Source organism: Rissa tridactyla, chromosome 3 (genome assembly GCF_028500815.1).
Source record: "Rissa tridactyla isolate bRisTri1 chromosome 3, bRisTri1.patW.cur.20221130, whole genome shotgun sequence".
NCBI lineage: Eukaryota > Metazoa > Chordata > Aves > Charadriiformes > Laridae > Rissa > Rissa tridactyla.
Window position 1 is genome coordinate 4,214,348 of NC_071468.1, and position 122,040 is coordinate 4,336,387.

The 122,040-nt window shown below is 48.8% G+C and overlaps 2 protein-coding genes across 2 annotated transcripts; one reads left to right on the forward strand and one right to left on the reverse strand.

Moving 5' to 3' along the window:
• The first annotated feature begins 947 nt into the window (after positions 1-947).
• Positions 948-11,333, forward strand: LAMP5 (lysosomal associated membrane protein family member 5). The gene is made up of 7 exons (XM_054195538.1): positions 948-1,032; positions 1,293-1,465; positions 1,695-1,826; positions 1,906-2,011; positions 3,461-3,649; positions 10,136-10,347; positions 10,732-11,333. The coding sequence occupies exons 1-6, from the start codon at positions 993-995 to the stop codon at positions 10,312-10,314; spliced, it is 819 nt and encodes a 272-aa protein (XP_054051513.1). The 5' UTR covers positions 948-992; the 3' UTR covers positions 10,315-10,347; positions 10,732-11,333.
• Positions 11,334-16,665: 5,332 nt separating this feature from the next.
• PAK5 (p21 (RAC1) activated kinase 5) lies at positions 16,666-107,336 on the reverse strand. Its single transcript, XM_054195360.1, has 9 exons — positions 107,249-107,336; positions 55,191-55,405; positions 35,163-35,960; positions 28,907-29,398; positions 27,005-27,138; positions 24,843-24,969; positions 21,752-21,877; positions 19,506-19,640; positions 16,666-18,856 (listed from the first exon to the last, which is right to left on the reverse strand). The coding sequence occupies exons 2-9, from the start codon at positions 55,392-55,394 to the stop codon at positions 18,701-18,703; spliced, it is 2,172 nt and encodes a 723-aa protein (XP_054051335.1). The 5' UTR covers positions 55,395-55,405; positions 107,249-107,336; the 3' UTR covers positions 16,666-18,700.
• Between the last annotated feature and the right edge of the window lie 14,704 nt (positions 107,337-122,040).

The window sequence follows — 122,040 nt, forward strand, 5'->3', positions numbered from 1 at the left end:
CATATTTTGATGTCGCATTGTCCGGCGAAAGGGGAAGGCAAAGCCCCAGAGCATCGGGGGGACTCGGCCAGGGCTGGGGGCTGGTCCCGGGGACCCCTGTGCCCACAGCTCGCACCCCCCTCCCAATAACGCTCTGCAAAGGCATGCCCTGGGTCGTTTTAATGCTGTCGGGACCTGGCGCCTCGATACATGACGGCGTGTTTCACGTTACGTTATGTCACGACATCCCAAGAGCGTGTCCATGGCTGTTTACAAAAGGGTGCCGGCTTTGCTTCTGACCTTGCCACGCAAAAATAGCTGCGCGTTTCTTTCTAAATTAAAACAAGGAGAGCAGCTGTTCGCCTCCACCGAAATTACTGACGCTGGGTGAGCAGCCGGCGCTGGACTAGGTCTCCCCTCCTCCATCCCCGCCGCTGGCCCGGTTTAGCGGCCCGGTCGCCTCCCCGGGGGAAGCCCCCCCTGTGCCCCCGCCCGCTGTACGGCTCACCCCGCGCCGCGCCCGGTGCGCTCCGGCCCCGCTCCGGCCGCACGTCGGGGCTGCCCGGGGGGGTCCCCCGGCTCCTTCCTCCGGGGTCCTCCGGCTCTCCGCCGGCATCCCTGCGGGGATCCCCCAAAGCCCTTCCGCGGGGGGCGGCGGGACCCCCCGCGGGCCGGAGGAGGGGGGGAATCCCTCCCTCCTTCCCTCCCTCCCTCCCACCCGCCCCGTCCCTCGGCGTGGGCGCCTCCATCAGCTCCGCCGGCATCTCCCCTCCTCCTCCTCCTCCCCACACACCCACACACTCTTCCCCGTCCCTCCTCCCCGACACTCCGCAGCAGAGTGCTTTTGCAGCCTGTGCAGCTCCTGAGAAAGGAGGTGTTTCAGCTTGCCTTTTTTTTTTCCCTGCCCTTTTTTTTTTTGATTTTTTTTTTTCTTTTCTTTCCTTTCTTTCCCGCGGAGGCGGACCCTGTCGGAGGAGCAGCAGCCGCGGACACGCCGGGGCCGAGCAGGGAGGATGGCCGGGGGGCGCCTCCCGGGGCTGCTCTTCCTTTTGCGTGAGTACCGCCGCGGCGAGTCGCGACACGGAACCCTATCGCGATCAGGCTGGCGCTGAGACAGACCCGGCGCTGCTAGAGCACCGGTCCTGCTCCACCGCCGCCGGCTGCCCCATCGCCACTGCCCGTCTATCGCGACAGGGACGCCCCGTCGCGACAGGGGAGCTTACTCCCGCGGGCTCGGGGGCGGGGGGGATGTGGAGGTGAGCTGGCAAAGGCTGAGGGCAAAGGGCCGCCGCTCAGCGCCTCTCTGCCCGCAGACGCCGCGGCTCGCCTGGCTGCCGAGCAAGAAGTTGAAAATCTCTCCGGGCTCTCCCCTAACCCCGAAAAGGACATTTTCGTGGTGCGGGAAAACCGGACGACGTGTCTCATGGCGGAATTCGCCGCCAAGTTCATCGTCCCTTACGACGTGTGGGCCAGCAACTACGTGGATGTGAGTGGGGTCCGGGCGGGAGGGCCGGGGCGGGGGGGTCCGGGCTCGCAGGGCTGCGGCCGCCGCACGTTGTCGCGGCGGTGGCGGGGGGAGGAGGAAGATCCGCCGGTAGTTTCGGAAAGTCCTTTATCCCCCTCCGAGGGTATTCCGCCGGGGCTGGGGGAGAGCGTGGGCTCCCGGGGGTGCTCCAGCGCCCCCGCCCTCCCTGAGCCCCGCTCCCGGTTTCCAGCTGATCACGGAGCAAGCCGATATCCCGCTGTCGCGGGGCGCCGAGGTGAAGGGCAAGTGCGGCACCAACGAGTCGGAGCTGGAGATCTCCTGGCTGGAGCAAGCGTACACCCTCAGACTCTTCTTCCTCAAGGTACGGGGCTCCCCCCGGCAGGTGGGGGGGGGGGTGCCCGGCGGTATTTCGGGGGTGCTGAGCGGCCCTGTCTCGGCAGGAGGGGCACAACACGTCCCGGGGGCAGGAGGCGTTCTGGAGGCTCAGCCGCATCCAGTTCACCTACGACACCGCCGAGCGCACCTACTTCAAGGACGCCATCGCCCGTAAGCGCCCCGGGGGGGGGGACGGGATTTAAAACACATCCCTGGGGGGTGGCGGGGGGGGGGGGGGCGGCAGAGGACGGACACCCCGCGGGCTGCTCCCCTCGGTGCGGTTTAAGGGGGGAAAAAAGAAACCCCAAACCCGCCCGACAAAGCCGGGACCAGGTGCCGGTTTTAAACTGCGTATTAATGAATATTTTTTTTCCCCTTGTTTCATTCTTGCTTTTTGTTTTTTAATCACGGCAGTCGCAGCGGGAGGGGGAGCCCAGCCTCTGCCCGTTTGCTGCGGGACCCAGGGGCCCGAGGGGGTGGGCAACGGGGCAAGGGACCCCCTGGTCTGGAAAAAATTGTCTCCTTTCCAGCGGGAGATGTTTTTTAAGGTTAATTATCTCCTCGCTTCTGATGGTGGTTGAATAGGTGGGAAAGCAGCGGTTTCCCAAGATAGCGACGAGATCGACATCAATATCCCTACCCCTGCACGCCTCCACACCCGACAGCCTCCTCTTTTCTCACGGGCTTTCCTTTCTTTAGGTTTTCGTTTTCTTTTTATCTCGTTTCTGCTCAGAAATGAGTTGTCCTGTATTGAAAATTGAAAAGCTCTTGTTTGCAAGTTGTTCTTCCACAAGATTTCTCAAACTCCAGCGAATGGTGCGTTAAGGAGTTTGTGGCATAAGAAACGCTGGACGTGGAGCTGTTTTTCCCACTGGTGTTTCTACTGGTTTTGTCCCCAAAACCCGATGGTGGCCATGCCTCACCACCCTCCACAAATGGGAAATGCTGCTGACCTTTCTGTGCTGCTGGAGGGGAACAAAGGGCTGTGGAAGAGCAAGAGGTGGAAGGCAGCCCTCATTCCACCTTGATGAGCCGCATTCAGCCTTCGTTTTTAAAATGAGCTTGATGTGACGGGAAAATATTTTCTCGTCATCTATACTTGGGTGAAAAGGTCATGTTGTATTTTCAGGAAAGCTGTTATGGCCCGTTTTCCGTCATAGTGAGGTCCCCAAATTGCATTGCTCTTTCACACCTGAATTCAGAGCCCAAGTGCTGCCGCAGGAATTGCTGTAGGGAGCACGAGCGCGGGCTGAGGCTGAAACCTGCATAGACATCAATAGAAACCATTCCTCTGACTTTATGGACTTCAGGTCCCGTGACATGAGCGTAGCTGGCGGCGGCAGAGCCGGCTCTTCCCTTGGTGCCAGCAGGACCACACGCCGCAGCGTCCGTTGCAGGCGACCCCGGTGCGGGAGCTGCCCTGGCTACATGGGGGTGTCATGCCCAAAGCACAGTCCCACCCCAAGAGAAAATGCTGCTTTTAAGAGCGGTGGAGCATGCGGCCGCCGCATTGCACACCGCCTGCATACCCTTGTGTTCAGTTCATTAGCTTTGTTAATAAAGTCGCGTCGGTCCCCCAGAGACGGGACCTGACCTCTGCTGTTTCTGCCCCTTGGCCAGCTGGGAAGCACACGGCCAGCTCGCACCGGCTCTCTGCCCTGGTCACTCCGGCTGGGAAGTCCTACGAGTGCCAGGCGCAGCAGACCATCTCCCTCGTCTCCAGCGACCACCAGAAGTCTGTGCAGCTCTTGCTGTCGGAAGTGCGTGTCCAGCCCTTCGACATCACCGCGGATTTTGTCTTCAGTGAAGGTAAGGTGCAGGGTGAAGGCATGTCCCGCGTCCCTGAGACGCTGCTGCTGCCGTGCCCTTTGGGGGTTTTGCAATGTACTGAAGGAATTTGGATCCCACCTTTATCAGAGCACCTTCCCCTCCCTCTAGCGGGTTGTCAGTGCTCCGCACAGTCCCTCCAACCCATTCCCTACCTCCGTGGTCCCCCATCAGCCTTAACAAATTCAGCCCAGCTGTTGTTTGGTCAAAACACGGGCTGTTGTTGCATGGACCTTGGCTTCTATAATGACTCATCTAGCTGGGTTGCCAGCAAGCTCCAGAGCTGCCAGGTCCCTGGGGAGCCCTGCAAGGCTTAGGTGTCTCCTCTGCAGGAGAGAAGATGCTTTCGTACAGCTCCAGGGGCTTTGTAGGGCCACTGCGCACCGAGGAAAGCTTGGGGCTGCGGCGGGAAGAAATACTTGCGATGCGCATCGTTGGCTTCAGTTTGATTAATGCTCGTTGCAAGGGGGAAGGAAGTGTAACGGGGACTTCAGTGAGGTGCCTCGTGCGCCAAACGCATGGGATGCTGTTCCTCCTCGTAGCCTTCTTTAACGTTAGTTGTGGGTAAAGGAAAATGTAAGTTAACACGTGCTGTTCGTATCAAAGAGTTGTACTGCAGCCAACAGCAATACTGACATGGGGCAGAATTCCTGCGGATGTTGCCTTCCTTTGTCCCGAGGAACCCATGGTGCTCCTCCTCCCTGACTTCCCCCTGCCTTTTCCAAAAGGTGGAATGGGGGAGTGCAAACATGCTCACCTGAATCAGGGCTTCCAGACTAGTCCCCTTTTTATAGTGCCGTCTTAGCAAATTAGTCAACGCCATTATTGTAACAAGATGCAAATAAAATTTGTAATAGCCGAATCTTTTACTAATGAGCTAGAAAATGGTGGTGTTATTTTCAAGCCTGGCGTTAAAAATGGGGGGCTTTATTATTTTGCGTGTGGGAAATATTTTAGAGCGTGATGAAAAAAACCAGCAGCGACTACGGAGCCGAGCACTTACGCTCGTGACTCACATTCCTCTCACTGAAGTAGTAAATACATGCTATTATGTACCCTGGCTCTGGCAGAGCTCTGCGTGGCTGAATTACTCACGGCAAGGCCAGTGTAGTACAGAGTAGGTTTTATCCGTGGGCACAAATAAATCTTTTTTTTTTTTCTTTTCTTTTCTATCAAAGTAGTACCACATTTTGTGTCGGGTATAGGGAGAAAAGGGTAGAATTTAATAGTTCCCTATCATTTTTTGTTTGGCACACCTTCATCCCCTCCCTCCCCCTGTGGATCCAGGCTTCCCGCACGCGGGGTTTGGCTGGGCAGACCTTGGAGGCTGAGAAAAGCGTAATTAAAATCTGCAGGTCTGGACTCCGCTTTAGCCGCTGTGTCTCTGTGATACCAAACGTGGCAAGTCCGAGAGCTCGCAGAACAACCAAACTGGGCCTTCATTGCCGAAGGGCGTCACCTGCCTTTTGCATGATGTGCCTCTTTCATATCAGGCAGTAAATTTGGTTTGGTTTTTTCCCTTTGTTGTTGTAGCATTTTGGGGTTTTTTTTTGTTTTTCCTTTTTTTTTCACCAGGGCATGAGGAGACTCCAGTTGGTTCATCGATCTTTAAACCTGTGTGGGGAATTCTTCCTTCTTAGGAAAGCGTGATTTCTTTGTCGAGCTTTCTCTTCTTTTTTTTGTTGTTGTTGTTGCTCTCGTTATTCAATGATACTTCTTTTTGTTGAATTCCGCTGGAAGTTAAATAGCAAAGAGCACCTGGAGAGGACGGTCAGAAATGCTGGTGAGCTCATTTATCACTGAAGCTTCACCCGGGGGCTCCCCCGCTTCTCCCGGCGGCGCGTCCCCCCCAGCCCTGCAGACCAGCGCGGCCTCGGCACACGCGTGGCACAACGCGATCCTTTGTGGGGTCTCAGAGTCACTGCCAATCTTAAATTACAGTAATTAGCCATCTCCTTTTTGGTTCGTTAATTTCCCATTAGGTAACATTCCTATTAATTATGAACAGGCTACAGAACACTTTAAAATATTTTAGAATAAAGAAAGAGACCTGCTGGAGCAGAAGAATCGCCGAGACGCAGGAGGGTCAGGGCCCTTTTACCACAAAGAAACGGGAGGAAAAGGTTTTGTCATTAGTCCTGACACTGGCCTGTCCGGGGCAGGTTAAAAAGCTTCTGGGAATTGCTGTTATTTTTTTGAATCCTTAAACTCACATGCTAGAATATCTTTTTTTTTTTTTTTCTTTTTAAGACACTGCTTCCAACATAGCTATACATAAATAGAAACATTTACCTTTTTCAGTACAGAAGCAGCAGCAGAATATTTTTTCCATTCAGAGCTTGGGAAATCTTTATTTTTTTTTTTAATAGGGAAAAATGCGTGTACGTTCTTCAGCTTAAGAGAGCTGGATCAAGAGGGCGCGAGGAGAACATTTAAATTGGTGAAAGAACCCCGCAGAAATTGTCAGCTCTTTTGATTTTGATCACGGTAATGCAAAATACTTATAGAAAGGGACACAAAGGCTGAGGTTGAGGGACCAGGATCCTGGGAGGTCTCATCTCCCTCTGAGCCACCCCACGCAAGGGCCGCCTTTTCTTAAGGCTCCTCGGCACCAAGTAGCTCCTCTTCGCAAGGTATGTGGCCACGTTTTAAAAAAGCACCCAGTCTTTATTTCTTTCTAGGCTAGTCGCTTATAAACCCCCATTCCAAAAATCCATCCTATCCTGCTAGACACGACTGGGCTGTTTTTCCGTCCCTCCGAACAACCCCTGCGCCAGTCCTCAGGCTTGCAGTCGTGACTGCGGGGAAACCGCTGATTTATTTGTTATTTTTCTTTCTTTTTTTTTTTTTTTTTTGCCGTGCTGCTGTTTGTTGTGCAGAAGGATGCTGAAACAAGAAAATTGGGCCCGTTGGGTGGTTTCCGAGCCTAGTGCTGGAATCGGACGAGCACTCACCATAGAAACCGTGGCGGTACGCGAGCCCTGTGCCGCGCGCTGTCGGAGGAAGCGCAGCACAAAAGAACAATGAAGAACGTACCTAAATGCGTCCTTTGTGTGTCCCCCCCCACCCCGCGCTCGTTGCTCGGTGGGACGGGGGCCGTGGGGTGGCGCAAGCCGGGCTCGGGGCCGCTCCGGCAAAGGGGTGACCCCGCGGGGTTCGCGATGCAGCAAAAACTCCCGGCCTCACACGAACTTTTCAAATAGTTAAAATTTGAGGGGACTTTTTTGCTTTCCTGGCCTGAGGGTTATGGGCGAATGCCGAGAGCCCCGTGACCTGAAGCGAAATACCCAGGGGGGGAAAAATCTGGTGGAAATGGCCGTTTTCCTGCAGAAGACGTTGATTGCCAATACGTAGCAGTTCCCCGCGCGACAGTGTTTTATTTGCCGTGTGTCAACCAGCCCGCCTGCCCGCTCCGCTCCTGATGGGCTCGAGCATCTGAATTTGGTTCTGCCGTGGACTTTTTGCAAGCCCTCCTCCCCACCTGCCCCCCCCCCCTCCCCCCCCTCCCCCCTTGGCATTTTCCCGTGTGGATAGACCAGGGATGATGCCTGTTACCTGCCTCCCCGCTGCGGTCTGGACCTCGGCTACCTGTGCCATGCTTGGAGCTCTTGGGGTGAAAAACACTGTGTAAATGTTAAAGGACGTTGTTATAAACGTGAAAATATTTTTTGGTTGTGGTAAAATGAGGTGTCTCCAGCATCGTGGTTGGACTAGATGTTGTGAAAGGTCCCCTCCAACCTAGGCAATGCTATGAAGTCTATCTGGAGAGCCTTCATTTCACTGTAAATGTGTTTGTGCTCAGCACTTGCCTGTGCCTCCATGCTGGCATTCCCGTTCCCGTTCCCCCTTCACTCTCGGAAGAGCCCAGACGTTGGTGAGCTCCTCCAGAAGGAGAAAACGGCTGTGTCTGGCGAGGAGGAGGAAGGCTGCCTTCGCTACCGGGGCAGATGGATGTGCTGCTGGAGACTCCGAGCTTTGCACTGGTGTGTTTTGTTGGTTTGGTTTTTTTCCTGTGGGCTTTTTTTTTTTTTTTTTTTCTTTTCTTTTAATCCTCCTTAGAAAGTGTCAGGATAAGGAACTGTCTTCCGCAGCTGCTTGCGAGAACGGACACCTTTTTGGAGTTGTGACTCAGGCGCTTAAATACAGCCGTGGCTTTCTGTGGACACCGGCGTTTTGGCCGTGTCCTCCGGCACATTTTGGGCTCCGCGGCCAGTTTGCTTTGGCAAAAGATGGGAGTTCAAATATTGCGAGGGGGTGCTTTGGAGCTGGGTTGGCCCTCTGCCTCGCGGCGCTGGGGCTTGTGGCTCTGCCTCCTTCCCTGGCTGCAGACCCCCGCACTCGCCCCGCTCCCCTGCAAAGCAGCATCGCTCTTGTTTAAGGAAAGGCGCGCGGGCAGACCTGTGTGTGAGCCTGAACGAACGCCCTCAGGCGGGTTTACCACAGGCTTGTTGCCATTTTCTGCAGGGTTTGAGCTAAACCACTGTCAAAGCGAAAAATCAGCGTCCGCAGGAGGAGGCGGCGGCGGCTGGGTGAAGCGCTGCTCATCGGCCCGTGGGCCCCCTGGCCCGTCGGTGAGCGCACGGGAGCTCCTCCGGCACGGATCCTGCATCCTGCCCCTGGGAGGGGTGCTGCTTTGTGCTGGGGATCGGGGGGGCGGTCGGAGCACCCCCGGCACTGCCTCCCCCCTGGCTTTTCCCGCAGCGGGGGATCTGGGGATTCCAGCCTGCCGCCGTGTCTCTGCGCTGCTGGTCCAGTTGGGTCTGAGCATCCTAAACTGGGAAGAATTTCATAAAAGCTCTAGAAACCCAATTTTGGGAGCGAAATAATAATCAGGATTTATTCACCCCCCACCCCCCCCCACCCCCCCCTTTTTCCTTAATACAAACAAACAAAACCCCTGCATTGCAGCAATTGCTGAATCGCCTGTAACACAGTCCTGGTGATCAATCACTCCTCTGGTGAAACGGTGAGCAACTGGAACCGAAAAGGACTTTTTTTTTCTTTTTTTTTTTTTTTTTTTGTTAGGCTACATTTCACTTTAGCTTTTTTGTTTCACTTCATTTACAGCCCGAACTGTTTCCAAATGGCGTCTCTGCGAGCCTGGCGCTGGGAGGACGGCTCCGCGCTGGGAGGTGATGGAGCTGCCGGTACCGCTGGAGCTACGTCCCTGCTGTCACCTCCTGCCTGGGCCCGGGGGGGTCTCCGGGTTTTTTGCCACGTGGCGTTAGATGTGCAGAGTGTTTGCCGTTCATGGTTATCACAGATCTTTGCGTCCCGCAATCAGCTGCCTGGGGAACCCATCTGGATGGTCTTTAGCGATGGGAGGAATGAGCGGTGTGCCCTTTGTATCTGCTCCTCGAACGTGCAGCCTTTTCTTTTTTTTTTTTCATAAAGTAATTGCTGTTTTTATTGTTTCCAGCACGATTTTAGCACTGGGAAGAAGACGATCCAGGGCCCGGAGCAGTGTCCCTCCTATACCCCATAACCTTTTTTTTTTTTGTTTTCCCCAGAGTTGGCTTTTTTCTTCTTTTTCGGTCAGGCAGCCCTGTCTCAGCAGCATCGTCCACGGATAAGCAACAGTCCTGTGGGGAGAAAAAGTAAATCGTGATCCTGTCATTCGGGCCTGCAGTAGGCTCTGGAAGCACGAGGGCGCTGAACCGGGATCACCGGCATAATGTGTTTCCTAACTTTGGTGGCTTGTTCCATGGCAAGCTGAATAGAGAAGTGTTTTCCCATTGTGTGGTTGTTATAATTTTCTAGTGGTTTATTAGACTATGGCGGGGACTTGTAGACCAGAGAGAAGAACACTGGGGAGGTGCCTGTTGCTTCTGCTCCTCCTTTGTCATATTTGACAAAGGCCGTGGGGTGCCAGGATGCCGTTTGACCCCGAACGCGCATGGGCTCTGCCAGTGCTGGTGAAGTCCCCGTGGGGAGCTCGGGGAGAGGGGGGAGAGATGCTCTTAAATCTCCGTCAGCTTGCAGATAGAGGGGAGAAATCTTCTAACGGTGAGCAGGGCAAGTCTGATGCGGGATTAAAGACTGATGCTGAGGACTCTACAACTAAATAAACAAAGCGGGTCTTCAGCCACAGTCAGGAAACTTGTACGTTTGCTGTCCCGTTCCCAACAAGGCCATTGCCGTACTGGTGCAGCCGAGGCCTGAAGAGGAGCTTATGGACATGAAAGTGTCTTTTCCCCCCCCGCGCCGGCTGGTTTGACGGATGTCACCTCTCCCTCCAAACCCTGCGCTGCAACAGGGATTTCACTTTCCTCCAAAGCGATGGATTTTCTTCCTAGGACTCGATGGCGGTTGCCGTCTCTGCTGGCTGCTGCGGCTGTTTTTGCTGCGCCGGGACCTCCGGTGCGGAGCCGTGACTCTGGGGATGTCGCTTCACGACCGCAGCAGGAGCTCAGATCTGCAATGTCTCGTTCACTTCTCTTTTCCTCTCTTTCCTTTCTTTCCCTGCAGAGCACAAGTGCCCGGTGGACCAGAGGGAGCAGTTAGAGGAAACCCTGCCTCTGATTCTGGGCCTGATCCTGGGGTTGGTTATCGTGATAACCCTCTGCGTTTACCATATCCACCACAAGCTGACGGCCAACCAAGTGCAGATTCCTCGGGACAGATCTCAGTACAAACACATGGGCTAGGGGAGAGCATCGAGCAGCCCAAATATTTATCAGGTAGAAAAAGCAAAAGCACTTTTTTCTAAGGGTGAGGAGAGATTTCGGGGTGTGGGGGGGGCGGGGCGAGAGACGGTATTCACAGCACCTAATGGTGGGCGTTGCGTGGAGGCACACACGGTAGGGTTAGGCTTTAACGTGGTCAGTGCTCAGCTCTCTCTGTAAGAAGGCTCGGAGCATCTGATTTTAGGAGTCAGGGGCAGTAGGTGGTGTGAATACCTTCTTAAGCAGCTGGGCCCATCATCTGGAAACAGAAACGCTTCACACGTCAAAGTTTAACACCGGGGGCAAAATTAGCTTTTTTCTTTTCTTTTCTTTTTTTTTTTTTCTGTTTTCTTTCTTCTTCTTTTTCCTCTCCCCTCCCCAACGCGCCGCTCTCGGCAGCGTTCAGCCCTCTCCGTTTGTGTCTGTGCGGGGAGCAGGGCTGGGGGACGGAGCCATTAGGCGAGACTTCGTTAAGGTCCTCTAACGAAGGGACTCCAACCGCATTCCTGAATTTGCACTCATGTTAAGGAAAGCATGAAGGCAAGACAGGTGTGTTTTGAGAAAAAATAAATGCCAGAACCTCAAGTTGGTAGAAACTGGAGTAACTCCAGCGCAGCAGATCCCAGCCAGCTTGAGGACCCCATGCTTGAGGCTAAATAAATGAAGAAAGTTTGTTTTTGCTTCTTGAGCTACATCTGAAAGTTTAAAAAAAAATAATTAAAAAAAAAAAAGAGTATTGATACGCAAATTAAAAAAGTGCCATGCTACTGCAAGTCAACTGAGAAATGCTTCTGGCTGGACATCCTGCACGTGTTGTGATTGTCGTTGAGATGTTACATTGCTGCCCACAACTGGTATTTTCACAACGAAACACACAAAAAAAAAAAGAAAACAGAAATGTTAAAGTTACTATGCAGATTATTCAGGTATAATCTAATGTAACAGAAAAAAACCATAAGGAAGCCCTTGAAATCCGTCCTTAAGTGTAGACCATTTTTAAAATTAATTAAAACATGTACATATCTAATACACGATTTGCCTTTTTATTTTGAAATGATGTGATGCTCTTTACTAACTCGATGGAATCGGTGTAAAAATACAGCGCCTGGATGGATTTATTCCAGCAGCGTTTTGGTGGGGACGGTTGGGGGAGGACACGGGGGTGGCTCGCTGGTCTGTGATGCGTTGGTTATTTCTTAATATTCTTCTGATCTCTCGGCTGCTTCTTTCTTACGTGTTTTGTGGGCGATGGCGCGTTCCGCTCCGGTCCCGTCCGGTTCCCACTGAAACCTTTGATTTCCCTTGGCTCCGGTGTTCCCGCAGCAGGAGTTAGTCCAGACTCGTTTAGGGCATAGGACATACTTTTCTCTTCCTGAACTGATTTGATCCAAACAGGAACTGTATGACTGTCTGTGTGACTGTCCCCCTTCAGCTTAAAACAGGTTAATAGGCCCAAAAAAGGTAGTCATTTCAGTGTGAGGAAGTGGAAAAGGAGAAACTTCACTGCTTTTTAGTGCTGCAGCCTCCTCCAAAATTTATGAGGCTTTTTTGGTCGAAGGTGAAAACGAAGGTGGCTGCAGCAAGCGCCTTCCTTTAGTCCCGTCTTATTCCCGGTCTCATTTCTATGTTACGCTCGCCTTTTTGTCTTCTCATTTGGATGTAAGAAGCAAAATTACGGCGCTAATGATGCTTGTGGCATTGCCCTTTTCATTTAAAACTCCAGTGAAAGTGTTCTGGGCGGGCTTTAGGCTGACCCAGTGCCGCTGCCTACAATGAGCTGATTATTCTTTAAAAGAAGAAGAAAAGGTTCTTTTAGAGGCAGCCAGAAAAAGCCGTAGGTAGCAGAAGGGTGAATAAAAGGATTAAAGGCTCATCCTTAATAGAGGGGCCGTGGGTACCAGCTTTGTCCTACCTCCCTCTTGTCTGCCCTCCAGCGAGAAAGGCTCTCCCGGCATCTGCTCCTGTATTTGACATCCAAAACCACAAAAATGAAAAACACAAAAAACAAAAAAAAAAGGAAGCAAACAGCTAAAGTGCAGATGCCAAGGGAGCCTCTCCGTTGGCGTTTGTCTCCTCGTCGCTGGCGTTGGGACGGCAGGGTTGTGCGGGGCGGGGATGGAGATGGCACCAAACCGGAGCCGTCCCAGTCAGTCAGAGGCTGGTCCCCCCCGGCCGGTTTCCTCCCGATGCGCTGCAGGTGGTTGCTGTCAGTAGGAGCAATTTCTGCTGGTTCGGTTGAGCATGATCAGAGACGGAAAAGAGTTGGGACATTGTGAAAACGGGGGGAAGAGAAGGACTTTGTGGCTGGAATAAAGGAAGAGGATCCTGTTTTTCCTCTGTGTCTGTTTCCCTGAGAGCCCCTTAGGGCTTTGTTGGTTTTTTTTCACCCTCTTCATCAGCACCTCTCCCTTCTTTTTTTTTGTCCCTTGCAAAACTTGAGTTAGTTGTGTGTCAGTTTGGATATAAAAACTTTAAACGGGTGACATAAAAGAGAGCTACTTCCCTTCCACTTGCAGTTAGTAGGAGCTTTACAGGAAACACACAGCGCAGCATTTGGATAAGCGTGTTTGATTTCTGATCCCCTTCCCCAAATTTTTAACCCAATGAAGGGATGACCGTACCAGTGGTGGACTCGCACGTCTCGGCTGCTTTCCCCGACCCCCCGAGGGCATCCAGCCTCGCGCTGGGGCCGATGCGTAGCCGCTGGCGGAGGCAGGGGCGCTGCAAAGGATTCCAAAGTACGCAACCAAGCGAAGTCTTTACGCTCGTTCCTCTTGGCCTCCTGCTTTTGCTTCATGTGACAGCTCTTTGCACAATCCCGTTTGTCCCAAAGTTTGTTATATCCTGGAGAAATGATACTTGATTTGCGGAGCGGGTTTAGAGGCAGGAAGATCATCCATCGCTGGCAAGAAGGACTGATGGATACTTCTCAAAACTGGAGCAGGAGGTGGGAAACCCACTGCTCTGCACCCCTGCAGCCTTTGTTGGGCTACGTTTAACCTTTCTGATCCTCCCGCGGATGTTATAGTTCAGGGTTATATGGAGCTGTTTGAAGGCAACAAAACCTTTGGCTTGGATTAGGTTCCCTGGTGTTACCCCGAGGAGCGGCAGTGGCTGGTGGATGGAGCTGCTGGCTGGTCATTGCCAGGCTGGTCCTTGGAGCAGTTGGAGTTTGTTGGGTCTTCTCCAAGTGAACCCGCTGGTGGGTTTTAGGCCGTTGCGGGTCCTGGTGTTGCTTCCCCATTTGCAGAAAGGAAGCAAGACCCACCTGGCATAATGGGGAGACTCTCTCAAACAGCTACACAGGTTTGAGATGGAAAAAAAAATAAATGCTAATTTATGGTTGACTTTGCAAACTAATTTTAATTCAACCTGCAGTGAATTAGGGCAGTCGTAGCAGAGCCACCCAAAGAGAACATTGTCATCACCGCCCATAGGAACCCATCCTTGACGGCTCCCACTGCCTGAGCACTGGCCAACGCATTGAAGTGGTGGCATTGGCCGCCTGACGAGAGGACAACCCCCAAAAGCTGGTGCAGCTCGTGTTGCTCTGTTTTGCCTGTGCAAGCCCTCAACCCTGTGCCCGTGCAGCTTGAGACGTTTTGCTGCTTTCCGTATCAGATGTTTTGCGTAGCTAGGGCTCAGCATCACCTTCAGGTTGGAAGTGTCTGTAAGCTGTCAGGAACAGAGCTGGGTAATTAATTTCTTGCCTTCCTGAAATAAGATAGAAAATGTTTTCTTGCTGTCCTGAAATGTTTCCTGCTTGCTTTTTTGGGAAGAAAGGAGACGGAACCAATAATTTCAGCTCAGTCACAGGTTGCGTTGTGCCCTAGACTGATGTATCGTGGCTCTAGAAAAAATGATTTAAGATGTTGAAAGAAAGCCCTTTGAATCTTTCAGTTCTTTCCATACTTTGACTAACAATTATTTACTGAATTTGACCTGAATTTTCCCACCAATTTAAGCTTTCCAAGCCTAGTTTTGAAAAATTATTGATGAGAGAGGTTAAAAAAAAAAAGCTGTCCAACTTCCCTTCAAACCACAGCAACACTTTTATTGTTATTGCATTTTATATTTAGCTTTCATTCATCGCTGGCTTAGCACAAGCCGGCTGCAAACTTGGCCACTTTGCTTTATAGCTGTTTATGAACTCACTGGTAGAAGGTGGGTGACGATAAGAAATTTAGACCTGTAAGAAGGCCCTGTAATAATTCAGCGCTCACTGAAGCAGCAGTTAGCGACGTACAAAGTGCTTATGCTTAGAACTTTAATTATAAATTATTGACGTGTTGCCGAGGAGGGGAGTTACACAGCCAGTGAATGTCCTGGCTTCTGCTACTAAAAGGCTGAGCATTTGTGAGTACTTTTAGAACTGGTGGCCCCAGAAGATGTCATCGGGCCTTAGTGACAGGCAGGGATGAGTGCACCGGAGTGACTGGCCACATGCAGAGCTCGGCCCCAGCCGGTGCGGCAGATGAAGACATCTTCTGGGTGAATGGATGCTCCTAACATCTGGTATCTAAAAAATTAAAACTAAAGAGTATTTTTTTTTTTTTTTTTGCGCTGAGAGGCCAAACAAGGGCAAGGCGATAGTGACAGAGGAAATGGCTTCTGCAGCGTGGACACCACAGGGTCCAGGAGAGCCATCGAGCTGCAGGAGACAAGACCTGAGAAGATCCTCCAGAGGGTATTATCCCAGGAACAGCTTTGCAGTGAGGGTGAGGAACACGGCTCAGGCAACGGTGTAGCCCAAGGCAACAGGCCACGGTTATTCCCTTCTTTTTTTACCTGGCTCTGGCTTTATTTGAAGTGCTGTGAGTCAAACAGCCAAAACTAAGCTTTCTTTTGGGTGATGGCTAATGCATTTTGAAACATTTGCTGATGTCAGCAACCCAAAGTAATAAAAAAAACTTCCTTTATAGGACTTGAAGCCGCTTAAGAGAGCAAATAATACTGTAGCCTCATTAGCTGACTGGTGACGCTACTGGGGAGCCTGGAATGGCTTCAGTAGGCAGGAGAGCTGACTGGATAGGAGCCAAAAATTAAGGACGTGTAAGGCAAAAAAAAAAAAGAAAAAAAACAAAACCAAAAAAAAACGGGATTATTTAGGGGCAGGGAAAGGAAGGCAGAAATATTTCAACAGGTATGGGCTTGCTGGAGTACTGTGTGACCGGAGCAGGGTGTCGGCATGGCTAACCGCCCTGCTGGTGACCAAAATGGTTAGTTATTTCGCTAATGCTTCTCTTAAGGACATCGTTTGCTTCAGCCTGACAAACCACACTGGTGATTTCTGAGGGGGGGAAGTTTCTTTTTTTTTTTTTTTTTTTCTTTTGTGCAAGGAGCCGAGGGGAGCCTGGTGGGTGACACAGGGGGGTGCTCCGGGGCCCATCAGGACGGGCCTCTTTGGGATGTGGTGGTGGCAGGGGGGTGGGTCTCAGGGAGAAAGGAAATAGCGTCTCCCAAGTTGTTGCAAAGGCTGATGATACAGATTTGAATAATTTCTTCCTCTCGCTTTGGGTTTGTTTCTTTTTTTTTTTTTTTTGGTGCTGTCTTTAGCTTGCAGGCTGCCTTGTTGTGCCGTACCCCATTGCACTGCGCACCCGAAACCTTTGCACATCCCTCTCTACAGAAAATTAAAGTTTGTTGGGGTGTGGTTTTTTTTTTTTTTTTCTTTTCCCCAGTTACGTGGGGGCTCTCATGTCTCATCCAACCTGCTGGTCCTTGTTCGTTAAGGCCGATGTCCTTGGCCCAACTGTTACGTCTATTTTTCTTAATTCGGGGTAGAGGCGCAGTCAGAATCTCAGTAATTCTTACTCATATCCTGTAGTTCATCATCACAGCTGTTTATGCAGCGACGGGGCCATCAACCAGGAGAACCATTTAGTGACGCTGAGGTTTTTTTCCTTTGTGAAGTCTTACTCCTTACCTTCTTACTTTGGAAAATTAGAGCTGGACAGCATCATTTTGCTCTTCATATAGTTATCTATGTATGTATATCTGTCTGTCTCATCTACAGCTATATCTATATCTATATCATCTATAGCTATATCTTTCGATCTATCTCACGTATACTCAAGGAACAACTTTTTTTTTTTCTTGTTACTAGCTTAGTCCAGTACTGTGTGACTGAGTCAAGGTTAGAAAATAGAAACAAGGCATGGGGGGGGGGTGAAGGGGGTGGGGGGAGAGGGGGGAAAAACCCACCACACCGAAAATTAAAGCGTTTATCAATTCATTTATTTAACTTGCATGTGCATTTGTCTCACCAGCAGTTGGTGTTCACAAAAAAAAAAAAAAAAAAAAAACCCAAACAAAAAACCAAACCACCAAACAAACAACTTTTTGAAATCGACAAAACTTTCAGTAAACCTGATGAATACTGTTTAAAGTATCTAAGAAAGTTGCAGAAAATTCTTCACTCGCACAGCCTAAAATGTGCTGAACATTGAAGAAAAAAAACCCAACAAACCCAAACCCACCAACCCCAACCCCTTTTTTTTTATTCACAGATGTTTAAAAAATGTTTACTTCCGTGGCTAGCAATACCGTGTGGCCTGTGCGCCGTTGCCTTTTGGGGTGCAGCCTCTTTTCCTGAGTTGTCTCGACTACAACCGGCGGTGGGTGCTGGCGGTGGGTGCTGCCGCCTCTCGGCGGGTGGGTGCCGGGGGCGGGTTTTGCTGCAGGGGCGGCGGGAGCCCAACACGTTTTCTTAAGCGTCTTCTTCAAACGTGCAAACAGGGTTAAGATGGGAAAGCGGCGGAGGGGTAAGACACACAGATGTAAGAACATTTATTTAATGTCCCGGTTCATATTTATCATCTCCTCTGGTTTTTTGTTTTTGTTTTTTTTAAATTGTTTCTCTCCCTTCAAATATCCTTTAACTTTTCAAGAGCAGTATTAAAGGAGCTTCTTTACTATTGGCAACTCTTTTGTCCCGGAGGAAGAGCTTTAAGAAACAGCTCCCGAAGGATTAGACGTTTGGTTATAATTTACTACAATAAATAACAATTAATTTATTCGCTATGAAACTCCATAAGAAAGAAACTAACTGTGTTTTTCCAAAATTGGCTTTGTATTTCTTAATGATACTGTAAAATGAGGTCCGTAAGAAAAAAAACCCAACCAAACCTTGAAAAACATGGCTTTCGTATTTTACATAATTAAAAAGAACTAATCATTAATAAATAAAATTCATTTATCATTGAAATAATTACGAAGCACTTCTAAAAATCTCAAAGGCAAATCTATTTAGGCCTACAGTTAACATGCAAAGTCATCCAACAAACAACACAAAATTGTACCGTAGTAGTCAACTGTTGCATCAACATTCAAAAAGGTCTAGACAGCAGCACGACTTCTCCTATGTGGCAAACATCTCGTAACGCATCACGACGCCCGGGCTGAGCGTGGGAGGCCGGCAGGACCCTGCCCTCCCTTCCTGCTTCCAGAGCAGGACAGAAATAACGGAGATATATATATTTTTTTTTTTTTTTTTTTGTGAGAAGAAAACTGCGCTTGTGGTGGCGTAAAAACAAAGGGACGGCCGCGGCGCGAGAAGGTGGCCCTTGAGCCAAGGTTGGGCGGCTGCGTTGGCTCCCACCGCGGGAGAAGGGGGGGAGATGAGGGAGACCCTGGCGACCACTAACATTCAGCAGCGGCAGCTCCGATGGCCATCGCGCCGCTGGCAGCGCTGGCTCCTATCACTCTCTGGGCTGCCACGACTCTCCTCACCCCAACGGAAAAGCTGCAAAACTTTCTAACTTCCTAAAGGTTTGTTGTGTTTTGTTGTTTTGTTTTGTTTTTTTTTCTCCCTGTTTTCGAAAGGGTTAAAAAAGTAGGAAACTTTATTTTCTCAAATTCTTGCTAAGTCACACTTATTACTTCAACTAACACAACAGTTACGTGACAAAGTACTGCAAATTATCAAAACGTACTGTACAGAAAATTACAAATTCGCTTCAAAATACATTGCGCTGCTATGACCGAGATAAAAAGTGCTTTTTTCTTTTTTTTTTCTTCGCCAGAAAAGTGTTCTTCTGAAATAGAAGTGCCGTAGCCTGCAGTAAAACTCTGGTGTCTCGCTCTGGTTGTGCTATCCTCTAGGAATTAACTTTCCAACCTTGTTTGCGTTTGGCGCCTTCTGCCGGGATGGCCCAGAAGACGCCAGCGCGGGGGAGCGACGGTCCACGGCGGAGCGTGGCCACCCAGCTGGTGGCCAGGATCGCTCCCCGGTCCCTCGCAGCATCCTTGGTTTTTTATTTACCGCGGTTTCTCTCTTCCCTGCCGGCGGTTCCCACACATCCGCCGGGATTCCTGCGTGGCCATTATCCGGACTCTGCACCGACCTCCTCCCGAAAAGTCTCCGGCTTCAGCGGTGCCTGTGCTGCCTCATGAGGGGCACGATGCAAGAAGGGGGCCCAGCCAGTTTGAGGAACGGGTGTCGCAGCAGTTCCTGGGCCGTGGCTCTCTGCGAGGGCTCCCGCACCAGCATGGAGTCCAAGAAGCCCCGGAGGACCGAGGAGACCTGCAACATCGCACTGGCGTTAGGGGCGGACAAGGATGCCCATTTCCAGCCCATGCTGGGTCTATGCCTCTGCTTTTCTTGGGAAGACAAGGGCCATGCTGAGCTTTCCTGTGGCAACAGATGTGCTGAGCTGAAGGGCCGCATGTCTTTCATGTGCCGTTCGTATCGACAGCACTGGGCTATCGGCGGGGTGCAGAGGAGCACACCACGCACAGCTTTGCTTGCGGTGGGCGAGAAAAGCAGTAACCCAGGCCTCGGGTCTGACGTCTAGAAGCACACCCCACACAGGAGGTACCCAAAGGTACCCAAACACTTTGGCACTGGGCATGGAGGTACCAACCAATACGGAGCCGGGCTCATGTGCCGACTTACTCTGGGCAAGGTGGGAAGTGCAGGGAGCAAAAGGAAAAGCAAAGCCAGGGCTGGGCACAAAAAAGGCTCCGGTTCACTAACGGCTTTGGTCTCCCGTCCTCCCCACACGAGTCCTGGGTAGGACCAGGTGGTACCTAAGGTGAAGGCTGAAGGTGGTACCTAAGGCTGAAGGTGGTACCTAAAGGTGCACCGTATCTCTTGGGCATGCAAGTGTGTGGCTGCGGTTTGATTACACCTTTGTACGTGCAAGACCCTCACCACCTATGGGAAGTCTGACCTTGTGCATGTCCTTCACCCGGGGCGGTAAGTTATCCCGGATTCGGCGCATGGCCTGCAGCGGCGGCTCATTGAAGTAGGGAGGTTCGCCGTCTATCATCTCGATCACCATGATGCCCAGGGACCAGATGTCCACCTGTAACACACAGTCCCCTCATGAACACCGCTGGCAGTGCCGAGAGGGGGTGACAGGCTCAACGCTGGGGTTCCTGCAAGCCTCAGGCTGTTGTACCTGGTGTCTGCGTCCAGCCTAAGCCAACAGTCTGGTGAGCCATCACCATCAAGCTTTCTTTTTTAACCAGCCAATACCAGGTTTTTCTTCCGAGCAGTACGCGCATTGAAGAAAGACCTGAGAAATTACGTACAAACCCGGGTCTGCAGCCGGTTTAGGCGACAGCCACTGGCAGCGCTGCTGCGAGAGGCGCCTTTGAGAGGCTGGATGCACCCGACTGCGCTGCACTCCAGCTGTGCTGCACTCCAGCTGTGCTCATGTGCACCCAGTGAGCATTTACCCCAGGTTGTGCAGCAAATGGGGTCGGGGGGTGGGGGGCAGAGTGCAATTCGGCTGCTGTGAAACCAGTTACTCTATTTCCCCTGAATATTAAAGCCTACAGGAACTCCGTTTGAGCCCGCAAGGCAAACACAAGCACTTACTACACCCGGGCCCGTTTCCAGCCATCACAGGTAACACGGGATATAATCCCCTGGGGAAGTTACTCAGCTCCAGCTCAAAAAAAAAAACAAAAAACAACCCAAACCTTCTTTTTTTTTTTCAGTCCTGGCCTGCTCCAGAATCCTAATCCTCTGACAACTGTAATTCCTGTCATTTGCCAGCCCAAATACAGCCAATGCCAGCTCATACTGCTTTTGCGCTTGTGCCAACACTAGCCTTCAGCTTAAATCCTCTTTGTGTGTGTGTGTGTGTCTGTCTCTCTCTCTCTCTCTCTCTCCCCCCCTCTCTCTCTCCTTTTCCCTTCTGGTGGGAAACCTAATGTAGACATAAGTTCAGCCGCTTTATAATCCCTTCAGTGTCATTAACGGGCTAATAATAGCTGATGCTATTATCTCTGGAATGTCTCCTACCACGCCGCGCGTCCGGGTGAGCGCCGGTGCCTGCAGGGTGCTCTCGCTGCGGGGCGGGCGATGGGTCCCTGCTGCGCCACGCGAAGATGCGGCATCTCCCGTCTCAGGCCTTGGCTCGTTTCCCTCTCTCTCTGTGTATGTATGTATGTATGCATATATGCGTATCTGCGTGTAAATATATATCTCTCTATATCTCTGTAGCTGTCTTGTGGGATTTCTCTCTGCAGCTGTCACTACAGGCGCTATGAAGCAGAAGCCGCCTCTCCTCGCCACGCAGAGAAGCCTCAGCCGTGCCTCCGGCTGGGGAGGCGCGAGTCCCTGCCGGGGCTGAGCGCGGAGAGGGGACCTGCTCTTCCCAGGCTGGCACTGCAGAGGTGCCGTGACTCACTTCCTAATGGATGGGGTACCGGCACTGCAGAGCCGCCGGCTCCCCACCCACAGGCTCTTGCTGGTCTCATCTGAAGGGCTCCAATAAAAACTTGTCAATCGCTGCTTTTTCAGACCATTTGGCAGGGCTTAAAATAGTTCCCGCCTTTTTTCCACCACCCCTTCCACCCCCCCCCTCCACTAACGAGAAATTGCCTGCGAGGAATGCTGCAGAGACAGGGAGGGCGGCCACCCAGCCGGCTCCGGTGTTTGGGACCCTGGAGGACCATGGCCGTGCCTTCGCCGCACTCAGGATCTCAGGCTTTAGCTGGATGGAAGCAGAGAGGATCTCTGCCCGCGGGTCTGTGCAAATGCCGACGTGACCCGGCACGCCGTTCGGCTGCTGGTTTGGTGTCTGCAGGTGTAGACACCTCTAACTGCAGCTCCGGCTTGCAGGCTCGATATTAAAGATCACCAAAGGGTCTTTCATGATGTGAAAATGATGCCCATTTCCTTTGATACAGCACCCTAAGCTAAAATATGTAAAGGCATTGAATTCCGTGTGCTAAACGGAGCTGTTATTTAACGACTTCATCTTACAGAAGCACTTTAAAACAAGGCACGATGTCGCACTCTGGGGCAAATGTAATTGCTGCTCTTTAGCGCACGTGCGTAAACGCATCCGAGCCGTGCGTTCCTCACAGGGCTCGGGGGGGGTCGACCAAGGCACCCCAGAGGGAAAGGAGCCGCTGTGGGTCGGGGTGGGGGGGGGGGCGCACCGTGCCCCGCCGTGCTCACCTCGGTGCCGTAGGGCAGGCGGGATATCACCTCCGGCGCCATCCAGTACGGCGTCCCCACCAGAGACTTCCTCCTGGGCACCTCCTTCGACACTTGGGCGCAGAACCCAAAGTCGGACAATTTTATCTGAAAAGTCAAGAAAAAGAGAAAGCCCCTCTTGAATAACAAGGCAAATTCCTCCGAGAGACACGTGCCTCCGAGAGACACATCCCCAGCTGCGGCCGCCGGGGTGGGGGCGACAGGGACAGAGCTGCAGCGTTTGCCCGGCATGGGATGGCAGCGCGATTTCGGAAGCGTGGCCATTTTGGAAGCAATACGGCCTGGGGAACGCGCGGCTAATTAAAACCCAGGCAAGGAAAAGAAGTAGGAGAGAGTGGCAGTGGCGCTCGTTACTAAGATGGCCTGTCATAGCTCACTGCCTCTCCACCAGCAAAAGATGCGGAGGTGATAAATCGCTTAGAATATTAAAAAACAGACGGGAAGCAAAAAATTCTGAAGTAACAGTATTTTATAATGAATCTATTGTTGCATATATACAAACCCCATTTTGTGGTCTATGTACGTATACTAATATTTAGTAATATATATATATCTATATTGCAAGTGATACACACCGCTCCTATCGTTTGTATCGGGAATACAATCTGTGAGTTTGCCAAAAAAACCAGATGAAATAAGTGTCACTCACCCCGGTTTCTGTTACCACGGGTCTAACACTCACAGGAGGCAATATCCCCCACCAACGCATGATTTTTCAAGACCAGGACCTCACACTGTGGACTAAAAGGCTAAAGAAAGTGCCTCTTTTATGTAGTAAGGGAGCTAATTTGGGGAAGGCAGGGAAGACTCTTCCAAAACGGCTGCAAGAGATAAGGGGCACCTGCCCCCTTCGGCTGGGAACTCGGGAATTAGAGACAGTCCTGTCCTTGAGTAGCTGTGGCAGTGACCTGAAATAGAAATAACGGGATACACAAGCACTCCGGAGAGCAGCTCTTGCTGCATCATGTGCCTGCTCCTACTTTTATGCCAGTTTTTTTTTTTTGTTGTTTTTTGGGTTTTTTTTTTTTTTTTTCAACAAGAATCAGGGAAAATTATCGCCTCCCCCTCCCCGTTGCTGTACAACGCCAAGGTGAAAACTCCTCCAACCCCCCCAGCCAAAACAAGCTGGTCTGAGCGTCGGTGGCATCATCACCCTCTTCCAGAAACAGCTTCTTCCTTAAGGCTAAAGCTCTTTGTTTGCTTGGTTGGGTTTTTTTCCCCGCTATTTATTTGGAGGCCTGGAAGCCATCGTAAGGGGTTTCCTGGATATTAAGACCCCTTCACCGCCAGCTACACACCACACAGGGCAACGGTGACCCATGTCCAAGGTCCATAAGCCACGTATCCGATCACGAACTCGGTGCCTGGGGATATGAAATGAGCCCAAACAGCCCCAGGACAACCGAAGTGGGAAGTTTCATAAATCCCTGCATTGTGTAGACCAGCATTGTATTATCAGCACTGATTTGTTTTCTTTTGGATTCAGTACAGACGTTACTTTTTTTAAAACTAAGGGCATTATTTTTAACAGAATTACAAAATGATTGTTGGCATTTCTAAAACAAAGCCAATAATAGCCAAGTTCTCCGTAGTAAATGTATTTTTCAGTTTACAGGATGAAGAATGGAAGAAATAATGCATATTTTGGAAGCAGAGCCCAATCTTCTTTTGTAGGAGCACAAGAGGTTTTGCATATCTATTGCTCATTCGAGTACATAAAAGAAGACAATTTTCTAAAAAAAGATAATTGCACAACACAGCCATGAAGAAATCTGCAATGCAGATAATAAGTACTGGAGTAATGAGTATAATGAGGCACTGTATGCAGATCCCGAGAGCAGATCAGATGCTATTTCAGCAACACAGATTGAAACTGCAACTGAAAAACTCCTACACACGTGGAATTTTCTTCCCCCCGACAGGATTTACAGGAGCAGCCTGTGACCGCTGCAGGAAGAAAATCCCTCTCCCTTGGCGAAGTGGGAATCAAATTATGAAGGCCAGCCTTTGATTAGGGCATCAGACCAGGCCTGGGAAGCCACGAGTTTCACCTTCTGAAGGAGAAGATCTCGGTTTGGTTCCAGACCGACCAGGCGCTCTTGGGCTCAGCCCAATAGTCTTGCTTGAGAGAGGTGTGTGAGTAACCCTTAAACCCCGCTCATGGGACTCGCTGGCCACGCCTGCACTGGGTTTTACTCAAATTATCTCAACCGGGACGCAAGGTGAGATGCAAACTAGCGCCTCGCTCAAGCAGAAATTAGGGTCCTGTGAGCGACTGGCTTCCCCCTGCCTAAGCCTTTGGGTGCCCCAAGTTTTAGGTGCCTCCTGTTTTGCTGCTGTGGATGCCCAGAACTACGACGGCGCAAGCCCACCTCTCTCCTTGTAAGGGAACAGCAACTCCTTTGGGACCAAACGCTGCCGATGCAATACTCCTTTTGCGTGCAAGCTTTCTTTTGCTGACTGAGCAGGCCATGGGCAGCATTCCCTCTCCCTCCTCGCAGAGAGCGACCAATTCACTGCCAGCTGCATCCCAGCCAAGCGAGCGGCAGCGTGGGACAGGTATTATCAAGCATCTTATAAGCGTACCTATGGCAAAAGCTACTCTCACCAGCAGGGGAGCGTTTCAGCAGCAATGCAGAATATTCCCAATTCGTACAGACTGATGTTAGCCTCCTAACTAGCTTGGGAAAACAGAGCAGATGTACAAAAACTTGCTAACTAGATGTAGAAAAAAGAAAACATTTTTGAGAGGCATCAGAGTAGGAGTGGTGCAGCAGAAAAGAAGGTCTCCCACCACCTCAGCATCACCCACGTGGCAGAGTTCCTTCTGCCACTGCCGTCTGACGGCTCCGATTCCCCCCTGCAGCGCAGATGTCAACCACTGGCCAGGCCCGTGTTGTGCTGATTCAGCTCTCTCACAAGTTATTCAGAGGTTGTAGCCCTTGCTTTCACACGCCTGGCTTATTTTTTTGACAGTTGGTGTCACTTTGACCGTGCACGGCCATTTTCACGCCAGCCCCAAGAGGCGTCAGGGGAAACGTGGGGCGCTCACCCTCCCGTCGCTCGTGAGAAGGATGGAGTCGCTTTTGATGTCGCGGTGGATGACGCCTTGGTTGTGCAGGTAGGACAGGGCTCGCAGGACGGACAGGCAGACGGTCGCTATCTGCTCCTCGTTCATCCTGGAACAGCAAGGTGGAAAAAAACGAGCTGAGCGTTAATGAAGACGGCGGGAGAGGGGAGCTGGAGGGAAGAGGCAGCAGTCCCCCTTCATGCCAGTACGGAGCCAGCCAGATCTCGTAGGCACGGGCTCTGTGGGACCACCCTCTGGTCCCGTTTCTGTGGAAAAAGGGGAGCTGAGGGGTGAGGAACAACCCTGCAACGAGGGCTGGGTGAGTCTCCCTGCGGCACTAAAAAAGCCGAGTGCAGTATGTGATGTGGCCTGCTAGCGTGAGCCTCCTTCCCTCTGGGAAATAACAGAAACGCCTTATTTACAGTAAACTCATGCTGGCCAAGGAGGGTAAATCACTACCGGGGTGGAAACAGGCATGGAATAAATATGAGGAAAAAACCACTCTTAATTGCGCACACAAAACATCGGGCCCTGGGTGTAGAGCTCTTCCAGAGCACTTCCTTTGCTTTGGTGCCTGCTTTAAAAAATATTCAGGGTATGGTAGTAGAAAAATAAACAGGCAGAGTCCTCATTTCTGTGCACGCGTGCAAAACCTCTTCTGGAAGAAGCTGTCTGCCACAGTGCGATGGCCGGGATGGGTGGCGCACCCCGACCCCGCTGCCCCACCGCTGGACGTCCCCAGCAGAGGAATACCCGTGGAGATTCATTTCTGCTTCGGCTTTGTGTGCCATTTGCAGTATTTTAGCAAAATCTTTGGGGGAAGGTCATGCGATGTAAAAAAAAAAACAAAAAAACCCACAAACCAAAAAAACCCAGAAGATTAAGGAAAAACTATTTTGAGTAAAAAAAGAGATGACAGCTCTTAAGAAGCGGTGTGGTGTCCTGGGAACATCTGTTTGCAGTTAAACTCCTGTCAGAAATATCTAAGATTGAGCTTTTAATGTTTTGGGGAGCAGGCGTTAACAAACGACTTGCAATATCGTGATTTATTTCAGCACATCAGCTAAGGCAACACTAAAAAATAAAACACCTGTGTTACAATTCTGCTTTTGGTAGGATCTAGGAGCATCACTCAACTATGAGAGAAGATAACTCTTCTGACTTACTGTTCCTTGCTTTTCTTCTCACTCACCTAAATACTCCCCTATGAGAATGGTGCGGGATTATTATTTTTTTTTAATTCGAGAGGAAGAAATTAAATACAGACCTCTTTTCCCCCTGCCTCATTTTATCCGGCTTATCAGGAAAAGATGAGTGAAGAGCAGATGTAAAGAGGGCTGTAAAATCTCAGGTCTCCTCTCAGAAAAGTGGTTCCCTCCACTCCAGCTTTTGTGCCAATAGCCTTGTTTAAAGTTAGGGTATTAACTGAAATATGGGAACAGGCTCTAGCGTAAGCACAAATATTCTGATATAAAAATACTCTTCCCATTAAGTCTTCGGCTTGGTTGGCAGTTAACATTTCTGACAGCGCGGTTACATGGGTTACGACTGTGGAGAAAAATCACCCTTTACAACTGACGTACTTACGACAGCAAAAACACCACCACACATCACCAACCGGGGAAAAGACTATTTTTTTTTTGTTTTTTGCCATTTGAGGAACCCACGGATAAAAGTTGTGTCACTGCGAAATTACCTCCTGAAGCGCTGGCAAATCCCCCTCTACCAGCAGGCGCTTTCTGATATTTCTTTTCCCTTCCCCGTACTGACGGGAATTCATCTGCCGTGAGTTTATTTCTGGTGGTGCAGTGAGGATGCTACAGGATGCCTGTAACTGTGTGTGTATATATACGTATGTGTATACACATATATATATTTTCCATGTATGTATATCGTATGCATGTGTGCATTTTAATGTTTATCTAGATGCATTTTGTATGTAAATACCAATACGCAGCAACAACTATAGCTATGTAAAAGCACATATATAGAGCCAGGAGGCACCCAGCTCGCCTCAGCAGGAGGTGAGGTCCGGAGGGCACGGTCCGGAGGGATCCATGAAGGAAATCCGCGTCATCTCCTTACTGCCCGGCTCACGCTGTTGGATTTAGGCTGCTGGTGCCGGCGCCGTACGCCCAACCCACCTCGTGTGAGTCACTATATCTGTCAAAGCGCCGCCCTCCAGAAACTCCATCACGACCCACAGCTCATCGCCAACAAGGTAACTGTTGTACATGTCGACCACGTTTTCGTGATGGTAATCTCTCATGATTACAACCTGCGAGGATGGAAAAGACGCTACGTGAATCGCTACAAGCAGCATTACCTGACACTTGTTTTGACCTGCTTTTTCACTGTACTTTTCTCTTTGTGCTTAGTAAAGGTTCTGCTATGAATCACATCCTCCCTAATCCTTATGCCAACGCATAAACAAAATCAATCTATTTACATAAAAATAACCATCATCGTAAACGCATTAGGAAGAAGGAAGATTCTTTAGTTCCTAAATCATAAGTGGTAGATAATTGGGTTTTTTTCAGACATCAGGAACAGGACTGTTTATTTCATTGCTTTTTTATTGCCAGCTGCTTTCGGTACAACAGAGATTTATTTTATTTTTGACCTGATCAATCGCTCTACCCATCAAAGTCTTCTTCATCGCGCATCAAACGGTACTTGGCACAGAATTTTAACAGAACGCCGGTAATCCAGGGGACACTCCTAAGACAACTCAAAGCCCACACCTAAAAGGGACTGTGCAGAACTGGGACCACAGCAACAGCAGCCCAGCCACGGTGGCCACCGTGACCCCCCCCCCGGCACTGAGGGACGTCAGAACGGCGAGCAGGATAGAAGACAACAGCCAGGGAAGGCTTCATCATAGACGGAGGAATTTCAGCCCCGCTGAAAAGAAAATTCCGGATGACACGAGTGACTGGAGCGTGTCAGGGAAGCAGCTTGGTCCCGCACAGCCTGTGGGACCCGATCAAGATGTTACCGTTCAGGAGATGCTCGGATAGAGCTACCACAACGCCATTCAGTGCTGTCTCCCAGCAGGGGCAAAACAACGCCAAAATACCCAGCAGTCACGGACCGTGCAAAGGAGAACTGCGTGAAATTTGTTAAAAGCTGATATTTTAATTAAAAACCCTAAAGTTTTTAATGGCTTTAAAGAAACCAGCCTGTTATGTGCTGAGGGAAGATCCTCTTACAGTTAAAATACAGGGAACAAATGACAGAAGCAAACGGTTTGTGCTCACTGTTGGTTTCCCTGGGGACCTGCAGTGGTTTTGGCGATGATCAGCATATTCACAAGTGATCTCAAAAAGGGAGCGGAGAACACACGCCACCAGCTTCTTTAAGGGAGTTAGAAGAACAGAAGGAGAAAGAAACTCTTCGAGCTGCAGAAGGAACTCGCGGCACCAAACAGCTGGGTGGAAAAATGGCAAATGAGATGCGGTGTTCTTCAATTTAAAATAACGCACATGGGGAAAACAATCTTCCACAAGCAGCTGTGGGCTCCGAACTGGCTGCAGCTGCTCAGGGAAGGAGATGCGGGAATTAACGCTGATGGTTCCATGAAAAAGGGACCGTCAAGCTCTTTGCTAGGTAACCATCAAGAAAGCAAAGGGACTTAGGAGAAGAAGGAGGGAGGAAACAAAAAGCACGTATATGCCAGAATAGGGTGCACATGCCTTGGATAGTTAGGCTAGTTTGGATGCTCCATTTCAGAAGAATAAACTATACCAGCAAAGGGTCAGAAAAAGGCAGCCGGGCTATGCCCGTGCACCTGAGACGCTGCATGGACCAGCTGACAGATTTCTTAGCTGTTTACTCTGACTTCCCACCGCATTGTATAGGTTTAAAGCCAGGAGGAGATCCCGCTCATTTGAAACTGGTCTGGTCATACAATACTTATACAGCACAGACGCGCGTGGGACTCACCACCTCTTTTAGAAAGATATTAATTTGGCTCTTGAGGTTGCCACATCTCCCGTTGAACCTACCGTCCTGCAAAACCCGTGGCACCACCCAAAACAACGTACCTCATTGAAGAGCAGCTCCCTTCTCTGTTGTTTCCTGAGGTCCATCTTCTTCACGGCGACTTGCTTTCCCGTGTGCTTCTCCGTGGCGATGCAGACAATCCCTGTGGAGCCCTCCCCGATCTTGATGAAGTTGTCCAAGTACTCCCGGGGGTCGCCGGGGCTGACCACAAGCTGCAGGGCAGCTCTGAACTGTTCGTGGGACACCCTGGAGGGCTGCTGGTCTGAGGAGGATCCCCAGCTGGGTGGCGGATAAGCACTTGACGTGATACTCGGGGAGCTGGGGTAGGAGGCGGTGGAAATATAAGGAGAGCTGGGCTGGAGAGACGGCTGGTGATAGTGGGACGCTTTGTGGTAGACCAGAGGGTACTGGTAGCTGCTGCTGGAATAGCTGACTTTGCTCTGACTTTGAGGTAGCTTTATTGGGCCCCTGGGGTAGGTGTCCGATCCGGAGAGCGGTGGGCTAACGACCAGCTGTGCTCGATCGTAATCCACCTGCAAGGCAAAAAGCAGAGGAGAGAAGGCGGGTGAACGGGCAGCTTGCTGCCTGCCCCTCTGCTCGGTTCTCTGTCGGCATCCTCGGCGGGTGCCGGCACGACGTGCTCCCGCACATACCCCTTCTTCTCAACGTGGTTTTGCTGCCCTGTACCTGAAAAGGCATTTTCAGACCATTAGTTGCTGCGCTCTCATCAGCCCTGAAATGAGGCCAGGGAAGACCACGAGATCTTTTGTGCATCTCAGGTCCATTTTTCTGCCCAGGTACCTGTTTGTAGATACAATAATCTTTGTTTAATGAAACCGTAGGCTTCAAAAAGTGTATTTGCTCTGTATCTGCAGTGCCCTGCAGGCTCTCCGGCCCATTTCCCCTAATATTTCGTCGCTTTCACAACCAGAAGCCCTTTGGCAAATTCCCGTTTGTGCTTTTGCTTTCAAATACCGGTTCCTGGGTTTTGAGACTCAGCTTAGTCTTTTCTTAGGCTTTTCTCCAGCAATTCAGGGATGCCCCGACCTCCCCTCGCGGAGGCGGTGGTCCCCTGAGATCCCCATCACCCCCTGCCTTGCCCTGCTACCCCCTGCTCTTTGAGTGACTGCGCACACGAGTATGACGAGGAGCCCAGCTCAACTCACCATTTCTTAAATCATTTTCCAGAGTGACACACTACTTAACTGCAGTGTCACGAAACCGCTAATTTTCATCTGAAATCAGAGACAAACGTGGTGGAAATTATCCCAATGGGAGACCTTCTTCATTTGCAGGTTCCTTTCTTTCTTTTTATTTTCCAAGCTTTTCTAGGCTTCTTACACTGAAAGCAAACAAGTACTTCACGCTCGCAAACACAATAGCTTGCTTCTATCCAAACTAAAAAAAAAAAAGAATGAAAGACAAAAAACCTGCACCCAGAACAAAAGACTTTTTTTTTTTCTCTTGGAAAAGATGATCTCCACATTTACGATACAACATATGTGTCTCCTGTCGACGCGTGGAGCATCTCGGGGCAGGGGGGTGGTTTGACACAGGCTCATGATGTAGCACAATTACAAATAATTATGGCCATGAATTCATTTAATCAATCAATTTCGGTGGCGGTGCACAGGGGTGGACAGAGCAGCAAACTCGACACAGCTCCCGGTCGCTACTATTACCGCTGGCTGCCGGCCAGGAGTCCCTGATCCATGTTAGTTAAATGCACATTAATCTGAATTTGGCAGTGTAATCAAGGACCCAACTGAACTGTGAAATTGAATTCTGCGGTGGAACATCATTTGACCGTTTTATGCTAAGACTGCAAAAAAAAAAAAAAAAAAAAAAAAAAAGAAAGAAAGAAAGAACGAAAAAAAAAAATCTGCCGCAGCATCAATTTATCACTGTAGGCTGCCGCACAGCGAGGAGGAGAGGAGGAGGTTCTGGCTGGAGCCGCCTCGGTGCGGGGAGAAAAGCCTCCAAGCGCAATATTCCATCAGCGCTTTCCCACCTCAGGCGTGAGCCGGGCGTCCCCGTCTTCTCGTGCCACATGAGGATTCGCAGGGAAGAGGAAAAGCCTTCCCGGAGGGGCTGCTCAGAGATTCCCCTCGGAAACGTGAAGCTGGAATCTGCTTCCGTCTGCGATTCGCACGCCGGCAGCTGCCGTCTGTGCGGAGCGTCCAGCCAGCGCGTCACAGCCTCGTACAGCCGCCCCCAGGACGCAGGTTTTGTTTAAGCAAAACATCCCCGTGATTAGAGCCGTAATTTCACTTACTCTGTCAGCCATAAAAGAGAAGGGGGGGTCAGAGACACCACGCATTTCGTGAAGGACATTACGTCTGCCAAACTAATTAAGACGGAAAAGTGCTCAGATGGTTTGGTGGAGAGAGGGGACCTCAATCGAGCCCCGTCCTATATATCTGTGCACGCAGGGACACATAAATTATTGCTTTGGCTGTAAACACACCATTTTTCTTTTAACTACTGAGATGGGGAAAGCCTTGTCTAGAAATTCAAGCCGGATGAACCCACACTAATGAATTACTGGAGGCTTCACCCACGCCTGATATTTCTGAGCACGTCCTAAGCCTAACACATCGGCAAAAGTAAATCCCACGGTGAAATTTTAAAACGAAAACTCAGGGGCTCGGGGTGCTTGCTAAGAATTTTTGAAAGCTTTTTGGGGTTAGTGTTGCAGTACAATGTCAACCCGTTCCCATCCTGAATCCCATGAAATCCTGCAAAAAATACCAGGAGCTAAAATGAGTAAATCAGCGGAACCTCTCCTCCGAGGCCGTGTCCTGACGCAGTGCTTCCCATCACGGCAAAATCGAACACACTTTATTCCACTAATAATTCCATTTCTGCTACTGAATGCAATTACCTACTGAAAGGGAACGCTGTAAAGACTACAAAGGGAAGAAGAAACCAGCCCAGCTCTCATTCAGGATGGGGTCAAGGGGGCAGCCGAAGCTGTGACACCCCATCCATCACGGCGCCGGGTGCCAGGCGATACCCCGCTGCTCCACCGCCTCGCAGCGCTGCCCGCATCCGCACCCGGCCACCTCGCCAGCCGGGGCTTTTCCTTGTTAAAAGGTGGCTGTAATGCCGCGTTTAAACCCATTTCAGTTTCCGCTCTGGTGACAGCCATGCCCGTTCCGTCCTGCCTGCGGAGGAAACACCTCCTCCTTCGTAAGGGGTAGGTACCGTCCCCTGCCAGCCAGCGTCCCCGGGTGCTCTGCAGGGGGACTGCGGCAGAGACGGCGGCCGCAGCCCTGCAGCTGCAGCCCGTAACCCTCCCAGGGGAGCAGCAAGCCCCTGGCGAGATGGGCTCACCTTTCAGAGAAGGCCAAGCGAGGAAGGGACGGACCGTAAATCACACGGAGATGGCAAGGGGAAAGGCTTGCTCCCTGGCGCTTCGCCGGTGGAAATCTCCGAGAGACTCCGCGTGGCGGTGGGCAGGCAGCGTTTGTGGACAGGCATGTGAATGTGAAAACGGGGAAAAAAAAAAAAGGGAGGGTTTCTGATAGTAAAGGCTCGGCTCTGCCTTCGATGGGCTGGAAATGTCCTCCCAGCGCGAAGTGCCTGCAAAACGCACAGCAGGAAAGCGGTGGTGCCGAGCAGCGGCCGGGTTAGAGAGGGACCTCTGCTACAACCAGGGAGGGAAGGGGGAAGCAGAAATCACAGCCCCTTAGAGGAGGGACAGGAGAGGGTCATGGAGAGCTGCTACCGAAAAACGACAGGGAAAGGAGCGTTGAAATAATAGGATCTGGTGCGGAAAGTTAAGAGGGCTGGCTGCAATAAAGAGGAGGGTACAAAGAAAACATGCAGTACAGAGCGTCCAAAAACAGGAGAAAACCTTTGTATAATACGCAGGCCTGGCGGGGTGGGTTTGACACCGCGTGGCGGTACTGAGGAGACTCTACTGACGAAAGCGGGATGTGATCTACGCGCCGCGAGCGCAACACGGCGCATGCCGCGGCCCCACGCAAGTGTCCCCGGTGTCGTTGTGCGGGAACAGGAGAGCTGGGGAGCAACACGGGGCTGGATGGCAGGGAGACCCAGACCTCAGCCCTCGCCCTCCTGCGCCTCCGCGGTCCCGCTGCCCAGCGGTGGCCAAGCCCAGCGCGGCGGAAGTCCTCCGGCGTAACACCTCTGAAATCACTGAGGATGAAACGGGGCGTACGTGTGATTTATCTGACGTCTATCACCTGCAAATAATGCCGAAGCAAGTCTCCTCTTCACATTTACAAGCCCAAACGAACGTCTTTGTTAAGTGCATTTTTGAAGCCGTACATTTGTGCCTGCAGACTTTTTTCACTGCTTACTTTTTTCCCCCCCTTTTAATTATACTTTAAAGCCAATCTCATTTGTAAAATATCTGATTCGAGACCTGATTCTCATTTAGTAAACCCATTTGATGAACCATTATCTTACTAATGCCTCCTTGAAAAGAAGACTCTTCAGCAATCATCCAAGACAAGAAACTGCTATTCATTTCCAGGAACTGTGGACGGGTTTGGGAATTGAAACTGCTGCATTTAACAGTGAATCATCAAGTTTCAATACACCGAGGCTGCAGGAGTGGGTTTTGATGCTCTGAGGAGAACAGCAGCTCACAATGAATCTTGCACGGAGGCATCTTTTTTTTTTTAATTTGTAAAAGTTGTTACTGCATTTTAATGGGATATTTTTCAAAGCGTCCGGAGTGCTTTGAGTCCTGTAAAATACATCTCTGCCTTCTGCCCTGCTGAATGCTGTAAAACCGGCAGGAGCAGGGGCAAGAGAGCCTATGAATCACCGGAGTTGTCCTTCTCCTTTCTAAACTCCGACAAAATGATTGTTTTCAACCAAGGAAACAGCAGACAGCCCATCCCAGGCTTTCCTCACGGCTTCCAGAATCCATATTCTGGTGCGCAGTTTACCCACATGCATCCCCCGAGCTGAGGAAAGGCATGCAAAGAGACTGGGTAACTTTTCCACAATTTATCCTCAATTTCCAAAGCCCAGCTCCGCGCTTTAATGTCGCGCGGGGCTGGAATAAAAATGCCTCCCTCTCCCTTTACCACGGGGCACCAGCTATAACTCCGCAGCCCAGGATCAGCAAAGCAGGCAAAACCCGAGCAAGCAGGACACGGGCATGCCTCCGGCATGGGGCTACCGTGGATTCGCAGAGAACTGGGACGTCTTCTGGGCCTGCAGCTGGACAGGACCACGTGTACAGAGCTCAGTGTACAGAGCCAGTACGAAAACGCACCCTTCAGATCACGATTAAGCAGCAGAGCGGATCTCACCACCCGACAAGCGACCTACCTCAGCACATTCGGTAAGTCGCGGCAACCCGAGATGATTCCAGCCCTGGGAAAGCGAGCTATCATCTCGGCGCCCGTTGCTAGGGGAACTCAGTAACGTTCAGTGCAATCTACGCCGAAGGAAAAAAACCATCTCTTGCAGAATATGAGATGTTTAAGCAGGTCATCATCGCGGCTATGTGACCGGACGTGTAAGAAAAGCGTTATTCTCTTAACTGAACAAATAGTTACAACAAACTACTGCAAGTAGGGCAGGACAGCTTGTACGGGTGATACTCCTCCTGTGACTTAGAAAAGTCTGCACAGGCCACAAATCCGTGCAGAGGAGCTGCCTGTAGTTATCATGGGTGAAACGCTTTTTTTGCACCATAACTCCTTTTTTTCTAACTACATCTAAAATGTCTTGGGTGAGATAAGCTGCTTCCGCTTTATTTCCCTGCTTAAAAACAAAGTGGAGAGGGCTAACCCCCTACCCTCATTAGTAGCAAAGGGTTAATAAACCTTGTAATATAAATATAGCATAAATACAATATAAATACTAAACCACTGAGGTTTCAGCCTTGCACAGTAACAGTTCAAATACAAAAGTATGTGATGTACAAACCAGACCAGCTTCTCACCTCCTGCCGAGATCTGTACAGGACTCCCAACGCCACAAAAACTGCTGAAAAACTTGGGGTTATTAGGAATCCCGAGCAAAACCCCTGGACACTGGCCATCTCCAAACCTGCCTCTTAATAAATATCTTAAACCCACTGGTCCCTGACACCCATTTTCAGATAGTCGAGTAAAGCGGGTGGGTTTTCACACCCGCCGAGCGGCAGCCACGCGGCTCCCAGGGATGTTACCAGCCGCGTTGAGCGTCACGTGCCCAAGCACGGCTCCTTGCCCTTAATTTTTCGCACGCGTGGACTTTTTTTGCTCTCCTGTTTCGGAGAGGTTGGTCCCTGCCCCGGCAGCACTGTCACCAGGGATGTCACGTTACCTTGGGAATGCCTGCCGCGGTTTCGGACAAGCGGGGGTAGGTGTAGGAGCTGTAGGAATGTCCTTGCTGGTGTGCTTTAAAAGCGCTTGCTCCGTAGGGCATGGCTGGCTCCTGCAGACCAGAGCCCGACCTGGACCTCTGCCTCATGGCTGGCTGAGGGCTCGCCGGGTCCACGTAGGATGACTTTGGCCTCTTGTCGTAGTCATCCTTGCCCAGGCCATGTCCCCAGTCGCTGTCGCTGTACTCCAGCCTCTCCTTGGGGCACTCGCTCTGCACCGATGCTCGGGACGGGGTGTAAGGAAAGGGATCTCTGTAGTCCAGGGAGGATCCGCTGGGGATCCGCTGATACTCCAGCTTTAGGCCACCATATTCCAGCGGTTTGGGCTTTGTCTCCAGGTGTGCGTGGTAATCTGGGAGGAACCTGGAGAGGTCTGACTGCAGGGGCGTCACTTCTGAGTAATAGATGTCCCGGGAAGTCACCTTCATCATGTGCCCGTTCTGCTTGGCAGCATAGCTCCCTTTGTAGTACCTGTCTAACTCTTCCCCGTAAAGACTCTTGTCTCGATATTTTTCCACGACATAGTCTGTTGTCGTGTCTGACTCACTGGAGTACTGGGAATACGTGATATAACCATTTTCCTCCTGGTGCCTCGGCACGTGGTTTGCGTTTCCTTGGTGGTGGGTGGGAGGACTTTCCTTCCGCAGGGAGTTGGATCGTGTCACCGAGATGTTGTCAAACTCTTCCAGTAGGCCGTTGATTGAAGTATCCTTTCGAGGCTTATTTCCCCTAACAATAGTCTGCGAATAAAAAATTGATTTGATTAAATACTGATTTTCGCTTAATTTCTGAACAAGAAAACCACCAAAAAGAAAAAAAGTCTATGATTCACCCAGAAATACCCGTAGCGGCGTCCTTCAGTCACATACTTCAGAATAACCCATTGCTAGGAAAAAAATAATCTCAATAAATATTTACAATAGGACATGCAGAAATGAGTAAACAAAGAGGAGTTATTTGGTGTACATCATAAGCTGCCATTTGTCGTGCAACCCCAAGACACTCTTAAACAGCCCAGTTTAAGAGGCGGGTGTTCAGCAGCCAACAGCACAGACATTTAAAACCACTGCTTATTTTTTAGTTGTTGTTACTCAGTTGTCTACACCAAGCCAAACTGGTGGGTTGAATCCGATTTACAGGGTATGGATAAGCTAAATGAACATCAGTAAGTGGTCACTTCTACGCATTATTTTAACAACCTGTTGGAATGGAAGGCAGCATACAGTTTACTAGGCACCGGGTTTTCTTTACAAAACGGTATGTTCCTGGGTAGCAGAATCATCACTGGGGATTGCTTCTTTGTTAACTTGGCGTAAGAGACACTCGGGGAAGAGGGAGAAATAATACCTAACTACACCTCCTTCTTACAACAGACAGCATCCAGCAAACCACTGGGCACAACCATGGCTTTGGGATGCCCGCATCACACATGCCATGTGGTGGTGGCAGCGGTGGTGGCCCTGTTTGTGTCCTAATACTGCAAAGTCCCCCCAGCCCTGGATGATGAGGGTGTAGGAGCACCGCAGACATGACTGTGCTCCCACTCACCGCCCACAACCCCCCGCCCATCCCTACTCATTTCTGTCCAAAACACTGGTGCTCCCGGTAGGATGGGAGGCGAGCAGTCCTCGGTTACAACTCTCCTTCAAGGAAGGCTGACTGGTTTTTAGCTAGTACCATCTGAAGACTCTAACACGCGGCTGCATCCATTTTTCAGCATGGAGCTCCGAGCCACGTTTATAAACACCCCACAAGAATAAGATTAAGGGCCAGGGCCATAGATCAGCACGGCTCTACTGAAAACACATTTGCTTTGCTGATTCGCTTCGCCTAAATATCTACGGCTGTATCTTATTTAACTTGCCGAGTTTTCAAACAGGGTCACTGTGGTCACCCCAAGGAGACGTCCCTCGGGGAGCTGCAGCCTGCCCGCGTCGCGTGCCAAATGTGGCCTACTGGACACCAACTGTGGCACATCAGACACAGACCGTGGCACATCGGATGCCAACTGTGGCACACCAGATGCCAACCACGGCGGATCGGATGCCCACCGTGGTGTCCAGCCTGGCCACTGGCCCTTCTTCATTCGTGCAACGCCAACAGAGGAGGCTCCGCTCCAGGCACGGTGAGGTTGCTCCACCCCTGCTCGAGAGCACGCTCGAAAGCTCAGACTTTGTCAAAATATACATTTCATCACTAAGAAAATTACTTTTTCACAAAATTACCAGCAATGCACTTCTCTGTTATTCAGCAAAAGGCAGCTGGGTAAAGCCGGGCTAGGAGCAAAGTGGTCCTGACCTCACACTGACCCCTGCTCTGATTTATGTCCATAATTACTTGCCTAGTTTGCTATTTTGAAGCTAGCGATACCGAAACAATAGGACAGTGAAAATAAGGGACAGCAAATAGATCACTCCTTTTGCCTCCGAAGCCGCTCAGCAAGGCGGGAGGCATCGGTTTCGTTCGGCTACAGCCTCTTTGGCAGGACGACTGCGTGATCATTCATATTTAATTATCGCAGAATAAACCAGCCACGTTGGACAATGAAATGCTTATAATTGAAAACAAGATTGAAATGCCCAACTGCCACCCCGCTTCCCCTGTGCAAATGCATGCCAAGGAGTAAAATGACAATTTAATACTCTCGGCGGGACCGGCCTTCACAAAGGAGAGGTTTCCTGGAGCAACGCGCGTCGTGCCGGCACAAAAGGACCTCGGGGCCGGAGGGAGCCCCTGGGAGCAGAGGAAAGAGGAGTTCTCCCTCGGCTCCTCCAAGCAGATGCTCTCTGGAAGCAGGATTTTATCATACAGATGCCGACGGGATTTGCGGGGGCGGAAGAAGCACACACAAGTATCTAAGCCCACGTCAGAAGGCCGGTTTAGATGGACGCAGTTGAGGGTTTACGTGTCAGTGAATTCATCAATGAGAAAACCCTGCGGTTTAGGGATTTTCTGCAGACAGGTGCCTGCTTGGGAGCCACCTTTTTGATTACGAGGATTTTAAAAAACTACCAATTAGTAAAACGGTCTTGTAGGAAACTCCGGTTTTCCCAAAAAAGCATTTGCCACCAACACCCCAGTCCGATGACGCAGCCTCGGTTAGCGCTGGGGCTTCAGTGCCGTCTCGTCTCAGCTGCTGAAGTTAAGGGGATTAAGATCTAAGGACCTTTTGTTTTCTGCCAGCACTCTGAGGACGGCCACTGGCAGACACTGACTTGCAAAGGGTGATGGCTGCAATTTCCACCTGCTTCAGGCTCCTCTCTACGAGTAAATTAAAAAGGGCCAGCACGAAGGGAGGAGAAAACTTACCTATCCCGGAGGCACATTTTCGACAGAATAATCAGTGCTTTGTTACTACTAACAACAATTATTAATATTATTAACAATGAATTACTATAGTTATTTATTATTAACATCAACAACAATATTTCCATTTGCTTTGGTTCCTTTTTAAATTCAGCACTTCCCTAACATGAAAGGACATACATTCTGGTGAGACGCCCTTTTTGCAAGGAAACATCCAGCATTTATTCCTATGAAAAGAACAGCAGTGTCTACAGAGCAGATAATTTAGGAATGTTTCGCTGAGACCCTCCGAAATACACTACATGATCGAGTATTTTGCTATTTGAATAGAACTTAAGATGTTTACACACAAATCTGAAACACAGTAGATGCCTCCCCGGTGGGCAGAGTCAATTCCGCACAATTCACTAGGCTTAAAAACCAAATTAAAATCCCAAAGCAGGTATTATTCTATAAAAGTAATAAGGGTAATTACTCTGTAAGGATGCCCACAGGGCACCAAAAATTAAAAAATAAAATCGAAGATGTTTATAAAGAACAAAACATATGCTGGGCCAGGAAAACCTGTCCTGAAGTCATTTACTACAGAGAAGGCATGTGCCGAGGGCTCGCCAGCGCCCGCGGCTTCCCTGGCAAATGCAATACTTGCAGAAAGAAGCCAGAGACTGAAAACTGCCATAACGAAATTCCCAAAGCAAAAAGCCCAATGTACCCAGGTTCCAAGGTGGAAACTGCTGAGGTGGGAGTCGCGGCTGGGGAACGTGGACTCCAGTCGCCGCATCGCCAGGCTGCGTGCCGCATCGGCGAGCAGAGGGAAAACCTCCCCGGAATGAAATACAACAGCGGGAGTCACAAAAGATGGAAAATTCTAGCTCTAACTTAAAAAGCAAAACAAAAAAACTTGAAAGAAAACGTTAACAGTAAAAGGCTACATTGACAGTGACATAAACTGTTATCCTGGTAATTAGTTTCACAGGAACTGGACTAGGTTTTGAAATTTTAAAGGCGAGATTGAAAAGAAGAAATTGTGTTTCCACATAAAGAGTCAATTCCATTTTTCCTCATCTGAATTTATACAGAAATCTTCCTAAGATATTTTTAACCCCTTACCACTCTTCAAATTTTCAAACTTAAATAATCTTTGAAGTTGCTGCAGGTAAAGTAGATAGTCAAAAGCAAAGCATTATCCGGGAAGACTGGTGGGCTGAGATTTACGAAGCCTTTTGTTTCTATCGCGATCATGTAGCGGGGACCTGCACAGCACCCCGGCACGCACGGGAGACAGAGACCGAGCCCTACCGCGGGTGCAGCTATCGCGGGGTTCACCCCGGAGAGATGGGATTCGTTATAGTCCATACCCCGTGTTTAGTCATTAAAGGAGGTTTTTCAGCGCATTGCGCAATTGAGGAGGGATCAATGTTCCAACAGATGAAGGAGTGCCGGTGAATTTTATGCTGCCGTTACCGTCATACATTAAAATCAATGGGGCGCAATCTCCGTGAATTAAAGCGCGGTGCTCTGAAGCCGTAGCTCCCGTTCCATTTCCATTGCTCTCTGGACAGGTTTGGCGTTTGCTCTGGAGCCCGGTGACAGCAGACATCCTTCACGGCGGTTCTGTAGTGGTCTGTCCTCCGGTGATAAGCTATAATGGATCTGTCTGTAAGAAATGCTGTCTTGCCTTGTTTCCGAGAGGAGATGAAAAACAGCTTCTGCGCTCAAATGCTGTATTAACCTTGACAATAATGAAGTGGGTAATTAACTGTTTTGCCCTAATACGACCTTGCATTTATTGTCTTTAAAACTACTATACTTTACACACTTGTTAAGAATATATCATCCTTTGTCCTCCCAGAGCTGTGTGTTCAGAAGTCGATGAGGATTTAAAATCCTCAAAAAAAAAAAAAGGTCTTAAGGAAATGTCACCCTTATAAACATCCAATCTAAACTCTGATTTTGCTTCTAGCTAGCTTATCCCCTCATCTGCATTAGACATAAACTAAAAGCACAGCCTATGCATTTCTGAAAATCCATTTTTTTCTTACGAAAAGGTGCATAAAGCACAGCTGGTCAAAGTAATCTAAGCGTAAGTGACGGACGTGTGGGTAATTTATCTTCTTGTGTCTTGCGAAGTTGTGTTCATGACACCACATTTTCCTCCTCAGTAGAAGTAAACGTGAACTGCACTACCTTGGGGAGAAAAACTCATCCTTGTCATCACATCAGAAGGAAAATTCTGGCTTTCTCTGGAAGTAAAAAAGTTTTATAGGTGCGGCCAAGGGCGTAAGAGGTGTCAGGGGTCTGCATTTGATCTGTTCGCACCGGGAGAAGAGGCGGCGGGATCTCAGACCAAGCACAGTCCTTAGAGGAGCTCAAAATAGCTGGAGACCCTCAAAACTCTTGGAGACGGCCGCAAGCGTACAAAAATATCTCCCACTTGTACAAAAGTATCATCTCCCGCTTGCTACCTGACAAAACGCCGCGGCTGCTCCGGGCTGAGCTCCCCAGCGTCTTTTGGTGGAGCTTGTCCGTAGGGGCTGGACTGAAGAGGTGAGGCGAGCTGCCCCCATCGGGTTCCCGCTGCTGCACACCAGCCGCACACAGAGACCCACGACATACGCCCGTCTACGCTGCAGACACATTTCTGGGCGCGCATCGGCGCCGCGGAAATTTTTGTGCTGCTGCACGGCAAAGTCACTGCGCGGCGGAGAGCTGAGCCTGGCAACCAGCAGCCTTCGGGTGCCCACATCCAGTACCCAAACCGTTCTACCTAGGCTGCTTTGATTAATTAACCTGATACTGGCAAAAGCACAAGATACGAAAGGAGCTGGGGAAAAACTGGCATGGCCACACGTTAATTATTGGAAGATGTAGATGATGATGATGATGCACATTGACGATGTAGAAACGCAACCGACTCCGCCTGAAAAATATATATATTACTTAATGGATCAAAACAAAGGTACAGCTAAAGGTTTGGGAGAAGTGTAACACGCTTAACACCACCCCTAGTGCCAAGCTGGTTAAAATTCTTCAACAGTAAAATGCTGGAAGACTACGAAAAAAGGCTAACCAAAACGGCACTGTGTAATTTGTCAGCCTTCACAGCAGTTTTAAAAGTTAGTTGCCATAGCGACGAGAGCAACATTTCATTATAATCACATTCGCCAGTAATTCTTTTGGCATTTTAAAATATAGCAACTTTAACAAAACATTTAGTTTTAAAATCCCACTGAAATATCTACATTCTAGTAACTTTTCCTTTTTTTTTTTTTTTTAAATACACAAACACGGTTGTTATATGTCATTTGCAATGCTATTAGAGAATATTAAATGTCAAAAATAATTATTCCGGGTCTACTTAAAAACACACCGGGTACGCGCAATTTTCTATGTAATACGTATACACAGATCTCTGAGAGGCACAACAACCGAGAGTGAAATGGGACTTGAAAGTTTTAGTTTGAGGGAGAAAGTTATTGCACTTCGTGGCGAGAGGAATGGAGAAACCTCCAAACCACCGTATTTCTATCTCACAGGCCTTAGGACGCTTCAAAATGAGATGGAATGAAAAAGTAAGATGTCCCACAGATGAAATTCCTCAAAAACATTAACTGCGGGAATTTTAACTGCCCTCTTAAAACGCGTTGCGTTTTCCTAAGGCCGATGGCAATTGTTTCAGCGCGACAGGGCACAGAGTGGACATGCTAAGCCAAAAAGCTCTACCAAGCCACATCAAAGACTGCAGGTTTTTTGGCCACATTTTGTATAAAATCCATCCATCAACGTCCGACTTTCCTATTTTGTCAAATCAACATTTTCCGGCAGAAGATCGCTGACTCGGAAAGCCTGTGGCCAGCCCTGTTGATGAACACCAGCAGGACCAGGTCCCTCAATCTCCCCCTTTCAAAGCCACATCACCTGCCAGCGCCTCTGTGACAGTGGAATTTTCTTTCCCGCCGCCCAAGGAAGCTGTGAAGCAAATCCAACAAGATTTGCTGAGGCAGAGCTGTGGTCCAGCGACCGCCAGTGTAGCTTCTGCAACCAGGCAGCACCCGTGGTGGTCGTGGGGGAACCCTGGAGTGGTGGCACCCCAGGGCTTTCCAACAGGGCTGACTTCAGAGGCTGCTAAAAAACAAAAAGCAAAGTCAGGGACGTTTGGGCCAGATGACAGAAATCCATCGCTCCAAGAAACACAACTCCATTTTTTAGTTTTGTAACACCAAGACAGGAGCAGACTGGAAACTCGTGACACATCACAGCTCCAGGACTAAAGTTTGCCGCAGGCAGAGCTGTGTGTGACTTGAACAGGTTTATGTGCAAATAAAAATGACAGAATTCAGGGCAGTTAATATAAAGCAATTAAGCTCCAGTGCCTCTAAGTGGTACCTCAGAAATCCGGGCTCGCGAACTGGCCTGTGCCTGGATTTCGTACGTGCCATGGGGAGAGACGTGGGAATGACGCCTTCCGCACTGCAGCTCCTCTTCCTCGTCCACGATGCAGGTGCAGGGGAGGGGAGACGAAGCAAGAGGCGGCAGCAACCCTGAGGCCTCTTCCCGTTCTGGCATCACCATTTTCTAAGCAAAATGCATTGCAAAAACGCATCTTAACCTGACCGCCACTCGACGGGCTCTGCTGCCTTTGAGCTTGGTGGGACCATTCGCATCAGGGGATGAACTGCAGGGAGGTGAGACAACAGAAGGACCACAGAGGGGCTTGGGGCAAGCCCAAGCGGCTGCAGTTTTCTCAGACCCCCCCTGCAGTCACAAGACAATCTTCACCAACCTGAATGTCGCATCTGCCAGTCGTCCTTGCATCTAATATTTGCAGCCCAGACTGTTTTTCTGGGTTTGTATGCGGGGGAGGTGTGAGGAAAATAAAACCCGATTTTCTCAACAAAAGGCACGAGAAATCGCAAGAATTAAACCAACGCTCAGCCACCACCTCCCCAGATACTTCGGCTCTGACAACCTACCGCTGCGCCGCACCGGAGCCATGGGTCTCCCACGCGGTGCCGACGCCGAGACACCCACCGACACTGCTTCTACAGCACAGAGCCCGTATCGCACATCTACATGTGATTAGAGCTGGCAGCTGGTGGGGCACAACGTCCTGTGGGTCTTCCCAGGGCCGATATGCGTGAAAAAGAAAAGTCTTCCTCCAACCAAGGCGCACGATACCACGGCAGATTTTATTCTAGGGGACAGAAAGGCGTTGGTGTGGGATTCTCACGGGGAAAAGAGGGTGGGTGGTGTAAACACAGTGCCCCATCATTCCAATCTGGCTCACCGCCCCTACGTTTATTGCAAGGACCCCCGCGGTACAGGGGCACTGACTGCCGCCGCGGAGAAGGCAGTTTGCTCTTGACCAACAGCAGCAATTAAAAAAGCCTGAAGAAAGGGACGGTCGGTAATTCCTGAAGTTGCAGGGCAGCATAAACCATCTTTGTAGCTCAGATGACACTTCCCTGGATGAGGTTCCCCTCGTGCCCTGAACATGCCCATTAACAAATGCAAGGCTGATGGAGCATTAACCCAATTAATGATCCCGGCACTTTTTTGCCTCATCGAAAGATTTCTGGCTGCCGTTTGACTGAGCTTTCTGAAATATTTAAGTAAATTCCAGTTTGATAAAATTTTACGCTAGGGAAGTAATTGCCTTCATCTGACAGCTCTGGCAGTGGGGCGCTTGCTTAGGAGGGCAGAGGCTCTTGGGTCACCCCGCTGCGGTCGCGGTCATCTCCCCGCTTTTAATTAAAATGAGGATTTTGACAGTCTGGTCATTTAGAAGAAGCAATTTAAACTGCATTACTTTTTGCTATGATTTACCACAACAGAGGAGGCTTTACATACAGCAGATGCTCGAAGACCAAGTCAACGTTTCTGTTTCAGAGTGTAGGGAGGGCGGCTCGAGAAGCTCCTTGTGCTCTGCAAGCTGCGGTGCCGGGTTGTGAGTTACCTTCTCATTCCATAAATCACCCGGCGAAGGCAGCGAGGGGCAGAAGATGCTGATGAGCGCCTCGGTCCCGAGCGCCGCGCAGCCGGCGTTTCGCAGATCGACGGGGCTCGTCTCCCACGAGCCCAACAAAATGCTGCTCAGGGTCGAGACGCTCACTGCAATCACAGCCCCGCGGATTTGGGATTAAAACCCTGAGGAAGGGTGGGGTAATGTCTGCGGCGTACTAGCAGGGAAGGGACCGTCAAGGTACAGTAGGAGAAATCACCCTGCAGCCGGTGCCGTGCCGAAAAATGCCTCGGTCCCACAGCCTTAAAAACAGTGAGAAAGTTTCAAGGTAATTCACTAAAATTGGGCGTTCCTGGCCACGCATGCGTAAGGTGCGCTTTTCAATCGGATTGATGTCTCTGAGTATTACAGGCTCCTGCTCTTCTGAAACCTCGCTCTCCGATTTCAGAGAATTTAGGAATTCATATTAGCAAAATAAAACCGCTAAATAATTTCATCGGCATCGTAAATTGCAGTATTCCTTCTTCCATGGAAGTATTGTAGCTCTCCTTTTCAAGGACAGCTATTCAATGGGAAGCGCAGCACTAGGAATCCTCCAAGTAAGCGGTACTAACTCCCGCCGCGCGATTTTCACCTGCAAACGTGGACGTAGAGCAAAGAGTGACCCTGCGCAGAAATCTAACGGTTAGGTCAAATTTACAAGGTGGGTGAGAGGAAAGACATGAAGAGCTTCCTGATCTGATGTGTTAATTATTCACTCTCGTAAAGAAGTGCAAATCAAACACCTTCTCTACGGGAACAAACCGAGGCAGAAGATTTCGGAGGATGCTCCGCAGCGGAGTAACTTGCAGGGGCGATGCCCAGCACAGCACCACAATATCTCATTTACAAGAAACTGCTGAAACATTTCTGGGCTAATCTCGATTTGATTCGATTTGCTGGGCTGCGCCGCCGCCAAGCGCGCTCTGTCCCCAGCGGCAGATTGGTCCTGACACGCTTAATAAATTAATCTGCCTGACAAAGTGCTGCTCCCTCCCCTTCCTCCAATTCCCCCCAGACAGCACGGAAAGTCGGGAAGAAGGAGAAGGGCCGCGCAGCCGCTGCTGCTCAGAGAGAAATGGGGCTGTTCCCCCTGGCCGGGAGGGTGGGATGGGACTCACACCCTGCCCCAGAGCATCTTCCCGGGGTGGTTCATAAAAGCCAGTGTGTTTAAACCAGATTTTTGTGCCCGTATATCCCAGCGCTTCCTGGAAACTGCTACTTCATACGGAAGCGTGAGCCTTAGCACGCGTTAGTCTGAAGGATTTGCACTGCGCTTGGTGGAAATTATTAAATGCAAACTAGGACACAGACAGCAATTACTGGTTTGTTCAGCCTACAAAACCGTAAAATTCAGTAAAATTCCATCTCGTGCTATTCTTTTAACTGTGTGATCCTGATAACTAACTAAAGCCTGGCGGATCTGATCTTGGCAATTAAAGAAAGCAGAAACGCTCATCCTAAATACTTGTCTTCTGTTCACTTTTCTCTCTCCAAAGACCTATATCTGAAGTGCCCGTTTTTTTTTTCCGACCGGCACAGTTTACCCCACGGACAACAGAAAGGGCATTTAAAAACCTCTGGAGGCAAGTCAGCGTTGTTCCCCCGTAATACACAGCGCTTTCCTAGTGTAATTGCATCCTGCGTGAAGGGGAAGACAAGAAAGAAAGAGCAGCAAAGCACTTTCTAATGCCCAGAGAGCCACCAACGCCCAGATCTAATCGTGTCCGAGCAGGAGACAGAAAAAAACACACACCTACACCTGGAGCTTCGGCTCCACAGGTAAGTGAGCTGCTTGGCAACATCACTTTCCCCCTGATCCTACCACTCTTCTTGAGCTAAACGCTGCTGGGATTGAACAAATTTGGCTGTTTGGTTATAATACAGAATATAATTTAATGGGACTATGGTTTCTGTTCGGGACTTCGATGGACCAAACCAAGTTCGTTAGTAGACCTAGGAATAAATATGTTACAGAGATGTGCAGAATTTGTAGTTATTGAACGATTAATGTAATCACGTGGTTAAATGGAAGTAGCAAACACTGCCCTGGTGCCGATATCCAATGCAAATGCTGCACGGCCAGTTCTATAAGGAAATCCTCTCCACAGGCATGTAACAAAGTGGGCTAAAACGCCTACCTTGAACAAATGCCGTCAGGATGGCCAAGCAGGTTTCTCATTACTTCTGCTGTCTGGGTCCGCTTTTGACACGTTGAATTGAGTTGAATTTCTAGAGTTTTCTTGCTGCCACCTAGTGTTTCCCGCGGCCAGCCACCAACGACATTTTCCAACATCAACGCAACCTTCTATCTGAGGGACTTCAGCAGCAATACTGAGCTTCGGCCAGTCCATGGAAATACAAAATCTTCCCGGGATGTCTTACTCCATCGGCTTTCTCAGCCAAGCCAAGCGAGAGCTCTCTGGACTGTTCAACTGAAGCTTGGTAAAACTTGGTAAAAAAATTCGGCCTTTCTACATGTTTACTGGGGACAGCGTTTACTGCGTACACTTTACCATCTATTTTCCATGCTTTGCTCTGGGGGATCTCTGCCGCGGTACGGGAACCAGAAGGATCCCACCACCGCAGCAGCCTCCCCGAAGCACCACCTTCGCCTGCCCAAAATCCTCCTTTTGGCCTCAGAGATCTTACGGGTCAGCGTAGGGACAGTTTTGGAGGCGAAAAGCTTGGCTAAACAAATGGGAAGGAAACAACACCCACGTTAGCGGCAATGAAGCCACAGTCCTCCACCTCCTGGCAGCCAGCTGGGAGCGCGGCTCATTTATCAGGGCAGGCAAACGAGTGAGAGGAGTTACTGGAACAGTTTCCTATAAATTTGTCTTCGGGGACTAACTTCCACGTTAAAAAAAGAACCTGATGACGAGTGTCCTTGCTCAGGATCTAATTCCTGGCTCGTTTCAGGTTATATAGGGCTACCTGGAGAGTATTCCCAGCCTGGTATTCCCAGAGGAGACCAGATTCAATTTCTCAGACGCTGACACTGAGAGTTTGCCCCTTTTACGTGTAGACCTACAGGTGAACGTGTCTCTTGAACGTTAAAGCAGGCTGGTCTGCCTCACCAGATGTAGACCGTGAACTCCGAATTTACCTTCAATCTTTACTTAGCGTATTGCAAACCCACGTAAGCCCTCATTAATAAAGCTAAAGCTTGCCTCCGACAAACAGTATTACACCAACACCAATATTGCCTAAAATCACAATGCTGATACAAACAGCATTTAAAAACATTCTCTTATAAAGTCACAGAATTGTCTCGGTTGGAAGGGACCTTTCAGGTCATCGAGTCCAACCATCAAGCTAAAACTGACAAAAACCATCACTAAACCATATCACTAATTATATTAGAGAAAACTGCTTTTACCCACAGAAGTCTGTAATCTATATTATTGTCTCTTATTGCCCCAGGCCCAGGCAAAGTGAATCCTTTCCCATGTGAGCAGCTCAACCCAAATCAACGTCGACTGTGGCACGAACAAAGCTTACTCAGACGATGAAGGATTTCTGAACAACACCCTCAGATCTCCACCCTGCAGACAGCAAACTCCGACACTACTCCAGGGAAGAGCCCCATGAGCAGGTGTAGGTGCCAGTCTGCCCCCAAGCATCTGCAGGAGCAGGGTATCGGTCGCACAAGCTTCTCCAGGGATGTCAGGGGCCTTGTAAAGGAGGGACATGATCAGCAGGTAACTGATTATCACCCCTCCAAGGCAGAGGAGCAAAACGATGCACTTAAAGCCTTAGAGCAGCGATGAACTTGTCGACACGGTCCAATACGGACCAAAGCATCGTTCCCCACGCAGCTCTATCTGCATCAGCTAGAGGGACCACCTTGGAAAACCACACTTCTGCAGGCATCACTCCTGGGTCATTTGAGCACATTTAAAGGACAGAAATAAGATGGAAGGTGAAAAACTTGTTTTGCCACTTACAGTATTTATTCTGGGTAGTGGGAGAGGATCTTTCTCCTGGCAACCTTAGTGTCTCTCTAGGATGGCCAGGTCCTGCTTGTAAACCCTGATGCTGGTGTCTACAGTTCAGCTGCAGACGGACCCTCCAAACATACCTGGCTGAACCTGAGGGGTTTGATACAAGGGACAAATATCTTGGTCAGAAAAATTGTGTGAAAATTTGATTTTCTGGTTCATCGGTTGAACTGAAAAACTGAGGAACGTTTTGTGTTTTCAGTCCACCTGAAATGATAACAATGCTGATTTTTCTTCTCCAAATGAGGCTCTAGAAAACCAATTTCAAGTCGGGCTGGATGAAGTGCTTCAGTAGCATGAAACGCAATGGTATGAAAATGGAAGAGCTGCTGCTAAACAGCTGAGGAGGAACTTTGCTGTTCAGAAAGCCCGAAACTCAAAACTATAAAAAAGAACTGAGACTGCATCAGTTAAAAGCACCGCGGGAAGAGGTGCCTCCTGAGGAGAGGAGAAGGAGAGGGAGAGGAGGACAAACTCTAGGTTGCCAGTGTGACACTGCAGTAAAAAAAATCCACGCACCAGTTAATGTACTTTTGACAGAGACGAAGATGTATTAATGTCACTCAATATACACGGGTATGGAGAAGACGTGAGGAGGGTGCAAGGAAAGGAGAAACTAGTATTCCTGGAGCAATGGCACTCCTCTCCCCTAACTTTTGTCCTCGGCCAGTTTTTCTCCTCACCTGACCTCCCTGCCCAGGGTCCATGGGTGGAGAGGGACGGGCAGGTCCCACCATGGTGGTGCCAGAAGACAAGTCCCTGTAACAGCCCTGCTCGGGGCTGCTTCCCAGGGCGCTTCGCATCCGAGGCTGCTTTGATCTTTGAAACCAAAACATTTCATTATTTTCACAGAAAACCCCGAAACAAACAATTTCTGATCTCTAAAATGTATCCTCTTCCAGCTGACGCTCTTTACAGTGAAACTGCATTTTCCATAAAATGAACTACTCATCTGAAACATTTCTTCCTATCCTTCTATTCAGGCATTTTCTCTCTTGTCGAACCCAACTTCACAGACAGCAGCAATATTCTTCTAAAGGACTTATGTAAAAACGTATCATTTTCTGAAGTCAGACAATCAGAAATAAACCCCAAAGTTTCCTCTGTACAATGTAGTCCGTATGCGAACATATTAACCTAGTGATATAAATTATAAAAAACTTCTGAGCTGTGTACTTCTTGCATTTATTTGTACCGTGGCTGACTTTTTTTCGTACAGTGCTAGATTTCCTGCAAGATTACACAAAATTGGCAACTTGGCTCTTCTCGCACCAAGCGAATGTCGCAGTAAAACACGTCCATGGACACTAGGTGGCATATTTGTATTATATCTGTACAGGGGGGTATGGAGATTAACTGAAATACTGTTGTCGCTTAAAAACATGGTAATCAAATAGCCCTCCAGAGTGAAGTATGATCCCTTCGAAAGAAAAAGCTTCTACTTAAATATGTTGCAGTGGTTTCTTCTGGCAGCGTGTAGCATCAAACGCATTCCTGTTTAGCAATCAAAACAAATTAAAAGTGGGGCTGCCTTACAGGACGATTGCAAATCTGACCGTAATCTCTTGCAGGTGAAGATAATCACAGAAGAACCGAGGCTGGAAGAGACCTCTGCAGGTCATCCGGCCCAACCTCCTCAGAGCAGGGCTAATGTCAAAGTCTGGTCAGGCTGCTCAGGGAATTTGTCCATCGTATTTTGCCCTCTCCAAGGGCCGAGATCCCACAGCCCGCCGTGGCTGTTGTCCTGCTGCTCAACCACGCTTGGTGGTAAAACGTTTTCCTTTTACCCAAAACTTCCTATACTGCAACGTGTTGGCTCTTGCCCTTTTTGGAGACGCCCCCTCCACCTTCTCTCCTCCTAGCTGAGCATGCGCCAGGCCCAACCCGCGATTGCAAAGCGTGTAATTAGGAAACGTGAGTTATTAAGCTTGAATTTTCATGATGTGGTTACAAGGAAGGCCCACGAGATGTCAGCAGCTGTCCAGGTCCTATCACGGTAAGAGCAGCGCTGTGGGTCCGCAGCATCCTGGTGGGATGGCAGCCAACCTTCTTCAAGGCAGAACTTCACACTGTCCCATCTAGAGAGGTACCACAGGAGGAGTAAGTAAAATGAAGGAGCTATCAAGAAGGAGAGGTAAAAATTCGGGAGGGTGAGGAAGAGAGGTCAGGACAACACCACCTTGTCCACCTGCCCCCAAGCAGCGGGCAAAGCTTTCGAACAGCTCTTTGTTTCTAAACCCCCCTTTTGCCTGGTCAGGCATTTCCACCGTGCAAATCCACGCGGGAGGAGAGGGCCGGGGCTCATCTAATGAGAGCGGGACATTCCTGACCGCCCAAGCCCAGACAAGGACCCCTGCTCGTCTCCTCTCTTTGAGGTTTTTGGCCGCTCAGCACCGCTGTGCGCGGCTCTGTGCACAGGCTCGGTGTCCCCCATCTAAGTGAGGGAAGCATGTAAACGTAGGAAAAAAATGACACCTTAAATGAGGCTCGGATTTCATTGCTGGAAATACTTTAAGATTTCCATATCCATCCCAAATAAGATGGGGAAGAGAAATGCCTGCTTTTCCTTCTGTCAACATGCACAGTAAACAGAAGCTTTGATTTTCAAGCCAGAGCTATCAAAAAGGCCATGACCAGCAACTCATTTTATGATTATTTTTTTCCCTATGTAGGAGAGAAGCCGAAATATAGCAGTAGAAGCTTAGAAAAGTTTTAAAAATTACACTTAACTCACCAGGAACGGGGTCAAGCTTTGAGAGGCACAAGTGAAAAAAACTAAACCTAATAAGCCAAAACATAGATTAGCCCACTGAAACATGAGGTTTAAAGAGAGAGAGGAAAGCCAGCGATCCCGCGGCCTGTCCCCTACAGAAATTCTCTGCCCTGCAGCACCCACACGTTGCAGGACACCAGGTAAATGAACTGCTGCGGGTTAATGGGACAATTAACGTGCGTCTCAAATTAACGTGCAGCTCAGCCCAGCCTCAGGGCATTCAAGGGCCTTTTGGTGAAGTGATGGAAAGGCCGACGTTTTCTCTATTTTTGAGGCACCTCAACCCACATGGCACAGAAGAGGCTCCTTCCATTCTGCTGACGATACAGCATCGATGTATTTTGCTGGCTGAACACCGGCCCCTCTGCATCACCAAGCTGTGCTAATGCTATCTCAGCACACGGTCAACGCCACGTGGCAGCGAAAGCCCTCATCCCCTTCTGAGGGAAGAAAATAGGGGAGAAAATTCACGAAACGTGTGAAATCCCACCATGTGAGCACGGCTAGACTGACTGCAATGTGCTCACGTGGAGATTCCAGCAGCAAGGACTCAGTCCTCTTGACGCCTCTACATATTTGGCCACCGCAACGCTCACAGCCACCTCCCTCCTTACTCAAGGACAAGCCCACCACCATGTCATCCTCAAGTTGGGTACCTTGATCTTGCTGAGGGCGTGGATGGGCGAGACTACCCAAAGCAGCAACGAAAGTAAAGCGATGGAGGCTTCGCTCACGTACCAGCACAGGCAACTGAAAAATAACGCCAGTGCGGTGTTTTTTTAGAAACAAATGACATTTTTTTCCTCCAGGAACTTGACAGAAGTGAGGAGGCTCAGCTGTTGGCTGCGCTGGGAAACATGAGAAGGGATTTTAACAAGTCTTCAGCGCCGTCCTGCTCCCACTGACAGCGGCAGACATTCAAGCATCTTAACGGAGCATCTTTACAAAGCCGCTGCTAAGCTCTTTTGGCAAAAATCCCCCAAATGAGGGTTCTGGTGTTTGTTCTCCTAATCTTTTGAGCAGAGTGGAGAAACCACGAAGAATGAGTTTTGCCGCCTAAGGACGATGCATTTGCTTTGTTATTGACCCTGAAGCTTTCCAAAAATCAAAGGGTGACAACAAAATGAAGGTCCTGCGTAGCGTAACAGTGATGATGGGCCGAGCGTATTGCGTGCTGAAGGCAAACACGCAAACCAGGAGCTCCGGGTACACACAGGACAACTGCAAAGCGCTGAAGCAAGAGGACCGAGAGGCCTGGCATCAGGATCTCAGCCTTCATGAAGCCTATTTTAAGTACAGGAAGGCACAGACGGTTCACTTTCTTCATGCAGAGAGGTTTTCAGTGGAAAATCAGCCTTTTTTCAACCCCCCTTGTCTCCACACCCCAAACCTATCATGATCACTGTCGCTTTCTATTTTTCATGACATTTTCTGCCGCGTTCTACTGCCTCGTGTTAGCATCCGAAATACACAATACTGTGCTGGTATCCGGGTCACCCACACCGAGAAGGGGAATCCCATTATTGTCTCTCCTTGTACTTGAAATGAATGAATTTGTACAGTCAGCTCAGCTTTGGATTCAAACGCTGATATTACCATGACAAGCCGCCGCCACCCGCGTGTAGAAGCACTGCAAGCCTTTCATCCCAGCCGACGCAGAGGCAGGGCGATGACATCCCCCAGGATATTTGGGAGCCCAGGGCGCTGCCTCTTCATCATCGCTGCCGCTGCCTTTGAATATAGACGGAGCAGTGAGAGTATTTACCATTTATTGGTTTTACCCAAAGGGATACGCTACGTACCATCAGATCCTATCTGATGTTTGCAGACTGAGAAACAAGCAAACACCACTAACTGGGAAAGCTGCAAAACCTACACAAGTCAAGAAAAAGTCTTTCCCTTCCTCTGCTTCAGCTTTGGGTGAAGCCCAAAACAAGCAAAACGCCAGTTCTGTCTCACAAACAAGAAACCGTGCTCCCAAAGCCTACCTCGATGACCTGCGCTACTCTTCAGTCGCCAAGGAGCACCTGTTAGCAGGGACACTTCTGCCTCACGCCGTATGGGTAGTCCACACTGACGTAATTAAAGAGAGAAGAAATTCAGGAGTGCAGAACAGCGGAGCCACAGAGCTGCTGTACGACCAAAAACCACGGCACAAACCGACTCTGGCCAAACGCCTCAGCCTGACTTAATACTGGGACTCAGGACACAAATATCAACCACCTTCTGCTACACCTCAGTGCGTTCACAAGTGCGTTAATTAAACCATCAGCTGCTGGCTGGAAAAGAGAAAAGTTGTAAACGGTATTGAGATCTTGCAACCTTTGGCTCCTGCCTTGACGAACTGCCAAGCGTATTTTAAATCTTCAGTTCTCACTGAAGTTATGAAACCCTCAGTGCCTAAATAGCCCTTCAACTGAACTAAAGGTGCTGGTGCATGTGCACACATAAAAAAATTGCCTAAATTAAACGATTATGCTGAACTAGTTTAGCGACATTAAATAGTCTTAAAGTGGCCACAACTCAGTTTCTCTCCATAACTTAAGTTGTACCAAGCTACGCCTATGTCCAAGACCCAGAGCCATATCACCCGTATGGTGCTGAGAAAGCTAATACCATTTTAAAATGTTTTAAGCTTACGGATTTATGGCTTCAGAACAGCAGAAAAGAGATGGTACTGCTGCAAGACAGTAAACTGATTTTTTTTTTTTTTCATTTTAAAACATCTTTATGCATTCGTGTCAAAACATCCAGGGGTGTTTTTGGCGTTAAGAAGGGCTGTGGAACAAAGCTGCTCTCCTCCCTAGCAGGAAAAGGTTTGCCTACCTTTTTCCTTGTTATTCTGGGCCTCTATTATGCAGTACGCTATTTTATTACAGCAAAAAATCAAGACTTTGGTTTTATCCCCCTTGTCTTGTAGCAACACCCAGCAGTCCTGATCAGCAAGTGATGAGCGTCCTTCGGGAGCAGGCAGTAAACGCAAATTTAGCAAAGAGCACTTATCAAATATAAAGGCAGGATCTGTGCTCTCGGGATTATCTGATTTTCCCTTGCTGCAGAAAAATCCCCATGAAAATGAAATCCTAAATTTATTTTGCAGCTGCGTGACAGCAAGATGTACATGGCCAGCAGCGTATAGGCTACCACCGGTACACACGTGCGATTTACTGGGATGTTAGAACGTGCAAGCACAGAAATGCTGTTAAATCAGGGCAAATTTATCTACTGGAATCCCGAGCCTCTAAGGACGGGGATCTCAGAGCCGCGCTGGTGCCCTGTCCAGTGTTTCTCTACCCTCTGAGACATGTTTTTTCCCCCAGCTGTCCAGTCTGAACCTCCCAAGCCACAACCTGGGGCTGTTTCCCCTCATTTTACTACCCGGCGAGGAGCTCTCAGCTCCATCACCTGCGTTGCCCCCTCCAGGCAGCGGCGGGTGGCAATGAAATCCCTCCCTGAGCTCCTTGCCCGGCTGAACAAGCAATTTAATTTTTTTCCTTTGGTGTACTTTTCCATCTCTCCTTTGCTCCAAACTGCCTTTGCCTAAAGCATTGTTCTTAAATTAATTATCAAGGAGCTTTACGCTGCAGAGGAGCATCGTTTTGGGCCTCCACCAGGACTTGGGGCTTTTTCTTCTGCAGCCCAGGAGCGTGAAGGCACAGCCCCTGCAAGACCAGTGACTCACGCTCTTCTGGGACGTTCGCACAAGTTTTATACATATAACTCTTTTTCCTTGCAGCTCTACTATTAAATATTTGGATTTGCAGCTCTCTCCGTACGCGCACGCTCCCCAGCCATGCCTGCCTCCTGGGACAGCCACCATCGGCATCACTTCATGAAGGTTACATGCAATGAATTCAGGGAATTCGAAGGTGATTTTGCACGGTACCTTCATAGGCGCGAGCTGGATGGGAGTGATGCATGAGGGATCCACCATAGGCTTTGGCCGGTTCGCCGTGTCGGCCAGCAGGCTGTGCCACTGCTGAGGTAGTCCCGTGAACTTCTGCTCCCGGTGGTCGAAGCCAGTGTGAACCCGGTGCTCGAAGTTAGAGGGCCCAGAAATTTCAAGCCTTTTCTTCTTCTTTCCGAACATGGTGGAAAAATCTGGACAAGCCATAGGGAAACAGGAAAGAAGAGGGGGAAAAAAATTAATATCTTTACGCTTTGTTGTAACCTGCAGCCATTGCCTCTACTGTATGGATGATTTTATAGATGTTATTAGCCAAATACCTACATGAATTTTACTCCACACATAACGCCTTTGAGATCTATGCAAGGAAAGCACTTACCTGACCTCCTCTCACAGGATCTGAGATTTTAAGAAATTAACCCAGTCTCTAATCTAGATATGTTCATAATACTTTGTGAAACAAGGAAACGCCGCTATTCCCAGCAGACAATCTCTGGAGAGAGCTGGGTTGAGCCGGCTGCCTGGTAGAGCTAATTGTTATGGCACTTAACTGTACAGAAAGTGAGCATTTTGGTCAACTCTTTAGTTGTTATTTCCTGACAAGAGTGGGTTTGTTTGCCTTCCTCCTGCCTGCTTTGCCCCTCCTGAGGAGCCCAGGGAAGGCAGCAGGACCATTTTGAGGGCACACAGGGAGCACGGGAGATAGCTGGGGCAAGAGAGGTCTCAGAGGCAAAGTGGAAGGAGGCATGAGCTGCGAACCGAAAGGGATGAAGGTATTTGCCCACTCTGTTGGCGCAGGAAATAGCCAATACGCCCCCAAGCTGAACTAACCCTTGGGTTTGGTGGGTCTCACCTTACAACAAAGCGGAGCCTAATGGTTATATCGAGTCAAGTTCAGAATTGACTTTCTGAAGGACCCAGAAACCTGCTGTGTATGGCCAGGAGAAATTCCTGGCCCCAGGGAAAGAGACAGAGGTCCTGTTGCTTTTCAGTGAAACCCTGTCCTGTCCTGGGAAAACCCTCTGCCTGCTTTCTGCTCTCTCAAAATAGTCCTCCACCTTGATCTCATGGACTCCGTAAGACCTTGAGCAGCCATCTGCCTGAAACAGCAGCTGGGCGAGGAGGCCAGCAGCTCCATAAAACCTCTCGTATCACCGGGGAGACCCAGCTGTAAAGGTGCTGCCCTGGCTTTATGATTCAGGAGGCGGAGAGGAGAAGCTCAGGGAAGAAAATACAGCTGCATTACTGCAAAAAAAAAAAAAAAAAAAAAAAAAGGGAAGATAAATCAGGTATTTATTCCACCCTCATTCCCTTTTACCAGTTTATTTAAAGATCAGGTCCATTATTTGAAAATTGATTGCTGGCTGCTTTATGAGTCCCCTCCGTGCGTTTGCAGGTGGTTATGTCTCCCTTGCGTGTATCTTCTTTAAATGGAGCAGACTTGCTCCTGTTGCCCCTTCTTCATCTCCCACACCTTCCACCTTCCTCTGGCTTTGCTCCCCTTCTCTCAACTATCTCCAAATCTCCAGCCCTTCTGACAGTCCCTCTCCATCTCTGTTAACTCTACTATCTTCCTCACCTTCATCTCCTGAAAACTCTGATGATCGCCCTGCTATCTATCTCTTTTTCCACTTCCAACATTGTGATCTCCTTATTTTTCACGTCAGTGGCACGTCGAGTACCTTGTGGCACTTGCAGAGGTGCTTCCAGCCTAACCCAAAGCTGTCACGGTTGGTCTCTGGTCAAAGATTATTTATTTTCAAGGCTCAAACAGAAGCAGCCCATCTTCACCGCCCATCCGCAGGGCTCCACAAATCGCAGCCAGCTGCAGATCAATGGCACTGGATTGATTTCATTCACCCTCTGGGATGTGAATCTACGAGGCCTGTTGGAGTCACATTTTGAACCATCGGCTCTAGACAGGCACTTCTTCACCTGGTCAATGCCAGTCCTTCCAGGGTTTCCTGCTGGACTTGCATCCTAACGCAGCTGCGGGATGCTTGAAGTCCTCTAGAGCCCCAAGCAACGTCAAATAAATAAAAGCACATCAGCTGGTATACCACATATTGCCTTTTTAAAAATATACAGCAGATTCATTCAACAAGATATTACTTTTTTTTTCCTTTAATTGCTCTTTGATACCTTACGCTCTCTTGCTTTTATACCATCGCAGCTAGAAGCAAATGTGAAATTTGGCCCAGCGGGACCTTCAGGTTCTCAGGAGAATATTTTAGTCTCAAACCCGATGCCAAGGCCAGGTTTTTGGACGGGGATGGTGTCTGAAGCCTGGGCAGTGGGACTTGCTCCCCTCTTTTGACTGCAGCTCATGCTTAGATCAGTTTCAATCGCCCGTGAAGCTGCAGCAGGAGAGGCAGGGAGTAACACTGGCACCTCACGCTGCGAGGGATGGATTCAGCCGTGCGGGCAAACGCACAAATGCTGTGCATCTTGGTGGCCAGAGAACACCCCGTGTGGGGCTGTGCCTGAGCAAAGTGACCCAGGAAACCTGGCTTATGGTGGTCTCATCCCTATGGGAGAGGAGTAGGACACCCCCCACGGCCACCTGGCCAAGCTCTGCAAACAGTCTCTTGGTGCTACTGAAAGGACCAAAGCCTTGACCGGTTTTTAAAGGTATCAATAATAAATGCTGTGCGCCGCTGCTGTGCTTCATCAGCCAGCGAGGTCTCCGTTTCACTGCAAAGCAACGCTGACCTCTCCTTGCTGTGGTCCCTCTAAATAACTGTAACTAATATACACAGCAGTCGCAAGGGAACTTCGTTTCCCCTGATTTCTCCCACAGAATGGGACTGATGCCACTTGTTTTCCTTAGCTGTCTAAGGATGCCGGTTTGGGGCCACCAAGCCAGTGACACCTCCTGCTCCTGGCTCGTAATTGCCGTGCTTCAGTCCCTAACAAGGTGCTTCTCCTTCGACCTCAAAAAGGAGAGGTGATTTAAGCTCTTTGCCATAGCTTTACCGATACCATACAAAAAATAAAGCATTTACTCATTTAGGAACGGAAGCAGAAAACATCCTGGACAAGTGAATAAATGAGCACGGTACCTCTTGTTGCTAAAATGATTGGATAAGCCTTGGAGAGTTAAGTGCTTTGGAGAGAAATGATGGGCCTCTCCAGTTCCCCAGGATGCCAGACAGTACGTATACAACATAAACGTTATGAAATTTCTACCCAGAGCACAGAAGGCATTACATTAAAAAAGAAGTTCATTCAGGCACCTATCCATTCTCTGCCACGCAAAACAGCAAGCCTCTCGCAGTCATTAAGGAAACCCTAATTTCCTAATGGGATTAGTTAGGAAAACATCCCACAGACAAGGGGGCAATCGCCCGCACGTAGCGGAGGCAAAGGGAGGTGAGTGGCTGCGGGGCAGCGACGTGGGGCTGCCCGTGCCAGGGCACTCACCCGGCGCTTAATCCCTCCTGACAGCCTCCGACGCACCCCTGGTCGCGCCAGGTCTCTCGGCAAATGCCATCTCTCTCGGTCCAGCCCCTCCCGCGCTCGCCCCCGTTGAACGAAAGGCAATGAGGTGTCATACTCCTCGTTTGTTGCTGTTTTCGTGGGGATGAGCACAACCAGGATGCCCGTCCTCTACTTGCACGTCCTTTGCCAGTGAACGGTCTGGCTGATTTCAACACCGTGTATGTGGCACAAGGGGATACTCCACACGAGGCGGCGGGGGGAGCCTGTCCTAACAACCGCTACTACTGATGGCACTGGGTTTAAGCTGGCTCCGGAGGAAAGGAAAAACAGGACTCGTCATTATGTGGCTTTAATGGGGTATTTCTGTAGAGAGTTCACTTATCCTCGTGCTGAAATGACGCAGCATATTCATTTTGCATTTACAAACAGGAGGTTTGAAGGAGGCAGCCCTTCAGTTTCAACAAACAAGGAATTTAGCGAGTGTGATGGTGTGCGACCAAAAGCCAAGTCTGTTCTTCACCGGGAAGGCCGGAGGGAAGTCCGTACTCAGCTCAGGGCTGCGATGCTGAGGGGCTCCTCCAACCCACGCTCCAACACCAGCACAGGAGTAAAGACAAGGGACTTCCTTTACCAAAGCCATGACGGAAAAAACACAGACGTGACGTTTACTGGAGGAAAACACAATACCAGAGAGGGAAATCAGACTGTGGTACCACCTCGCCTGCCAACGCCGGCTGAGTAACCCACAGCAGCACTGGTCCCAGCTGCACCACTGGGGAACAGGGAAGGATTAGGGACAGGAGGAGAAATGTGTGAGCTGTGCTCTGGAGATACAGCTACCCAAAACCTTTTAAAATGGCAGTATTTGTGTTACTCGAGCTTCTCCCCAAGCAAGGAGCACCGCCGGCTCTGCTGGTTTCTGCTGAACAGTCGTAACACAGCTCCATCCAGCTGCTGCAGGAACCGAGGCAACGCCGAAAGGCTGCTATGGGGAGCAATCACCGCATCTTGCACTTAATGCTGTTTCCTGTAGTGCCTGACAAATCCAATCACGTGCTGATCAGCACACCCGGCCTGATAGATCTACGCCAGACTTGGCTCCTTTTCACTTCACTCCTTTCTGTGCACAGAAATAATTCACTGGGCACCACAGTGCCATGGGCTCCTGGACTGGCCCAAACTTCATGCGTCACCTCCGATGACAGATGAGGTCCCCACAGTGCCATGGGCTCCTGGACTGGCCCAAACTTCGCGCGTCACCTCCGATGACAGATGAGGTCCCCACAGTGCCATGGGCTCCTGGACTGGCCCAAACTTCGCGCGTCACCTCCGATGACAGATGAGGTCCCCCCACACAGAGAAGATTCCCTGGGACCAAGACACTGCCCATGCAAGGTGTGAGACATGGACCAGCAAAGCAAATCCACCGTCAGCTACTGCACCATCATTGTCCTGCCTCCCAGACACAAATGAAGGTCTTTTTCCAGCAAGAAGTACCCCACAGCCCTACCCTGGAGTGAGAAGGTGGCAGTATTAATTTGGGTGCCAGGGGAGCCCATGCAGGTCCTCCCATGGGGGTGTCTGTGCTCAGGGCAGGATTTCCAGCAAGAGCCCTCCCAGGATAAGTTAAAGCCTTGCCCAGCTCCTGTCCCCAAGCTCACGTTCGGAGGTGATAGGTTGCTCTGTCTGTTCTGTCTCATACACCTGGTCCCATCCTGGGGGTTTGGTGGGTTGTCCCTTCCCTGTGTGTGACATCAGGGGACACTCGGGGGGACCGAAGAACTGAAAAGCTGAAAAGTCCAGATTTATGTAAATAGCCTCACAGAAGAAAGTTTTGCACTTAGAGCATGTAAAACCCGAGACAGGACAAAAGGAAGAAAGGATGCCTTCAATCCTGAAGTTAATCGTATTCTGTCTCTTTTATCATATCGTAAATAAGAGTAATCCAGTCAACCACCACCTACGAGAGAAGATTGCTCAACACTGCCTGACTTACGGAGTGCCAAACCCTGTTCTCAATGAAGAAGTCAGAGCCACTTTCTTCTTCCCCGCCCAGCAGCCATTATTTTAGGTTAAAAACTAGGGAAACTGGAACGGCTTATTTTGTCTTGCAATCTTGAATGCCACCACGGAGCCCCAAGTGCACCTGCGAAGCACCGACAACGGCACTTGCCACCCCAGATGATCCCACACTGAGCAAAGGTCTGTGAAATTTTGCCATACGTAAAAACACTCAATAACCTTATAAAGTTAGTAACTAGAACAACGAAGTGAGAGGGGTATTTTTACTGAAAAACGGAGCTTTTAATGCTGGCGTACCATAACTACGTAAGCCCTATTTATTTTTTTTATTGATATTATTTCAGCAGCCAGATGCTGTGTCCCACTAACCCAAGGAAACCACCTGTGCCCAGGAGCTGCCCAACCCTGAGCCCCCCCGGGAAGCCTGCAAGTGTTTCTTACGCACCCCAAGGCAGCCACACAGCCAAAAAATGTTAACCAAATGCTTAATTTTTAAGAACTTTCAAGAAAACTGCTAGCAACACAGACTGCAAAATGGGAGATGGGTGCGGGTCGCTTTCCTTTGATAATTTTTACTCACTAATAATAGTTTTTCTGTAGCACAAGGACCTCAATCATTCCGCTCCAGAGCAAACAAAACACAGTAATACATCATTAGCTTCGCCAGCTTCTGTTCCCGCGCTCTGATTAATTGTAACCTTTCCCGATATTTGATCGCAAATGAAAGAGTATGAATTGAGAAGCGCAAATTAAATTAACGTGTCAAGCCAGCTTGCGTAGCCAGTACTCCAGATAAATGTGAGCTGGGCTGATACTCAATCTCAAGGAGAAAGGAAATGTCTGGTCTGGACTGATGGCAGCATAAATCGCTAAGAAACACCCTGTAAGCGAGTGGTAAAGATGACGCTGGTTCTCCTTCAGCTCACACTGGTGCGAGTGAGTCCCCGCCGCTGAGGCAAGCGGAAGGAGACCAACACATACCTGCGGATCTATATAGCTACAAAAATGAGGAAAACGTTTATTTTTTATTTTTTTTTTCAGTAAGGAACACCAACCACAATGGTTTTGTGTTTCCTTTTTGTTTGCTTTAAGGATGGTCCTAAGCTTCTCGGCGGGGACCCTCTGCTGGCGGCTGCAATCAGAGCACGAGCTTCCTTTGCAAAAAAAACCCACCACAACAAACCGTGCCTTGATTGCAGGCACACAGTTTTTAGAAAACTTTACCTCTATTTTTCTATTTTTAACTGAAAATACAGAGAACGCCACTCTGTTTTTCAGGAGATGAAACAAGCAGCAACATCAGGAAAAGCAGAGCGGACTGAATGAGAAGCCACTAAAGTTAATGGAAAGGCTCTCCAAAAACGCGCTGGTTTCAGGTCAGGCCTGACACATCGCTGACTCTGCGACGAAGGAGAAATCCCGTTTCGCTTCCCAGATAAGATACTCCTAAATACTTCCCTAACTCCCCGAGGATGTTTCTGGATGCAGAGGATGGAGATGAGTAGGAAACAGGGGGGCAGCTGCCTGCAGAGCACGTTCGAACGCCAGGCTGGTGGGTCCTGCAGTCATGTCTCGCGTTCATTCAGTCATCTATCTAGATGGAGATCCCGTTACCTCTTTAGACACAAGTAGTTTTGGATCTCATGAAAGAATCTGGTTTCTTTTGCCAGGTGGGTGGACGACACCCCATGCGGGGGAACGCTGGGTTGGTTCATCTATCGAATTAGGAGAACGGGTTTCCCGTGATCCCTGCTGCTTCTTTACGATTTGAGCATTTCAATTTGGGAAACGACAAAATAAACCTTTAGAAAAAGTCCTGACGTGCCTTACTGATGAGTTAAGATCACTATTTTAAACACCAGTTCTCTGATGGCAACAAAAGGGACCTACAAATCCGCAATGGACCAAGTCAGCCAATACAGCCTAAATTTTAATAGTCCTCTCTGTGCTGCTAAGCTCTTCTGCATGTAAATAGTGTCACTGATGAAAAATTAACCACCTGTGACCATACAGTTTTTCCAGCCTAACTCTACCTATTTAATTCAAAGGAAGTATAGAAATAGCATTGTTGACACGCGTCCACGTGAGTTTTAGGAACAAAAAAGCTTGACGGTCAGTAGGATACAACTTATTCCCGTGGATTTTCAAGCTGTTTTGTATTTTTTGGGATGGGACATACTCATAAGTCATTTAAACAGTATTAAAATACATGGAAATGTATTTAATCATGGAAAAATACATAATGGTGGACTAGACCATACCTGACAAGTACAAAAATGCCATCTTTCCCAAACGCCATCTTTCTCGTTTACCCTAAGGCATTCCGCTTATTTCAGCCTCAGGTCAAACCAGCCAATTTTTCAGAGTTCCCGTGTCGCTGCACAATATAATAAAAATACATTTAAGCAACCGTAAGCTGTCCAACACTTGTCGTTGTCCATGTTTCTTTTCAATCCCCCACCACCTTGTTTATGGCTGAAAACGCCTTCCCTCGTCACAGCGCAGCAGGGTGTCTCTTGATAGCCGGCCCACGAGACATATCTAATAGAAAAGCGCAACAGAACAAAAGACGGGGAAAAACCAGTAACAAAAGGCGACGCACGCTTCGGGAGAAATAGTAAAAGCCGGTACAGAGTGGCCAAACTAGGACTGATGTACTCCAGGGAGCAATACTCATTCTTCTTATTGAAAGCTCCTCTTGTACGAGGACTCATTTCCACACGCTGACTGACGCGTGCTCTCCTCATTTAGAAGCCTCGCGATTCCCAGTGGATTTGAACGCTTGGTAATTTTCGGCTGAGTAGCTTAAACGCTCGTATTGTAGCCAGTCACTCTCTATTATCTCACACACATGCACACATACACAGCAACGTAGAGACAGAGGGTCCTGCAGAGAATTAGTCTGCGGCAGCTCTGGGCAGATTAAAGAGGGGGAAAAAAAAACAAACCCCGAACTCCACCAACCCCTGGAGGTAACTCAAATCATTTCTGTCCCTAGCAATTGAAAAGATTCCAGATTTGCAGAAGCAAATAGTCCTCTGGGTGCTCAGCTTGAGATAATTAATGGTATTAACTTTGTAGGAAACCGTGGACACCCACAGGGAGGGGGGTATTAAATAAGGCACCCATTAAATGAGACACCCCAAGCTACTTCTGAAACTTCAAAGCAGCTGTAATGTTTTTTATGAGCTGATATTATTGTTAATATTTTCAAACATAGAGTTATGTACTATAAAGGGTGCAGGTACTCGCCTTCTGTGTCTGAAACAGCTACTCTATGTTTTGAATTAGGAAAAACATAATCAGTAAAAGCAAATACTGTCATGAATGAAAGTGATGATAGACTGGTAGAGAAGGGAGCACGCAGAGAGATTAGGAAATACCAAAAACAGAGTTGTGAAACAATATTACTTAATTCGGAATATTAGCATTAGTAAATATCGACATTTCTATAGGTTGGGGTGACTGAAGGATAAGAACTGCAGGGATACAAAATCGTACATCTGTGGAGAGAAAGGACTGAGAAAAGCGGTTGAAAAGCCCTTGGAAAATTGTTTGTGCACCAGGTTACACCATCTCCGCCCTCTGGGCCACATCCTCAGCGGGGGCCACTGGCAAAGCCTCGGCGAAACAGATGGCCTGGCACCGACCCGCAGCACAGCGAAGGGGCCACTTGGGCATTAAAATTTGTTTTAGTTTTGTTTTTGCAGGTAAAGCTTTCGTTTTAATCCTCTGAAACTGAGTTTCCTCCCCAACACTCGATGGTGGTTGCATTACAATCATACCAAGGACCAAAGCACGTTAGGCTGTGGGAGGGATTTTTCAGAGTTCCCAGGAAAAACTAATCACGAGACCACGCTGCTGCTCACGAGTACCCTGGATTTGCTATTCACGTACCCTGATAATTTGTAAAAAATAGCTTTTCCTTTTAAAAAAAAAAAAAAAAAAGATGCCAAATGGTTTCTAGGTCTCACAACCAGTTTATCTTGTGCTGGTTGCGCCCCTGAATGTACCAAATCTGCCATAAGGAGGGGTTGGAGGCGGGGGTGCCTGCCCCAGCGCGGGTTATTTCGCAGCACCCCCGAGCGCTGCGGGACAGGCACGGATGGGACCGGGGGTGACACACACGCCTGCGACAGCATCACGTGCCACCCGGACACATTGATGAGATGGGGACTCTGGAGCCGACCTCCTGCCATAAATCCTCACTGGCGTGCTCACATCCAGCACACTGATTTTTTTCCTACAATGATATTAATTGCATTTCTTACTTTACTTCTAAACCAATACAGGCTGTGCCGGCTCGCAGGAATTGCTCTATTACCCTCACGTTTGTAATAAAGATTGCTTTCCAGTGAACGATCAACAGGAAGAAATGCTTCCTAATGCATTAATAATGGCAAGCCTCTGATAAGAATATTCTTTAGGATGAAACACACCTTCTGACCTGGGAGTGTCTACCAAGAAATGGAACAAAATCAGATTATTTGATATGTCAAAACATCTTTAGATTGCAAACACACACGTCTATAGATTAACACATCCACAGCAAGTGCCTGGAAGATGAAAATCACGCCTGTTCTTGTTATCACTGTGGGTTTCCTACCTTAATATCAGGTTTTGCTCTGTACCACTCTAACGTATAATTGAAGGAAAAATATTTCTGTAGTCTACAATAAACCACAAATGTATAGATCCTACTTTAATTTTTTATTCCTTACATATTTTCTTGTCTTTTTGTCACTCTACGTTGTGCCGAAAAACTGGTTTGAAAGTAAATTCTTATCCTATTATCTATTGAGTTGCTGTCATACAATACTCTTTTTCCATAATAAAATGATCCCTGGAAGGGTCTGCTAGAGCTTGCTATTTATTATGTCCTTCAGAAAGCTTACCGTGAGCTCTTTATACAGAACACTGAACGTTTATAAAGCGATGCCCGTCAGTCCTCCTCCCTTTGAATCACCCACAACAATCAATAATTGCAGGTGAGATAATTCCTTGATGCTGATTTTTTGGAGGTAAGCGACCTTGCTGTGCAGACTTTGCGTTTTGCCATCTCCAGACATCAGTTTGGAAGTGATGGGTCTCACCTGGTCTCTGTTGAAATGGGAGATAAAGGTTGTGGGGAGAAATGGAGACCCTTCATGCTGTATCTCTGAAACCAATATGAAAGTTTTGAGACCAGCCACAGAAAAACAAACAAAACCCGTAATACAACGTAAACTGAATGAAAAAACCCACACATTTTTATCTCCGGGCAATCAGTGCAAATCCAGAAAGATGGATGCTACTGTGAGGTTTTTATTGTTTTCCAGCTTTTAAATGACTAAAACAGAAATGGATTTTGACTGCAGGTAGATTTTGAGCAACTGGGAAGGTTACTGCATCTCGGATGGCCACTACCACCACCTCCCAAGAATCTCAGCAGGTTCAACAAGGGTCCTGCACCTGGGTCGGGGCAACCCTCGGTATCAGTACGGGCTGAGGGATGAAGGGCCCAAGAGCAGCCCTGCCGAGAAGGACCTGGGGGTGTTGATTGATGAGAAGCTCAACATGAGCCGACAACGTGCACTCACAGCCCAGAAAGCCAACCGTATCAGAAGAAGTGTGGCCAGCAGGTCAAGGGAGGTGATTCTGCCCCTCTGCTCCGTTCTCATGAGACCCCACCTGGAGTGGTGGATCCAACTCTGAGGCCCCCAACATAAGAAAGACATGGGCCTGTTGGAGTGGGTCCAGAGGAGGCCACAAAGATGCTCAGAGGGCTGGAGCACCTCTCCTACGAGGACAGGCTGAGATGGTTGGCGTGGTTCAGCCTGGAGAAGAGAAGGCTCCAGGCAGACCTTATTGCAGCTTTTCAGTTCTTAAAGGGGCTTATAAGAAAGATGGGGACACATCTTTTAGAGGGGCCTGTTGCAATAGGCCAAGGCATAGTGGTTTTAAACTAAAAGAGGGTAGATTTAGACTAGATAAAAAGAAATTTTTTACACTGAGGGTGGTGAAACACTGGCCCAGGTTGCCCAGAGAGGCGGTAGAAGCCCCATCCCTGGAAACATTCCTGGTCAGGTTGGACATGGCTCTGAGCAGCCTGATCGAGTTGAAGATGTCCCTGCTCATGGCAGGGGGGTTGGACTAGATGACCTTTAAAGGCCCCTTCCCACCCAAACCATTCTATGATGCCGCAACAGAAAGTGTCTCTGATTCCTCCTTGTGGAGGAAGGATGCCACACGTGAATCACTGCATTGTGCTGGGCCCTTTCACACGCTGCTTCTGGGAAGGGCGTGTATTGCCTCTCCAGGATGAAGGGTTTCATCTAAAATGGTCCAAAAGGACACTTCCAGCCTCTCAAAAAAACAAGGAAAGGAGGTTGCCAGGTGACTATGTGACCAGCTAAGATGACTCCTAGAAACCTTGGTCTGGAAACACCAGAAGATGATGACCTGTGTATGAGACAGTTCAACTTACAAACTTTTAGACAGTTACGTCAAAACGCCACTTCTCTCCCAGAAGAAATGCTCCTGCTTAAACAACATGGCAACATCCCTCCCCAGCCCGACTGATTTTGCAAGCAGCTCCAAAGGAGGCCGTTTCCTTAAGAAAACACCATCGTAACGAGGAATCTGCAAGAGAAGGCAAGATCTTCTCCGAGTATTTTCTGAGAAGTCTTTTTTACTGCAAAGGGTGAGACGCTGAGCCCGCGCAGAGGTGAAGGACTTGGCCGTCATCTCTCAGGACCCAACAGCCCACAGCTCCCACCCTGCCCAGGGAAATGGTGCTGATGCCCCGCCAGACCCCGAGCCCTCTTTTTAAATCCCAGGAAAACACAAATATAGCGTACTTGTGTCTGGGATTACAGGTCCTTCTTGAAGTCTCAGCAGCAAAAATCCACCATCAATTAGAAAGGAATAATTAAAAAAAAAAAAAAAAAAAAAAAGACATCTCTGCATGCTGACTCCGATTGCATTTCACCGCTGTTTCCAGGGGCAGGGAGCTTCGATCATTCATTCATTCATTCATTCATTCATTCCCTGCTTCGTTAAGGAACAACTCCAACAAAGCTGCTGTTACAACTGGGAAATCAGAAGATGAGCGGGGAAAAGTGACTGAGAAAAAAAACGCATTAAGGAAACATGCGCAGTTGTGCCGGGTGGTGGGGGCCGGAGTTAGCGCTTAGTGAAAAAAAAGGGACTGCAAAATTTGCTGGCTGAGATAAGAAATGAAGTGTGCAGGTGGAGTTCAGATCCTAATGGAAATATTTTCTTACTGGAACAAAATTACTGTTTCTCATCAAATGAAATATGTTGTCCTACCAAACCTTTCATTTCATTTTCACCATTCTCCCTTGGTTCTTACATATGGAATAACATAAAACTCAAACGCTGTTTAAGTTAAAACCCCCCAAATGTCAGCTTGCGTTTTTCCTCAAATTTTTGGATGTAGGATTCAATACTTTCCCTGCTATTTTTTTGTTTCAGCCCATCTGCAAATTGTCTGTGCTCTGGGTGGGCACCGGAGATAGCCTACTGCATGCTTCATGGGGCGATAGAAAACTTTGAGAAAGATGATTTTTCAGAGGGCCACGATACTCAAATTTTTGGAGTCATCGCAACTGAATGACAACAACATCTTTACGATATGCCCCTGTAAACTAAGTCTCTGCGCTCCGTGTGTCCTCCTGGCTCGGCCTTTGGCTGCACCCTGAGCACCCACCCCGGCGCCTGTGATGGTGTGCCTTGCCTTCAGCCATACTCACAACCCTGGTTTTCTAAATTATTTCCAGCTTCTTCAGGATAAAGGCAGGAAGATGTTCTGAAAGGCTTTTAAAATGATTATGCAAAGCACAGTGGGCTGTATAATACTTTTTCCAGTAAAACTCCCTTTTAGTACTCTGATGGTAATCAACCGTGTTATTATAACTATTCTTGCTCCTTATTACGTATAGGCTGGACGTTTTAAATGGAAACAACATCACCCTGTCCCTCCATGTTTCTTACTTGTGGCATGTCCTTGAAAGTAACCAATGCTCAGGACGCCAAAAGCTGAAGGCTGAGCTCGCCCACGTATGAGATGTGATATGAATAAATCAGTGCAAAGTCCATGTGAGCTGCTTCTCTCTCGCTAGCAGGGGCTCGGGCTGGAAAAAGCTCTATCTGCAGCGGAGCTGCCATGCAGCCTTTAACTACCCGTGGTGCCATTTAACAGCAGCAGTTCATTCCGTACGTTGATGCATTTTTTTTAAAAATGGCAAATATGCAGCTGGGTATATAAAGAAATGAAAAAAAAAAAAAAAGTATATTTACTAGGGTGGTTTTCTCTTACAGAGTTTGACTTATTGGGAAGGAGTTTCAAAACTCAAAGGAAGCTCCAAAAGTCAAAGAGCTTCAGACTTCATTCTAAGCGTCACTATCAGACTTTTTAGGGCGAATCTCGCTCCTGCGTACCTGATGAAAGCGGAGCTGGGGACCCGCTGCTGTGTGTTTCACACCTCCCTGAGGGTCATCTTCAAATGCCATTTATCTGTGCCCCACTGTAGGGCTCTCTTGCTGCAGCTCTGGGCTTTCTGGAGCACCGTTTGGGTCCTGAGTCAATTGTTGTTGGCTTCAGAGGGAGGACTCTCACCCTAGAAACAGCCGCTTTCTTCTCCATTACCTCTAGTGATAAAAGGATGGGAAAAATAACCCTAAACGGTAAAAAGCAGGGGAGAAGGGGAGCACGGCTGACTTTATTTGAGAAAACTTATTTCCTATTCCCCTTCTTTGTAACACAGTCTAGAGGAGATGTTGCTTCCCCCCCCCGCCTCGCTGCCCCCACCTCCCACGTCTCAGCGGAAACCAAAGTCCCAGCAACTTAAACTGTGCCCCTTCATCCACGTTTTCTGAGCCAACGTTTTGTAAAGCTGGACAAAGACTGACCCGCACGTTATCTGCTCCGAATCCGCCAAAGTTTATGTTCATCAGAAAAGGAAAGAGAGAAACTTCCAGCTTGGCAAAATCTCTGAGCCAATATTAGTAAAGAAAGTCTAATTTAATTACCAATATATGTATTTTTTCAGCTGCCCAACCTTGAAAGAGCACGTTCCTGCGGGGATGAAGCTATCGCACTATTTAACACGCGAAATCACCACTCGCCCATCAGCTTACTAATAGGTAGTTTTCTAATTCAGAGGAAAAGGCGAGTTACAGGCAAAGCAGAAGAGCAATAATCCGAACGCGAGCATCTGAAACGCTCCACTGAACTCTACTCCAGGAAACATAAGAAAAGATTTCTCTCTCTTCCCCTCTGATGACAGCTTTCCAGCGCCGCTGGCATCCATCACATGTGCAGAGGCAAATGCTTCCACACTTGGTAATAATCAGAGCAAAGAAATTACGGACTGCGGGAGGAGGAACCACGTTTTGTTTTTTTTTTTCTCTTGGCTAAAGGCGCACTTAAATCTGAAGAGCGCGTGAAGGGAACTCAGTAGTAGCTTCCTCCTCCATTTCCACTTTCCGGGCAGAGCCAGGACTCCCTGCAGCTCTTTCGCGTCACCCGCTTTTCTTGGGCTCTCAGTTTTGCCATGCCGAGCCAGGGCTGGCTCCCGAAGGGCTACCTAAATCCATCAGCTCCTACCCCTCCGCTACCTATTTGTGCAAAATAATCTTCCAAACTTCATCTCGCACCCAACTTCATCGCCAACTGTTCCTTTGTCCCTAGCATCAAGAGCAAAGTTACTCCCCTCTCAGTTTTTGACTCCCGATGTTGTCTGAAAAATAATACGAGACCGAAGACCTGCCCCGGGCAGAACAGCTTCTCACGGTAGCAGCTAAAAAAGGATTTTCCTTAATGTCGTCATGCACTGAAATTAATAAATACACCACTGAAATTAATAAATACACGACAATACAAACTCAGGCACTGCAGGGACTAGGTAGGAAATACATACAAATTATTGTTACAAGGAGAGAGAGTAAAAGCAAAAAAAAATGGAAAAGACACTACCAGATGCCTAAAACCAGGACAGAATATGAGTAAATTATTAACATGGCAGGTTTCAGGACAGGTGTTTATCCTTTAGTGTCTCTACAAAATCAGCCTTCCAAAGTCTAAGACATTAAGGCTTAACGAATCAGAGTACACTGTTTTACAGATGAGATACCATCAGTCAGTTAAACTGCAGGAATAAAAGTGGGGGTTTAATTCAAGCTCCTCTAGGAAAGAGATCTGTTTGAAAAAGGTCAATTAAGCCTTCCACTCAAGTTAATCTCTTCTGTTTATTTACAAAAAAAAAAATCCAGAGTGAGGAAAAAATTATGATAGGCCAGCAAAGCAAAATTTTCCTAAGGAGGCACCAAAGCCAAAACCCGCGGGGTCGGCTGGGAGAAACAGAGGCAGAAACTGCAATCAGTCTGCAATTCATACGGGTGAATCGCGTGGGGATGATTCAGGCCGGGATATTCTCTGAATTAGCCTAACGAAACACCCTCCTCTAAGGAAGGCGGCAGTACCTGAATCCTTTCCGGCAGAAGTCAGTATTTTAACTTACAAGTCCGGTTTGGAAGGAGTCTCTGTGGCAGACAAGAGTGGACCCACAAAGAAACTACTTCCATTAGTTTGCATCTTCCTCCAGAAGTAGGCAGCTGCCCATCTCTGCCTTCACAGCCCTTCGTGCTGTTAATGGCACCATCGCCATCTGCATATATTGCCTTTAAGCTTTTGAGTCACCAAGGGTCATTTAGGTCAATACATTTGCTTCTTCTCCTCTTCTGAATATTGATGGGTTTCGGTGGTTTTTTTTTTCTCCCCTTTCTTTGGTCCCACTGTAACTCATTCTGGGGCTGGCACTAGACGACCTTTAAAGGTTCCTTCCAATCCAAACGGTTCTAGGATTCTGTGATTTCTGAGCTTCCTACGGCAAATGCCAGTTGAAACCGCACACTGTGCTGCCCATCTGCTTCCCACCGCCACCTTCCCCGTGTCACATCCGCTTGTTGGTCTACGTGACCTTTGTGGCAAGGTGTTCTGTCTGTTAAGGCCACCAATCCTGCTCAATCAGAAGACAGCATTACCCCTTACCACAGCCATCGTCATATAGTTTTCTTCAGGGCTAATCGGCACCATGCTCTTTTCCCCGACACCAAACACTAGAAAGAACTGCAGAAAGTTTTCAGCCTCCAACCGTTCATCGGGCAGGTGAGGAACCGCCGCGGTGCCGTGACACCCCCAACCAACTAAAGCATCAACTCACATTTATTTGCCGTGACTTCGATTGCATTGGAGGATAACTCTAGGGTTTGTCTGTGAAGATCAAAGGTTAGAGAGTCGTAATCCTTGTTTGTCCCCAAACCCCACTTGTTCTTCCTCCCGTACAGGAGAAGGAGAACAACTCCTCTATAGTTTATGTTGGTACAGGTTGTTCAAAAGGAAGAAATTTTTTTTATGATGAGGGTGGTGAAACACTGGCCCAGGTTGCCCAGAGAGGTGGTAGATGCCCCATCCCTGGAAACATTCAAGGTCAGGCTGGAAAAGGCTCTGAGCAACCTGATCGAGTTGAAAACGTCCCTGCTCTTTGCAGGGGGGGTGGACTAGATGACCTTTAATGGTCCCTTCCAACTTAGAAGTATTTTATGATTCCATGCTCCCAGCACTTCAGAAAACGGCCCGATGCACATGCACGTAGCAAGGATGCGAGTGACAACCCCTGTAGGGAAACAACCGCGCACAGGACGACGGGGTGGGAGGGAAGAGAGGGGTCTGCAGTGGGAAACACAGGAGCGATGGAGGCAACGTGGAAAAAACACATTGTGTTTCTCCGGGATGACAGGAGCAGTACAGAGGCATCGCCGTGAGCAGCTGGTGGAGGGAGAGGAGGCTGAGCCAGAGGGGACAGATGCAATAGAAAATCAAGTGAGGGAGGAGAGCCCAGGCGAGAAGGAGCCGAATCAGTCAAGCAGCTTTGACTTGACGCAGGAGCGAAGGACAAAGCCAGGCGAGCGGCTCTTACAGGGCGAGGAGGACGATTCGGTCAGCCACGCTTTACACGGGGTGAAGTGACGGCAACAGAATCAACTCGGCGTCACGTAGCGGCTGCTGCAGGTCCCCTCTGCTGGGTCTCCCCTGCGTGTTCCTCCCAGCGCCCTGATCACTCAGAATTGAGTTAATTAGACACAGACCCAGCCTCGACAGCTCCCTTCCCCCAACAGGAGGCCTTCACACATCCATAAAACCCCTTTGGGCTCAGCTCTTTAGCCCTCCCTCGCTTCCCGGGAAGCGAGACTTTCTAAGATCAGTAACACCACATCTCCATCTCCACCTGTGGCCCCAGGAACGTCAGAAGCCACTCGGCACGCGTGGGTAATCCTTGTCTCTCTGCAAAAACATGCTTGCAATTGGTTTCTAGGAAATTCATTTATGTAGGAGCGGCTAAAGGGGGCTTACCTTCTGCACAGGTTTATCAGTACCAGGGCAGTTCTGCCAGGGGTTGGTAAAGAACTTCCACCCGTTTGGATTACACGTGCTTTGTCCCAGCTCTGCATTTCTTTAAAGGAAAAAAAAAAAAAATCTGCTTTCACAGCTGCCTCCATGGAAACAGCAACTCTGTGGTGTTGGCGACGCTCCAGGCTCGATGGGCTTGGTTCAGACATGGAAATCTGCATTTCTTGATCGCAGAGCGCTGACACCTCAAGCCGGGATCCCAGAGCCCAGCCAGGTCTCCTCTCTGGCTCGTTCGTCGCCACTGGCAAAGTTCCTGCGGGTCACATCTCACACTTGGCAACATCTGTGCAAGCCGACTGCTCAGGAATGGGCCGCGATGCTCGAGAAAGCGGCAGGAGAAGACAAAGCTTTTAACTCGCACACTTCGTTAACTCCAGCAGCGCTAATGAAGTTCCCGGACTACCAAAGTAGCTAATAGAGATGAAAGTAAGTGTTCAGTTTCTCCCCTGTAATGAGCTTTGAGACCAAACATCCAGTAAGTTTAAATGAAATTAAATCCCATTTTCTCCAATTTTCGTTGTGGAAAGCTTGCTTCCACGTACGTGCGCTCCGCTGGATTTGGCCCCCTACACCCTGCTGCATCCCCCAGCAAGGTCATGGCCGGTGGGAAACTGCAGCAACACCTACACCATTCCTGGGCTCATCTTCCAAAGGAGGATAAATGATTCCTTCGGCCCATCGGAGCATCCTCTAATCCGCAGCTTTCAGACTACTGAAGAGGACGCACGGCAGCTGCGCAACCAGAGCGCAGGTAGAGAAGAGGGGATTTGCCCTCTGGCTTGGGAAAACGGGTCCAAGTGTAATAAAACGCAGAGCTCTTCTATAATCATTTGTTCAGCCCCATAAATCCCAGGGCACAAATCAGGCTGTCGGGGAGAGCCAGCTGCGTAGGAGCTGTGTGGGAGCTCCTCTGCAGGAGGAGAAAAACCGCTGCGACCACCTACAGCATCACGGCGCCGCCGGGGAGCCGGTGCTCCTCCGGTCCCACGTCGGTTTGCTGCCACTATAGTACCACCAGTCGTAGTACTATAAATACCAGCAGAGGGAGGCTCCGTGGCAGCTTGGGGCGAATATTAGGGAAATGTAAAATTCAACAATCCCTAATTGTCCTTCAGTCAGCAGTACCTGTTTAAATTACTGTTATTATGGCAAAGATACTGAAATTGCCAACGTAAACACAACCGAGGGCTGCAGATGCTGTGGCTTTCCACCAGCAAATGTTGTACTCGCCGCTAAATGTTTTCCCTTTCCATACAGGAACGCCACCTACGGCAGCAGACACCCAGCCATCAGCGGCTGCTGTGGGGTTTGCAGGAGGGTGTGCTGCGAGCCAGGAGAGAGCTGGCGAAGGAGGAGAAGCACGTGACGAGGGCCCCGGGGAGCTCACGAAGGAAAGGCTGAACACTGACCCACCTCGGAGGGTCTCTCCCCGTGATAGACTCAGATCCACGCGTACCAGTGGCTACTGCTGGCCAAAGAAACATCTCCTGCGAGGGCAATCGCTCGACCCAGCTGGGAAGGGAAAGCACTCATCCTGCTAGTAACGATGAAAAACAGTTATGGGAAAGATGTCAAGAGAGACCAACAGAAACATCAGCCATACGTCAGATGAAAACTGAAATACACCTTCTTTTAAAACAGACACAGCGTATTTGTCAAAAATACTCTTTAAGAGGATCTGAAGTTACTTACGGGCTTGGGCTGAATTCAGCTACCTTCTTCCTCAGAAACGCAGGCACTGCTTATGAAACAGCTGTGGAGGAGGAAAAAGTGACACCACCACTCCTATGCCAAAAGGCTACGCAGTTACACTGCTCAGCTAGGGTGGGAGAAGCAGGTCCAGATCTCTTCAAGGTCTTATTCAAAGCAGCGATTTAACAGAGGATTTTCAGAAGCAGTCTCACCACTATCTCTAAGCGCTCTGACATTGGTGTCTCTCAGGGCCTCCTCAAACCACTGAGACGTGCACACAGACCAAGGCTGGGACCTGGGTCGGCCACCCACCAGCAGTACAACTCAGGTTTTTCTTTCCTTCTCTGCCAAGAAAGCTGTCCATCCCTCCCAGACTTGCTGTTCAGGATCCCAGACCCAAGAACCATGAAGCATGCTTAGAATCATAGAATTCTGTTGGCCAAAGCCAACAGAAAGGAGAAGTATTTCTGGCAGGATCAAAAGCAACTGGCCCTAAGCTGTTGGCCAACACAAGGTTCAAGACCCGTTCACCAGCACCAGCAGCCGCTGCTGGGTACCAGGAGCCCTCTGTACCCTACAGGATGAGGCTTACACCTTGGCATCCCGCCTCAGAGAGTCACACAGGTTGACTCTGTCCCTCCACCGCAACAATACATGCAATGAGTGATGGTAACCACACACGGGCAAAAACTCCGAACACGTGGTGAAAACACCGCCTGTGCAGAAAGGGAAAAGATCTTGAGTCGACACGAGGCTTCGCACATCAGTGAAGCTCAAGTAGCTGCAAAATCTGGCCCAGAATACCTTTTACTTGGTTACGTGCTTGCATCGCAAGGGATTCTTTTAAAACACATTTCTAAACCAGACGTCATAGCACCAGCACCCCCAGCTCCGCCAAGAAATTCTGCTGATTTAACTCTTCCGAGGGGCTTTGTCTGAACTTGGCTTAATTGATGTCAAAGAGCCAAACCCATCCCCGTTATCATAAAGGCTGTAGGTACGGCTACCGAGCGAGAGCTGCATCGGCGGCACATGCGATGCAGTCCCCACCCCAGAGGGCTCGCTGCCTACATAGACCAGGCAGAGCAGGGAAAAAAAACGAGTGGGACAAACCCCATTTGACCACACGGTCAAGTTATTTGTCAGTATTACCTCAGGAGCCTGGGTTTGACTTCAGACCTTTGAGTCCACCTCTTCCCATGTGAGCACTTCCCTGGCAAAACCCAAACGTGGAGGCGCAGATCAGGTCTGAGGCTGAAGCCCCTGATGAGAGTTGAAGCCCTGACCACACACAGGCACGACTTTATTCCTGCTCTTTGGTCTTACAAGGGTTAATGAGACTATCCCTGAGCTCAAAGCCACGCAACTATCAAAGCTCACAGGACCAAGGTCTGATTTTCTTCTCCGAGGCAAAAAGGGGCTTAATTTGCCATAGGTTTTCTCAGGAAGGTAATCGTCTTTTTGGAGCTCCTCTTTGCCGTAGGTTCTGACTATTTCAAATGTTTTCAAAATGCCACTGCTAGAGCCACTTTAAAAAGGACCAATAAAATTAATATTAAAAATGACTTGGCGCATAATTCATGGCCTCTAGACACCATTTCTTATTCAACTGGCAAACCAACCGGTCATGCATTTTACATTGCCTTCTCCTGTTCTTAGAAGCGATGTGCTACTTTAGGAACGGCGTCTCTGTGCTGCACGTGTACGTCCGCCAACACACAGCTCTCCAGCAGACACCCCGACGCCAACATAAAACCAGCCTCATCACCTGGGATGGGACGCAGCCGTCTGCCGTCTCACCTGGGAGGGAAATCGGAGAGTTACAACAGATTTATAATCAGGCTGAATCAGATCAGGGAAGGATCCAGGTAATATCTATCCAGCTATAAAACGGCTTCCTTAATCTTTGGCTTTCACTGAATCACAGAAAGGCAGGGGCTGGAAGGGACCTGTGGAGATCATCTAGTCCAACCCCCCTGCCAGAGCAGGGTCACCCAGAGCAGGTTGCACAGGAATGTGGCCAGGTGGGTTTGGAATGTCTCCAGAGACGGAGACTCCACCACCTCTCTGGGCAGCCTGTGCCAGGGCTCTGCCACCCTCACAGGAAAGAAGTTCCTCCTCATGTTTAGGTGGAACTTCCTATGCTCAAGTTTGTGCCCATTACCTCTTGTCCTGTCCCCAGGCACCACTGAAAAGAGCCTGGCCCCATCCTCCTGACACCCACCCTTTCAGCATTTATAAGTGTTGATAAGATCCCCCCTCAGCCGTCTTTTTTCCAGACTGAAGAGACCCAAATCCCTCAGCCTTTCCTCATAAGAGAGGTGTTCCAGTCCCCTAATCATCTTGGTAGCTCTCTGCTGCACCCTCTCCAGCAGTTCCCTGTCCCTCTTGAACCGGGGAGCCCAGAACTGGACACAGCACTCCACGTGTGGCCTCACCAAGGCAGAGTAAAGGGGGGAGGATGACCTCCCTCCACCTGCTGGCCACACTCTTCTTGATGCACCCCAGGATGCCATTGGCCTTCCTGGCCACAAGGGCATCTTGCTGGCTCATGGTCATCCGCTTTGTTTCCTTCGGATATGTTATGCCCCCCAGAAATACTTGGGGCACATTTCATTAGGGCGGGCACCCACCATTGCAATTTTCTTTTAAAACCAGACTTGCAGGCATCGAGCAAAACTGGGCCCCCACCAGAAGGACCCCACCAGAAGGACCTTCAAAGATTTTTTTTTTCTGCTAAGAGCAAAACCACATGCCTGCTGAGCCCAAAGGCCCCAACTGCCCAAGCCCCGTAGCTTTATTCACGGGTTAATTCTTTCATCAAGATTATTTCGTCAAGGTAGATTAGTTTCCGCACGTTCCACCCAATAAAAATGGATCATTCGCTTAAAGTAATTAAACTATAGGAAAAAGCTGAAGTATCTCATAAGAACTGTCTTCTACAGTATGCCACGTAGGAAGGTACATAAATTAAACACAAAACAGATGAAAATCTAAGTATCATAACTTTCAAAATAAATCCAGGCCAACATTATATTTTATACTTAATTAAATATGTCCGAGTCGATATTTACTAACAGTCAGGTCTGAAGCCCCTGGTTGTAACGAGATTGACTGTAATTTTAAAATATTTGTTTCAGACCGCCCATACTACCTAATTTGTGATTTGTACCACACTTGTGGAAAAGGTCTCACACAATTGGTGTGAGACAATTTGAATGAAATATAAGCAGATTGCTGAATTTGTAACTGGGAAGGCTATTTTTAAAAAAAAGAAAAAAAAAACAAACAAACAACAGAAAATAATCCTATTTACAAGCTTTTATTATGGCAAAGCACTGCAGAGTGTTTAAGATGGGGCACGCCTCCACCAGTAACTTGAACATTAGGCCTTAACAACATTCGCCTCAAGAAACCAACGAGATCTACCTCTCTTATTCAGTTTTTAGAAGTTTAGCCAACAATCCTAACGTAAGTTATACAGGAAAGGGAATATTGTAACTTTTTCCTCAAAGGATTTGAAGAATGGAGACCCAGAGTGGTTTAATTAAGGTTAAATAATCAAGTTCTACTTCACAGAATTAAATTTAACCACCTATGAGAGTTAATAGGTCAAAAATAATAAGCCACACGAGAAGAATGAGAAAGCCGGTCCAAAAGGTCCCGGAGTCAGTAATACGGTTATTAAGGTCCCGAAGTCTGGCATACGTGGAAAGGATAGGAAAGCAGAGTATTTGAAGACCCACGTCCATCCAAGCAAAAGGCTACCAGGAAAACAGCAGGAAAAATCAAGGAAGCGGAAATTCAAGCATCAAAGATTTTCCAAGCAGAAAAACATTTAACTTGGGAAACTTTTATTTTTTAATTAGTTTCATGAAGATTGAAGAGTAAAGGCTGAGAATAAGATTCATGCAGCAGGGAAGAAATAATTAGGAAGCCGAGGATCCAGTATGACGCGCACATAACGAAAGGCAAAAAAAAAAAAGAGATGATAAAGAATTTGCTGGAGAACCTTTTCTGTGGTTTTCCTCCTAAATGACATTCGGACGAGTCATGCAATATATCCCTAATTACTACGGCAATGAGAGGTCATCATAAAGAGAGAGGACAAAATGTATCAGAGAAGCACATGGAAGGAACCTCAACTCTTAGCTCAAAGATCCCAAAAGATACGAGAGGCTAAAAATAACGGAGTAACGGAGAAGCTTAAGAAGAACCAAAGCACTTGAGAGCTTTGCTCGCTGCCTTTCTGCTGATGTTATGTGCCATTTCTTTTAGGATACTTTAATTCTTCTTGAGAAAAGCAGTGATTTAAATTGCCAGAAAATAACATGTTTACAGTGGGCTCAGAGACGTGTCCTAGAAATTAGGAACAAATAGTTTTAGCCCCATTTATTAAAGGTTAATTGGCATTCTTTACAATTATTCAATCACTTTCTTTTCAATTCTTTCAATACCTTTACAATTACACACTCAGATCAGACAATCTTTGTCACATCAAACACTGATGTGATAGAGGAATGGAGCTTACTCCCACTGAAACCATAAGACACGGGTATAAATTTAAGATCAGAACTTAAGGAAAAAGAAAACAAAAAAGCTATTTGAGATCAGTGGATAACCATTTTCAATTCCACCTTCCAGTCTCAAATGAGATAATTTTTTTTGAGTAAAAACAGATTTAGCATCCCCAGCAGCCTGCAGCACAACCTCCTCCTCTAAGTATCTGCGGATGCCTGGAGCCTCGGCACGGGAGGGCTGCATGGGGCCCTGACAGCGAACGGAAGCAGGGACGTACCTCCCCGGACCCGCGGGAGAGCCCGCGGCCGTTCCCAATTCCCCTCCCGCCACGGCGGATGTAATCCCTTGCCCATCTGGTCCCCGCCATCCCTCCCCGCGGGGTCACAGCCGCAGAGCCGCTTTCCACCCTCTCCGTGGGCGCTGACTGACAGATGCACAGCAGGGGGATACTGAGCCTCTTCCGATGATTATCTTTTGCTCCCCAAGACTGATTTCGTTTATTGAGGCTGTTGCTAAGAGTCTTCAGCTTAGTCAAGCTTTTTGCTCCTGATGCAGAACCCGGTGGGTGTGTTTTTGCTTCACTCGGGTCAGGTGAGACCACGAGGCATCATTCATGTGTCCGCAGGAAAGAACTGCAAAGCCTTTTGAATGAGCTCACGGCTTTAGGATCTCAGTAAGGTCTAGTTCAACGGTCAGGGCAGAATCACAGAATGGTTTGGGTTGAAGGGACTTTAAAGATCACGTAGTTCCAAGCCCCCTGCCCTGGGCAGGGACACCTCCCACCAGACCAGGTTGCTCAAAGCCCTGTCCAGCCTGGCCTTGAACCCCTCCAGGGATGGGGCAGCCACAGCTTCTCTGGGCAACCTGGGCCACCACCCTCACAGTGAAGAATTTCTTCCTAAGATCTCATCTAAATCTCCCCTCTTTCAGTTTAAAACCGTCACCCCTCGTCCTATGGCTCCACTCCCTGATCCAGAGTCCCTCCCCAGCTTTCCTGTAGCCCCTTTTAGGTACTGGAAGGGGCTCTAAGGTCTCCCTGGAGCCTTCTCTTCTCCAGGCTGAACAACCCCAACTTTCTCAGCCCATCTCCAAACTTACTTGCCTGCCCCCCCCCAGGATGAGACCCCACGGGACCTTTTCCCCCCCCACCACCACTGTATTCTCAAAGCTCAAGAACAAATATAATGAATCCCCCTCTGCCGTTAGGGTGCTTCGAAATACACACTACTGCCCAGCACGTGTGCTCGTGTGTACATACGCACATACACACGAGATGCACATAAATACACAGACGTGTGTCCACACACCCATGCATGACCAGAGCCAGCTTTAATCAGGTTTCTTGTGCCTGAACCCGTGGGCTCGGCTTCATTCAACATTCCCTCTGGTGTCGGAAGGCTGGGAAAGTTGTTGTGAAAACCAGAAATCCGAGATTCTCCATCGCTTCGTTTCAAGACGCAGAGCTTTGAAAAACCCCCCACGTTACTGTGACCCTCATGATCTCCCTGCATGCTTCCAACGCAAAAACCAGAAGGCAAGTTTTGCTCTGTTTCGTCCGAATGCTGCCAATTTTTGTAACACCACAGAAAGCCCGTTTGCTGTCGTGACGTCTCCTCCACTACTTCCAGCTCGCTATTTCCAGCCAAAGGGCCTCTCACATGGACTAGGTCCATGAAAGCAGGGATGGGGGAGCCCTGTGAGATCCAATGCTGCCAAGGCCCCTCTGTAGCAGGACCCGCAATGGGTCTAGCTCCAAAAAAAACCTTGCAGCCTTACTCCCATCATCACCTTCAGCTGATAAATTTGGCTGATCTGGGCCCACGGGTTCAAAAGTTCTCGAAGGGAGGGATGAAGATATAAACAGAGCATGATCACATAAGCCTCCTTAGGAAGTCGGGCTAAAAAGAGATTTGACTTTCTAAAGTGCCATGATACGGTATATTAAGACGGTTTCAAGACAGGCGTGCGGGGCGGTAAGGGGATCACTGTCTCCGTTTGGGCAGCAACAAATAAACCCTTTGTATTATGTGTCCTGCAGACAGCTTTCAGGGGAACGCAACTATTGTACAACACAAGCTGTGGGGTAAGGTGTTGGCCTGGGCCGGTGGAGATATCAACAACTCACCTGCTCCAAAATCTCCACATCAAGCAGGTTTAAAGTCAGCCAACGGTGGAAACGGTCTTTTAAAATATTTAAAAGGTGACTCCATAGCCAAGAAGGTCCTATGGGTTGAGCGAAGGCTCAAAACCACCCTCAACGTGTGGGAAATGCCGAGATCCCGGATTTCCGCAGTAAAGAGAGAGGTGCTCTCTCACCCTGCCAGCATTATGCATCCTTGCAGCACTGTAGAGCTATTGACTTAGTAGCACCAAAGAGATTTGAAAACATAGCATAATACAGACAAGGTCTGGGAAACCAAGGTACTGATGTGCATTGATTACCCCCGTCCACGTGGGCGGCAGAGTCCCTTCCACCAGACTCAGTATCAGGTGTACTGGGAGGACTCGCTAGGTAGATCCAGCAGGTCCGGGTCTTCTCGGCTTCAGTGGGGGACGACGAGAAGGCTGTCCGCTCTCTTCTTCCTCACGGCACGGAGGGAAGGAAATGAGAGCAGTGAAATTAAATGAAGGTAAACAGAAGATCTTACCGGGCAGGAAGGCTGCTCCTGCTGAGGAGCAGAACCGCAACCTAGGAGATGTATCCCAGAGACAGTGCCCGACGGACCTCGGCAGGTCTTGCTCAAAGCCTTCAATGATTTCCCAGCCGCTTTAAACAGGCAATAATCCCCCAAATTTCCGCTGGGAGGATGGGGATCACTGCACTACGCTTGACGATGCCTGCGCCCGGTCCCCACCTGTATTTGATGGAAGCCACGATAACCATCCTCGTCAGCCCTGGGACGCAGCAGCATCAGCATCCCATTTCCACCTCCCCTTCTGCTTTTATTTTGTCTATAAAGACAAGTTTGCCCTCCCTGGTGCTATTTTTATACTGCGTTATGACTCCTTCCCACCCGGTTATTCACATAATTGCAGCCACCCCAAGATTACGTTAATGGTTTAAGTATCACGCTTAAATAGATAACAAACTCACAGTGGAAGCTGGGTGCCGAGTGTTGTCCGTCTTCCCCAAATTAGGGAACAATTCTCTACAATTACGATGTCCCTAACCCCGCTGTAATTAGCGCAGTGCAGTCAAAACCAATTAATAAGGGTGGTGCTAAAAAGGTCTAATTTGTCTAAACAGGATAGTCTATTAGCGAACAAATTATATATTGCCCTTAGGAAACAAGACAACACAGCTCCGCGTAACAGTGAAAGTTGATATAAAAGCATTTACTGAAGACTTCAGTCGTCACCAGCCCCAGTTCGACCCCAGCATCAGCTCCCACGTGGAGACTGGGGATGGGTCTATACATCCGCCGATCACGTCGCATCCGACTTAAGAGTAAGTCTTGGTTTCTATCCATCGCCCTCACGCTCACATGGAAAGAGAATTTTTTTCTTGTGAAATATTGACAGAACCCATGCAAATTCTGAGAAAAGCTTATAGTTTGGCATTTTCCTCTAGGGAAAAAAAAAAAAAAAAAAAAAAAAAAAAAAAAACAAAAAATGAAACAACCAGAACAAAACAAACAAAACAAAGATGCTCAGGTGGTAAAAACCTGGTCGGTGCCAGGAAGAGAGGCCGCTCCTCCCGACTGCTGTGTCTGTGGGCTGCCAAGGAAGAGAGGGCTTCGGAAAACCACTGCTTTAGAAGTTTCCGCTTATGGGGAAAGCTGGGCTCCAAGCAAGGCCCTTTTCCTTGCAGGTGCACACTTAAAATGGGGAGAACGCTTCCAGCACGTCCCACTAAGGCAAGCACAGGATCATCTCAATGGAATTGATTTTTTATTAGCCAAGTCAGTGAAGCCATAATTATTATAGCCCTCCCGGGCTGATAGCTATCAGCCATTTATAGGGCAGCAGGGAGATAAATACAGCATTTACGCGTACATATAATCATTTTATTTCTGTATTAAATATTCATTTCCAAAGGGTTTCCCAGCATGCGCAGGATTTACGGAATCACTGCAGCAACCAGCGTCCGGTGGCTGCGATGTCTGCGGAGCAGGCTGCTCGCAAACGCCTGCCTTTGCCTTCCCTCTGCCTGCTGCTGCCTTGCTCGGCTTCGAAAAAATAGTCATTTTTATGAGTAGTACCCTAGTTTTCTCCTTCTACTTGCGCAGCGTACCCACTGGTGCCGCTATTTCGCATTTCTCTCTCCTGAATATCAAAACGTTTTAAAGTTATCCTGGCTGTTTCTCAGCTTGTGGCGCTCTCATCCCTATGTTTTTTGGCTGTTGCCTTTCCAAGACACCTCGGGACCAGTGGCAGACGCCTAAAGGGCTACTGTCACTCACTTTAATGACCACATTTGTACTTTTATGGGGAATCCAGGGTATGGCATCACATCCGCACCCGCGGGGAACATCCTTCAATTCCTCGAATGCCAGCGGATGCCACCAGATGTCCTACAGTGAGATATTATCACCGCATTTCACCCAAAAATTGCTCTGATCCTTTTTTCTTTTTTCCGAGGAACAAATACAAACTTGCAGCTGTACCTTGGCACAATTACTTTGCCCCCTAAATTAACTAAGCGAGAATTATACACAACTTCAAGAACAAACACCGATCTGGAGAATACTGCTAAGCCAAGCGGAGGGGCATTATTATTTATAATAACAAGCTTCTCCAAAGCACAGGAGTCCACGCAACCCTCGCCCCAGCATTTTGCAGCAGCTGGTTTTGCAGGGATAAATACAGCCTCGTGGGCAGTTCCATCTGCTGGCCCACCAGAAATGGCAACACTGGGGAAAAAAAACAAAACAAAAAACACAACAAAACAACCAAAACCAACACGAAACCTCCTCAAATCTATGTTTTGCTCCAGTGATGACACATTCATCCTCCCAGCTGGCTTCTAAGTCACTCAGCCTCCCAGATTTATGGGAAATGGGATTTATGTGAAATACTTCTCACCATTAGCTGGAGGGGGAGAGGGGATGAGACAGCAAGAAAAGAAAGAGCATCTACTGTGAGACTACTGAAAAGCTCAAAGTTGACTGCAAAGGGCTGCAAAGAAACCTACCCAGGTTATACAGCAGAAAATCCTGACAGCCTGAGAACAGCGTTTTACGCAAGAAGTCTCCTTCCGTGAAGGCAGGCGCAGGACGCGCGGCAGGTCAGCGTAAATGCCCCAGGCCCCGCTTAGGAAGCGACTTCGGATGAATTCAAGCAACATTTATTCCTGACAAAGCCCATGACAACGCCCCTTGAGTAGTTTTATGGGTCCCCTGGGACTAAAGCACCCCACAATCTTTATGTATGATGTCCTTTGGTGTCCAAAAGCACAAGCAGCCTCCCGCAAACAGGAAAATAGCCACAAATGAGATTTTGAAGGGAAGAAGTGCTGTTTCTGGGATGTAAAAAAATTAAAACCAGCGAACAAAACCAACCCCAACATGTTTGGGTTCCCTGGAAACGTCGCTTTTGCTTTGGGGCAAGGCGTAGTCTGTGCAAACTACGGTTTCTGCAAACTGGTTAAAAAGCAAGTTTCCAGCACTTCTCGGGTGGAAGATGCTGAGCTCCGTCCTCCGGGGCTGCAGCTTGGCTGCGAAGCACAAAAACACGCTCGTGTTAACTCCCCATATGTTAAGATAAGCAAAATACCTATTTGCAGCTCCTGCCAAACCCTCTGAAGATGACTCTGCGCTGAAAGCACAAAATCCCTCATCAGATCCTGCAACAGCTCAAGGTTGGGTTTTCTAGCGCTGCTGCCCTTTTCCAATGGAAGGATAAACTCTCCCTTAATTGAATTTGACAACTGAAAAGTAAAGCCGTTTAAAATAACAAATGGTCCCCCAGCTTTCCCCGCAGCAAGGTTAGAGACACTTAATTGAACTTTAGCTTAGCTGCCAAACCAGAAAACCAGCAAATAAGAAAGTGTTGGGAATACCTGGATTTATGAAGCTAGTAACTCATCTTTCTCCAGGAACAGCTCTGCACTGTCTAAATTTTTTTTCTGTTTTTTTAATTGCTGAAAAAGCAATGAAAAGAGAAAACTAGCAGGGACTACGAGGACTGCGGAGGTACCTACAGAACCGGTGGCAGCAGCTGGCAACAAAACGGCCCTGTAAAAACATTCAGGAGACCAGAGCACAACCTCCCCGTGTTCCAAGGGATATTCCGCTTAAGCCACATCAATGTGAAATGGAAAAGCAACACATGCAAGCTTGGAAGTGATTTCACAACCCCCCCCATATGTCACAGCTGATGAGATGGATCCTGGAACAGCTTTGGGGTCAATCTCGGCAAGAGGGTGTTGAAAAACTGGAAAGGATACGGGAGACAGCCGTAAAAATTATTGGATGGGAGAAAAATATCTTATAATAAGAAACTTGGGAGCTCAATCTGTTCAGCTTGTCTAAAGAAGACCAAGAGGTAACTTGATTATAGCGTAAAACCCCCTTCACAAAGGAAAATACAGTGCAAAAAAAGGGCTTTGTTATCTCTGCAATAAGGAATAAAAGGAATCACCGGCTGGAAGCTGAAGGCAAGAAGAGCCAACAAGGAAAGTATTTTTATACTATGAATCATTAAACTCTTGAACAGGCTATCAAGTAGAGCAGCAAACGTGTAACGTGCCCTGTACCGAGGCGAGCGGGTGGAAACAGAGCGGCTCACGAAATGCCGGAGCAAGGACAAAAATGATTCAACAAGTCATTTCTGGATTCACTTTCTGAATCTACGTGACGAACCCAGCACGTCGCGTGGACAGGGAGCAGCACAGGATGTAGAGTAACACGCTCAGCCATACAAAAATGGAATAAATCTTCCTTTCAAAAGTCAGTTTCTAAGAAATTTGGAAATACGGGCAGCATTCTTATGGTCTGATTGTATTTGAGGCTTTCAGTACAGTTGAAATTACAACAGATAATAAAGAAATATGTCCTCTTAATTGTCTTACCACGGTGCTGACCACCTCTGGAGAGGTCCAGGGCACCGTTTTCGGTGCCACCAGACTTCTGGAGCACCCTGGCAAACCTCTCTTTGCTGCTGCTGGGAACCAGCTTGAGCTTTGTTGGCTGGGTTGGGTTTTCATCAAGGCAACGGTACAGATAGTTGATTGCAGCTATTTCCCTTCTTTGCTTCCCCACTTGCAAAGTAATTATTGAGGAATATTAAAACACACAAAGTAAAAAAAAACATTTGCGCTACCTTTTTTCCTCCTCCAAGAACCAGCCGATGTTTTTCCCCACACGGCACCAAAAAGAGCATCTCTTATGCTACTTATTAATGTTTAAACATGTTTATTTCAAGCGATAGCAGTGCTCTTTGATAAGTAATGATCCAGGTAAAATAAAAATAGCTAACACAGGAAAACAAGATTGTTCGGCTGCTCTTCTGTCAAGCTGTTTTCAGAAGTCCAACAATTAAAGGAGAACGTATCCATGCTGGAAAAGCTCAGCAAAGCACGAGAAATAACAGTTATGAATTAGGAAGCCCTTGGCGCTACATCCTCCCCATGACTGCGGTACACGTGTTGCTTGGGAATTTGGCCAGCAGGTTTGTCACTCGGCCGAGATCGAGCCACACAAATTGTCCAAGATCGAACGCTGATCCGGTGAGACTTTCTTGAGAACAGCACTCGATTTCAGCAGTGCAGCACCAGGATTCGCGTTTAGAGATTCATTTGAAGACCTAATTTTGCAAAACACTTGCTCATTAGCACTAACTAACCGGTGATTAAATAATCACATACTTTAATCTCAGATACCAGACAGTTTCCTCTGCCTGGTCTCTGAATTAAAGGGAGAAATTCTCCCATGTTGGGCAGTGGCTCTACGAGGCCCAAGACATCCCATCAGTTCTCTGGTGAGCTCTCACAACGCACTGAAATGTATTTCTATCCTTCCCTGGTACATCTCAACGCTAAGAGGTAGGCGGCTATCAGGCAACAGTAAAACAGTTTACCCAGTGCAGTTCATCCAAATTTTACGACAGAGACACACAGCGCTTTGCTGTGGCTTAAAGCTATGGATGCTTGTACTGAACTCCTGCGATGTTTGCAATGATTCAAAATGATTTAATGACACATCTGCTTTGGGTTTAACATTTTTCCGAGCAGCGGGGCGTCGGAGAAGCAAGTATATGAGCTCCCTCCTCTGTTCCGAGCCCCACTTCGCAATTTCTATGCCGAGGGCATGCTCTGCCCTACAGAGGCACGGGAGGGAGGGAGGGATGGATGGATGGATGCTCTCCAACTTCCTCGGTGCAGCGGGGTTTGTGGGAACTCCACCAATACAAACAACACATACTGCTGACGACAGCCAGTAAGGAGGCAAAAAAACCCCATTTAATATGTTGAGGTGGGGATTGCCAGAAAGCCCTACAGGAGCGAGATCATCCCGACCTGAATTTCATCAGGAGCTGGAAGGCCCAGCGCGAAGCGCCTGCTCTTTCTGCCAGCACCACGTCGGTTCCCTTAGAGCTGTGAAACAGGGACCTGAGCCCTCTTCCAGCAAAGGCAGGGATTCCAGCAGCGGGGTGACGCCTTTGGGAACAGGATTATATGAAGATTTTGCCCGCGTCTACTAACTCCAGTACCAAGTGACCCAGGAGGAAGGTGTTTGTGGAGCACCTTGCCTTCTCCCCTGGCTATATAGGGAACCCGTGTCCTAACACAGCCCCTCTGACACAGGTTTAAGCTTGGTGGCCAAAGCAGGCTGTGTTAGTCCTACCTAACTATCGCAGAGGTCCGTGCTTTGCCTAAGGCTCATTTAAGCCCCACTAAAGCCCTCAAACAAGGCTTGAAATGCCATTGCTGCAGCGCACGGGATTAATGCCGGTCCTTCTGCAGAGGGGTGAGTGTCATTCGCAGAACTGTGTTAATTCCTGATTTGAATTTAGATGATGTTTTTAAATAAGAAACAAGCTCAGAACATCCGCTGGGAATCTGTGACTTGGATAAACCTTAGTAAGTCACTAAATACGAGTTACTACTGGAAAAGTGCTCAGACTGCAGTGCTGGCTATATAATAATAATAATTAAAAAAGAAGAAGATCGCTTCTAGAGAATAGAGAATAATGGCTTCAGATTGCGTATTATGGGCACGGCTGATGTATTCAGAACAGTATGACAGCATTAATGAGCTCGAGATCAGCAAGCTCAATCTACAAAATACACTCTCATGAAGGAAGAGGAATGGGAAAGGAGGAGGCTCTACCCAGGGTTTTCCTCCAAAAGGCACTTTTCTCAAAGGAAAACAGCAAGAATTGGGAGAGGGAAGTCCCCGGGGCATATCAGATCAGGACAACAGGGGTGATGAGACAGTAAAATCCCGCGGCCATTCCAGCTAAAGCCTCCCAGGGCCAATACTCGCCGTTGCGTGCCCTCGGCAACTCCTCCTGCAGTCAGTGGGTGGTAACAAAGCTCAGGCAACACCAGACTCCCCAGAATTTTGGCACACCTAATTTACCAGCATATTCCGATTAAGCCATTCTTCAGGATGATTTTCCGGCCCCCAATAAGTAGTAGCTGGAGCAGCAACTACAACAAATACCCATCCATGACGAGCAGCTAAGAGGAGCATCCCACCACAGCCCCTGGCTGCCCCATCAACACCACGAGCCTCTTTCACAGGTCCTAGTTTCTTTAGCTTATTTTTTAAAATGTAGGCGCTGCTAGACACTTATACTGGAGGAAAAAAAGAAAAGAAACCTGATTCCATGCCATCTTCCATTGATATATCTATTCAAAACCAACATGAAATCTTCACATTCATACTTTTCCCTGCACAAGTAACTCTAAGATGGTGCCTCTCCAGCAGATCTCCCCAAACCGGTGGTGTGTTGAAATAAAAGACAGCCCCTACCATTTATCTAGAAGGTGGTGGTGGTGGGAAAACCTCCCATGAATGGAAAGGAAGTTTGGTGCCTTCAACTGGATTAGCACACAGCCCACATCTTTACATCGCTCAAAGCATGAGAAAGGCTTTCCAGAGAGAAAAAGCGGCAGCTGCACCGAAGAATTAGATTTAAAATACATTTACTTTCAAAGTGGGTGAAAAATGTCTCTTTAACTCCTCATCTTTCATATTGCGGACTTGCATAAAATGGATGTTCTTTTCTTTTAAGAAGTCATGCAATTTAATGCGATGCTTCCCAGCAGCCTGCATCTGTTTTAAATGTTTGCGTTCAAAATGTGAAACCGCTCCCTCCCCCCTCCCTTAATTTTATCTAGAATTATGAATACTCCATTTGCTTAAACATATCTTGAATAGATGAGCCTCAGAAAACCAAAACCTTAATCTGGGACAACGTTCTGCATCCTTCGGGATACACGATGTTTGGGAAATGCCGTGGAGGGACTGGGTAGCTGTGGTCCACCCAAGTACCAGCAGCATAAGGAGGGAGAGGAGCCTGCAGGCAGAATTTAGGGTGATGTGTGATTTGGGCTGTTCTCTGGCCGAAACACCACAGTAAAATCCTCTGAAATGCACCAAACATGGATGAACAAGCAGTTCTGGAAAGAGACTCAAAGCAACGGGGACTCCAGCAGGCTCCTGGAGCAGCTCAGGCCTTGTCGAGGAAGGGCAGCATCCCCTAAACAAACCGGGGTCAGGCTCTGGCTTGGAAAATTCTAATGATTAAGGGAAGCATTAAGAGCAGGAATAAGGGAAAACCGAAACGCAGATTGCAGGGTAACGTCTCTTCTAGGAGCGAATGCCATAAAACTCTCGAATTTCAAAGATGATGAGAAATTGGTAACGTTTGTAAAAAAAAGAGACAAACAGTCCTTAGCAAATCCCACCGAAGGGGGGTATATGAAAATAGTAAAGCAGACAAAGGTTGCATAGATGCCTATTTTTAGACAAACTGTAGACTACCCAAAACCAAAATGGTCATCAGGGATGTTGAAAAGCAGCTTATTGCTACAACAGGCTACAGAGAGATAGGTACTGCACAACTTCTTAGGGAAAAGACCAACAGCATGATGATATGCTGGATGCTGTCCTGGAGCAGGGACAGCGCTGGACGTCAAAGGAAGTTCAACGCTACAGAGGTAAGCCAGCCAAAGTTACCAGCATAACCCCGGCGAGCTGGGAGGCTGTGCCCCGTTCCAGGCAGCACGGCAGAGACGCGTCAGCACGGCCGTGATCCGCTCCTCCGGCTCTTCCTCCGCAGACAATAAGGATGGAAAAATCCCAACTACTTCCACCTCGAGTGGCCAATCACCTCGATGGCCAGTGGCTGTAGAGACCGAAGTTTCTGACATCAGAAGTGGCTGCTTCTCAGGCAAAAACGCTTTAAAACGGCAAATTAAATTCAATACCGGGTAACATAAACGGACTTGCAGAGCAGGGACAGCAGCCTTCACTTTGTGGGCACAGCAACAGGCTCCCAATTAAATTTAGGATCAGGAAGGAAAGCTTGGAAGCCTTATGAATGATTCCCTATAAACATCAGCCTAATGTTCTGCAATAATTAAGATGAAAATACAAAGTCAAGACCTGTTAGGAGGCAGAGAAGGGGAACTAAACCAACAAATAACCTGACGAGTCAGTAGGCGCTAAGGCACCGACTCCGCCGAGGGGCAGGGGCTCTGCTGCAGCTTGTGGGCTGGACCAGCAATTTTGCTATCGACCAGGCGGCTTCTCTTGGTCCACAACCGTAACGCTTGTACAGAGAGCAGTAACAGGCAGGTGTTCCGCGGAGAATGAAATACTGATGATGCCGGCACCATGAGGAACAGCGGCCGGGTAGGATACAGCAGGGGACAGGATGCTGCACAGCGGGGTGTGGATGCAGGGAGATAAAAGAGGGGGCGCAGGATGGTACCGGACCCCCCATAGGCAACCACAGCGTAAGCCCCATATATCTCTCGCTAACAGTCAAAGAAACGCAGACCTCGGCAAAAGGGGTAGCAAAGAGAATAAGGAACAAACACCCGATGTGTTTAAGACGCTCTGCATACAGTAAAGACGGATATAACGTGGGGGTGCAGAGCCTAAGAAAGAGCATGTAAAAGCATGCTGGAAACCATAAATATATTTATTATCCCAAGCGGATCCCAGAGCCCAGTGGAAGAAACCACCAACCTCCGCCTCCTGCTTCTCCCAGCAAGGAAGAGCAAATGCCACCATCAGCATCATGCTCCTCCTGGAGGCAGCGCGGGACACCGATGACTCACTGTATTTTTTATTTATTTTTTTTTAAGATTAAGAGCAGTCAGGACTAGAAGCAGAAATGCTTTATTGGAGAAGAGGCATTTTGAATTTACAGAAGGGTTGGCTAAGCTGAAGGGGGATAAAAGCCCTTACAAGACAGTAATTTCCACCTGCAAAAGTGGGTCTGTTTGGTTGAATTTGAATCAAACCTCTGCTTCTGCTGGTCGCATTTTAATTTTGGGGGCGGGCTTTGATGTACAGTACAGAAAGCCCAACATGCCTGCAGGGGAGCCACGAAAGACGAAAAAAGAAAACCCAAACCGTACCCCTGTGCTACCCCACTTTTTCCCAGGGGGCAGCGGAAGGGTGAGCAGAGAAAGGCACAGATATTAGGAAATACGTGTTTAGCAACATTAACTTGAGGCTTCTTCTGTAGCACAGTTTTTTTATTTTCCTTTTCTTTTTCTGTAATAAGTAGGGTTGGACTAATAATAACCATTTCATTAGAGGGTTAAGATTTCAATTACAGTAACAATACGTTCTTGACTTTGCAAATAAGATGCATTTCCTGTTGCTAATAAGATTTCAAGCGCAACGCTGCACTAGTTACAGTGACTTGCAGAACTTAAAATGAAAACTGAAGAACTGAGAATGGGGTTGAGTTTTTGTTTTGGTTTTTTTGTTTTGGTTTTTTTGTTTGTTTTTTTTAGACAGTTACTATATTTTGGCAGATTCCCTCCCCTCCTTTCTCAGCTTTTGGACCAGGATACATCAAATACCTCCGTGCCAATAAACCAAGATACCTGCAATTGGAGCCCTCTCTCTGGCAATAGCGCCCATCGATATTTATATTCCTCCTGAACCTCAGACTCACTGGCTTCAAGGACGATGGCCAGAGATCCTCAGAGCAGCAGAAGAACAGCAAGTCTAGAGACCTCCTTATTTTTCTAAGCAGGACACAATCCTCATTCCCTGCGCGTCACTTCCATCGGTCCCGGCAGAAGAGGCTAAAACCAGCAGTGAGTGCAAGAGGAGCTACAGAGACAAAAGAAAAAAGCATTTCTGAACCCCCAAACCATCGCTGCGACAACACAGAGAGCAATCGGGGCCGAGAAGCAGGCTGGCCGGGTACCCAGAATGAAGTTATCTTTCAGGAGGGTATTTGCAATAGCAACTCAAGGACTGAGGCTGTGAGATTACTTAGCTATTTTATGTAAGAAAGACTGCTTGAATAATCAGTTTTTCTGATGCTGCCATGTCTTTTCAGTTGTTAGTGCGGAGCATAATTGCTTCTTGTAAAGTTGAATGACTTTAAATTAGATGGAAAGATGGTCACTGCAAAGATAATTTTGAACATTCAAAGTCGTAGGTTTAAAAATACGAGTTGAAATGCGACGGAATAATTAATGTGGCAGCAGTCACTTAATTTGTCCTCCTTTCTTTGTTTCTTCCTCGCTACGTGCTTTTAAGCTACATCAGTACGTACATCCACGGCAAACGAAAAGCAGGAAAATAAATTCTTTTATCTAGACCAACTTCCTTGCTGGACCTGGAAGCCTTCAGTAGAGTCAACATCAGTGATTAAGCCCAGATTACATTAAAACAAATTTGCCGTGTCACTCCTAATACTTCTGTTTGGCATTCACCCAAGTAGTTCTGTTTGTTTTCATCCTCTCTCCAAACACCGACTAATGTCACCCACTCACCCCGGCTGGAAGGGTCCCTGCGCCCCCCCCCGCCGTTCATGGCAGACCAGGGCAGGTCGCCTGGGGCTGTGACCGGCCATGGCTTGAGAAACTCCAGGGAGAGAGATGGGATCAGTAGATCCCCAGCCTGCAAAACTTTCGACACGTAAGAGCTATTCATAATACTCCCGAAAATCATGACTCGACTACTGCAGCAATCAAAATGACTATTTCTCACCAGCTGGTTCAGCTGAGCCTTGTCATCATGCATTTTTCCTCTCTCTGTTTTATCTACCTTTCCAAAATTCCTCGCTCTCCTATTTCTCTTCTCATTACCAAAGGGCTTCCCATCTTCCTGAGGGCACGCACCACCCTGACCGCAGGAATTCTGCGGTTGGTATTTCCGTGCTGGGGGTACTCGGGAGTCCCTTTTATCTGGAAATGCAAAGCTGTTCTCGTTTGAGCGTGGAGCCCCTGCAAGAGCCCACGGGATGAGCCCGGCCAGATAAAGGATGGAGGGAGCAAAGTGCAGAAGAGACTCCTTTGGTTGACAAACAACTTCCAGCCACTTGAAAACTTAAGGAGGGTGGGTGGTGGTTTGGGGTCATTTCTTCTTCCTCGAGTGTGCTCTGCTCTGCTCTCGGCCTGCGGACGATGAGAGCACGGCTGACGAAGATGATGCATCAGGGAGAGGAGATTTTAGTAACTGGGGCGGAGGAGAAGAGGCAGCGAGTGGTGAGAGGAGGAGGAAAAGGAGCCTATATAAAGCATCAAAATTCAGAAACAGTCAATGCTTTCTTAGAAAAGAGAAATGTAAGAGTGAGAGAGCAAAGTTTGGGGAATTTTGGAACTGCCAGATGCAATATGAGAACGAGCTGAAACCCAGCCGCATCTCGCAACAGCTCTCATCTCACGGATCAAACTCAAACCCAAGGTGCCTCCATCCCACCACCTCTCTCAAGGGCACGAGGAGATTTCCAGGACCTGATCCCATACTACTGCAAAAGCCAGGAGTCCAGGGGCCTCCTGAGGTCTGAAATTCACGAACAGCTTTTGCACAGTTACTGCACCAAACTCGAAGCTTTACCAAGCAGAGGACCGGGGTCATAAAACCAGGGAACACATGAGGCTTCCCCCCCATCCATCCCCAGCAAAGGGACAAGCCCCACCACAGCTTCTGCTTTTCCAGCTGCACCAAACGAACTGAAGCCTCACCAGATCTTCCAGCGCAGCCTCCAGAAATGTGAAATCAGGGAAGGACTGAACTGTGGGCGCTGGTGGACCCAGGAGCCCAGGTGGCTGCGTGTCTTGTCCCGGCAGACCCACGCTGCTCCGTGGGCCTGGGGACGCCTGCCCCGCTCAGCCACGGCGCTGGCAGATTCCACCCGCGGGGACCCAGAGAGAATAAAGGGAGAAACAAGCGCTGCACCCTGCTCGATCTCGTGTATGAAACAGCATACGTAATTAGAGCTGCCTGTATATGCAAAGGCTGAAAATTAAAAGTCAGCAACTTCTACTGTTACTTCTTGGTTTTTGGCAGGTCTCACTTTCCCGCTTGGCATCCTCCCGCTGTCTTTGGTAACGACTAAGATAACAATCTCGATCATCGAGCGATTGTTTCTTGTAAACACGCGTTGTGTGCTCATCAGATAAATCGCCCGCTACCTGCTGTACATTTAATCTCCCCGGGACTGCGCAAAGCATTTACCCAAGTCCTGCGGAGCCCCCAGCCTCATACATACATACCCTGCCTCATACACACTGGCTCCTCGCTCGTGCCAGCGGCTTGTTTTCTCATCCATCCACACCATGTGCTTCCCAGGCTGGGTTTTATTGGCACAGGTCCCCAGAGCGCCTTCCCCAGCACATACAGTACTGCTAGGGAAGCCATCGTGACAGATAATAGCGCTCTTATGCCAAGCACAAATCATCCTTAACTTACTTTTTCTTCAAGTTTTTTTTCTACAATGTTGTAACATAACTAACCATGGGTTCCCAATGTGTCTTTCAGAGGCGGGGGAGTGGGGGGAATCTCTCCTTGATTCATTAAGTACATTAATGTACACATCTCTGTTTAAGCGCAGAAGTCCAATCTAATTTAATTTGAATATTTATGCTAAAACAGTTCAAGGAACCGATGACCCGCTTTGTCCTGGGACTGAAATCTGGGACCATGCAACTGGAAAACCAGCATATTCCCCTGCTGACCAAGCTGCGGACCTCCCTTGGCCAGTGTTGGTTGGCCATGGGCAGCACCCATCACCGCTGGCTGCCCAGCTTGGGGTGGGAGGGGGGCTCTGCCCTGTCCTTCTATGGCACCTCGTCCAAATCACGGCAACGGGGACCCTGGCAGCTGCCAGACACACAAGGTTTCCTAGGCAGGCTGCTCCTTTGATGGGCTACCTTCCTACTTAGCCCAAAGTCAACTCTACTTTAGCTTTTTCTTTTCATTGTCAGCGTTTTGCAGTCAATTCCCCCAGAATCTACGCCGCCCATCCCAAACTTCAGTCCAACTCAGGTATCCTCAGTCCCGGCACAACTAACTTTCCACATAATTTCCCGCGAATCCCCTTCTCTGGAGCAGTACAGGACAAATGGCAACCAATACTCTACAATGCCTTAAATAAATAAATAAATAAAGCTACTTTGAATTATTACTTAACTCAAAAGACTCATGGTCCAAATCCCCTCCTCCCAGGCTCCCCATGCGTTCTCCTGCACACACCAGGGACCTGCAGCTCACTCCCAAATTCAGAGCCATCACCTTCTACAGGGATCTGACCTGAACAGGAGATGGAGAGCGATTTAAAAAAAAAAACACTCGATTCCAAATGCGAGTAAACAGCTAATTCCCATTTCACACAGAATAACCGGGGAAAAAAGGAGACATGGCCTTTCCATGGCCTTGCAGCCGATGGGAGCAAAGATTTACTAGCAAAGGGCAGTAGTGAAGTCTCCTACTTCTAAAATTTTATTACCCTTACATAATATGCTATCAGGCATTTACTAGCATGCTGTGAAGCGCTGCCATAAATATTTAAACCGCAATGACAAGGCAAGCGAGCTGTCGGTGGCTCCTGCGCCTCTGGTTTTCACTGCTCGCTCTCTTGGGCCCGCGGCGAGGGAAGCATCGCCGCGACGAAGAAAAGATACCAAACTGAACACACGTACCCGGCTTCAAGGAGAGCGAAAGGAACTTAAACTTGTTATTAAAAGACCTTTTCTAAACCAGGGTCTCTTAGAAATAATATATATTACCATCAAGCTTGTCACCAGCCAGGCTCCCCTCGCCGAACACTTGCCTGACCGCAGTAGTTATTACATTTGATAGCTTTATAGTATTATTAGAAGCTTGCTATTTACCTAGTTACACAAGACCCAGCAGCTTAGAGCCCACTCTCCGCCTGGGCTGCAAATCTCTGCAACTACCTCCAAAATAGCCCAGATTTTATGACCCGTTAAGCTTAATGATAACCCCTTGGATTTACGTCCCGGGCTAGTGAGCAATGAGAGATCAAGGGCTAAGCTTTGATTTATCTGGGGGCCACGGGAGATCGTTATTTCTATATTCTTATTTTTCTCATCATTTGCCATGATGACTGTAATGCTTTCCTATGACATCATGGCATTTTTTTTTAGTGTTACTGACATGGAAGTCAATACCGGACTCGGACCTTTCTCATCACTGGCACTGGGATTTCCTCTCCCAGCGGGACGGCAACATTGCTGGAGTGGTTTTCCATCCTCTGCCCAGCCTGAGCAGCAGATCCCGCTACAGACATGCTAACACCAGATCTTCTTGGTGGCTGCACGTAAGTGCTGGTTTTCAACCTGCAAATACGTGTTGGAGGTAGGGGAACGGTGTGGGAAGGAAGGTTGTTCTGCCGTGCACCGATTTCGTGCATTTGTGGTACTTTACGTGTGATGCCCGTGGTGCCGGTTTCATGGTGCTTTAAATCCAGAACAATGAAAAGAGCAGCCAGTACTGCAGAGGGACACTACTCAGCATGGCTCAGTACCTGCTTTTATTATAAATATTACTGTTTTAACAGTTTCTCTGAAAATACTATGCCTCTAAGATCATGGGACTGTAAGAAAATCTCCAATTTGCTCTCCAAACTTATTTTAAAAAGAAATAAAGGCAGAAGTCTTGAGAACTTGGTCCACAAGGACCACAAATGTTCATACAACTCCGAGTTTCATGCTTGCCTGGCTTTAAAATGCTCATCATAAAGCCAAACTCTGGACATTTTAGAGCCTGACTCAAGGCTGGTGACTGGCTTTAGCAAGGGCAGGGGGGTACCTCACCGAGTGACGGGGCGAAGAGTGGAAAAATGTTAAAGAATACCATGATATTAGAATCGTAGAATGGTTTGGGTTGGAAGGGACTTTAAAGATCACCCGGTTCCAACCCCCCTGCCCTGGGCAGGGACACCTCCCATAGACCAGGCTGCTCAAAGCCCCGTCCAACCTGGCCTTGAACACCTGCAGGGATGGGGCAGCCACAGCTTCTCTGGGCAACCTGGGCCAGGGGCTCACCACCCTCACAGCAAAGAATTTCTTCCTGACATCCAATCTAAATCCACTCTCTTCCAGTTTGAAGCCATTACCTCTCTATCACTACATACCCGTGTAGAACATCCATCTCCACCTTTCTTGTAGGCCCCCTTCAGATACCGGAAGGGGCTATAGGGTCTCCCCAGTGCCTTCTCTTCTCCAGGCTGAACAACCTCAACTCTCTCAACCTGCCTTCAGAGAAGAGGTGCTCCAGCCCTCTGAGCATCTTTGTGGCCCTCCTCTGGACCCGCTCCAACAGGTCCGTGTCAAAGCTAATCACACCTTGAAGTTACTTTCTCCAAAGATTATTACATCTGTTTGACTATGCTGTACAGCTATACTAATACTATTTAAGTAATAATGAGAAAGGATGGAAAAAGTAAACATTAAAGGGCAAATTTTGAGTAGCTCAAATTTACAGAGTGAAGAGGATGCCTAATATAATAAAGGGAACTTTGTCAGGGGAATGGTGCATTATCCAATCTTTGTCTTGATTGACAGCTTGTCAGTCTTTCACCCATTTAAAAAAAAGACTTTAAAAAGCATTAGATGGCAATTATCAACAATTTTCCCATTAAGCCCATGAAAAAAAAAATAGTTGCAGTTTAATTTCTAGCTAAATCAGGACAGGTGACTATTTTTCTTTCTTACACAGAACTGGAAATTAAAGAGAAATAGCAAGATGCTGTTACATCAGTAAGAGAGAGATATCAAAGAGCAAAGTAAACAGGCAGAGAGAGGCGTGTTAGAATGAAAATGGCAAAAGTAATGGAATGAAAACACCCATAAACCCTTTAACCCTCAGTTAAATGTCTCTCACAACTAGCAGCATCAGGTTGTTGCACAAAAAAAAAAAAATAAATGCAACAACAAAAGAGTGTGGACCAAGTCCTGCCAGATGCTGAGGAAAAAGTCAAATTGCTTCTCCAAGCAGAAGTTTACAATAAACATGAGCCATAGAGGTATCGCCCTTCTCACGTTACACACAACCCCAGGGGTCTGTTGCACTGGTGATGTTCCAAATTCAGACTGGATTGCCCAAGAAGAAAGAAGCCCTGGCTTTAACTTGTGCTCATTAGAGCAAACCTTTCTCTTGGAAGGAAGCAGCCCCGCTGATTGGTGGCACATTCCACACTCCTCTCCCTCAAAAAGAGGAGGAAAAAAAAAATCCACTGTTAGCCCATTACGAGACTGTAAGTTGCTTTTCAGCTGGCAATGCTCTGCACCAGTGTTCAAATTATTTACCTCATGCCTTGTACTTCCTCAAGTACTTGAAAAAGCCCTACTTACTCGCCCTGTGAATCCTGGCACTGCTAAGAGCTGGTCCTCGAAAAGACTGGGTAGGGAACGCACAGATGTGAGATGGATGTTGCATTTTCCGTAATTTTGGTATCATACCTCTAATGTAATGAAAAACTAGGGACACGCTTGTGTCCTTAATAAAAGCCTTGCCTCAGTAAAGCACTCCTCTTGCTTCCCAGGACCAGGACTCGACTCCCACCTCCCTCCAAGCGAAGTTTTCTTCTGTCTGACCCCTAGGAATAAATCCTCCGCGGCACACAAGACGCGCTTTTGCACAGGTTTCCCCAGAGCGGCCTTTAGGGTATGTATTACACCAGCTGCTTTCAGCTGAGCCCTATCAGCAATACTCGGTTTTGGCACGAGAGCTATTGGCAAGAAGTTCTTTTATTCATTGCCAAACCCTCCCTGACTTCCGATAGGACGGTGCTCTTCCCATCGAGCCACCTAAACGCAATTACAGGCATCCACACAGGGGAGTTTTCTCATTTGTTTGCTTTTCTACTTCTCATCCTTCATCTACTGTCCTAAAAACGTCAGAAGAGAGCGCAAGAACTTAAAAGGCAATCACCACCTGCAACCGTCGCAGCAACACTAAACTATTTTGGCAGCCAGGCCTCTCCCAACACATGCTTATGGGGTCTATATCCCTCGTGCTGGGAAGATGCAATATATATTCCTTGGCTTTATGCTGCATCATTTTAAGCTCCTGCATAAAACACGGGAGCACCCGGAGATTTCCTAGAGCAGCCGATGGCTCAGATTGCAGCCATCGCCTTGGCACTGGAGCACTTTCCAGTAGCACACTAAACTTTATGTTTCCCACATAAAATCCCCAGTAATGTTGCTTCCCCAAACCCTGCCGGCACATCCCAGGGCCTGGATGGTGCCTCTCAACCAGCCACCCCACTAGCAGCTCCACAAACAACTTCTTCACTAACCCTTTGCTCTCCGCTGCATCCAGCCATGGGTTTACACCCTTTCATCGTTTTTTTTTCCGTGCTGTGAGACAAAGCAGAAATAAGGAAGAAGTTTTGCTATTTAGAAAAAAAAGAAGAGTTCAGTGTACGCAACAGAGACACAAAATCTATGATTCTATGAAGACATTCTATGATTCTATGAAGAAATTCTTTGCTGTGAGGGTGGTGAGCCCCTGGCCCAGGTTGCCCAGAGAAGCTGTGGCTGCCCCATCCCTGGAGGGGTTCCAGGCCAGGTTGGACGGGGCTTGGAGCAACCTGGGCTGGTGGGAGGTGTCCCTGCCCAGGGCAGGGGGGTGGAACTGAGTGATCTTTAAGGTCCCTTCCAACCCAAACCATTCTATGAATTCATCTACCATTCTTCTTTCCTTCATGCTTCAAAATCTGGGACAGAGGCACAGCTCAGAGCGCACTTACTCTGTGCTCACCTTGCTCTCGTGAAAACCTTCCCACTTCCTCAGCCTAGAAAATCAGCCTTTTCTATAAAACGCAAACCCAAATACCCTCCAAAGCCTATAAGAAATGCAGCAAGTCTGTTGCCTTCAGGGTCTTTAACTCAAGGTAGAGACGCGTTTAACAGATGCAAGCCCAAGTTTCTGTGGAGAAGGCAGGATTTGGTTGAAAAAAAATAAACCATGGCAGCATTCTAACATTTCACTTACATTTCACGAAGCGTTCAATAAGAACTCTTTTGAATCATATCCCATTTCTATGTCCTTCAGTTGTATCCAAGAGTCCTTCTGTGAGTAGCGTGTAGAAGATTCACGAAAAATATTCTAAATGTGTTTATTTATGTGGCCTAAACAGCCCAACGAGGCATTAAGTGGTGCTTTCATAATTCCGCAAGGTACCAAAAGCCTCCCAGGACCTATCAAGCCTCTTCAGCTCAGGACTGGATAGTTGTGCACCGCCGGAAAAAAACCCCAAACTTAAACACCTGAAAGTGCTTTTCAGAAGCAATTATCCTAATCCCTCCTGTTACCCAGAGGGAAGCAGTGGCACGCAGAGGTTAAATAGCGTCTCGGAGGTGGCTCAGCGAGCAGCACAGCCCGGATTAGAGCCGCGGTGCCTCCTGACTCCCAGCTCCCCGCTCAGCCCAGCACCTTAAATAGCTGCAGTGCGAGTTATTAGCTCCGTCCTCTCTGCACGCATTGAACTCGGGGAATGGGAAAGCTGGAGTTTAGCTTAGCGATATGAAAATTTATATAGAAATCCCAGGAGAGAAAGCTTAAGTTTTAACAACTACCACCTAAACAACCCGTGCGGAGGGGAAAGCCGCTGCGCAGATTTTACTGCCACCGGTTTGGGAAGAACAAATTATTCCCAGGCAGTAGAACATGTCACAGTAAAAGGTTTATAGGGGCTACCGCCAGGATCATTCTTGTGACATTTATTCGTTCCAGTTTTTGTTTGTTGGCATTTCTTTTGTCCTCTCCTTTGTCACCAGGGGCCTCTCCATCCTTCACTTCCCGGGGCACCTGAACTGCAAGGAAAACAATGAAGCCTTTGCTAAGGGAAGGGTTTAGTGACATTACACATTTTTTATTTCCATTGTTATTTTGCAGTGTTGTGCATTTCTACGGTGATACCCAACGTGTGGTTTTCCTCCATCAGAGGGACTGTGTGCGTCTACTTCCACTATTCCCTATAGCTGCAGTATCTTTTACTTTTTCAGCTGCCTCCAGCAGGAACAATAAATTTAAAACACAGTCGGAAAAAAAGGAAAATCTCTATTGCTATTTTTGGCATCCAAGTTCTTCGGCTTAACCTATTTTTGGAAGAGCATCTTTGTTCAGCAAAATCAAAGCTCCCACCCCGGCGACACCGGGGCAGCACGTCCCGCTGCAGGCAGAGCCGTTGGCCAGTGACAAACTCCAACGGCGGAGCCGGCACACAGGGCAAAGCCAGGACAGCCCACAAGGAAAACGATGGGAGCGGGGATTTCACTTTTGCTCTCCATCAATGCGTGCCCCTGAGCAAGTCGCGCCATTCCTCTCCTGCAGGCTTTGGCTACCCGCATCCCGGCACACGGCTCATGCACAACAGGGACGGGCGCACCTTATGCTTTAAGTACCCCCGGGTGAAAACACGCCTTACAACTGGAGCACCTCCCGTATGAAGACAGGCTGAGAGAGCTGGGGTTGTTCAGCCTGGAGAAGAGAAGGCTCCAGGGAGACCTTAGAGCAGCCTTCCAGTACCTAAAGGGGCTACAGGAAGGATAGGGAGCGACTCTTGACGGAGTGCAAGCAATAGGACAAGGGGTAATGGTTTTAAACTGAAAGAGGGGAGATTTAGATGAGATATCAGGAAGAAATTCTTTGCTGTGAGGGTGGTGAGCCCCTGGCCCAGGTTGCCCAGAGAAGCTGTGGCTGCCCCGTCCCTGGAGGGGTTCAAGGCCAGGCTGGACGGGGCTTGGAGCAACCTGGTCTATGGGAGGTGTCCCCGCCCAGGGCAGGCGGATGGAACTGGATGATCTTTAAAGTCCCTTCCAACCTGAACCACTCTGTGATTCTGTGTCCTTAAAGCCTCCAGCTCCAGCCCTATGAGGCCCCCAATTTTGGTGGTTCATGAGATATAAATATTAATTGGTATATACACAGTTCATGTTTTAATACAAGCTTTGCTTAGGGGATAAGAAAGGCCAGAAACAGGAAATGGCAGGCCAGCCGGTACGGGGAAAAGACCTAAACTTGATTCAGACATTTTTGTTTTGTTGGTTTGATTTTAAAAGATACTCAAGCTGTCCCTGCTCTGAAACGCAATTACCTTTGTGCTACCACCAGATGCACCTTCCAAAAGCAGGAGCACTCTTACACGCCCCAAAAAAAAGAAAACAGTTGGAACAAGAAGTAAAATAAGCTGAGTTTGTGTGCTCTGGCTGGCTCTGCATGATGCGACGGGAGCACGTGCTTCTCACGTCCCTGCGCTCACTGCTCGGAACGGGATAATCCTCGAACCTTAAAGGCACAATATTTGGCTCGAAGCCGACGCCGTGTGCCAGGGCTGCAAGACGGCTGCACCACGCCAGAACCGAACGCGGCTTAGCCCCAAAGCCCCCGCCACGCTCCTGCCCTCTGAGCTGCTTCTTCCCAGGGGAAAAATAAAATAATAAAATAAAATGCTAAACATTCATTTTCATATAAAATATTTTGTTTTCGTGGTTGTGGGGACAGCCCTCCAAATGCAATGCCAAGCCCCGCTGGGCTTGGTGAGAGGCAAGCTGAAACACCAGCGCTAACAGCAAGTCCCCGGTGAATCCACATGGCCTAATAGATTAAAGGCTTAATTAGAGTTACCTGAACATTAAATATCATTAGAGTGCACTCAAATTTGCTCTAAATTTTTTTTTTCCCCTTTTAAATGGCCTCTTAACTAACTGGATTTTGGCGCACAGTTGTTAAAGTTGTTGAAACTTTCCCCGTTTTCAGCTCTTTTCCCTTGAAAACAAAGCCGACGCAGTTGTGCTGTGCATCAGGGAATGCTCCGACTCGCCTCATCGACAGCTGAAGCCGAATTTAACGGGGGAGAAGTTGTCTCAAAATTACCAAGCTTTGTATCTGGAGAGAAGGGAGATGCTCAGTAGGAGCTTCATAGGGTAAGAGACAAACCCATACCAGACACCTGAGAAGCTACAAGGCGGGAAGCCATAGGAACTGAGCCTCTACTGGTTGTGCCATACGTTTTTTGAGCAAGGAGATGTAGGTGACGCCTTTCGTGCTTCAAATTGAGAGTAGTAAGATTGTATGAAAATGTGCAATAGATTAGAATTAATGGTAAAAATTAATACGGTGTAACTGGAAGATGGTAAAATGCATACGCCTTCCAGGTATGAGGGATGTCAACCACGTGGTGTTTCCACCGCGATGTTTCTGGCTTTGCCTGGCTGCAGTGACCGACCATCCCACCCCGATGGCAGAGGGTTCACTTGGCTTTCACCAAAACCTGGGGAAACCTAGCCAAACCCCGGGGAAATCTAGCCAAACCCCTGCAGCAGACCCAACAGACCAACTCCACTGACTTCAGCAAGCCGCAAAGCACAGACGGCCCCAGCAACCCCACCAGGACGGACAGACAGCACCACGAGCCACAGGGGCCAACGCCAGCAGCAGGAGATCCCCAGGAGGTATCTTAGCAAGAGGGTTTTTTGTTTGAGCTTTACGTGTATGTTGGAAACTCTTCCGCTGCTGGTACCCACAGACACCCATGAGCAGCTTCAGCGCACGCCACGCGGCAGGCTTCTCTTCGGAGCTTTTGCAAAAAATAAACCGGTAAAACCAGAGTGAATTGATACATTTGAACGAGCAGACGCCAAACATTTCGGATTCTTAACTGGAGCAGCTTCAAAGCAGCAAGTGGATTTAAGTGTCAAACGCGAGGGTGATGAGAGAGGAGGAGCAGAGATGCAGGCGCTCTTCTGCTGCGCTTTTCCTCTTCTTTCCTCCATACCTCCCTGGAAGAGCACAGTACCCCCTGACCCCTCTTGGGCTTCAGCCACATGAGCTGGAGTCCTCCTTGACCTCAGCTTTACACCCAATTTACACGCCCCACCTGATGCAGAAAAGAGCAGATTGCCTCCCCTGTTTCAGTACCAAATCTGGGGTCTGAGGTGACGCCGACGAGGTAAGGCTAAACTCGTAATTGTTGTTAACTAGCACCATGAGAAGTTTGTTCTCGGCCGATTGACAGCAGGAGTTGACACCAGCGAGGAAGTTTCTTGCGAAGCACTTTATTTCCCAAATATTTGTCTTCAAAATAATAGTTGCTACAACAGCTGTTACTTTGGCAAACAACAGTCAGGAAATAAAAACGCTTCGCAAGAACCTTGCTTGTTACACATTTCCATTTTAGAATCAGCCATCGGGACGCTGAGATTTCACTGAAAGCCAAGCATTCACCTACTGTGAGTACCTGTGATTGATGAAGATGTCCAGGAAAAAAAAAAAAGAAAAAGCCACTGGGAATTAAACAGGGGTGCCAAAGGAACAAGGGAATCGAATGAGCAATGGGATTTACCAGGTCTGGCTCTGCTGGGGGTCACCAAAGGGGTTCGCTGATGACTTGTAACGGGGCTCTCCCCAACAGGGCTGCCTTGGTCTCCTCCCCGTACCACCAGTCAACCAGAAGGATTACTCTGAGCCCCCCTGTTAAGTACGGTTCGACAGTCGCCATGGCTGAACGACACGCGCCGCACACAGCGACTGGTTAACCCTCATTTCCTTAGGATAAGGTTAAAAAACTGCAAGAGTGAGTAATGGCACCCTGAGCTCCTGCGCAAAGGGGAGGCAGGACTATGGCAGACTGGTCTCAATTCTTCCAGTGAAAATTAATCTCTTGTAGAAAGCACACTTCACCCGGACCAAAACCATTTGTAAAAATGTTTGAAGCAGGAGAGAGAAGAAAGTTTAGCTTCAGCACGCTCAAAATGAGTGAGTCTTTCCCTCAATTTAAACCCTGTTTTTACTCAGTTTATCACCAATTAATATGTTTGATAGCACAGAAACGTAATCCGACACTGAACAAAGACCTTCCATCAATCTGAAATGAGCTACAACCAAAAAACCGTGACCAAACCACAGAAAGAGCTGCTAAGGAGCAGCTCCCGAAGCTGTCCCCGGCACAGCGGCAGCTCCCAGGTCCCTCCATCCCCACCGGCACACCATGAGAGCCCCCCTGCTCACCATGACCGTGGGGGGATCAGCCTGTCAGGAATCGCCCTGCAGCACAAACAGCAACAATTCAGCAGGAAGAAACGAGCAACCCCACGGGCCATTTTGCGAACCTCAAATCGAAACAGAAAAGCTTCTGACAGCTTCTGCTCAACCTCGGTCCCGGGGGGAGCGGACGGCCAGGGAGCCCCGCAAGCGACACTGACCCCGCTCTCCGCACAGGACACCTCATCCTCAGCACACAGGCGGAGCGACTGTCCAACCCCTCCAGGTGCATCCTCCACGCAACGAGGGGTCTGTCTCCAACAGCGGCAGGGATGCTCACCGCCATCTGCTCCGGCTGTGGCGAAGGGCAGGGGAGCGCGGCTCCTCGCTTCAGTCCCAAGCAGCGTTTAATTTAAAGTTTTATGGCACAATAAAGGCAATAAATCAGGAGCGATGATTCCCTACGCGCCGTCTGGGCAGCAGAGACCACAGAGATCCAGCTCAACACAGGTACCAACTCTCTTCCCTCATTTTGCGAATGCTAAAGCACGTGAAAAAAAAATAATTCTAAAATCAAGAGAAAGGCTACCAGCCGCGTGGTCTCACTACTAGCCCCTCTCGAGTCCGTGGAAATTTTATCCTTAACAGCAATGATAGCCCGCTTGGTCTAACACTGACTATCTAGGAAGAAAAAAAAAAAAAAAAATTCCCATTGTTTCTGTACATTAACAGAAGGCTGGTGTGTAACAAAGAGGAAGACAGGCAGCCTGCGTGCCGCCGGCGGGTTGGTAAGAAATTCTCGAGGTCTGATCGATACCAAGACAGAAAAAAAAGCACCTCTCCTCGGGTCTGAGCCTGGAGCGTTATTCCGGCACGGCAGTCACCGTGCGGCTCCTTTCCTTCAGAGGGTAATGGACACAGAAAGAAGAAGGGAGTGGATGGCAGGCGCTTCTAACCCTTTATATGCACCAAAAAAAACAGTGAGCAGAGGCATCTAGGCGCATGCATGAGCATCTCCAGGAGTGGCTGAGCATCTCTCCGGGTACCCGCTTTCTAGGGGAAACCCAAAACCACATGATATTCACAGAAAGTTGGGAGCAACTTCTTCGGGGGGGGGGGAACCCCAAAACTGACGAAATTCAAAATGCCTTTAAAAAAAAAAAAAAAAAGCCATTGTTGTGGGAAACCCCGGCAAGGTCTTTAAAGCGGACGCCGAGGAGGAGCCCCAGGAGAGGAGCCCGGGAGCCGCCGGCTCCCCCTGCGCCCGCCGCCCGGAGCAGCGCCGCGGCTCCGCCGGGGAAGGGGATGCCCGGGCCCTGCCTTTGTCTCCCGGCCGCCGCCGAGGCGGGCACCGGTCGCCGGGATGCACGGACGGGCAAGCGACCGACCGACCGACCGACCGGCGGGCGGCACCGCAGCCCCCGCCGCGCTCCGGGGAAGCGCCGCGCCCGCCCCCCCGCCGCCTCCCCGCAAGGTCGAGCCTCCGCCCGCGATCCCGCTCCTACCTCGGCCGCCGCCGTCAGGCCGCCCCCAGCGCCATGTTCCCGCGCCGGCTACATCCGGGCCGCCGCCGCTCCGCTCGGCTCCGCTCGGCTCCGCTGGGCCCGGCCCGCAGGTGCCGCCGCCGCCGCCGCCCCCCGAGCGCCCAGCGCAGGGCGGGGCCGGCACCGCCCCCGCGGCGGGAGGGGCCGGCGGCAGCGCCCCGCCCCGCGACCCGGCGGGAGGCGGCGGCGGCGCCGCACCGGCCCGGAGCGTCTGCCCCGAGGAGGGTCGGTCTGTCCGTCCGTCCGCCCGGCCGGCCACACAGACACCGACACCGGCACCTAGCCGGGCCCGCGCACGCACCCGGCAGTGCATCGTGCGCCCACCCACCCCTGCCTGCACCAGCCAATGCACCCACCCACCCAGGCAGGCTCCAACGGATGCCCACAGGTGCACTTCACCCAGCCAACCATCCATGCACGCACCAAGCCACCCAGCCGTCCAGGCATGCACCAACCAATGCACCCATGCATGCACCAGCCCACCCAGCCACCCGTGCACGCGCCAACCAAAGCCCCCGTGGCTGCGCCAACCCATTCACACACCCACCCGTGCACGCACCGACTTGTGCACCCACGCGCTCACCTACCCATACATGCACCGACCAATGCACCCAACCCGCCCACCCACACATGCGCCAACTTGTGCACCCGCCCATGCCTGCACCAACCAACGCACCCACCCACCCGAGCACACACCAACCCACCCTTCCATCCATGCAAGCGGCTGTGGAGGTGTTCAAGGCCAGGCTGGACGGGGCTTGGAGCAACCTGGCCTATGGAGGTGTCCCCGCCCATAGCAAGGGGGTTAGAACTGGATGATCTTTAAGGTCCCTTCCAACCCAAACCATTCCACGACTCTATGGCAGGAGCACAGAGGATATGACAAGAACAGCTTGAAGATAAGGGTCTGCATTAGCACTGGATGGGCAAAGCGGCGCTCAGCTGCTCACCCGAGGTCTAAACAGGTTTCTGCATCTACGAAAATCCCTACCTTAACAGCTCCCACAACAACAAAAACAGCATCAGAAACATGCCATTCCCCATACTGCTTCCACCATATTTTCTTTACTTTCCCCCTCAATCATTGCTCTTCTTAATGCTGCGAGATGAAACGAGCTCCCTGTGGTCTTGACAGCACGTGGTGTTTGGTGTTTGACAGATGGCAAAGTGCCTGCTCCGGCCTCAAAACCCAGACACGGCAGCCGTGAGCAGCACCAGCAGGAGGAAGGGGCACGCTCCTTGCTGGGAAGGTGACTGGGGCACAAACGCAGTCAAAAATAGGACAATAAAGCTATTCAGAAACCCTGGACCATAATTTCAACTCCCAAAATGTGAAATTCCGACCCTGGCTGGTGAGGGCCACCCTCAGCAGGTGCCTGTGCCAAAGTTGCTCCCAGTTTCCATTGGTTCCCAGTGGGTTTTGCAGCCAGGAGCACCAGTTGAAATCAGTAGCCACTGAAGGATGTTCAGGCTTCTGGGGAAAAAAAACCACCAAACAACCCCTAAACTAGACTAAAACTTTAACTTAAAGAAAAAAAAACAACAAACTGGGGCTTAGACCTCACTGCAAAGCTGAAGCCTTTCCCTAGTGCATCAGAGTCGAAATAACACGGGACGAGGCAGTGAAAGTTTCCTTGCTCTAAGCCAGCCTGAATGACGTCTGGCAAGGTGTTGCGTGTCACACCTTGGCATGGTACACACGGTTTCTGGCAGAGGAAAAGAAAGAAGAAATCAAGCCCTCACTGTTTTGTCTTTATCTCAAGCGTCATTTGGAGGAAATTGTCTCGGTGAATCGGCAAAACAGACTGACGACCGCCAAACCACAGCGCTGGGAGAGAGGCACTGCACCATGCCAAGAGCATCGAGGGAGGGGGGTAGCAACAATCCTCCGGCATCCCACGTGGTGCTGGGAGAAGGGGTGGCAGAGGGGTTCAGTAGCGTGAACCTGCTGAGACTCACACTGAAGGGAGGGGGACGCATCCATCGGTGTTAGAAAACCCCACCCTCTGTGTCCCCAGAGAGCTCCGAACTCTCTGTCGTGATGGTTGAAGCCAACAAGAAACCAGATATCTCACTTGGACATTAGTTTCTCCAATAAAGTCAACCGAACTACCTGAAGAATTGACTATTTAATCCCTTTGATCCGAACAACCAATGTATATATGCACACACATACCCCCAAAGCTTTTCAAAAAAAGGTTCATTTTGCTTTTAGCTTACTCTTACCCACGATGGCGTGAATCAGAAATACGGACCCTCAACTCATTGCAGCTGCACTGAGCTAGAGTTGATGCAAACGAGGATGAAAAATGCAAAGCGGTCTTTTCCCCAAAAGATGAGAGCCTCGGATTATTAATTTTTTAAACTTTTCTACATTATTTGTTTAAAAGTCCATAATTCTAAATCAAAACTGAATCCGTAGCACCGAATATTATGGCCTGAGCTTCACTGTAATATTACAATAAATAGAAATAAGCCCCTACAAATTTTAGATGAAGTCAAGCCACTGCAGTGACTCAAGCGTTTGCCAAACCACCTGGATCAGGAGGTTCTTGAGACTCTCAGTCCATTACATACGGACCTGTTTCTCCTCGGGATGCACAGAAAGATGTTCTTCCCTTCAGTTTGCTCAAATTTGAGAAAAACCATCAGGAGTTGAAACCAAAGACTTTTCCCCGTATGAGTCTTTACAAGGATTCAGTGATAAGAAATAGCCCAGCCTGCTGCCAAGAGGTAACATTTCCCATGTTCAAAATGTCCATTTCAAACGCAGAATAAGTTTTGCTGACGGTACTCTTCCCTTTACCCCATCTGTCCGTCATAGTTAAGATTATAACGTGATTTAAATTAAAGCGCAGTAACTAATGTATGTTTCTTACTCCGCTCTGCAGTGCACCTTGACACAAATTAACATTAGAATTAGTCATGTAGTAGAGGCGTCACTCATCAGTTCGGCACATAAAATGAAAAATGTTAAGTAACCTCAGACTTAACAGGCAGATTCTTAAATAAATATGGTAATAGCATACCCTGATCATAAGTGAAAAAAGAGCACCGGGTTCCAGCGAGAATGTATCGGTTGTTCCTTAGGAAAATAATTAAAAAGTACAAGTGAAGAACAAGATTAATTTAAATAATCAGCTTTGTTTTTCCTGCTAGCTGATTTAAATCACGATGAAAATTGTTGATTGAAGCCCCTCATTTAAATCAGTGCCCCCTTAATGAGAGTGCATGCCTATGAACATAAGCCCATAATAGCAATAACAGACTCTTCAGAGAAGAAATAGCTTTCACAATACTTCCAGGGCTGGAAGAACATCGTCCTTCCTCTGCAAAAAGAAATACATCTCACCCAGCTAAGCAATTTTTCTCCCTTAAGCTCTTAACCCTGTAAAAATAGCAGGAATAGGGCAGTCATAGGATATTCACAGCCACATTATGTTAAGTACGACTGAATTTGTGAGCCTTCCGGCTGACTGTTGGAGAGGAAGATGAAGCATCACTAGAATGATTTAAAAGACGGGTTTGAATTCCCTAACTACTGCAGAGGGATGTCCCGTCCAGCGAGTTGTCTCGGTGGCCAGCAGCCTTCTGAGGGCTGCCAGCCATTGTGCAAGGAGGATGGTGGAAGTTGGAGTGGGACCGTGCCGCCCCGAGCACCACGCTGCTCCCGTCCAGCCCCAAAACACTGTTTGAGGGCCATGTCTCTGGTACCAGAGCAGTGACTCTCATAGCTCTACCTCAAATCTCCTCTAAACTTAAGATGCCTTTGTTTCCCTTGGCAGTCAAAGTCCAAGCGCGAAAGCATTCCTAATGAATTTATAGCAAATGTAGAAAACTGCATTTCACGGAGGGTTGTGCGCGTACCATCAGCCTGTACACGCATTTACATGTCCACCTTCCACTGAAACAGGCTCTCCTCTGCGGTCTATAATCTGTGTCGCTTCCTAGGGACTTCAGGGAATTTGGGATTCCTCCCTGCAGAGTGCGTCGCTCGGCACAGCCCCACGGGGCTGGCAGTCACCCCTATTTCCGTGCTGCCCAGTGCTCCTCCTGCACGCCCAGCTCCTGGGCTCAAGTTGTGTGTCTCCCAGACAGGGATTTCTGCCCTTTCTGGAAGCGTACGGTGGGATGAAGGCTTGAAGGCGCAACCTTCACTGCACCGAGATCAGAAACTAGAAGGCAGACAAAGAGAACAGATACTGAACCTCATAAAGACAGTTTTGAAGTTACTGTATATTTTTAAGGCATGATTTCTGGAATGCCTGGTATTGCTACTGCCAACATCCTTATTGTTCAACAGTCAAAAGATACACAAAGATCTATAACTAGGGATATTTCTCATAGATTTGCGCAGACTGATCCTCACACGCCTGCGATTCTTCCCCTTCCCCTTGCATTTCCGAGGGCAGCAAGGGGGCTGTACCCCTGCAGCGCGGAGCACGAGACGCCCTGCGCCTTGCATCCTCGCAGGATGCTGGCTGCAGGACATCGCTGCTCCATCCAACCCCAGGGGTAACCCTGGGATGTGGCAGGGGCTTCAGTCCCGCAACGTGCCCTGAGCATGGCCCTGTCCTGGCTGAAATCACAGCAGTGCTGGGGCCATATCAGGCTCCGATCCCCTCCGGGGCACACAGCCCGCATATCCCAGCGTCTGCATGTAGGAGCCGTGCCGTGTCTTAGCAGTGGGTGCTGAGCAGATGCTGTTTCAGGGACTTCTTGGCCTTTACTATAAACCTACAGGGATCCACGAACACGTTTATTTGCTCCTTTTCTTCCCCATGCATTTTGCAGAAGCGGTATTACACCTTGGTGTCATGCCGCCCTGCAAATCTGCTTCCAAAAGGCTGCCTTGTTTCTTCAAAGAGCGTTTCCAGGGCTTAGCAAGATCTCTCGGAGCCCTTGACTTTGCAGCTGGCAAAGTTTACAACATGTTTACAATACCCTGCATAATTTGGCTATGAGATAATGTATAGTATACTCCTTCAGCAGTGCACAGTGGGAGAAGAACAAGTGGAAAAAAAAAAAAAAGGTGATGCAAAGCCAAGAAAAACAGATGGTAGCGAGCTCTCCAAGGGGCAAGAATGAATAAATAACTGCAGATATTTTTTTTCCCGAGGAAAAATATATTGTCAAATCAATAACACAGTTCTTAGGAAATGCAAACTAGATCAAATGCGCATTTTTTCAGTATTAAACAATGGCACTTCATCAGGACGGATGGTCTGTACTGCACGTGTTTGCCTAAATGAGAGAGAGACGTAAAAATAGCGTTGCTCCGAAAAGTTCTTGCTTGACCTCAAGGTTAAATTTCACACTTCCTGGGAAGTTCTGCTGTAGATAATGAGCCAAATCTTTTGGGTGTAAATCAGAGTGCGCCGGCAGTTACCATGCCATTTAGCAGTTACATCTTTGACAATCGAAATTGCGATTCTTAGAGAGCAGAACTTCCCGATTTTTATGGGAACTTACCTGTGCCTGCTATTAGGGCCACAGGAAACAACAGTTATTAATACATCCGTGTATGCTTCTACAACGATTTATCGATGCCCTTTGTCTTTTTTGACCACATCAGGTCAAGCTAGAGGGGGAAAAAGAGAGGTGCTTAAAAATAGCCAAGTATACAAATACTCTCACTCTCTTCCAGCCAAAGATTTTTTCGCCTCTTTTTTAAGTCACCCAGAGGAAGCTGAGCAACATATGGGATGCATGAAAGTCGCTCTCTGCAAATCTGTCGATCCGTTTTAGCGACGCCGTGCATCAACCCCAGCTCTGCTCTCAACACGGGCCTCCCTGCGCTCGGCTCTGCGCCCTGAGACAAACCATCTCCTGCTACGCTCATCCACGGGCCCGGGGAGCAAAAAGCTGCAAGGCATCAAATCTCACTCCGTAGTGAGCTCTCGCTCCGTAGCCGTGGTGCAAAAACAACCTCTGCAGCATCGGCTGACGCTCGCTTGGTCACCCGCTGGCGGTGGTGGGTTAGGGAGCAGATGGCATCACAGGCTGGAAGGAGCCGCAGCCTCTGATAGCGGGGAATAACCTCTTGATGCAAGGGCTGCGGAAGAGGGCTGTGTGCTCAAGCCTTCCACGTCGGGTCCTCTGGGCTGTGCCTGGGGATGGTGGGTCTGGGGACTAACACAGACCAAGCCCCGTGATTGTGGAGGTCTCCTGGTGAAGCTCCAGCCTTTTGGGTAGAGGCAGCCACAACCCCAAAGCGGAGAATGAGCAACCATCAGATCTCAAGTCCCAGAGCACCACCACAAAATAGTGCTTTGAAAACATCGGTCCTTCCTCACACACGTGAGATGGGGAGGCTCCCTCTTCATTTCTGTTTCAGAAGATCTGGACTCACAAGGTTGGCTGACTGTAAAACGTAACTGCCTTTTCCCAGCACGTCAATAAATCAACGTGCTCCGGGTATTTCTCGGAAGCCAGAAGCCAGCAGAGGCGATGGGAAGGAAGAGTCACCTCCTCATCTTACTGCTTTTCCGGAGGCAGTGAATGCTCGGTTATCATGCCCACAACGCTGATGATAATATTTTCATCCAAGCTCCATTTTCTATTCTGTGAAGAGCAAATTCCTATTGCCTTAGTTTTTATCTCTTTCTGCTGAGAGCAGAACCTGAGCTCCTTCTCAAAACCGTGTACTCCTAAGTTCTGGCACCGATCGCTTTTGCGATGTGAAGGGAACCTGCTCTCTAAAACCCAAAGCCTTCCTCACGCCGCAGTGAGCCCGCGGGCGAGCCTCCCCGCTGCCAGAAGCCCTCGCTGCCCACCCGGCAGGTACCACGCACTCCTGCCTCTAACAGCAACTCCAAAAGAAAACCAGACCCCAGGGACCTCCAGGGAGCGACCCCGCATTATACAAGGCCACGGTGGGGCTCTCTCTCCCATCGGCCCAAGCTGCCAGGAAGCTCGGCAGGGTCAGAGGCAGCTCCTCACGGAGCTGGGCAGGTTTCAGATGGAGGCGAGCTGTCGGAAGAGGCAATGGCCGGGAACGCCTCCAGCTCCAGCCCCGAGCTGCAAACTAAAGTACTTCCTTTTGTTAGAGCATATGGCCAAATCCTGAGTCCTACACGTGCTTTAATGCCAAGAGTGACTATTAATTTGGCATCCTATGCGGCAAAGAAGCCAGCAGGAGTTTTGCCCAACGGAGAAGAGGGGTGAAAGCAGGAGGTTTATCCTGCTGCCATTTCGGCTCGTTCTGCGTGTCCTGGCCACCATCATGTCCCAGGATTAGGCCAGCTCTTGCTGTCCTTCACTATCGCCGGTCTCTTCACCTGGGAGAACGTGTTTCTGCACCTGACCCTTATATTGCAGGCTACGGAAAACCACCTTAAAAGTACTTTGCAACCCAAAGCATTTTCCGACTACAAACAATTCTTTGCAGCAAATTCTAGTAGGCTGATCTTGTAGAGTAATGTAATTGCAATCACCTGGTAGAATATTTTTCTATAGCTTCTTTACGAGTATCAGTACCTGGCCTATATTCTCTGTCTCATACTTAAGCCTCCAAAATTATACTGATCAAAGCAACCTGCATTTATATACTGATGTGCTCCTGCATTCGAGAGATTTGCCAAGTGCTAAATATAAGGTTTCTCACTATAGTCAAAATCAAATTCAAATTCCAGCTGCCTCTCTGCTAATATGCAGCAAAGGTTCAGCAGTACAAAGCTGTGTTTGTAGAATCAGACACCGAAGATGATTAAATTAAACTGAAAGGGGAATTGGTACAAGGCTGAAATTAGTTTGCTGAAGAAGCATTCATTTCCTTCCTCTGACAGACGGAGCCACCTCGTGACCTTTAGCGATCAGAGCAAACAGCACCGTGGCTTTGCCAAGACTGCCCTGCCCTCCCCTCCTTCCCCAACAGCGTGTTGACTTGAAAATCAGCTTCAGCCTGTGCTGGCTGGGGAGGGGGGAATAAAAGGATGCTCAAACCAGTGTGGCAGGTTGGCAGAGACCCCCCAACGCAGGCTGTGATCCATCTCCTCCCTCTCCAGCAGATCAGACACCCGTCAGGACCTGAAGAACAACTCTTGGGTTTATCTCGATGGTCTGTTTTCAAAGAGAAGGATTGCCCAGTCTCTGGGAAGAGGCACTGATTTGATCAAGATGGAAAAAGCAGGAAGGTGCCCAGAGTCAGCAGGGGGCATTGATGAGATCTGGAGTGCAGGCAGGAGCAGGAAGACATCCCAGGGACGGGCAGGCGGTTGCTTCCTTGGCATTGCTGATCTGGCTCTTTTAAAGCAGCACTAAAATTCCCACCACAAAAAAAAAAAATCCTCACTACGACTATAGCAAGAGAGATGAAGGGATTTAAAGCATATGGCAGCAATAAAAAGTTATTCATCTTCTCTCTCCCACTCTTCCCCATTAGCTGTTATTCTTGGGCATTATCTCCTCTGAGCACCCTGTATGCTACAATCACGCTGATGGCCACATGCAAGAGATGGAAAACAACCTGCTGCAAACAAGGATTTCTCTTGGCTATGGCGTACGCAGGCACGGGTTTGCCAAGACACCTTGTTCTCTCCCTGCAGCCCTTCTGCTGGTGCCGTTCTGGGTCTTCTCCGAGCACAGATGGAGAATAGCACCAGGCTGGTTGCTGTTCTTGCCTCGCTAACGTCAACCGACCCGATTTAGAAACCAGACTGAGACCACTGCTCCTCTTTGGTATAGGGTACAAACCGGTGCTGCTCCTCAGAGACTTGCGCGCAGTCAGGTTCCAACAACAGAAAGGATTTCCACCCTTTAAGAGGCTAAGGTTAACATGGCTCCTTGGCAACATTTAAATTGAAAGGATAAATCGTAGGAGCAGGCATCCCAGAGCAGTGGCGCAGTCTCTAGCTAAAAAACCCACTACCCAAATCCAATTCAATGTGACACGGCCCAGGAGAGAGGAAAAAAAGGCTGAGCACCCCACCGTCGTGCAAATCGGCCAACGCAGAGTATGTGGCACCTCAGCCCAGCGGCATCCAAGGATGGGACTGGGTGTCCTGCTGACGGAGCATCCTCTGCCAGACGGTACCTGGGGTGTTCCTCTGCTGTGCTCCATGGGTAGACGTGCCCACACAGAGCCCCCCGAGACTGGGCACCGAGGACACGCTAACAGAAATCACCCTCTGCATCAGTGGGGCTGAGCAGGTGCAATGGAAGGAGAGGAGAAAACACCGACCCTCAGTTCATCAAGGAATGGCAAAGGGACATTTCGAGGACGGTTTGCGCAGTGCAAAGTCGCACTGGAAGTTATCAGAAAGTCAGGATAGCTCCCTACCCTTCTGCAGTCTGTTTCGGTGTCTTAAGCAAAAGAGCATCAGGCTCTTGGTAGCTCTGGTATTAACACAGCTTTCCTTTCCACCACGCTGTTTATAGGTACTTCATCAGTGACATCTCCCTCAGAGGCTGGATTCATACAGAAGCAGGAGAGAGCTTTAAACTGAACCATCCCCAGCCAGGAAAGCATCATAGGGATGACAAAGACCCGCACGAGGAGGATCCAGAGGGTCTGAAAACTGAAAGCAAAGGCCTATCCAAAGGGGACTGATCTGACTGTAGGAAAGGACCATACTAGACTTGAAAGCCAAGGTGACTGATAAGCCACACCTCCAGCAGGATATTCCTGTCTGAATAAATAATGCAGGTTTAAATTTGAAATGGTGAACCCGTCAGGGATCTGATCCTCACCTGGTTTGAGGCAACTACCTCCTGCCAGATACCTGAGGTCAGTTGTAAAAGCCAATATGGTCCATTTCTCCTGCAGGATCTCCCAGGGAGAATATGCCTTGGCTGGAATAAATGCTTCGCTTGTACTAGGTCTGTACAGAAATCGCGCGGTGTAGAGAGTGGGTTTCAAACAAATAAACAAAAAAAGAAGTTGCACTTTGCTAAAAAGGCTGGGTTTGGCATACTCGGGTATAAGCAGAGCACGGTCCTGCTCCCTGACAGCCTAAGTGAAAAATTAAGGGCCACACTGCCACAAACTCTGGTTTCAAGGCTTCCCACACAACCAAGGCAGTAAGTGTGGGTTTCCTCACATGGCTGAAGGCCAACACGTCTCCGGGCTGCATGGGGATGGCCCTACACCAGCTAGTTTCTGTCAACTGACGAGCATCTTCTCCTTTTCTTCTTCTCGCAAAAGGATGATTCAGTTTGTTACGGCAGGAGCCTTGCAAGAGCAATATAAAGGCACTTATAAAAACAAACAAACAAACAATCCCCCTCATCATTTGTCACCTGGCCCAGCCATGTTTTACACATTTCTCACCCATGATCTGAGTAAGGAAATGCTCTTTTTAACGTCTGCCTTTCTGTGGATTTTTTTTTTTCAAGTCCTCGAGTACATCTAAGACCCAGGCCTGGAAAAAGGAGCTGCAAACAAGGGTGAGGACCAGCCTCGGGGTTGGCAGTGCCACGCTGCCCTCTCCTGCCGGGTTTGCTCATCTGGCTGGCTGTGATTACTCTCTCCGGGATCTTTAAATCCAGGCTTTGGGGATTAAGGAGTCCCCCCTTCCCAAATGAGGGAATCCTCCCTTAATCCGCTCCTGCTGGCACAACACCACCAGGGAAAAACCAGCATTTTCTGGGGAGCATGATCCTGGCTCTTTGTATTTCAAGGCCTTTTGGGAACACCACATCTGTGGCGCAAGAGTCCTTCAGCATCACATCAGACTGTAATTACAGACCGCACCTTAGAGCCAAAACCCCTTCCATCCTCCGCTCGGCGCTGTCACAGGGTTCTTTTGGGTCTCCCACGCCAGGTACGAGCACTATAAATCCTTCTCAGCCGCGCTGCCCCAGGTGCTCTGGGGACACCCCCTCCACAAAGGATGGAGCCTTTTGGCTTTATCATCACTGCTCAGCGCCCAATAGTCGAAGCAAATAGAAACAAGAACTGAGGAAAAGAGCCAAAACACAATCTTCACCCAGCACAAGAAAGACGTGGTCTTACTTGTCCTTATTCTGCATTCCCCTCTTGGAGATTTTCACCAGTTTTAACCCCCGTTTCAATGGCTGCCAAACCCGGCACAAAGCAAGGGTGTTTGTTTCTGTGTTTGTAATCTTCCCCTCCGCTCCTCCAGTGCCCCGCTGCCTTTCTGCCCCTGCTCGCGAGAACCATCCTTCTTTCTGTGGATGCTTTTGCTGGGTGACCTGCGGGCGCTGACACCAGCCACACTGAGCAAGGACCACGTCCCAGTCCCCAGTCCCCACCTCAGCTCACTCATCCTAACTTTTCACTCTATTTTTGGGTTGACGGGACTGACTGAAAGATGTCTGTAGTCTTTCGCACACCCCCCGGCCCCGTGCCAGCCCCGGTTGGTGGGACAGCTGGTGGGGGAAAGGATAATCATCGGTGTAAAGCTGTGTAAAGCTGGGAATTCACTCTCCCAGCTCCCAGGGTCACGTGGCTCCAAGAAAGTCAGATTCTATATGTAAAAAGTTCTTTTAAAAAAGTTCAAGACCTATATAAGACTGTTGACAACCTACATAAGACTTATTTACACAGGGGAAAAAACCTTAACTCTTTGTAGATCTAAAACCTAAAAAGAAACAACCTGTCTTCCAACATCAGCTATTAAAAGCATTCTGAAATACAACCCGCTTTCATCATTTTGGGGTCTGACTTGCGAGGGCTGGACCACGATGCAGCACTTTTGCCGTCTCGGGAGCTCCCTCCGGCGCGGCGAGAGGCAGCTCCGGCTCGTCCCGCACTCCCAGACTCTTTACCCCCACCGCAGATTTGGCCGCTGCCCTTCTCGGCCCATTGATGCCCAGGTGCAGAAGGCAGAGGAAGGGCTCAGCAGATACATCGATCTATTTAGGGAGAGACCTGGGGTAAGCCCCTCGTCAGCAGCGGCGAGCACCAGCCCTGGGGCAGAGCACCCTCCATCTCCCTGATTTATACCCTCTTCAGCTGCTGCCGCAAGGATGATTTTTCTTTTTAATCCGTTTTCGTTCGGGTGTGCTCCAGCTTAGCGCGAGCTTTGCTGGGGGAAGGGAGGCTTGATTTGATTTGTGCCGGAGCCGGGAACAAAGAGGCAGAGGAGATTCGCTCTCTCCGCTGCTGGGAGCCCGAGCAGGGAAGGGACCGCAGCACCAGCCAGTTTTCCCCCCCTGCCCCTTTATTCTCCCAAGGCTTTGCCCAGCTTTGTTTGCAGGTGGCACTGATAAGCGTTCAGAGGCAGCACCATCGCTTTAAGCTTTGAATTGCTGTTCACAGAAAGAAATGTTCATCCCAACAGGCGCATTGTCATGGCAACGAGAGATTCCCCCCTCTTATAAGGGTACCGCTGCCAGTGAGACGATGCACCACGACGTGTCTCGTCCCGAGGGATTTAGCCCAGTTGAGGGCAGGTTGCCGGTAGCCTGTGGCGGGAGGTGGAGGGAGGCAACAGGAGAAGCCCGTTCCCTGGAGAGCATCTCTAGGGCAGGACGTCTCCGTTGTGCCACAGACCCAAAGAGATGATGGGAACGGGGGAAGTTTTGCTAGCTTGGACACCAGTACATCACAAAGGGGGGGATGATGTCAGTTACACCTTTTGGATAAAGGGTTACTTGGAATTACAATATTTGTCTCTGAATTACATTTTTGTCTAGCCCACGCTGCCCAGGCACAGTGTTGCTGCATCACTTGCACACTCTGGGACAGGCTAAACCCTGTGCTACATCTCAGCACAGCCATAAAATTAACACATTTTCTCTTCCAGTCAACAGTGGAGACCCAAGGCAGGGTCAATTTGGCTATTTAGCTTGCACAGAAAGTCTCTGGAGCCCTGTAGGGGTTGCAAGCTGCAAAGGTACAATTTTACAAAGGTGAAATTTCGGAGAGTTCAAACATTTCTGACTACTAAGACTAAGAGGCTATTTGCTACGACATTTTTCCCCCCTGGTGTGACAACAATAAGCAAGCAAACATGATTATCACCTTCGACAGCAAGTGCTTCTGCCCACTACCACATGCTGAGGCGTTCCTCAGAGCAACCTGGACCTCAATAGTCATGAGGTGGGAGGGTGAAAAGCATTACAAAAGAGCTTGAACATTGCGGCTCCCACCACGAATGCCACCCGCTGTCCCCAGGCAACGCTCAAGAGAACCCCAAAGTGCATCTTTTAAGGATGCTGGTGGTATTACTTATTAGCGCTTCAGTCCCTGGAGGACTTGTCCGTCCAGAGCACAAGGTGACGAGGGTGTAGTTTTGCTGATCTACAGTGGCATGTCGGTGTCTTTGAGAATCTCACGCAGAAGAAAGCCATCACATAGACAACGCACAGACAGCAGTCCTTGCTCTTGGGAGCTTCCAGCTCAAAATTTGGGTCGTTTGCATCAGGAAGCCAGACAAGGAGCTATATGCAAGTTGGAAACAAATACTACAGCAACGTTCTGCCTGGAAAACACTATTAATACTGGAAAACACACAAATAACCCTGGCAATAGCACACATTAAATGGAATCAGTCACAATTTAAAGTCCACCATGACCAGCTCTAAATGAGCTCCGTGGGGAGCAAAAAGCTAGAAGTGTCTACTTTTTCCGTCTAGTTTTCTTGGCAATGATGGTCAATTTTTCCTGGCCACCAGCTTTCAACTGGAGCAGGATCCCCCCTTCCCAGCACTGCTCAAGCCCAGCAGTCAGCAGGTAAGAGCCAAGGTGACAAATTCTGGATGAATTCGAGAAGAGCCATCATTTGCCATAGGCGCTACATTGATTTTGGATGGCAGAAGCTCACCTGACCCAATGTAGACCCCAAAAGTCCTTTTCTTTTGGAAAACCGCTCAAAATTACTAAGTCCTCTTCTTCAGTGGACAAGCTGCTGTTGTCTGCTCTTCATTGGGGAGATCCTTGCGATGCCAATTCTATGCCAACAGTGGGAAAGGAATAGCCATGTGCCTGGACTTGTTTTCTATCACAACACGTATCACCAAACAAGTGCTGAAATGCTGCCTGTTTCACACAGAACTATTGCCTGTAGTAAGACTTTGGTAATTGCAAATAAGAGCAGGATTTGGCCCACACAGTAGAGGTAATAGATGGTCCCTACAGTGAAAAATTAGGCACACATCCATTGGCTTACCCAAAGTACTACAAAATAATTAGGCTGGTACAATTCGTCTTAATCTCTATGAATTTAATATCCCAGAAACCATTTAAAGTCTTTCTGGTTTTACCTGCTTTGTGAAATGCTGTGTTTCTCCTGCGACGCAGTGCTAATGCAATGGCAATTTAGCAAAATCCAGTGAGGTACGCACTGCATGCCAAAATACAAAATTATTTTTTTTTTGTTTCCCAGGAGAACAGTTTTCAGTTTTACACCAGTTCTTTTTCCATAAGGCTCCTCAGACTTACTTCCCTAAAGAATGGTTATTCATCCTTTAAAAAGTCATTAAGATGCCGTAAGCAAGAGGGGAAGCTTTCAGGAAGACTGAAGAGAAAGTTTTCAGAAACACTTCAAGCACCGCAGAAAGTCAACGTGAATTTCCTTGGTCTGCACTCCAAGGCTATTAAATACAGCGCCACTGTGAATGGTTAACCTTTACCGAATGCATTTGATTTCTGCCTTTATAAAGCCAGCCTCTAAGAGTACTGCCTCGAGGAGGAAAAAATAAAGGGGCATCTGATAAGCCTCTAGCAGCGGAGCTTACTGAAGTACGAGGAACTTGCAGCAGATACAGCATCTTCTTACTTTGCTGTTTTAGCTTTGAATGAACAAGTTAATCTGGAGTTGGAAAAACAGGACACTTATCTCCAGTAA

Excerpts from the sequence above, each read along its gene's own strand:
- LAMP5 (XM_054195538.1), top strand. The coding sequence starts at position 993 with ATGGCCGGGGGGCGCCTCCCGGGGCTGCTCTTCCTTTTGC. Across the intron at positions 1,033-1,292 it reads GGGGCTGCTCTTCCTTTTGC|ACGCCGCGGCTCGCCTGGCT; the intron begins GTGAGTACCGCC and ends CTCTGCCCGCAG. Across the intron at positions 2,012-3,460 it reads CTTCAAGGACGCCATCGCCC|CTGGGAAGCACACGGCCAGC; the intron begins GTAAGCGCCCCG and ends CCCCTTGGCCAG.
- PAK5 (XM_054195360.1), bottom strand. The coding sequence starts at position 55,394 with ATGTTCGGAAAGAAGAAGAAAAGGCTTGAAATTTCTGGGCCCTCTAAC. Across the intron at positions 21,878-24,842 it reads TTCTCACGAGCGACGGGAGG|ATAAAATTGTCCGACTTTGG; the intron begins GTGAGCGCCCCA and ends TTGACTTTTCAG. Across the intron at positions 18,857-19,505 it reads GGGTGAAGGACATGCACAAG|GTCTCCTCGGTCCTCCGGGG; the intron begins GTCAGACTTCCC and ends GCGATGTTGCAG.